Source organism: Grampus griseus (assembly GCF_964374135.1).
Source record: "Grampus griseus genome assembly, chromosome: 6".
Lineage (NCBI taxonomy): Eukaryota > Metazoa > Chordata > Mammalia > Artiodactyla > Delphinidae > Grampus > Grampus griseus.
The window spans coordinates 36,279,465-36,423,643 of NC_139000.1; the positions used below are offsets into that span (position 1 = coordinate 36,279,465).

A 144,179-nucleotide genomic window follows, 5' to 3' on the forward strand; every position below is an offset into this window, starting at 1 on the left:
GCCCTCCGCAGCACTGGGTCCACAGCTTGGTACAGAGCTCATAGATGGTGGAATGGAAGGATGAGAGGGAGGGAAGGAAGGATGGAGGGAGGGAGAGAGGGTGAGAGGGATGAATGAACAAATAGAAGATAGGCACCCAGCAGTTCTGGAAAACTGTTTCTTAGGGAAGAAGCCAGAAACAACTGATTAAAATGTAGCTGTAGAGAATTTGTGGATTTTCTCCTAATCTATAGAGAAAGGAACTGATTTCCCAAGTAGGGATCTCAAAGTGCCCTCTCACATCTTCCATGCTCGTGTCCCCGCCCTCCTCTCCCCACACCCGCCACCTATCACATTCTTCTTTAACTGCAAGTCACCTTTCCATACTGTAAAAGACCCTGGGGATGATATAGGCCATCCTCCTTGTATAGATGAGGAAACTGAGGCACAGAGAAGGAAAGGGCTTTGATTGAGATCACACAGCAAGTGATTAGCAGAGCCAGGGCTGAAAGCCAGACCTGTAACTACAGATAAGGGCAGGTTAGGACCAATGCCAGAGAAAACTACTTACTCCCAACACTGGTACCTCGTAAGTCCAGATCTTGAGGACAGATTCAAGAAGAGACCCAGCCTTACCCATCTGAGGCTGACAATCTCAACTTCCCATGAAGCAGGACTTTTGAACTCTGTTCAAAAGCTGTTCATTAAAAAGCCTCCTGTGAGGCAGGAACTATGCTGAGATAGACATGGTTCCTGGCTGCCAAAAGTGAGGAGTCTGTGGGAAACAGATCTTTGGCTGGGTAGTGTCCCAACCTGACTGCTGGGAGGGCTGCAACAAAGAAGACACCAGGTGGGGAAATCGGGGTGGGCTCCCAGCACAGGAGTTGAGCCTAGAAAGACGGGGAGGATTTTCAACTTCACCGAAGTGGGAGAGGTGGAGTGCTGGTGGTGGTGGTGAGCGCTGGGAAAGGGAACCCAGCGGAAGAGCTATGCCCAGAGCACAGCTGAGTGCAGGGGGCGGAAAGGGGCTGAAGAATGTGTACTCTTTTCACCTGCAGACAATGGGATGGAAGGTGTTAGGGAATGACGGCACTTCACCGGGACAGCCACCTGGTGAGGATGGGCCGCGACAGGTCAGAGAGAAAGGGGAAGCCGTTGTTGGCAACCGTGTGTAGCCTGACTGAGTCTGGCACCGGGTAGGGGTGGAGGGGCACTTAAAGGAGGAGAGACAACGACCGAAGAAAAGGATGCTCAGAGCTGTCTTTCGGAGGGTTGGTCGGGGCAAGCTGTTTTGCAGGAAGAGAGGCTGTCACAGTTCTGTGGCTTTTTCCAACTCTAACCCTGTCCTGAAACAAAGCAAAAGCCACGCCTTGGCCGGACGCTGAGCGCTAATCCCATCAGCGCCTGGAAGCCCTCCCTGACGCAATCTCTGGCTCGCAGACAGGAGGACCCTCCCTCGGTCTCGCCTTCCTCCCTCTCTCCCGAGGGCCCGACGGCCACCCCGGCTTCCTGGCTGCCCCGGAAATCGCCCGCGTCGCGAGCCCCTCCATCCCGCACCCAGTGGTCCCGGAGCGCGGCCGGAACCGTGTCGCCCCGGCGGAGGCTGTCGACCCGCTCCCCGGGGATCCAGCCCACCACTGGAAGAGTGACAGTGAAGACCCCGGAGCCTGGGGCTCCGAGCCATCCCCGCACCCCGGCCCGGCTAGCACGGCGAGCTCACCTGATTTGCCCATGGCAGGCTCTGCGCGCTCTTCGGCTCCCGCTGCGCTGCGCTGCGCTCCCTGCCGGCCCCGCGCCGCTCCGAGAGCCGAGGAGGAGGCCGGGCGGCCGCAGCTCCTCCCCCGGCGCGGCCCGGCCCCCGCCTTATAAGGCAGCGGCAGCTGCAGGAGGAGGCGCCTGGGGCCACAGCGCCGGCTGCCTGGAGGAGGCACCGCGCGCCTTCTCGCCCGGCTCCCGAGAACTTGCCCCGAGTGGGGACCCCAGCGACCGCTCAGGGCTCTCCAGGTGCGGACGGGGAGCCCAGGGCGTACTGGATACCTGTCCCTCTCGGGACACTGAATGGGGATGCAGAGGGAAGCCCACGCCTCTCACCCTGTTCCTGGTAGATGCTCAGCAACTGATGCGCTACGGGCACCGCGGGGCTCACAGTCGAGGTGTGAGGGTCGGTTTCGACCCGCGTCACCAGGGGTCGGTGCTCTTCCCGCCGCGGCCTGACCCCCACAAACCCCTAAGGCCCCGAGCATGCCGCCTTCCCCTCCCCAGTGACCCCGGGCTCCGAAGGGCATCTTCGTCCTCTCCCCAGCACACACCCTCTGGTGCGAGTCCAGGTGGGAGATGGGCACTCCCCAACCCTCCTGCGTGGCCGTCCCAGGGAGGCTCCTGCAGCCCCGCTCTGACCTGTCCTCTTGTCCCTCGTTGCCTGTCACACCAAGCCAAATCCCCCACCCCTGAAGTCAAACTAGACTTTTTTGCGGGGTTGGGAGGGCTCGCCAAGCGGCTTGCGGGATCTTAGTTCCCAGACCAGGAATCCAACCCGGCCTGGCAGCGAAAGCGCTGAGTCCTAACCACTGGACCGCCAGGGAATTCCCCAAAGTAGACTTTTTGATATTCCTCAAACACGTTCTGAGATTCCTCGCCTCCTTGCCTTCCTCAGGCTGTTCTGTCAGCATGGGCTGCTGGCCCATCTCTGACCATTCAAGTCCTACCCTTCCCTCAGGGCATAGGGGTCCCTTCAACTTCCAGAGGTCCTGACCTTTTCTGGCCTTGGGGCAGTGGTCAGTACATACCTAGCACTGGGGAGACTTGGTCTCAGTCACAGCCCCACCCCGTGTGAGAAGAGTGGGGAATAAAGACATAGCCTGGGGCACCTGTGTGAGATTCCCCAGAGTAACTCCTTATTGGGGAAGGGGCTCAGTAAACCCTAATTGAAGGAAGCTAATTTTAAGACCTTTCAATAAGTGGGCACTGAAGTGAACTGACTTATTATGAGGGTAGACCTTTTTTTTTTTTCTTTTTTTTGGGGGGCTGTGTTGGGTCTTCGTTGCTGCACGCAGGCTTTCTCTAGTTGTGACAAGCGGGGGGCTACTCTTCGTTGCGGTGCACGGACTTCTCATTGCAGAGCACGGGCTCTAGGTGTGCAGGCTTCAGTAGTTGCGGCATGCAGGCTCCGTAGTTGTGGTGCACGGGCTTAGTTTGCTCTGCAGCATGTGGGATCTTCCCAGACCAGGGATCGAGCCTATGTCCCCTACATTGGCAGGCGGATTCTTAACCACTGCGCCACCAGGGAAGTCCCTTAAGGGTAGACTTTTTAACACCAGGGGCTTCAAATATCCAGTAGGGCAAGGCTGGGCACTGCCCTCTTTATTCCCTCCCCTACGTCAGGCAAATACATTTACTGTAGTTTCATACTTTCAAACAGCATCAGAGGGGACCAAGTTGCTGCCCACTCTAAATCCAAAGAGACTTCCGGTGCTAGGTGGGGGTCTAATTCCCTCTGTTCAATTCCTCTCCCATTTTGCCAACAGATCCCCATTGAAATGACCAAATGAACCCAGTAGGAAGAATTCCATGTCACCTCTAGAATCTCTAGAAGGTGGTTTCCATTGTAAACAAAACTTCAAGGTGGTGCATGGGCTGAGATAGCTGAGCACAGTGGAGCCACTCACTGCACGCAGCCAGAAGCCCTTGTGGGGACCAAGTTTCACTCACATCTCCTTGTATAGAGTTGAGGGCTAGAGGTGAGAGCCTGAGAATGGGTGGGGGACAGGATCCTAAGTAGTGGCATCTTTGGAGTCTGTGTAGGGTGGGATGCTGTGGGCTTTAGAGCTGGCTTTAGCAGCAGGCACGGGGAAGGGACAGTGTGCTGAATGTCAGTGCCAAAGTTGACCCCCTACCAAGGGCCCTGGGCTGGTTGGAGGGGGAGTTGCTGCCTAGCTGGCCCCAGAGAAAAGAGATATGGCAACAAAAGTCATACGGAAAGAGTGTTTGACCCAAGTTATTTTTTGTTTGTTTTATGTCCTATTTAAGAACTCCTTACCTACTCTAAGATCATGAAAAGTTTCTATATTTCTTCTAGAAGTTTTACAGTTTTAGCTCTTACATTCATTTTGATTATGGTGTATGGTGTGAAGTCAGGGTTGTAGTTCTCTCTCTTTTTTTTCTTATTTGGCATATAAATATCAAATTGCTCCAATAAAATTTCTTGAAAAGATTATTCTTTCCCAATTGGCCATATATATATATGGGCTCTCTATTCTATGCTATTGATCTGTATACCTATTTTTACTAATATCCCACTGTCTAGATTACTACAGCTTTACAATGTCTTGAAATCAGATAGTGTAAATCTCCCCGTTTTTTCTTTTCAAGGTTGTTTTGTTCCTTTTAAGTCCTTTTTATTTCCATGTAAATTAAAAAATCAGCTTGTCAATTAAAACAAAACAACTAAAAGTAGCCTGCTGAGATTTTGATTGGGATTGCCTTGAATTTATAGATAAACTTGGGAGGAACTGTTACCTCTTAACAATATTGAGTTTGCTGATCCACCAGCATGGTATATCTTTCCGTTTATTTATATCTTCTTTAATCCCTCTCAGATATGTTTTGTAGAATGTTGGTCTATAGTTAGTTTGCTATTCTTGTAATGTCTTTTTCAGACTTGGATATCAGGGTAATGCTGGCCTTATAAAATAAGTTGGAAAGGGTTCTCCTGTTTTCTGGAAGTTTGTATAGAATTAGTATTATTTCTTAAATATTTCCTGCAAATCATCAATGAAGCCATCTAGGCATGGAGGTCCTTTTTTGGGGGTGTGGTTTAAATGATAAATTCAGCTTTATTAATGGATATAGAACCTTTCAGATGATCTATTTCTTCTTGAGTGAGCTTTGGTAACTTTTTCTTAGTGGTGGTGGTGATTTTCCTCCTTAAAATGACCCCCAAGTGAAGTGCTGAAGTGCTGTTTAGTGTTCCTAACTGCAGGAAGGCTGTGGTGTGCCTTAAGAAGAAAATGTACATTAGATAAGTTTCTTCCAGGCATGAGGTATAGTGCTATTGGCCATGAGTCCAATGTTGATGAATCAACAGTATATATTAAATAGAATGTCTTTAAACAGAGACACACATAAATCAGGGTTATTATTGATTGTCAGACAAAAAAATGTGACTAGAAGCTCACAGGAACCTAACCCTGTACTTTCTCTAGGAGCAATGGTTCAGTATTCTCTAATTCAGTGTTCCCGGCAACTTTATAAAGCATAATTACTGCAAATAATGAGAATCAACTGTACTATTGATCTCAGAAAAACAGCTTTTGGGTTAATTGATTTTCACTATTGTTTTCCCATTTACAATTTCATTAATTTCTCTTTATAAATATATATGTGTGTGTGTGTATATATATATACACACACACACACACACACACACACACACACACACACACTTACTTTGGGTTTAATTTGTTCTTCTTTTTCCAGTTTCTTAAGGTGCAAGCTGAGGTCACTAATTTTAAGCCTTTCTTCTTATTTTAAAATAGTTAATTAATTAATTTTTGTCTGTGTTGGGTCTTCGTTGCTGCCCACAGGCTTTCTCTAGTTGCGGCAAGCGGGGGCTACTCTTCATTGAGGTACGTCGGCTGCTCATTGTGGTGCCTTGTCTTTGTTGTGGAGCACAGGCTCTAGGCGCGCAGGCTTCAGTAGTTGTGGCACACAGGCTCAGTAGTTGTGGCTCACGGACTCTAGAGCACAGGCTCAGTAATTGTGGTGCATGGGCTTAGTTGCTCCACGGCATGTGGGATCTTCCGGGACCAAGGCTCAAACCCGTGTCCCCTGCATTGGCAGGTGGATTCTTAACCACACCACCAGGGAAGTCTGAGTAAGCCTTTCTTCTTTTCTAACATAAGCATTTAGTGCTATAAATTTCCCTCTAAGACTGTCTTTAGCTGCATGTCACCAAATTTGATATGTTGTGTTTTCATTTTCATTCAGTTCAAAATAATTTCTGACTTCCCTTATGACTTATTCCCTGTGACTTATGGGTTATTTAAAAAAGTTATTTAGGGACTTCCCTGGTGGCGCAGTGGTTAATAATCTGCCTGCCAATGCAGGGGACACAGGTTCGATCCCTGGTCTTCCCAGACCATGCTGCGGAGCAGCTAAGCCCATGTCCCACAACTACTGAGCCCACGTGCTACCCACACGCCTAGAGCCCATGCTCCACAACAAGAGAAGCCCATGCACCGCAATGAAGAGTAGCCCCTGCTCGCTGCAACTAGAGAAAGCCTGCGCACAGCAACAAAGACCCAACACAGCCAAAAAAAACCCAATGCTATTTAGTTTCTAAATATTTGGGAAACAATATTGTTTAATGATTTCAATCTTTTATTACATTTACTGAGAGTTGTTTTATGGCCCAGAATGTGACTTATCTTTGTAAATATTCTGTGTACCCTTGAAAAGATTGTGTGTTCTGTTGTTCTTGGGTAGAATATTCCACAAATGCTAATTAGATAAAGTTGATTATAGTGTTGTTCAAGTCTTTTATATCCTTACTGATTTTTTGTCTACTTGTTCTATCAAATATTGAGAGATGTTGAAAGTTTCAGCTATAATTGTAAATTTGTCTGTTTCTCCTCTATATTCTAATCAGTTTTGCTTCATGTACTTTGAGCATTTAAATAAAAAGGTAATGCTCCAAATAAAGAGCACAAATATTGACAATTCATGTATCATTTTGATAAACTGACTCCTTTGTCATTATGCAAGAACACTATCTCTGGCAATACTCCTTCCTGTGACATCTCTACATTGTCTGAAATCAATATAGTCGTTCTAGCTTTCTTTTAATTAGTGTTAGTAGGTTCATTTAATTTCCATCCTTTAACTTTTTCTTCCTTCTTTCAGCAACCCAGAAGACTACTGTTTTACATAGCAAAACACCATGTTGCGTTAGTGTTTTATAGAATTATAGACTTATTGGCATAAAACTTGATATTGACTTATTTGGAAGGTTGTATATATTGACTGGTATACAAAAGACAAAATTTGCACACATAGGCAAAAACTGTATACTTTTTGCTTTATTGCAACATTGTTCACACTAAATCTAATACATGTGAAGTACTTAGAACACTTCTTGACAATATTAAGCACTGTAGAAATGTTTACCACCACTCCATTCTTTAACTTTTAACACAGCTGTTTCTTTACATTAAAAATGGCCAGCTTGCTTCCCTGGTGGCGCAGTGGTTGAGAGTCCGCCTGCCGATGCAGGGGACACGGGTTTGTGCCCCGGTCTGGGAAGATCCCACATGCCGCGGAGCGGCTGGGCCCGTGAGCCATGGCTGCTGAGCCTGCGCGTCCGGGGCCTGTGCTCCGCAACGGGAGAGGCCACAACAGTGAGAGGCCCGCATACAGCAAAAAAAAAAAAAAAAAAAAATGGCCAGCTTGTAGTTGACGAGATGTAGTTGGGTCTTTCTTTTTATCCAGTCTGACAATATCTGTCTTTTAATTTGTATTAAGACCATTTCTATTTGATAACATTATTTTCAAATTTCTATGGAACAAATACAAGGTTGACCAAATATTAGGCCTTAAAGTCAACCATGATAAATTCCCGAAAGTAAAAACTGTTCAGTTAAATTTTCTGAACACAATATAATAACACTAAAATTTAACAAAATATTAACTGAAAAATTTTGAGCTATTTAGAAAATTTTTAAAATCCCTCCTAGAGCACAGAAATGTGAAGTCAAAACAGGTGTTCAGAGATGAATGGCAATTAGAATACTCAGTTAAGAGCCTGGGGCATGGACTTGAAGTCATGTGGCCCAAATCCATGTTCTGACTCTGCTGCCCACTGACTGATTGTAATCCAGGTGCTTGAAATGAAGACAGTAATACCTATCTTAGAGGATTTTTTTTAAATTAAATGAGATGCTACTTAAAAGCACGCTTTAAAAATCATTTATTTTTGTGTGTGTAATATTTCACAGTCCCAATTTAGATATGTAATAAGGTAACTTTTTCTCTGTATAGATCTAGTCCAAATTCTGCTGATGGTAGAAAACTTAAACTTGCATATTGACAGAAACTCAGTCACATCTATTTTAGTCTCTTGGGGGTAGATATTCAAGCAATCCAGAACCTTTCCTGGCCCCTCTCTACACCTCTGGGTCAATCCTTCCAGACTCAGATTCTTGGGCAGGAGCATCTGTTTGGCTGATCCTGAGTCACATGCCTTCACACAAGCTTTCAGAAAGAGAACAGAGGAATGTCTGCCCCCCTTCAGCTTCCATAGTTAGATACAAGATCTTTTACACTCATACGGAGACTTCTCTACATGCTGAGCAGCCAAAACCCAGAAGATGTCTACCATATCTCCCTTTTCAGAAAGGGAAATTTTGTTTCTGTCCTAAATGTTTGCCCAGAGTGTGCTGCACTCCATGATTCAGCCTTTCTCAGTGTCTAAAGTCTTATATTCTTATGAATTCTTCCCTAAACTATGGTTTAAGATATGTATAATGCTTTAAGCCCTTCAGCCTTTGGGTCTTGATCTGCAGAGTTATTTGGAATAAAAAATTCATTGTAATAGTTCAATGGGTAGAAGGGCATGGCAACTAGAAAAGTGGGGGAAAGAAAAACCTTGGCAGAAAATCTCCTTATTTTATTGGGTTAGGCTGTCTTTGTTATTGTTGTTAGAAAATATACGGGATGCCGCCAAAGCTGTACTTAGAGGAAAATACACAGTATAATAAATATGAGTATAGCTTTGAATTAGACCTAAGTTCAAAATATCCCTACTCTGCTACTTACCAGCCATGTGACCTTGGAGAAATTATTTAATCTCCTCAAGCCTTAATTGCATCAACTGTAAATGATATTAATAATACTATTTCACTCAGAGAGACGTTGTGAGAATTGCATGAGGTAATTCATTTAAAACACTTGACCACTATGCTTGTGTGAAAGGAATCCTTGGACAATCTTGAGAAAATGGTCTAGGAACCTTCTTGGTCATTTTTCACATGATAATTCTTCCAGTGGGAACCGTCAGTAGAAGAGCATGATACACAAGGCTTAAGCTATACTAGTTCCATGAGATAATAGATGTAAGATATAACCAAGCATGGAGTGTTTGCTAGATTTTACATTTTGCTGATTTGTAGTATAGTATTCCTGTTAACACACAGACCAAGTTCATCTCTCAGTGTTCCAGATGGAAAGAAAAGCTGTAGTTAGATGACATCACTGTCAAACTTGGATAAGCAAAGGAAGGTAAGGTGGAAGGGAGAGAAGCAGTCGCCACAGCATATCAATGGAGCCAAACTCTAGATGAGTCTCTTACTATATCCCCTTCTTAAGAGAGGGGACACACCCGACTCTCTGCCCAGAGCTTGGAAACCAGTAAAGAGAGAAGCTTCACCATCAAAGGGCTGAGAAAAATGTCTATAGATAGTGACTTATTACTTTTTTTTTTCTGGCTGCACTGGGTCTTTTCTTCATTGCGGTACACAGGCTCTCCATTGCGGTGCGTAGGCTTCTCTAGCTGCGGCACACGGGCTTCTTTAGTTGTGGCTTAGTTGTCCCGCGGCATGTGGGATCTTAGTTCCCCAACCAGGGATCAAACCCGTGTCCTCTGAATTGGAAGGCGGATTCTTAACCACTGGACCACCAGGGAAGTCCCCGTGACTTATTGCTTGATACTTCTTTGATTTGAAAATAAAGGGACTTCAAGGAAAATCCCTTCTTACTGATAACTGTATTGCTGTAGACAATGTTTGTGTCCTGCTGAAATTCATATGTTGAAACCTAATCCCCCAATATGCTGGAATTTGGAGGTGGGGTCTTTGGAGGTGATTAGGTCATGAAGGTAGAGTCCTCATGAATGGGATTAGTGCTATTATAATAGAGACCCCAGAAAGCCAGCAACCTATTTTTTTTAATATATAAATTTATTTATTTATTTTTGGCTGTGTTGGGTCTTTGCGCGAGGGCTTTCTCCAGTTGAGGCGAGCGGGGGCCACTCTTCATCGCGGTGCGCGGGCCTCTCCCTGTCGTGGCCTCTCCCGTTGCGGAGCACAGGCTCCAGATGCGCAGGCTCAGTAGTTGTGGCTCACGGGCTTAGTTGCTCCGCGGCATGTGGGATCTTTCCAGACCAGGGCTCGAACCCACGTCCCCTGCATTGGCAGGCAGATTCCCAACCACTGCGCCACCAGGGAAGCCCAGCAACCCATTTTAAAAGCACCAAAGTATAGACTTATTTCACTAGACACATGATCAAATTCATTTTATTATGAGGATTTTGTCCCTTCTTTACATGCGACAGCCTGGGCTGCTTTAGGAAGAAAATGAATACTCACGTTGAGGAGGGTACTTGCTCTTGGGCAGCTCCTTGCTGATGGGGAAGGTGAGCTGGATCCTGAAGCCTGGTCCTCTGCTTGGGAGGGGAAGTGTTCTGCCATAGTCTGAACAAGCACAGCCCGTAACTCTGCTCCTGTCTGGAGCGCTACAGGCTGGGAGCGTGTTTGTGTGACTCAGGAAGGGCAGAGGGCCTGAATCCTTTCTAGGTCGTGGAGGGGTGGGGATTCTCGGGGAGCTGGGGAGAGAGTCTGGGAAATGTGGGCATGAGGAAGGGCTATGAGAGGAGGATAGAGAGGAACTGAGGAGGCTGAGTGAGGTCAGGAAGGTAGGCGTGCTCAGCGGGACCCCTCCAAAAGTTTAAATCAAGAGGGAGGTGCACTGGAATGAGGGGGCAGATACTGTCACATCTCCCGTCCTCTTACTTGGCATTGCCCTGTTGTGCTGGTGTCTTCTTTCGCTCCATTTCCTTCCCTAAATTGACTCTGCACCCTGCTCTCTGCTGGGAAGGCTGACCTGTATAGTTGCAGCAGGCCCCCTTGTCCTCTGGCTTCTGACAGGGTTCAGCAACAGGGGGAGACCTGAGGGCGGGGCAGGACGCCCGCTCCATGCAGCACTCGCCCTGGGCTCTGGTAATAACCTCACTGATTTGGGCCAAGGGGTGGCTAACAGCCCCATGTTATAGCTCATGCCCTGCACTCTTCCTGTGGTTTCTTACATCCTGCTCACACCTTTGTAAATAGTCCCTTTATTAAGCCTTCCTCAAATTATCCTGATTTGGGTGGGCCACCTGTTTTCCTGCTGGGTCTTGACCAACATAAATGCCTCCATGACTCCTTAGTAAAACTGCGGCTCACATCTCCAGCAGAGGTCAGAGGGAGATTGTCCAGGGAAACAGTGAGGCAGGCTTCAGGCATAGGACAGCTGATGACCCGGCGAGGTTCTGGCCGAGACGCAGCTTCCACCTGCGGACCATCAGGCAGGGAAGTACCAACCAGCAGGCAACGTCCCAGATGTGAAACCATGGTCCTGGGGTAACCACCTGCGTTCCCACGCACACAGAGGAAGGACCCTGCCCCAACTAGGTACAGAGACAGCTCTAGAAGGATTCTGCGCTCATTTGTAGAGGCAGGGGAAGGAAGGTGCATTGAGGGTGACTTTTTCCTTTGTTTATATTTCCAGGTATTTGGGGGAACGCACACAGGTTATTTTTTACATTAAGAAAACAACAGAATTTCATTTAGGAAAAATGAAAGAGTGGGTGGAGCTGGGGGCAGGGGTGTTAACACGCTTTCCCATGTGAAGGCTTCCTGCCTTACCCTTACCCCCACCAGCCTAACTTCCTGAGAACCTAACCAGACCTTAGACTCAGCACGTGCCCTCTCTGTACCGTTTTCTGTCACAGAAAGGGCAGGAGAGCTGTGCTGTTACGTTTATGATCCCTGTTGCTCCTTGGACCTGTCAGACCCCACTCAGGTGCCTGCCTTTTCAGCCCGACCTGATGCTGAACCTAGTTCACTCAGGCCACTCCTGGTGTCCACCTTCGCGGAGCTCTCCTGCGTGGCTGGCTCCATCCCTGAGAAGTACAAATCCTGCCTGGCTGCCTTGTGCTGGGGAAGGCCCAGAGCTGGCCTCAGGCTTGGCTCTGCCCTGACTCGCACTGTGACCCTGGGCTAATATTGCTTTCTGGGCCTACTGCCCTCTGTGTACAAAATGGATGTCTGCTCCCCAGCTCCAAGATTGCTGGACTGGGGAAAGGAATTTCCTTAGGAATGATCCCTCAGCATTCCCTTTCCCTCGCCTGGCAAAGCTCACATGCAGCTGGGAGGCAGGGTGACAGGAGCAGGGCCTCTGGTTCCTTTGAGAAATACAGTTCCCTCTGTGGGAATGTGTGGGTTCGACTCCCATCAGCCAGGGCTAGAGCAAAACCATTCAAATGAAGGAAAAGAAAATGTCTTCTATGGATTCTGTGTCAAGACTATCAGCGTTGTTGGCGGATTTAACTTTCTTCCAAAGGTGGAGCTGAAACAGACCCAGGCTGAACCCTGAGGGAGGGTACCAGGCCGAGGGGAAGCCTGGCACCCAGCCAGGCTCAGTTAATGTTTCCTCCGTAGAGTCCAGGATGTTCACAGGACAGAGGGGAAGGGAGCACAGCCCCATAACAAGATCAGTGGGTGATCTTGAAGGTCTCTCTGGACACTGAAGTTGGATGGCCATGGTCCTACGTACACCAGAGCTATCCAGTCAGCCAGTATAGCTGGGAAGGCAAGGCCAGCGGCTTTGGGTGCCATTCTGGTCTGGCATTCAAGGCTGCACACATGACCTGCCTTATACCTCCCCTCCCCACCCCTCCCCAAGTTGTCAGCTCCACTGTGCTACCACTGGGACGGACCCAGACTCTCCTGCTTCTGTATCTTTGCTTAAACCGTCCCTTCTACTTAGAATGCCTCACCTCAAAGCAATCTGGCAGAGCATCCCTATTTCCACCAGGCCCAGCTCAAATCAAGCGCCTTGGGAAGCCTTCTGTCTGCTCCTTATTAGATTTTCTTTCCCTCTCCTCACACTTCCCATGACACATTGTACAATTAGGTTACCTATTCCTGTCTTGTACAGGCAAACCATAGCTGAGGGCAAGACCACTCAGCTCTTGGTTGACAAGTTTTCTTACTAGAAACTAATGTCCCACAGTTTGTACTGAAGCCATCCTAACGTCTGTGACTGACGCCACTAGTGACACCATGATAAGCTCACCGAGGCACTGAGAAGTAAGCCTTGTCTCTGTTGGATGCAAAAAGACCATCCCTGCCACACCCCTACTCTAAGCAACCATCTAGGCCAGAGGAGGTGGAAGAGGCCTTCGCATTGGATATGGGATTGAAGATTTAAGATAACCAGGACAGAGGCCTGAGAAATGAAGTGAGGCTGTTTAAGTAACTGGAGGAAAGCACTAAAGTTATGAAATCAGCCAGCCGTTCTTATGGGGTTCCACTACCTAGTTAGACATAGGGGTCCAACTAGAACAGCCAGGGGCAATTACTGGAAAAACAAAACTTTTCATATTTATACTCTAACAAGTTGAGACTGTAAAAAACTGGCTTTATCTTAAGGCGAATGCTGCTGGCGGCCTTGACCATCTTACTCTTGTCCTCCTGCACCTCGACTTGGTTGGGGAAGCAGTGTGTGCAGCCCCTGACTAGCCAGCTACGGCTATCCTACTCCTCTTGGCCAACTGACTTGGCTTGGGAATATTACCTGATCCTGAAGGAAATACAAGGGACAACTGTTGAGGGATTTCTGAGAGATGTTTTTTCTTACTCATAAGAGGCGCTGGCAGGAAAAGAAGGCACCACGACTCTCATCCCCTTTTTTCCTCGCTCAGAACGCTGTGCTTGAAGCTCGGCTTGGAGCGGAGACAACCAGCAGGAGACCATGACGGAGCCCTCAAATGACGCTTTGGTGGCATGAATGACATGCATTGGCCGTCCCTGGTTTACAGAAAAATGACTTAGGAGGGACTCACAGTTTAGTGTTATCCAGCGCCAATCAAGTCCTAAGCCCGGGTCCCGGGTCCTGGAGCCCTTGGGAAGCTCCCTGATAGAGCTTGCTCTGGAGCGAGGCACCCAGGAGGCAAGCAGAATCTTCCCCAAGTCGGCTTGCTTCTTTTCTGTACTGATTTAAAATTTCTGCACTCATCACTCTCTCCTTTTTGTTGGCACTTTTGCTCTGTGGATAACAATTACTTTATTATCAATCACTTTGGATAATTCCCTTTTTCAATAGGTCAGTCTCACAGGGACCCTGTTTGTTGTTCCTGGGCTCTGGTGGCTGACAGTTTGACAGCTCCAGGTGTGCGCCCGGCCTGAGGGCGAGGCATAGCTGTGTGCTCCCAGGCTGGATTGGTTTGGGGGCTAACGGCCTGTGAGAGATGCACACACCCCAGAGGACACATCTAGCAGAAGGTTTCTTCTAGGAACTGCGCTGTTTCCTGTGAGAAATCCATTCCATCTGGTTTAGGTGGGGCTGAAGCTCTCCTGATTTTCCTTCTCTGCCACAGAGGTGAGCATGTGACCCAGGCCAGGCCTATGACTCTCCTAGGGTCCATTCCTGTCCAATTACTTCCTGTAGGCTGGATAGGGGGCCATCTCATCTGTTTCCTAGAGACTTGGCCTCATCACCCATGGCCATAGGAGCCTCTGAATCTTTCTCTGGAGTCCCCTTTTCATGCAGTTACCTCACCTGCTAAACTGTCCCCATCCTGCAGAACCGTTTTCTCCTGGACTTCCAGGCCACCACCCCGCTACTAAGCCCTGGCATTATTACAGGGGCACATGGGCCTCATTTCTCTCTCTCCCACAGCCCCTCTGACTCCCACAGGGTCTCTGCTAGCCTGCCTGACACACTTGGGCAGAGCCAACCAGCAGGGGCTCTGTCCTGCTTCAAGGCCAGGAAGCCACTGACACCCTGTCCATGAGGCAGCCTGGCTGTGATCACCACAGCCACTGGCCAGTGAGGAGCACCATCGCCTGAATTGACCAGCACTGGGCTTGTTTGGCCAGTGACTATCTATCGTCAGAGTTCTCATAATTGTGTGATTGTGTCCTCAGGGCAGGACCAACCTTTAGATCTTTTCCTCCCTTGATATTCCCTCTCCCCCAAACCCAAGCACCTCTCTCATTCTACTGCTTTTTTTCTTTGTTGTTGTTGCAGTACGCGGGCCTCTCACTGTTGTGGCCTCTCCCGTTGCGGAGCACAGGCTCCGGACGCCCAGGCTCAGCGGCCATGGCTCACGGGTCCAGCCGCTCCGCAGCACGTGGCATCCTCCCAGACCAGGGCATGAACCCGTGTCCCCTGCATCGGCAGGCAGACTCTCAACCACTGTGCCACCAGGGAAGCCCCTCTACTGCTTTTATAATAAGAAATTTAGTCAGTCCTGGCTATTGTCCTATCCTGATGAGAAAGGGCCTCTGCAGTATACTGTATCATTGTTCAAAATACTCATGGTCCCACCCCCAGCTCCTTCCCTACTGCCTCCTGCCAACACACACACACACACACACACCAGAAGACGACAAATCCCTACCTTTTGAACTCGGGAGTGACTTGCTTGGGCTGGTAAGACGTCGGCAGAAACGACAGTGCCACTTCTGAGCAGAGACCTAAGGGCCAGTTGTGGTTTTCTTCGTCTCCTTCTTCTCTTTGTGAGGACACTGGGCGGGTCCAGAAGCGAAGACAGTATAGAGAAGAAGCGCAACTGACCCACAGCAGACATGTGATGGGAGCAAGATGGAGGTTTGGGGCTTTAGCCTCTGCTGACTGACAGAACCTTTCAGGCCTGCTGACCAGTTCCCTTTTTCCCAGGACATATCCTGGGGCTGGAATATTGGGCCGAGGCAGTGGGGAGCAGAACTCCCTAGTCTGTTCCTGGTCTTGGAGGGCCTGAAGCTCTCTCTGTCCTGAAGACCTAAAGCTGGGGTCTTTGTACTTGACTTTCTGCCACAGCCTGGCCTCTGGTCATGCCTGGGTCTGCTCTGACCAGCTCTGTTCCATCTGCTCCACTTTCCCAGGTTTGGAGTAATAACACTCCCATAACTTCTTATTCCAAAGCAAAGGACATAGCTTGCCCAAGAGTGATCAGTGGTTTCATTTAAAATGTGCACATTGCTTGGAAATATACATAATCATATAAAATTATTTTATTAAAATAGAAAAGCTTTCCAGTATATTGCATTGAAGACATTTATATAGAAAAAGCAATTGCAACAAACATGCTACATCACCACTGAGAAATTTTGAAAGCTTTAAGTGCCCACTTTTTTTCTTTCTTTTTTTTTTTGCGGTACGCGGGCCTCTCACTATTGTGGCCTCTCCCGTTGCGGAGCACAGCCTCCGGACGCGCAGGTTCAGCGGCCATGGCTCACGGGCCCAGCCGCTCCGCGGCATGTGGGATCTTCCCGGACTGGGGCACAAACCCGTGTCCCCTGCATCGGCAGGCGGACTCTCAACCACTGCGCCACCAGGGAAGCCCTAAGTGCCCACTTTTAAACAACATTTTGGTATAATATGCATATCCCTATATTTTTCAGAAGGTACATATAACACTGAAAAAAACACTTCATGTAAAATCTAAGCTTAGGTGCATATAAACAAGAAGTATTACACTGAATAGCTTATTTCAAACTGTGAAACACATTCAAAGTATTCAATTTCTTAGACAACATGCAAACATTTTCAAACTTAGATTGACACTTTTAAATATATAAACCACAATTCTTTATAATTCTATGTCAAAAAAGAAAGTCAAACAGAACACTTATCTACACTGTGCATATCACAAAAAGCAAATGTGTCTTCATGAACGGAAAGGACTGGGTTAACACACATGATTGTCATTTTACAAGTATGGCTATTCACCTTCTTCATAATAAAATAGAAAAATCATGTATTATTTACACGAACTACTAATTATTTCACTTTTTGGCAATTACATAAGTAGCAGCAATTGGTTTAAAGGTCGATCTTTAAAAACTCTAAATTTAACTTGGATGATACCAAAGAATATACATCTGGTTAATATAAAAATGCATAATACAAGTCGCTTTGATGGGATATAACTTCTCCCTTTCACAAAAGTCACAGACACACATTAGGAACCACTGAGACTGTCACTTACAATATATTATATGAGTGCCGTTTGCTTAGCTTGCTTTTGCTTACCACATTAAATGGATTCCTGAATTAGATTTCTGTAAATTAAATTTGCCTGATGATTTATATGATAATTCCAAAGATGCCTTATCTTTATTTCATACTCTAATAGCAGTGGCTCTTTGCTCTGACCCCTCACTTCTAGACAGAGTCGGGAATATCTGTAAACAAACACACACTCTAGGGGCACTTTAATACTAAAAAGAACTTGGAAATGAAGTTTTTGTGATACGAAGCCCACAGTAAAGTGAGCTATATTTCTACAATGTGATCATCTCATTTACCAATGATATAGAATTTGTTTTAGAGTGGGGGACCCATCTAATGAGCAAAATATAAATTGTAAGGCAGTGATCCACCAGAAGGAGACATCCTCTTTTCATCAGTATTTGGAAGAACGTATTGTAACATTTGTAGAAACAAAACAAAACCCTTACTAACACTGGTGATTAAGAAAAATACTGTGTGGTGCATAGAGGTTAGAGGTGACAAGTGCTTTGACTTGGCCACTATTCAACTATAAACCAGCAGTCCTGTACGTCTTTTCCAAAGTAGAAAGATTAGATCGAGGAATATTTTGCACTTTTCATGGGCAGTCAGTTGTGTGTCCAGACCCTGTGCAAGGCGAGACCCAGGATGAGGAGGAAGAGGTGGGAGTGGCAGGGAGGCTGGGCCCTGGCAGCGGCCGAAAGCACACTGCTGGAGACCTGCACCTGAGAAATGATGAGGGCGGACAGAGGGACGTGGGCCGCCAGGGTAGGGCTGTCGGAGTTGATAAGGGATTCGATCTTCTCTGCTTCCTTATTGCAAGCCTCAATCTGGGAGAGGATAATCAGATTCTTTTAATATAAAATCACAGAATCCATGAAAAGGTCAATCAGACAAATTCCACAAATATCCTAACACCAGGAATACGCTTTCTCTTTGTCCTTCTTTTCTTAGCCAAAGTAACATTTTAATAGTCTCAATTTATTACACAAAAAATAACTGCATCAATGGAAATCAAATGAAAAAAGCCATGACCCACACTGCCACTGCCCTTTCTTTTCCCACAATCCTGTTCACCCCTTCTCCACGCTTAGAAGTTATCTTTTCAAGCTTAAACATAGTCACAGGGAGTGGCTTTTCAATGCCCACCGACACATCAGGAGGAAAGCAATTAGACTTAATGAGCTTCCTAACTGTGGCAGTTTATAAACGGCTGTATTCACCCCCTTCACTGGAGCCCTCACTATGTTGACACTGAAACTTGGGCCTCCTGAGTGAAGTTCACCTCTAGATTGTGAGCTGGCCCATAAGACCAGCGCTGGTGGGCTCCTCCTCCCCAGTGGGGGCACAGCCCTCGGGAGACAGGAGTCGGTCCTGGCTTTGTTACTGCGTGACCTGTGTCAGTCCCTGCCTTCCCTGGGCCTCAGCCGCCTCCTCGTCTGGATGATGAGCAGATGCCTTCCATCTCTGCACGCTCTGAGTCACAGCATCTCAACCTCTGCCCTCTCCCACTGCTTTGCGTTCTGTTGGCCACTGCTAACCTAGTGCAGCTCCGCCCCTCAGAGACTGCCATGCTTTCCTTCCTCCTGCCCTCACCCCCTCCCAAGGCCTCCATACTTGAAAGTAACAGGATGCTTGCACAACATGTGCTGAGCCCCACCTGCAAAGCTTTTGGATAATGATCCACAGGAATGATCAGGATCACAATTTCTGATTCGATGCTGAAGTATCCAAATACGTCACACTGTGGGACAGACACATGCATGCGGATCTTCTGAAGTATTTCCAGAACGGTTATTGGCTTTTTGTTTGCCACCTAGAGAGAGAAAAAAATTCATTACCTGAAAAAAAGAAGAATTCCTTATTACTGCCTAAGCTGCCTTGCCACCTTGCCTAAGCCACAGAGGCTCTTTTAACCAAGGAACCCCTAAGTGCGGGGCCCCAACAGGGCCTTGCTGGCTGAATTCTAAAATATCCACAGAGCCCATTCCAACGGGTTTGTTGTTTTTGTTTTCTGACTGCTGAGTTTTCTGGCTGAGATAAACACTCTCACGAGGAGCTTTTTTTTTTTTTTTTTTTTTTTTTCCCGGTACGCGGGCCTCTCACTGCTGTGGCCTCTCCCACTGCGGGGCACAGGCTCCGGACGCACAGGCTCAGCGGCCATGGCTCACGGGCCCAGCCGCTCCGCGGCATGTGGGATCTTCCCGGACCGGGGCACGAACCTGTGTCCCCTGCATCGGCAAGCGGACTCTCAATCACTGCGCCACCAGGGAAGCCCCAGGAGCACTTTTTTAAGGGACAGTTCTGAGTTGGATGCCACAGGAAAATAATTAAAGCCTTCCTGTAAAAATACAGGTGTTTTCATAGAAATGGACATAATTTTCTAGGTAGTGGCAGGTGTTGGCTGCTACATTTCTAGAGACGAGTCTCTAAAACAGCAAGCAGAAAAAGTGATGATACAGCAAAGGGAAAGAGGCAAAACCATCAGAGGAATGTGGCCGGTTCTGGACGCAGCCCCCGGCGGCATGGGGACCACGTGAGGGCTGGCAACCTTGAGACCATCTGGGCGTGACCAGTCCCTGGCTGCCTCGTCTGCCTCCACTATGCCGGCAGGGGACCTTTTCTGAGAAAGGCCCGGGCTGACGGATTGCAGAGCAAGGTCACCACACAGCCAGGCTGTAGAGGGAAGGAGCACAGGACGGAGCCAGACACCTTGAGTTCAAACCCCAGTTCTCCTGGTTGTGAGCTACTATACGGCCTTGGGCAAGTTGCTCCCGTGCAAATTAGTTTCTTCATCTATAAATGACATGACTCATTCTGTCTGTAGGACTACTGACAGGTTTATCAATAAGGTTTCAACAGTACATAGCACATAAAGCAACCTACCTTAGCAATAGTATCCAGTTTTTCTTTGTCAAATAAAACTCTTAACATCCCAGCACATAACGGGCAACAAGCACCTGTATAACAGAAACCATTTTATGTGTGTTCAGAATTAGAAACAAAGAGAATTCATAATAGTTGGTGAAATGACCAGCCCTTCATTTTGTGCTGGGAAAGTCACAGCAGTCCTTCCTGATGACTGCACTTTTAGATATGTTCCCTGACCAACCTGGAGTCTTATACTCTATACATTTACCGAAATCCTTCCTCCATCCCTGCTTTCCTCCTGTGCTACTTCTCAGGTGGGGCAGCTGTGGTTTAATACAGCACAGGGAGAGCTGGCCTTTCAAGACAGGCAGGGCCTAGACCCAGCCCTGCTCAGAACTCACTGCGTGATCCCGGGCAAGTGTTTCCTGTCTGCGAAACACAGGAGCAAGTGTTTCAGGGATTCCATGAGTGTTTAATTCAAATTTAATTTTAAAAATTATTTTAAACTGTTAGACCATAATAAAATGTCAGATCGTGGTCTCCAGGAGGAAAGAGGCTTTGTTCTGCTCACTGCTGTGTCCCCAGTGCCTAGAAGGTGTTTAGGACATAGTGGAAGCTCAAGAAACATTTGCTGAGTTCATGGACAGAGGAATGAACTTGTTAGACTCCAGGTTAATCTGTTCTGTGCAGACTTGGGATAAAGTCTCTTCTGACATCTCTGTCTAACCGAAGAGTATGAGACTGTAAGGTAAGCTGTTTGAAAACTGTCACCACTTATAATAGCCTGTACGAAACAAGACTTTCTTGATTATATGCAACAGAAACAATTAAATTAGATGCTAAGGCCAATCTAAGACAACAACCATCTTCTGTTTTTCTCAATTTCAAATGTTTGTGTTCATCAAAACTACTTCAATTATTCATTCATTAGTAACCAATTCCTTATTCATTAACTTTATCATATGCAAACACTATGCATTTGAACTAATAACCATAATTCTAGCAATTAAATATTGCTGTTTATCTATTGGTGTTTAAGGCAGGATTGAAAAAAGTTTTCCACATTGTTTTAAAATCACCAGACCAGATGATGTCTAAGGCAGATCCACAGCTTTTTAAGGTTGGCCCAGAGTAATGCATCTAATCAGCATCAGCTGGAGTCAAGACTTCCTGAAAAGTTTAAACACACTAGTCATCTCTCTTCTCAGTGACTCACTCTCTGGAATCAGATACGCAAATCCTCCCACTTCCACCCCTGCCCCACCCCAAATACTGCCAGCCTACCGGGTGGGATGATGGGTTTGCATTCGGTCGCTGAGAGCGAAGGACATTTCACAGCAGCACACTCAGTGACAGAACTGTGCTCAGAGAGGACCCCGACAGCCTGGCAGGGCCCATAGTAATCGACCGCCACCCGGTCCGAGTAGGCAGCACACACGCTACTGTAGGTCTCCCCGTTGTGCCCGCAGATGGGCTCTGGGGCTCTGCAGAAGGGCTGAGGGCAAGAAAGCACAGTTAGCCTGTAAACCTCTGTGGTGCACTTTTCCTAACCAAGAGTGCAGAGTAGGTCTCCCTATTTTCAGGAAGGAAGAAAAACAGTATAAATTCTTGGACCCTCTGAAGTAAGCTCCTGAGGTTGCTAAACATGGGGTGGGGCTGGGGGCAATAGGGCTGTCCCAAGATGAATTGAAGAGATTACTTTTCTCAGCCTCTCTGGGACTTGGGTACTCATTCTCTGTGAACTGATATGAGATAAAAATCCTCCCTCCCTCCAGACTTCCTTTATTCCAGAAGAACCTGTTAGAAGAAAACAAGACCAATCTTCATGCAAATTCAGAGGCCTTATCATTTCATGCTGGGTACGGGATAAGGAGAGGGAAGAGTGCAGAAATCAGGAGAGCAGACAGACTGGCTCCATGAGGTAGGTTAGGAACATGGAAGCGAAAACTTGAAGCCAGGAACAGGGAACAACAGGAAGAGAAGACTAGGAATTCAGAGTAAAGGTATCAGTGCACTTGGAACATGATCTCTGAGGGGAAACAAGCCCAGGGGGATGACCTGAAGGGATTTTCCGACAATGAAGACCAGGAAATGAGCAGCCAGCAGGTCCGGTGTCAGCCAGCTGTGGGCAGGGGGTGCTGGCCCAAGGCTGGGCTTCCCCCAGGCAGAGGGCCCAGCCCATAGATCAGTGGTACTGTGGGAGGCCTCAGTGGGGTTGTCCTTGGGGTTATTTTTAACATGAATACAGATTTCACGACCCTCAAAGACTGAAAGATAAACTGATGTAAGACAACATTAAGTTTCAGAGAAATTTTCAGTCACTTTTCATACCTCAGGTGGGACTTCAGTGGGAAGAGTGGGGAGAGAGCTCTTTTCTTAGCTGTTTTACCTCGCATCTTCCTGGGCTGTTTTCTAATGAGGGCCTGCAGAACTAGGGGAAGTGAAGATGCTGCTGACCAATGCCAGGCGTGTGAGACTTTAAATTCTTTTCCTAATGGTTGGCGGCAAGAAGCCTCCCTCTTCTTGCTCTGTACACTAGATGTGCAAAGGTTCACACATGAGCAAGGGGGCCCTCCAGTGTTAGGAGGAAAAGCCAGCCTCGGGATGGCTCATTTTTGGTGGAGGACTGAGTGCTCTAGATTTGACGGGATCCACAGCAGACCCTGAAGGGGTCTCACTGCTGATTCATGTGTAAAAGATCATAAGCTGATTTCATGCTCAGCGTACTTGGGTTTGTCAGGTAAACAGTGGTACCTGGCACGGGCCTTTGTATAAGAGGCTCTTCCCCCTCTGGTACAAAGTGCAGAGATTGCTGTGCTCCATGTGGTTTGTATCACAAACAGGATCTCGGACCTGGTCACAGGTGAGCTGTCTTGGCAAACACTCATATTGGCTACATCCAAATTTATCAAAAGTTGTCAGGCAGACTTGTGGTTTGGGTATGCATCTGAAAAACACAAACGCAGCACCATGAGCCAGTGGCGTAAGGGACCATGGTGGGGCCGGCAAAGCACTGACGGGGCACAGGAGGCTGAGGAGAAAGTAAGAGAGCAATCAGAAACAGTCCCTGTGCCCAAGAGCTTATGGAGAGTGGGGAGTCGAGCGTGCATGTAAAGCAGGCTATGAGGTAGAAAATCACACACCAAGTGATCGTGGGAATGAGTCATTCTGACTGGGGAGCCTGGAGAAAGCACCGGGAGGAGGTAGAACCAGGAGGATGAAGGCCTGCCAGGCTGAGGGAGCAGCAGAGCAAAGATGTGATGCCTGAAACCCTGTGGTGCTGGGGGAGAGGGCAGGGGACCCCGAGAGCAGGAGCAAAGTATGCTTGGGGTGGAAGAGGCATCATATGAAGCCATCAAATGGGCTGGGGCCCAATGCTGGAGGCCTTCTCGTTAATAATAAACGGAGCATTTTCAGAGGCTTAATTATCAGCTTGGCTAATATGAGTCTATCTTAAGAGAAGGCTTCACAGTACGTGCTGAAAATTTCAGGTTTCTGTGCTTACAAGGCTGAGGACCTGATGCTGGCTGGTAGTGAATCACTGAGAGAATGCCACCCCCTGAAGCTGGGTTTTCCTAGTAATACCTGAACCTTGCTCCATTCTCAATCCCTGAACTTCTTCAGAGGGGTTAGGGAGGATGGTTCTTTTCTTCTTTAGACTCTTTTTGCCTCCCTCATTTCTATAAAGGGTATTTATAATTTTCTATAACAAGATAAGACCTACGAAAATGTTTAGCTTTTACTGGGTATTTGAAATAATAAGATACACAAATATTAGTCTATAAAGTAAAAGGAGAAGAATGTATTAGCTAGCATCATATAATTTCAAAGGAAATTGCTTCTATTCTTTTTAGAGATAAGCTTCCTGCACTGAAATCACCACCACCACCATCACTACTACTAATGTGGTTGCCTCTTCTGATGGGATTTAAAATTAGGATGCACATAAAGAGAAATTAAGAAAACAATCCCATTTACAATCACATCAAAAAGAATAAAATATTTAGGAATAAATTTAACTAAGGAAGTAAAAGACCGGTACTTGGAAAACTATAAGACACTGATGAAATAAACTGAAGACGACACATAAAGATGGAAAGATATGCCATGCTCATGGATTAGAAAAACTAATATTGTTAAAATGGCCATGTTACTCAAGGCAATCTACAGATTCAATGCAATCCCTATAACAATACCAATAGCATTTTTCATGGAACTAGAACAAATAATTCTAAAATTTGTAAGGAAACACAAAAGACCCTGAATAGCCAAAACAATCTTGAGAAAGAAGAACATAGCTGGAGGTATCACTCTCCCTGATTTCAAACTATATTACACAGTCATCAAAACAGTATGGTACTGCACAAAAACAGACACATAGATCAATGGAACAGAATAGAAAGTCCAGGAAGAAACCCATTCTTATATGGGCAATTAATCTATGAAAAAGGAGGCAAGAATACACAATGGGGAAAAGACAGCCTCTTTAATAAATGGTGTTGGGAAAACTGGACAACTACATGGAAAAGAATCAAATTGGACTACTTTCTCACACCATACACAAAAATAAATTTAAAATGGATTGAAGACTTAAATGTAAAACCTGAAACCATAAAACTTCTAGAAGAAAACATAGGCAGTATGCTCTTAGATATTAGTCTTAGTAATATTTTTTAGATATGTCTCCTCAGGCAAGGGAAACAAAAGCAAAAATAAACAAATGTGACTACATCAAACTAAAAAGCTCTTGCACAGCAGAGAAAACCATCAACAAAATCAAAAGGCCGCCTACTGAATGGGAGAAGATATTTGCAAACGATATATCTGATAAGGGGTTAATATCCTAAATATACAAAGAACTCATACAACTCAACATCAAAAAAAAACAAACACCCAATCAAAAAATGGGCCCCAAGGATCTGAATAGACATTTTCCCAAGAAGACATAAAGATGGCCAACAGGCACATGAAAAGATGCTCAACATCACTAATCATCAGGGAAATTCAAGTCAAATCACAATGAAATATCATCTCATACCTGTCAGAATGGCTATTATCCAAAAGACAACAAATAAGTCTTGGTGAGGATGTAGAGAAAGGGAAACTTCGTGTGTGTGCGAGCGCACACACACACACACACACACACACACACACACACACACACACACACACAGAGGAATATTACTCAGCCATAAAAAAGAATGAAATCTTGTGACAACATGGATGGACCTAGAGGGTATTATGCTAAGTGAAATAAGTCAGACAGAGAAAGACAAATACTGTATGATTTCACTTATATGTGGAACCTAAAAAACAAAACAAATGAACAAACATAATGAAAGAAACAGAGTCATAGATACAGAGAACCAACGGGTGGTTGCCAGAGGGAGGAGGGTGGGGAGAGGAGAGAAATTGGTGTGGGAGATTAAGAGGTACAAACTTCCAGTTGCACAAGAAAGGAATCACAGGTATTAAATGTACAGTATGGGGCATATAGTTGATAACTACGTACAATAATATCCTTGTATGATGAAAGACAGTAACTAAACTATTATTTCAAAATGTATAGAAATACTGAGTCACTATGTTGTATACCAGGAACTAACACAGAGTTGTAGGTCAATTATACTTCAAAACTAACAAACAAACTCATAGAAAAAGATCAGATTTGTGGTTACCAGAGGCAAAGGGTGAGGCAAGGGAGAATTAGATGAAGGTAGTCAAAAGATACAAACTTCTAGTTATAATATAGAGATGTAATGTACAACATGATAAATGTAATTAACACTGCTGAATGCTATACATGAAAGTTAACAGAATAAACCTTGAGAGTTCTTAGCACAAGGAAAAAAATTTTTTTCTATTTCTTTAATTTTGTATCTATATAAGATGATGAATATTCACTAAACGTATTGTGGTAATCATTTCATGATGCATGTAAGTCAAATAATTGTGCTATACACCTTAAACTTATATAGTGCTATATGTCAATTCTATCTCAATAAAACTAGAAGAAAGAAATTAGAATGCATGTAGTAATAATTTTACAGAAATTTAAGACATTTGAAGAGAAATAATGAAAAAGAAGAACATTTAGAGCTTCACTATCTATTAACATCGAAGGAATGAGAACAAAGAATATCAGGAGAAATTTGGTAATTTTGGAAGGAAAAACATTACCAATATGAACGTACAGAAATAAGAGGATCAATAGGAAAGGCTGAGACTCTGGGGGGTAAATTAAAATAAACACGATCAGGGCAGGGACTTTGTCTTGCTTACTATTGTGTCCTAGTGTTTAGAAAGATGCCTGGTATATCAGTAGATACTTGATGAATGACTATAACTTTATTTATTTATTTATTCTCAACTTTTTGTTTTTTAAACAATTAGTTTTTGAACAGATAATACAAGCCCATGTAGAAAGTGAAAAGACACAAAATCATATACAGTGAAAAGTAAATCTCCTTCCTACTCCTTGTGTCCCAGCCACCTAATTCCTTTCCCCAGAGGCAACCATTATTATCAATTTCTTATTTATTCTTCCAGAGATATTTTATGTAAGAATAAGCATTTATATATGCTGACTCAAAAAGTATGTGCATTTAAAATGTTGGTAGCCTTGGACAAATTGCCCTCCAAAGAGGATGTACCAATCTTCAGCCCAAAATCCTCTTGTATGGGAGTGCCTACTTCCCTACATTTTGTTATCAAACTTTTTACCTTTACCAATCTGGTAGACAGAAAATGGTACACAATTGTAGTTTTACTTTAATTTACATTTCTCTTAATATGAGAAAGGTTAAGCATTGTGGTAGATCGGCTAGATGATCATTCATCAAATTCATTTAATCTTCTTCCTGGGCATACATCTAGACTACATTTCCCAGCCTCCCTGGCAGTAGTTCTGGCCAAATGACTAAGTTCTAGACAATGGAGTGTGGCTGGAAGTAGAGATGAATTTTTAACCTGGCCTATAAAAGCTTCTCAAGAGCAACCTCCATCATCTCCCTTCTCTTGTCTGCTGGACAGAGGAGGACTAGAGGCTGTAGGAGCAGAGTTGCTAGATGGAAGGATCCTAAGTCTCTGAATCACATGTAGAAAGCCACCTGCTGAACACCCAAATGGACTGTATTTGAACTTCTACTATGTTAAAGCACTGATATTTTGTATACAGTAGCTAGAGTTACTCCCCACCAGCTAATATAAGTATCTTTTCAAGTGTTTAAGAACCATCTGTACTTCTTCTCCTATGTTTACATCCTTGGTCCATTTTCTATTGGTTATTGGTCTTTGCCCATTTTTATACTAGGTTGTTCATCTTTTTCATATTGATTGGTAGGGGTTCTTTATATTGTAAGGACATCAGTCCTTTCTCTGAAATTCTTCTCAGTTTGTCATTTGTTTGTTACCATGCAGAAAATTTTCATTTTCATGTAGCTGCATTTTTCAAACTTTTCTTTTATATTGATTTTGTATTATACCTAGCCAGCCCTTTCCACTTTGAGATTTTATTGTTTTATTATAAAAGCAAGCCAACCTTATTCAGAAAGGTTAGCAAATAGAGGGAAACAAACAAATACCAAAACAACCCTCAATTCTACCTCCCAACACAACTATATTATCCTTTTGACTTATTTCTTTATCATGTTTCTTTATGTATAGCACCCTGTCTTCTTTCCATAGCAACTCTCTGGGCTTAGTTTTCATGATGTAAACTTTGCTAGATGGGTGACCAACTCTCTTTGCTAAAAGAGAATTTAAACTTGTTAAAATAAATTTAACACACGAGAAAATCTTTCCTTCCCTTCATGCTGCACCAGGATTTTCAGGATGGAGAAGCAGTTGCTTGTTCTCCACAAAACCTTCATAAGGCAAGGACTGTGGCACTGGGACATGTCCTGCTCAGCTCTCTGAGGTAGTCAGTGAAAACTCCAGTTTAGAAGCTTGAAACCTAAGTGAATCATCAGGACCCTCATCCTGCAGCCACCACAGGCAGAAATCCATCATTAAGGCAAGGTCAACTGCACTCTGAGCTCCTGAGGAAAATGCAGAGAAAGGAGCCCCTAAACAACTTCATAAAATACTGAAGTTACACTTCCAGAGATTTCTCATGTCCCATCCCTACAATGGAGGTAGGTTTTAAGTAGAATGTTTCCTATTGCCATCAGGCATAAGTAGCTAGTAACAAGAATGCATCTACTTCTCTTGTCTCAACTGCCACCTCTCCTTGCCTCACACTTTGTTCCAGTCTTACAAAACTGCTCTACCTCCCGGCATACACCACGCTCTCTCCTCGTTTCCAGCAGCCAAGATCTTTGCTCCTGTTACTCTCTCTGCCTTCACCAGCACCACCTTTCCTCCACCGTAAACCTTGCTGTCAGTCTCCTCCTCGTTTTTCCAGCCGACTGTCACATGCTCTAGAGGCTTTCCCAGGTTCCCCCAGGCTGTGTAAACTGCTCAACTTCTGGGCCCCCAATCAAAGCATGTTACCAAGCAGCTTTACCTGGATCTTTCCCTCTAGACTCCAACTTTTCAGGGCAGAGACCACCTTAATTCATCTTTGTATTTTCACTGTCTGGTATAGAGTAAGTGGTGACCTTCAGTTGAAAAAGATAAGGAGGCATTTGACTTACCTTTGGTTTTTTGGGCAGGGGTTAGGAGTACATGGATCCTTTGAGATGCATGATCCAAACTCAAACTGATGGTCTTGGAGGCCCACACAGCGAGCAATGCAGGCACTGGGGTAAGTGCGTCCATTCTGCCCACACACAGGGACAAACTGATCTGCACAGTTGCAGGGCAGACCTGAAGGGAGGAGAGTGCCTCAACAATGTGCATTTGTACGGTCCCCTTCCCCTCATGTTTCCTAATTAAGGCAAACCACTAACAAGCACGCAGAGGTCTCAGGTTAAAATACAATTTTAATAAGTCAGAAAAAAAATCCTTCCAATCTCTGACAGTGTTTTTAAAGGTGGCAAGGTTCTGAAAAGCCATTTGTCTGCATAACGACTTTCCTTTGTTCCATTTATTGCCAGCTAATTGAGGGCCTCCAGATCTTGATTCCAGGGGTAGAGACAAACAGAGTTATGGGTAGGAAAAGTAAAGAATGTTTCTCCCAATCTGGTATATAAAATCTGAAATTTAGATGTTTGATTCTGGCTTAGGGGATTTCTAGAATGTTAGAGGATAATATCAAAACCAAGACAAATAATGAAGGTTGTAAATGCGTCACATAGGTTCCTTCCATCTCCTGAGGGAGGGGGAAGAACAAGAAGGTAGTAACTTGGGAAATTATTGTGACTTGAGACTTAAGAATTTTCATGAACATCTCCTTCTGAGTCCTGTGTGGACTGGGGCACTCTCTGAGTCCCCCAGAATGTGGTATACTTTGTGGCCAGTAAAATCTCCTTAGAGTCTGCTAGCTAAACAGTCATTAATGTAATTTATCCCAGGACACGAGGGGCTACACACTACAGGGAAAAAGCATCCTGCTAGTTGTAAAGTTCAACTTCCCAAAACACTTAGATGTAAGTAAATAAATAAAAGTCTTCCGTGTACGTCCTTAGTTCATTTTTCATCCCCACATCATTTTAACTGTTTCTCTAAGCAGAATGAATTGTCCTCATCAGACCAAGCAGACAAAGGATAAAAATAAAGGACAACAACAACAGAAGAATAAAGCAGCAAAGACTGGTACTCATTAGGGTGGACAGAGGATGGGGTGGAGCTAGTCCTCCCTCTACTTCCTCATCAGTCTGCCGTTCACTTCTTACTTCAGATCTCCTTTTTATTTCCAATGGGCTGGAGATACAAGGTTGGTAAAACCCTATTCTGTTCTCTTCCTACCCCACTCCATGTGTAATACCAACTCCATGGAAGGAGAATCAAGCTGCTGGTGCAGCAGCAAGACATGGAGTAAGGGCAGCTACCTGGTTCCTCTTCACCCAGAGCCAAAGGTATTTCAGATTTGGGAAAAAGCAGATACCAGCAGATGCCAGCCACTGTGCTGTTGCTGTTGACAACCGTAGCTTCTTCTCAAGAAAAGAGCATCCCATCGAGCTAGGTTTTTCACTTATTGCAGCTGGTGTGAGCATAATACCAGCAGCATAAAGCAAAGGAAAGTCAAGAAAGTCATATTCTTGACCGATTGTTCACAAAAATTCTTAAGTTTCAAAATTACAATAATTTCCTGAGTTACTTTCCTGTTTTTCCCCATCCCTAAGGAGATATGAATGGAAGGAATCTATGTAAGGCGTTTACAACCTTTGTCTTTGTCTTGCTTTTGTTATCACCCTTCAACATTCCAGAAATCTCCCAAGCGAGACTTGATACATCTAACTTCTAGATTTTATATAGTAGATTGGGAGAAACACTCTTTATTTTTTCTACCTATAGCTTTGTTTATAGGGGTCCCTACCTATATGAATTCAGTAAGACAAGGTAGGACAAGAAAGAAGGTGGTAATAAAAACATTAAAACAGAAGCAAATTTAGAAAATACATGGACACTTTAGACCATAATGGTAGGGATAAATGGGTATTTTAGCAAGTAGAAAAATTACATTTAACTAAAACCATCCCAATCACTGGCCCTGCTCTTTTTGACTCATGGAACTCTAAAAGGACCCTAAGAAACCACTTAGTTTAATGCCTTCAATTTATAGAGGAGGCAACAGATCCAGAGAGGAAAGTGCCTTGCTCTCAGGTTATATATTAATTTTACTGTGAAAATTTGCAGTTAAGGCAAGACCAGAGAAGCTGCCTTGAAGGGAACATGAGTACAAAGGGATGAGGGCAGCTTCTGGGTGACCATGGTTACCTGTGAAGGTACGACGGTCATCTTCTGAGCTGTGCTCACTGAGACACAGGCGGGTAGAACACACCAAATTACCAGCAAAACAAGAACAGATATTGCAGTCAATATTAAAGGAAGTTCCATGACCTGAGAGAAAGAGAAATAAAATGTTGATCTATGTAATGCATTTATAAATAAATCATAAATTAAAAAATGTAATAGTTTAAAGAGCTTTAAAATAGAAATTCTTGAAAGATGACTTCTGAGTACACAAACTAGGGAGTTAAATTTGTAATACTTATAGTTTTGTATTTACCTCCCACCATACCCCTCCAAACCCCTAATGTGCTCATCTCACCAGACTGCTCCTTATTCTCTGAGAATGTTCCTGGCTACCTCTTTTGCCTCAAGTGCTCATTCCTTTCCTCCTTCTGGAACTTTATTCATCTTTCCAGGACCAGTCCTGATGCCATCTTTGGGTTGAAGACTCTCCTGATGCCCTGGCAGAAATGACTAGCTCCTTAAAGTACATACATTTGGTCTGCTCCTTTTTGTGGCTCAAATTCTCTCCCTTCTTAGCATGCAAAGCATGACCTCAATCCCTCACCCCAGTTTCAGCTCCACAAGGCACTAGTATGTTCTTTTGTAGAGAACAGGCATTTAATCAGTGAAAGCTTATGGAAGGAATGAACTTGTCTATCTTCAGATGTTTTCTGTGATTCAAGGTACATACATTACATTTTAGAATATGGACTAAGCAATGAATACCTGACTTGCTGGTCTAAGCAGAAATTTGCAAGCCCTTTTTAGCCAAGAGTACTCTTCTTAAAATAAAATCTCACCCAGAAGAGTAAAGCAAGAGGCATATGAAAGCTGAACTACTCTGGTTGATGGGTAGGGGGATGGACATAGAGGTAAGGGTAGCAGAATGAGCACGTGTAGTGGGGAACACGTTCTCAAAAGTGGTATTTTTTCACAATTTTTGAGGTTATATATTGATATGAACAGTTATTAGGGTTATAAGCAAAAGATGGTTAAGGAAACAGTGAGAAAGCAAGACTCTTAGACTTTTAGAGAAGGCGATAAAGCAGGGCACCTTTTAATGTGCTCTCTCGCAACCACGAATCAACAGTGTAGTTTCCATCCCCCAGTTTGCTTTGCATGACGTCAAACTCTGAGTTTTACTTCTGGGAAAGGGGCAGAGGGGAGAGAGACTGTTGAGGAAGGGGTGGGGAGGGGTAGACCTGTGTCCTTGCCTGTGGAGGGCAAGGGCTTTGGAGTCGAATAGGCCTGGGACTGAATACTGCTTTGGTCACTTACTAGGTGGGTGACCTCTCTTACCATCAGCTTCTTTACAATAGCACCCGTATCGAAGAGCAACTGGGAGGATTTAAGGAGATAACACAGGCCAAGACTTAGCATAGTGCTTGGCACACAGTTAAGAGTTCAAGTGTTAGTTATTATTAGCTATTAGTCCCTTCTTGATGAGGCTTCTAAGAGGGTTCCTTAGAAGTCCTCATGTTCTGTATAGTTGAAAAATACTTCCCTGGAATATCTGCTTTGTAGACTTTACTTTCTGGTGAGAACCCATCCAATGTTCTCCCTACAAAATTAATATAACTAATCTCATGTTAAAAACAAAAACAGTTCAAGACTCACTTTTTCTTTTTCCTCCAACAATACAAGACTTCTGAAGGTCTATACAGTGCATCTCTATACAGTTTTCTAAGAGTCCACTTTGCCCGCATGAGCAAATTTTATAACAACCAACTTCCCCTGCAGATGATGGCACTTGGATCAGTGTCCCTTGACGGACAATAAAATCAGATGCTTCTCCCAATTTGCAACCTGTATAGACAAAATTAGCTGAGAGAGTTGGTATTGTTCTCTGATATTGTTTTATGACATTAGATACACTTCACACAAGTCTTATAGGTACTGTGTGGCCACTGAAGATTATGTAATAGAACTTTCACTAAAGAACTGCTTTGGTTCACTGGCCAAAAGCATAACCTCTCAAACAAAAATTCCATGTTCTGTGAGATGGTGATGATTAAAGGACATGTACCTCAAAGTTAGCAATAGTTCTGTACAAAAATGCTATCAGATATGTAGTTTTTTATTTCTTTAGGCTTATCAAATGTATGTTAAAATCACAGATATTTTTAAAATGGAGTATGGCGACTGACTAGTTTTAGAATAATCTTGGTCAGAAAACTTTTAGTGATGGAATACAAGTACATCTTAAGTTCAAAGAAAAGTTGAATACTTGATTGGACTTAAGGAAAACCCATTTGTTTCCAAATTTAACAAGATTTATTATGATGCTATAGCTGATATATTATAGCATTACACAAATATTATACATGGTCTTTTGAGACATCATGCTTATTTAATCTTTTGTTCCTTTTTACTTCACACATGTTTAAAAATGTTGATTCTAACACGATAAAGAAACATTTTCAATTGGGAAATAGATAAAAGAAAGCAACTATATTCTAAAGGGACCCACAGAGAGATAAAGACCATAAAAATTCTATGGGATAAAAATTTTTCAGCCTTAAGATCATGTGCATTTCAGCACAACATTAAATTTATGAAGATAATTACACATCCGATTGAGAATGCTATTTCTCCATGTTTTAAAGGAGAGAAAAGAAAAAACACGAACAATGTGCAGTACATCTTCTCAAACATTACAGCATAGAAGACAAAGTACAAAAAGCTGGCCCAAGGGTCTTTCTTCTTTTGTTGTCAAGAACCCTATGATTCGTTATGAGAGTCTGGTTTTGGATTGAAATTAGGTTACAATCAAAATGACTATTGAAAATTACATTTGTCTTTGTCTTTTTCTGCTTACATAAATAATACATGTTGGAAAAACCTTGAACATTATAGAAAAACATAATTTAGAAAATAATCTCATTCCAAAGATAACTCCTATGAAGAAACAGCAGAGGCACGTACTCATACCCACCCCACACCCCACCCATCTACCTCTTACCTTGAACACAAGAGTATGGAAGGCAGGGATCACCAGACGGACACCCTTTCCGGTTTACCTCACAGAGCTCATTAGCAGGGCAAGGATTTGGGTTACAGGGATGAGTCACTTCTTCTACAATGTTACCCAAAGTACTTGGTCCTGAAAAAACAAAAACAGATCAGTTTAACCAACCCAAAAGAGTAACAGAGGTCTGTAAATTGTCTGAGTTAATGACATCTGGAACAAATGGACAGCTCATGAGGACTGATTCTAGTAAGCTCTTAAAATACTCAGATTCCTTGATCATTTGTGCATTTAGCATAAACATACATTCATTCATTTGTTATAAATAAATGTTATTGGGTGCCTACAATACACCTGGCAAGGTTCTAGGTACTGGAGATACAGTAGTGAACAAAATAGACAAATCTCTAACATAGAGTTTACATTCTGATCAGGAAATAGACAATAAATAGACACTGTGTGTGTATGTGTATGTGTGTGTGTGTGTGTGTGTGTGTGTGTGTATCTATGTAAATAAAAAGTCAGATAACAATAAATAATAAGCAGTGTAAGGGGATGGAAAGTAACAGGTATATTTTCAATAAGGTAGTCAAATAGCTTATGTCTAAGAGGGATAATTTAGCACATTTCACCATAAATGATGGTAATTTATTATGGTAAGATGGACCCTATACCATGATTATATTTCTTGTTAAACAATGACCAAGGAAGAATCTCATTTAATATACAGTCATCCCTCAGCATCTGTGGGGGATTGGTTCCAGGACCTCCATGGATACCAAAAACTGAGGATGCTCAAGTCCTTTATATAAAATGGCATACAGGGGCTTCCCTGGTGGTGCAGTGGTTGAGAGTCCGCCTGCCGACGCAGGGGACGTGGGTTCGTGCCCCGGTCCGGGAGGATCCCATATGCCGTGGAGCAGCTGGGCCCGTGAGCCATGGCCGCTGAGCCTGCGCATCCGGAGCCTGTGCTCCGCAACGGGAGAGGCCACAACAGTGAGAGGCCCGCGTACCGCAAAATAAATAAATAAATAAATAAATATATAAAACCATTAAAAAAAAAAAAAAAGGCATACATAGTATTTGCATATAACCTAAGTACTCTCTCCTGTATAGTTTAAATCATCTCTAGATTATTTATTTATTTTAATTAAATTTATTTATTTATTTTTGGCTGCGTTGGGTCTTCATTGCTGTGCGCGGGCTTTCTCTAGTTGCGGCGAGCGGGGCTACTCTTCGTTGTGGTGCGCGGGCTTCTCATTGCGGTGGCTTCTCTTTTTTTTTTTTTTTTTGCGATACGCGGGCCTCTCACTGTTGTGGGCTCTCCCGTTGCAGAGCACAGGCTCCGGATGCGCAGGCTCAGCGGCCGTGGCTCACGGGCCTAGCTGCTCCGCGGCATGTGGGATCTTCCCGGACCGGGGCACGAACCCGTGTCCCTTGCATCGGCAGGCGGACTCTCAACCACTGCGCCACCAGGGAAGCCCGGGGTGGCTTCTCTTGCTGTGGAGCACGGGCTCTAGGCACATGGGCTTCAGTAGTTGTGGCTCGCGGGCTCTAGAGTGCAGGCTCAGTAGTTGTGGCGCACAGGCTTAGTTGCTCCATGGCATGTGGGATCTTCCTGGACCAGGGCTCGAAACTGTGATCCTTGCATTGGCAGGCGGATTCTTAACCACTGTACCACCAGGGAAGTCTATCTCTAGATTATTTATAATACCTAATACTATGTAAATAGTTGTAAATAAAATGTAAATGCTATGTAAATAGTTGCCAGGTATACAGCAAATTCAAGTTTTGCCCTTTGGAACCTTCTGGAATTTTTCTTTTCCGAATATTTTCAATCTGCAAATGCGGAACCTGTGGATATGCAGGGCCAACTATATGTGTGATATTTAAAAAGAGTATTGAAATTTAAACAAAAGCATTTCTTTAAGTTTCCTCCCACTGAAAAAGTTTCCTTCTACACATATATTTGACTGCTCTAATAGCATCCAGGATTGTGAATACATTCATTTTGCCTACTTGATTTTAGGCCAGACTCACCCTCTAAGGCTAACGAGGTAGAGGGCTCTTGGAGTTTATCTCATCCAGCCCAATCATTTTATAAATAGGGAAGCTGAGACTCAAAGAAGTGATCTGCCTATGATTCTAGTCTAATGCTATCTTTTTTTCTATACTGGTCACTAAGGCTAAGGGACACAGTTTGTTTGTCTTGAGAAAATATAGCAGACATTTTCTGCTATATATAGCAGGATGGCAATGGGCCCACAGATAAAAACATCTCTCCCAGTTTCCCTTACAATTAGGCGTGGTTTTCCCTTACACTAGGATATGGTGGCTAGAATTACAGTAGTCATGTTGTGACGATAAATACATGAAGTAACCTTGATGATGGAAGCCAAGCACTAAGGATGGTGGAGAAAGAAAAAGGAGGCTAGGTTCCTGATGATGGAGCCACTATAACAGCCCTGGACTATTTACTTCTGGGCTTTCTTTTGCTTCTATCTGTTCTGTCATTTGCAGTTGAACTTAATCCTCTCTAACACAGGAAAACAAAGCTAGCAGGAGCTGAACTCACTGCCTTTCCAGCTAGCCCATGGCACTAATGCCCCCTGGTGGCAGCCTAAACACTTCCCTTACCCTAACTACATGGTGTGTATGAGTTCTACTTGTTAATCCCTGGTTTCCACCACACATAGTCACCTCCTGCCAGGAAGCTTAGCTCCAGAATCCCTCAAGAAGATACCAACTTATTCTTCTAGCTCTTGGCAGGAGTATTTGGCACAGAAAAATTCCATTTTTCATGAACTAACCCAGACCATCATTCCTTACCCCCTATTTGGTGGATAAGTCCAAGCCAACACCTGGCTCAGGTCCACTGATATTCCGACGACAGAAAGCTGAAGAATCCCTAGGGGAAATTCCACTTCTTGGTCAAATCATGGCAAGGAGACGGCAATGATAAAAGGCTGGTTATCTGAGTATGCTGGCCCCTGATTCACCACTTAGAATTCCTGATTGATAACAGTTCACTACGTCCTCAGACTGATATAATAATTGCTTCTCTGTACATATTTTAAGATGGGGGGGATTGACATATACACACTACTATATATAAAACAGATAACTAATAAGGATCTATTGTATAGCACAGGGAACTCTACTCAATACTCTGTAATGTCCTATACGGGAAAAGAATCTAAAAAAGAGTGTATATATGTATATGTATAACTGATTCACTTTGCTGTACACCTGAAACTAACACGTTGTAAATCACCTAGACTCCAATAAAAATTAAAAAAAGAAAAGAGAGAAAGATGACAATTCTTTCCTGAGCCAAAGAGGCCAAGCAAATAAGAGTCTGCAGTTGAGGTAGTATCATTAAACCACATGTTCTTAACAGAATGATACTCATCCAAAGCAAACAACAAGGGCAGAGACAGAAGGGAGAAGCCTTTGAAATTAAAAAAACCAAAGTACTTACTGAGATATGTATCCAAAGGTATACAGTTCTCCAGGTCATCTGTAGGTGACAGAAGCTCACAAATACTTTCAGCTGTGTGGTCTTCAGGGAATTTGTTCTGGTCCCCACATTTCTTCAGAATCTCCACACAATCTGATCTTGAAAAGGAAAACACACACAAATTTAGGGTTTGAGGAACTGCCTCACGTTGTCTAGCCAATATCAATTCTGTTTCAGTTTTCATAACTCAACAATGTTTCACACTTTATAGGTGTAACTATGACAAAAGAGAATAGGAGTGATAGCAGACCTTATTAAGTTGAGGAGTAAGTAATGTATTACCATATCAAAGCATGCCTAACTTTCTCCGACCTGAGATCAAAGGCCTTGCTCAAATGTTACACTCATACTTACTGTTACTACCATCAGTGTGGCTTTTCACTGTCTTTGAAAGGAAATGAACCTAGGCTAATCTGATTTGCTCTTTGCAAAATCATACATTGTCTCAGGACCTTATGCATGCTTGCTTCTTCCTTTCTTCTTCTATCACTCCCTTCCTGCCATTCTCTTTTTAAAAATCTGCTTTGTTATCAACATTAAGGTGTTTGGCCTATAACAACTGGAAAATCCACTACTTTAAAATTTTCTGTCTTCAATAGGGATTTGACATCTATAAAATTTCTGTGCTAAGAGTCTATAAATTTCCCACTTGTTGCCTCTTGCTTGTCACCCAGTAGTTACCCCTCATCTCTCCCCTACTCAGGCCACCCTCAAGTCATGTCAGAGAACAGATCCGGACCCTATTCAAGGTTGAAATAATCTGCAGTCAGTCATCAAGTGCCCAGCAGCACTGAGCCACATACCAACACCTTAAGGGCTGGATATTACCTTGGTTTTGGAAAAAAAGATGCTCGAAGAGCAGCTGACACAGATTACTATGTAGTTAATGCTTTTGGTTTCACCCACCATAGCAGCTTTCATCTTTATCTTAGATCCTTTTTTTTTTGTCTTCCTATTTACTTTTTTAAAATTTTATTTTTTATTGGAGTATAGTTTTATTTATAATGTTGTGTTAGTTTCAGGTATAGCAAAGTGATTCAGTTATATATATATATATTCTTTTTCTTTATATATATATACATTCTTTTTCAGATACTTCTCCCTTATAGGTTATTACAAAATACTGAGTATAGTTCCTTGTGCTATACAGTAGGTCCTTGTACTTTATCCTAGATCTTAAGCAAACCATTCACAAAATGTTTTAGGAACAGGCCCTAATGACTATATTTACTAAGTCTTTCACTCATCAAACATTTTTGGAATACCTATTGCATATTAGGATTATGCTAATCCCTGAAGAGGAGAAAAAGAGGAGAGAGGAGATAAGAAAAGAGAGGTACAAAGAAGAATGAACTCCTCAAGGAGAGCAAGGTCTAACAGAATATAAAACAAGTACACAAATTAAAATATACAAATAGAATTGTGCATTGAAGATATGCAATGTTTCTTGAACTAAGTTCCATAAGAGAAGTACAAATAAAGGTCTACAGAAATTTGTAGTAAGGATAAATTACTATCAGCTGGAGAAATCTGGGAAGATTCCATAGGAATGACTGGTATTTGAGAGAGGCTAAGAAGGACAGGCAGTGGGCGAGTGGAGATGGAAGAGTATTTTCAGCAGAGGAGGAAAAGCATTTAACATGTGGGGGTGATGGGCAAAAGGAAGTGGTGGGAAAGAAAACTAAAGATAGGCTGTGAGTAGAGATCATGAAAGGTCTGAACCAAAACCAGAGAGTCATTATGATGAAAGAAACTTACTTGCAAATAATACTTCCCCGGGATTTACTATGACAAGGTTTAATCTGCAGTGAACAAGCTATTGCTTTCCACATTTCTGGCTGGCACTTTTTAATGTCAAGAACAGGTATGTTGATAAATGGCATCTTTATGCTTCCTTTCTCCCACAGCTTCATGTCATTCATGGCTCCTTGATCTGACTGAGCATTGCAACTCCTGAAAAGTTCTGTTGGTCTGAAGAGAAAAAAGTCCAGAAGGAATCAAGAGGCAATTACTTTCTACAGAGAAACAATGTGTAAAATCTTGACATGCCAATGCATCAGGAAAATCTGATTTTTTTTTTAAGGAAAGTACATACAACCTATCAAAGATTGTCAGCTTTGAATATATGAAAATTCAATGTAGACATAGACACTAGCATTAAGACTCTGATTGCAATTTTTCTTTATAATATGGATTTTTGTGAGGCAGTTAAAAACTTTAAAACACTGTGGACAGGACTATCATCTCCAACTATACCATTTCTTTCATTTCACAAAATAAATATTAAAGTCCAAGTTTTAAAAATTGAGGTATTATTTATAAAAATAAAATTTACAGATTTTATGGTTAGTTTGATGTGATTTAACAAACATGTACCTTTACACAGGCATATCCAAATCAATAAAGAAGCATTTCCATCATGTCAGAAAGTTCCTTTGCGTCCCTGTCCAGTCAATGCCCTCCCTGCTGACTGCACCCCAGAGGCCACCACCATCTGTGCTTAGATCACCGTCGATTAATTCTGCCCGTTGTAGAACTTCATATAAATGGAATCATACTATATGTATTCTTTTGGGTCTAGTGTCTTTAGCTAAATAATCTTCTTGAGATTTACTTATGTTGTTATACATATAAATTGTTCTTTTTATTGTTCAGTAGTATTCCATTAATAAATGTACCACAATTTGTTTATCTCAGTGGTTCCCAAACTTTTTGATCTCATGACTCATTTACATTCTTGAAATTATTAAGTTCTCAAAAAGTTTTTGTTTATGTGGGTTATATCCACCCCTACCCATCACACTGTAAATCAAAACTGAGAGATTTTTAAAGTACTTATTCATTTAAAATGATAATAAACCCATTACATGTTAAAGCAAAAATTAGTGAGAAGGGTAGATCTGTTTTATAGTTTTGAAAATCTATTTAATGTCTGGCTTTATAGAAGACAGCTGCATCTTCATATCTGCTCCTACATTCAATCTGTTGCTGTATCATGTCTTAAAGCAGCTGGAAAACTTCACTCTTCACTCTTTTGAGAATGTGAGTGAAATAGGCAAATAACATCTTAGTATTATTATAAAAATAGTTTTGATCTCAAGGGGTTTTGGGGGCCGCAGACCACACTTTGAGAAATGCTGGTTTATTCATTCACTGTTTTATAGACATTAAGGTTGTTTCTAGTTTTCATGTCTCTTTCCCCTGGCTATGAATGACATTTTTGGGTCATAACTTATTAAGAAACTGCCAAACTGTTTTCCAAAGTGGTCATACCATTTTACACTCTCACCAGCAATGTATGAAACTTCTAGTTGGTTTACATGCTTGTCAGTCTTCTAATTTTAACTATTTGGTATGAGGAGGCATCTCATTGGGGTTTTTATTTGCATTTTACATAACTAATGGTAATACACTTTTTCATATACTAAGTGGCTCTTTTGATGTCTTCTTTGATGAAGTGTCCTTGAAAATTTTTTGCCCATTTTTTAATTGGGTTGTTTGACTTTTTATTATGAGGCTGTGGGAGTTATTTATATATTCTGGATACAGGACCTCTGTCAAATGCACGTGTGTGTGATTGTGTGTGTGTACATGTGTAATATATTGAATATTTTTTCTCAGACTGTGGCTTATCTTTTCAAATTTTAAATGGTGTCTTTTGGTGAACAAAAATGTTTACTGTTGAACTCTAGTTCATTAATTTTTTTCTTTTATAATTAGTGTATTTTGTGTCCTGCCTACAAAATCTCTGGCTATATCAAGGCTATCAACATAGTCTCCTATTTTTTTTTTCTAGAAGCTTTTATTTTTAGCTTTTATGTTTAGTTCTACGACCCATCTTGAATTAATTTTTGTGGATGGTGTGAGATGGAGGTTAAGGTTTTATTTTTTTCATACAGATATTCAGTTGTTCCAGCATCATTTGTTGGTAAGATGTTGCTTTTGGCACTGAATTGCCTTGCTGCCTTTGTTGAAAATCAATTTATATGTGTGGGTCTATTCTTGCCTATTTTGTCATTGATCTATTTGTCTAAACTTATGCCAATATTACATTGATTTAATTTCTTTTTAAAATTAAAAAATTTTTATTTATTTATTATTATATAATTTATTATTATTCTTTTTTGGCTGCACCACACGTCTTGTGGGATCTTAGGTTCCTTGACCAGGGACTGAACCTGGGCCCTCGGCAGTGAAAGCACAGAGTCCTAACCACTGGACCACCAGGGAATTGCTACATTGACTTAATTTCTATTGCTTTATAATAAGTCTTGAAATCATGTACTGTAAGTTCTCCAAATTTATTCCTTAAAAAAATTGTTTTAGCTCTTCTAGGTTATTTGTCTTTTCATATGAATTTTAGAATTAGTCTGGCACTTTCTATTTTAAAACCTGGTTGGGATTTTGATTGAGATTGCATGGAATCTAGAGATTGGTTTCAGGAGAATTAACATCTTAACAATATTGAGTCTTCTAATCCATGAACATGGTACTTCTCTCCATTTAACTTCTCTCTTCAAAGTTTTCTGGCTCCTAGTGTAGAGTTCTTGCACATCTTTTGTTAATCTCTAAGTATTTCATATTTTTGATGCAATTGTGTAAATTTTTTTTTATAAATTTCATTTTCTAATTGTTTGTTGCTAATATACAGAAATACAATTGGCTTTTGTATGTTAAAGTTGTACCCTGTGATTTTGTTAAATTCAAGGATTTAAGGGGAGCTTGTATGCAGATTGTTGGGGCATCTCCTTTTGTGGTTCCCTCCTTTCTGGGATTTTCCAATTTCATATCCAGCCACTCTGGCAGCCCCAAACTGTGATCTCTTAACTCCTCAGCCCAAGACTGCTGCTTTTTGCTTGAATTCTATATGCCATGCCAGGGGACTGAGAGTGCCCATGAAGAAAAAACTGGATAAATGTGGCCCCCACTCAGTGTGGCTTCTATCTTTCATGAGATGTACTTCCTCCTGCTTTTGGTCACTCTCAAATGGCTTCAAAACAATTATGTTTTTATATTTTGTGCAGAGCTCATAATTGGTACTGACAGGAATGGCAGTCTGATACAAACTGCTCCACCATTACCAGAAGCTAGAACTATGTGCAAATTTAACTTGAAACATTTCATAGACTTCAAATTTGCTCAACCTCTAAGCCAGGTCCTTATTGGCTAACACTAGTTGTGAAGATATCTCAATTTTCTTACTCAAAATAATAATCTGAATACTTTTAAGAGGATCGGATGTGTGTTAGCTTGAGGTGAGTATCCTCTGAACTTCCTTCTGCCTCAACTGAATGATTCTCTTCCTTTTCGTGTTCTTGATCTCTGGGCTGCAGCTCATAAAACCAGCCAGTCCCCTTTTCTTTAGAAACTCTCCCTCTCTGGCTTCTCTGATATGGCATTCTCTATGCTTCTGGATGCCCTTTTTCTGTTTTCTTCATTGCTTCTTCAGCCATTAATTCAGTTCTTGGCCCTTATTTTTCATACCTTAACTGATATCTCAGGGAAACACCTATTCAAATTGCTTCTGTAAAGAAAGTTTTTGTATGAAATAGGGGACTCACTGAGTGGGAACTTCAACCAATCTGAAGGTCTTTCAAAACAAATTTTCCGGGCTTCCCTGGTGGCGCAGTGGTTAAGAGTCTGCCTGCCGTTGCAGGGGACACGGGTTCGTGCCCCGGTCCGGGAAGATCCCACATGCCGCGGAGCGGCTGGGCCCATGAGCCATGGCCGCTGAGCCTGCGCGTCCTGAGCCTGTGCTCCGCAGCGGGAGAGGCCGCAACAGTGAGAGGCCCGCGTACCACAAAAACAAAAACAAAAAAACAAAAAAAACACAAATTGTCCGTAAGATGGCATTTGGATGAGCAAATTGCTCACAGTGTTTTATTCTGCAGTGAATTATTTCCACTGGTGGTGCAGCAGAAGGGAGTGGGGAAGAATGGTAGACTGAAGGCAGAGGAGACTCTTTGAGTTCTAGAAGTTTGAAGTATCACGAGATTAGAAGGGACTTTGTTACAGTGCTTCCTTTCCCAGGGGTGATTTACAAGATAGAATATAGCATTTAAAGATGAAATGATAAAGGTATACTACTTCCTTTTAACTTAGCAGGAACAAAATCAGAGTAAAATGATCTTTTCACTTATTTAAAAACAATGCAATTAATGATAAAATACTTCTATTCCACATATAGTAATTTGCTCCTACCTGTTGTTAAAATTAGTACAGTAAGTAAGATTTCTACAGCCCAACTGGCAAGGTTCCCGAACATCTGCTAAACAGGTCAACATGGACACTTCCACTGGATTATATTCACAAAAGCGATCAAACTCTTGCCAACTCTGTGTATTGCCCCAGCTCATGCTATAAAGTTTAGTGCACAGTTCCCTGAAACAAAAGAACAAATGAAGAAACGTACAGATGAGCCAAATGAATAAATATTTGATTTGCATAAAACGTGAACTCTATGAACTGTACTTTAGAACATAAACGAAAAAAAAAGTACAAAAACCAAAAGACTAAGATCTATCTTCTAGAATTTAGAGCCTGAAAAAGTCATCTTTTATATGAAAAAGTTAGCTTTATTATCCATCTCTTTCCTTTTTGCTATGGTTTCTAGAAAGCTCAGTGCTAAATTTAATGTTTAATTATAGTATTGTACATCCTTATTCTTGGCACAATTATTCCCCTTTATATTTCTGATCTCTCTTTTACCTTTACTTGAAGTAAGGTAAAGCATATGGTGTTGCCTCCACAAAGATATAGTCCACTATATTTATACTTCAATCACAGGAGGTAAAACTGTGACATGATCCTCAGACTCCTTTTTTTTTTTTTTTTTTTTGCGGTGCGTGGGCCTCTCACTGTTGTGGCCTCTCCCGTTGCGGAGCACAGGCTCCGGATGCAGGCTCAGCGGACATGGCTCAGGGGCCCAGCCGCTCCGCGGCACGTGGGATCTTCCCAGACCGGGGCACGATCCCGCGTCCCCTGCACTGGCAGGCGGACTCTCAACCACTGCGCCACCAGGGAAGCCCCAGACTCCTTTTAAAAAGCATTATAGACTTAGGGTTCACTGGATTCTCCCTGAAAAAGTATCCCCAAGCCACTTATATTCCTTAAGATATACCAAGATAGCCTACATGTAAAGGTTTTATGAATTCCAAAGCTGCTATAAACTATTGTATATAGTAATATATACTATATATATATATATATACACTATTGTAGTATGTATGCATTTTTATTTCAGTACTCGATGATTATAAAGCAACTTCAGTGCATATATAAAGCTAAAATAACATCAGTATCATTTCCAAAGTGCTTTCACACATTATATTCATTAGTTTAATTTTTAACATTTATAAATGTAATAAAAGTGTCAAAAAAAAGTAACACATAATATAAAATTTTAATACTACCGGAATATGCAAAATCACAAGTAGAAATTCTCCACCCCTGTCACATTTTGACTCTCATAATTACCCCTATGAGGAGGGTATCTTTACTTTTATAAGTTTGCTCATTCACTCTACCAGCATTTATTGAGTGCCTGTTTTGTGTGAGGCCCTGTTGAAGGCACTGGAAATGCAGTGGTGAATAAAAGAGACAAAGTCCCTGCTCTCAGTTGAGCTTACACATGATGGGGATGAGAAAGCTGATATCAAGATCCATTAGGTAGGGACTTCGCTGGAGGTGCAGTGGTTGAGAGTCTGCCTGCCAATGCAGGGGACACAGGTTTGAGCCCTGGTCCAGGAAGATCCCACATGCCGCGGTGCAACTAAGCCTGTGCACCACAACTACTGAGCCTGTGCTCTAGAGCCCGTGAGCCACAACTACTGAGCCCACGTGCCACAACTACTGAGCCTCTGTGCCTAGAGCCTGTGCTCCGCAACAAGAGAAGCCACAGCAATGAGAAACCCGTGCACCGCAACAAAGAAGCCCAGCTTGCCACAACTAGAGAAAGCCTGCACGCAGCAACTAAGACCCAACGCAGCCATAAAAAAAAAAAAAAAAAAAAATCCATTAGGTACCTTGATCTGGAAATCAGTCCTTTCTTTAGTCCTAACTTTCTGAATGACCTTGGACAGATTGTTTAACATCTCAGAGTTAGTTTTCTATATATATACAAGAATTATACAAATTGACATCAGTCATAAGATGATACCAGTCATCTTGTAAGGTTTCATGAGGATGAAACAAGATGAAAGTGAAAGCATTCAGTAAACCATAAAACCTTACATCAAGGTAAGAGGTGCCACGTTTCTTACTGAAATTCTTCTGGGATGACACAGCCAGTCCTATCTCCAGTGACTACAGGGCATAAACTCTTTTGTAGACATTCAAAGAAGTACTCAGCATCCCTCCCATATGTACATTTATTAATTCCTATCAGCAATACAATTTCCTGAATTATAGGGCCAACTTAACTTCTCTTTTAGTCCTTCTGTTAATTTTCTTTGGATGTTTTCCAGATTTTTTCATATCTTTGATAAAGTCTGATGAGATATTCTAGGCACAAGTTTTTGCTAAAGTCCATCCAATTTAGAAACCAGAGGAAAGATCGTTTCACTCCTCGTATGTCATATTCATTTCAGGATATTCTAGTAATATGTGGTACCTTTTCACCCAAAATATCTCTAATAAAGCAAACTTCTGTTTCGCCTATGTTAAACCTTTACCTTATCTCCATTTATTCTTATCTCTAGATTGTGTTTCCTCCAACCTACACAAATAGTATTGCCAATTTTTTATCCCTAAGTGTATCATCCAAATGAATGCCAATACACTGCTGTCTAACTTTGGATATAAGTGCCAGCCCAGGGTATTCACCAACACATGCAAAAAGTTGATTAAGTTCAAAGTTTCACAATTTAACAAAAAGAATATCCCTTAGATGTCTGGTCAAAACATCTCCTAAATTGTAAGCTTACTTGACGATAACCTCGAGGGTAGAATTCATATTGTATCATCTTTAAATATTTATTGCCCTGCCAATGCTAAACCTCCACACCGCAAAACACAGTGCTTTTAGCTCAATGTACAAAAACAATGTTCTATATATACATCATGCTCAATAAATATCTGCTGGATGAAAGAATGATTTTATATCTTCTAGACTCTTAAGACTACACAGTGCAAGAACATAACACACATTTGCTAGACTTAAATTCATTAATTAAAATGCTATTTTCTACTGTTTTTAATAAAGGAAAATGAGGTACTGACCTACACGTTGAAGTGTTTGCTTTAGAACAACAGTGCAATTTAGCGCCATCAAGGCCTGTAGAGGGAGGAGGGTGTACAGTGACTCCAGGGTGAACAGATTGTGAGCTTTCAAGAAAACACTGCCAAAGTGGATCCTGAGGCAAAGGCTGGGTCTTACAACCCTCGATGAGGCCATCAACAATCTCCATTTCTGTTTTCTTAGACATCAGAATTCTCTTGCAGGCATTTTGGCAAGCATGATCTTCAGCTCTGTCACAGCAATATAAACCTACATTTTCAGAATATAAGTGGCTTAATTAGCTGGTTTTATGTCATGCATTGCTCAGACAGAAGGACCCAGTGGTGTACTGGAACCTGTCACTACTCTTGAGTCATGTCAATTTCTCCAGTATACTAAGCCTACCAAATTCTCTCTCCATTACTTTGCAATATAGCAAATAAGTGAAAAGCTAAAGGTAGACTAGGTATTTATTCCCAGATTCACCACTGTGCCCAATCATGGGATCTCCAGCACTATTCCTAGGTAAATGAAAGGTCCTCTTACACCTAAGAGGTCCTTACATGCAAGGCATTTTATGTTCCTGGAAAGGGTATTGTAGATCAAACTGGAATTATTTCATGCTAGAAACAGCTACCTAAAAGGGATTATGTTCTTGACATAACGAGAAAGATGACTAATTTTAATAGCAATAACCACAAATACTGTATTTCATTATATTCTGGGATATAAAGCTTTTACAAATCTGTGCAAATGAATTAATCTAAGTAGTAATTTAAATAATACAATTAAAAACTCTGACAAGATATCAGTTTGCTTCTGCCCTTACTTTTCTATAAAAAATCAGAAAGCAAGAGAACACTTTCAACAAGTCTATAGGATTCAGAGGGCTTCTTTGAAGTAGTTTTCTTAGGAGTTTGACTTCTTAAGAAGCTTATTCAGGCATATCTGTTATCTGTCTGTAGCTTTCTTTTCCGGATTTCCTATGTATTAGCACAGACATTTGAGATGGTTGTTCTACCCTTAAAACATTTTTCCGCCTTTTCTTTTTTTTTTTTTTGAGCTGCTATCTGTCAACATTGCTTCAGCAGCACCTCTCTATAGCCTAAATGTCAGTGAAGACAGATCTGCCTTTAAAATGAATGAAGGTTATTATGGCAAATGCTTCACCCTCTGATTTTCATCACACAACCACACAAATGTCATAAGCCTTAGAGTTCTGCTTTAGATTCTGGCCAAACAAGGCACATAGCACTGCTTCTGAGTTTACAAAAACAAGTCGTTCAATATCCCAGTGTAAATCAAAACATTGGCATCTGGCTTCTGAGTCTTACAAGTCTCTTGCCAGTTTTGCTTAATTAGTCAGTTCTTAAAGTCTGATCATCTCTAAATGAGCAAAGTGGATTATAGGCTTTCCAAAGCTGAGATTTTGAAGACCCCATAACATGCAAGTTCATTAGGAGGCCCTAATTTTTTAAAAGTATCAGGATCTCATTTATATTGATGTTTTTATTATAAAAGTAATAAATTTCATTGGTAAAATTCAAACATTACACATCCATATAATGTGGAATAGGTATATAACTAAAAATGTACCTTACTATACACATTTAGTTCTGACACTTGCTTTTTTTTTGCTTATTACATCTTGGACTTCTATAAACATACATCTTTTTTTTTTTTGTATTGAAGTATAGTTGATTTACAATATTGTGTTAGTTTCACATGCACAGCAAAGTAATTCGGTTATACATATATATGTTGGTTTTTTTATTCTTTTCCATATGTTGTCACAAGATATTCAATATAGCTCCCTGTGCTATACAGTAAATCTTTGTTGTTTACCTATTTTGTATGTGGTAGTGTACATCTTAATCCATACTTCTAATTTATCCCTCACCCCACCCCCCTTCCCCCTTGGTAACCATAAGTTTGTTTTCTATGTCTGTGAGTCTATCTGTTTTGTAAAAAGTTCATTTGTATTATTTTTCAGATTCCACATATAAGTGATATCATTTAGTATTTGTCTTTGTCTGACTTACTTCACTTAGTATGATAATCTCCACTCCATCCATGTTACAGCAAATGGTATTATTTCATTCTTTTTTATGGCTGAGTAATATATTCCATTGTGTGTGTGTGTGAGTGTGAGTGTGTGTGTGTGTGTGTGTATGTCACATCTTCTTTATCCATTCATCTGTTGATGAACACTTGGGTTGTTTCCATTCCTTGGCTATTTTTTTTTAAAATAAATCTTATTTAATTATTTTTGGCTGCATTTGGTCTTCGTTGCTGCGCATGGGCTTTCTCTAGTTGCGGCGAGCAGGGGCTACTCTTCGTTGCGGTACACGGACTTCTCAATGTGGTGGCTTCTCTTGTTGTTGAGCACGGGCTCTAGGTGTGGGGGCTTCAGTAGTTGTGCCACGAGGGCTTCAGCAGTTGTGGCTCGTGGGCTCTAGAGCACAGGCTCAGTAGTTGTGGCACATGGGCTTAGTTGCTCTGCAGCACGTGGGATCTTCCCGGACAAGGGCTCGAACCTGTGTCCCCTGCATTGTCAGGCGGATTCTTAACCACTGTGCCACCAGGGAAGCCCCATGCCTTGGTTATTGTAAACAGTGCTGCTATGAACATTGGGGTGCATGTATCTTTTTAAATTAGTTTTCATCTTTTCCAGAAATATACCCAAGAGTGGGATTGATGGATCATATGGTAACTTTATTTGTAGTTTTTTAAGGAACCTCCATACTGTTCTCCATAGTGGCTGTACCAATTTACATTCCCACCAACAGTGTCAGTGGGCTCCCTTTTCTCCACACCCTCTTCAGCATTTATTTGTAGACTTTTTGATGACAGCCATTCTGACTAGTGTGAGGCGTAGTTCTTTTCCTTCTCTCATTGTAGTTTTCTTTTTTTATTTATTTTTAAAATTTATTTTTGAATTTTATTTCTTTATACAGCAGGTTCTTACTAGTTATCCATTTTATACATAATAGTGTATGTATGTCAATCCCAATCTCCCAATTCATCACACTATCCCCCATCCCCCACCACTTTCCCCCCTTGGTGTCCATACATTTGTTCTCTACATCTGTGACTCTATTTCTGCCCTGCAAACCAGTTCTTCTGTACCATTTTGCTAGGTTCCACATATATGTGTTAATATACGATATTTGTTTTTCTCTTTCTGACTTATTTCACTCAGTATGACAGTCTCTAGATCCCTCCATCTCTCTACAAATGACCCAATTTCATTCCTTTTTACGGCTGAGTAATATTCCATTGTATATATGTACCACATCTTCTTTATCCATTCGTCTGTCGATGGGCATTTAGGTTGCTTCCATGAGCTTGTTATTGTATATAGTGCTGCAATGAACATTGGGGTGCATGTGTCTTTTTGAATTAAGGTTTTCTCTGGGTATATGACCAGTAGTGGGATTGCTGGGTCATATGGTAATTCTATTTTTAGTTTTTTAAGGAACCTCCATACTGTTCTCCATAGTGGCTGTATCAACTTACATTCCCACCAACAGTGCAAGAGGGTTCCCTTTTCTCCACACCCTCTCCAGCATTTGTTGTTTGTAGATTTTCTGATGATGCCCATTCTAACTGGTGTGAAGTGATACCTCATTATAGTTTTGATTTGCATTTCTCTAATAATTAGTGATGTTGAGCAGCTTTTTTTTCTTTTTTTTTCGGTATGTGGGCCTCTCACTGTTGTGGCCTCTCCTGTTGCGGAGCACAGGCTCCGGACGCGCAGGCTCAGCAGCCATGGCTCACGGGCCCAGCCGCTCCGTGGCATGGGGAATCTTCCCAGACTGGGGCATGAATCCGTGTCCCCTGCATCAGCAGGCAGACTCTCAACCACTGCGCCACCAGGGAAGCCCCTGAGCAGCTTTTCATGTGCTTCCTTGCCATCTTTATGTCTTCTTTGGAGAAATGTCTATTTAGGTTTTTAGCCCATTTTTGGATTGAGTTTTTTTTAAATATTGAGCTGCATGAGCTGTTTATATATTTTGGAGATTAATCCTTTGTCCGTTGATTTGTTTGCAAATATTTTCTCCCATTCTGAGAGTTTTTTCATCTTGTTTGTAGTTTCCTTTGTGCAAAAGCTTTTAAGTTTCATTAGATCCCATTTGTTTATTTTTGCTTTTATTTCCATTACTCTAGGAGGTGGATCAAAAAAGATCTTCCTGTGATTTATGTAAAAGAGTGTTCTTCCTATGTTTTCCTCTAAGAGTTTTAGAGTGCCCAGTCTTACATTTAGGTCTCTAATCCATTTTGAGTTTATTTTTGTGTATGGTGTTAGGGAGTGTTCTAATTTCATTCTTTCACATGTAGCTGTCCAGTTTTCCCAGCACCACTTATTGAAGAGACTGTCTTTTCTCCATTGTATATCCTTGCCTCCTTTGTCATAGATTAGTTGACCAGAGGTGCGTGGGTTTATCTCTGGGCTTTCTATTCTGTTCCATTGATCTATATTTCTGTTTTTGTGCCAGTACCATATTGTCTTGATTACTGTAGCTATGTAGTATAGTCTGAAGTCAGGGAGCCTGATTCCTCCAGATCCGTTTTCTTCCCTCAGTACTGCTTTGGCTATTTGGGGTCTTTTGTGTCTCCATACAAATTTTAAGATTTTTTGTTCTAGTTCTGTGAAAAATGCCATTGGTAATTTGATAGGGATTGCACTGAATCTGTAGATTGCTTTGGGTAGTATAGTCATGTTCACAATATTGATTCTTCCAATCCAAGAACATGGTATATTTCTCCATCTGTTTGTATCATCTTTAATTTCTTTCATCAGTGTCTCACAGTTTTCTGCATACAGGTCTTTTGTCTCCCTAGGTAGGTTTATTCCTAGGTATTTTATTCCTTTTGTTGCAGTGGTAAATGGGAGTGTTTTCTTAATTTCTCTTTCAGATTTTTCATCATTAGTGTACAGGAATGCAAGAGATTTCTGTGCATTAATTTTTTCTTTTTTCTGAATTTTTGAGTTTTTTAAAATATATATCAGGTTCTTATTAGTTATGTGCATTAATTTTGTATCCTGAAACTTTACCAAATTCATTGATTAGCTCTAGTAGTTTTCTGGTGGCATCTTTAGGATTCTCTGTGTATAGTATCATGTCATCTGCAAACAGTGACAGCTTTACTTCTTCTTTTCCAATTGGTATTCCTTTTATTTCTTTTTCTTCTCTGATTGCCGTGGCTAGGACTTCCAAAACTATGCTTAGTAATAGTGGCGAGAGTGGACATCCTTGTCTTCTTCCTGACGTTAGAGGAAATGTTTTCAGTTTTTCAACACTGAGAATGATGTTTGCTGTGGGTTTGTCATATATGGCCTTTATTATGTTGATGTAGGTTCCCTCTATGCCCACTTGCTGGAGAGTTTTTATCATAAACGGGTGTTGAATTTTGTCAAAAGCTTTTTTCTGCATCTATTGAGATGATCATATGGTTTTTATTCTTCAGTTTGTTAATATGGTTATCACATTGATTGATGTGCATATATTGAAGAATCCTTGCATCCCTGGGATAAATCCCACTTGATCATGGTGTATGACCCCTTTAATGTGTTGTTGGATTCTGTTTGCTAGTATTTTGTTGAGGATTTTTGCATCTATATTCATCAGTGATATTGGTCTATAATTTTTTTTTGTAGTATCTTAGTCTGTTTTTTTTTTGTTTTTTTTTTTTGCGGTACGCAGGCTTCTCACTGCTGTGGCCTCTCCCGTTGCGGAGCACAGGCTCCAGAAGCGCAGGCTTAGCGGCCATGGCTCACGGGTCCAGCCGCTCCGCGGCATGTGGGATTCTCCCAGACTGGGGCACAAACCCATGTCCCCTGCATTGGCAGGCGGACTCTCAACCACTGCGCCACCAGGGAAGCCCCTTAGTCTGGTTTTGGTGTCAGGGTGATGGTGGCCTCATAGAATGAGTTTGGGAGTGTTCCTTGCTCTGCAATTTTTTGCAAGAGTTTGAGAAGGATGGGTGTTATCTCTTCTCTAAATGTTTGATAGAATTCACCTGTGAAGCCATCTGGTCCTGGACTTTTGTTTGTTGGAAGATTTTTAATCACAGTTTCAATTTCATTACTTGTGATTTGTCTGTTCATATTTTCTAGTTCTTCCTGGTTCAGTCTTGGATGCTATACTTTTCTAAGAATTTGTCCAATTCTTCCAGGTTGTCGATTTTATTGGCATAGAGTTGGTTGTAGTAGTCTCTTAGGATGTTTTGTATTTCTGTGGTGTCTGTTGTAACTTCTTTTTCATTTCTAATTTTATTGATTTGAGTCCTCTCCCTCTTTTTCTTGATGAGTCTGGTTAATGGTTTATCAATTTTGTTTATCTTCTCTAAGAACCAGCTTTTAGTTTTATTGATCTTTGCTATTGTTTTGTTTGTATTTATTTCTGCTCTGATTTTATGATTTCTTTCCTTCTACTAACTTTGGGTTTTGTTTGTTCTTCTTTCTCTAGTTCCTTTAGGTGTAAGGTTAGATTGTTTATTTGAGATTTTTCTTGTTTATTGAGGTAGGCTTGTATTGCTATAAACTTCCTTCTTAAAACTGCTTTTGCTGCATCTCGTAAGTTTTGGATTGTCGTGTTTTCACTGTCATTTGTTTCTAGGGTTTTTTAAAATGATTTTTTAAAAATTAATTAATTTTATTTTTGGCTGCACTGGGTCTTTGTTGCTGCACCCGGGCTTTTCTCTAGTTGAGGTGAGCGGGGGCTACTATTTGCTGTGGTGCACTGGCTTCTCATTGCGGTGGCTTCTCTTGTTGCAGAGCACAGGCTCTAGAGTGCAGGCTCAGTACTTGTGACACACGGACTTGGTTGTTCCATGACATGTGGGATCTTCCCAGACTAGGGCTTGAACCCGTTTCCCCTGCATTGGCAGGCGGATTCTTAACCACTGTGCCACCAGGGAAGCCCTCTAGGTATTTTTTGATTTCCTCTTTTGATTTCTTCAGTGATCTCTTGGTTATTTAGTAACGTATTGTTTAGCCTCCACATGTTTGTGTTTTTTACGTTTTTTTCCCTGTAATTGATTTCTAATCTCATAGCATTGTGGTCAGAAAATATGCTTGATACAATTTCAATTTTCTTAAATTTACTGAGGCTTGATTTGTGAACCAAGATGTGATCTATTCAGGAGAATGTTCCATGCGCACTTGAGGAGAAAGTGTAATCTGCTCTTTTTGGGTGGAATGTCCTATAAATATCAATTAAATCTATCTGGTCTATTGTGTCAGTTAAAGCTTGTGTTTCCTTATTAATTTTCTGTTTGGATGGTCTGTCCATTGGTGTAGGTGAGGTGTTAAAGTTCCCCACTATTACTGTGTTACTGTCAATTTCCTCTTTTATAGCTGTTAGCAGTTGCCTTATGTATTGAGGTGCTCCTATGGTGCACCATAAATATTTACAATATTATATATAATTGTTATATCTTCTTCTTGGATTGATCCCTTGATCATTATGTAGTGTCCTTCCTTGTAACATTGTCTCGTAACATTCTTTATTTTAAAGTCTATTTTATCTGATATGAGTATTGCTATTCCAGCTTTCTTTTGATTTCCATTTGCATGGAGTATCTTTTTCCATCCCCTCACTTTCAGTCTATATGTGTCCCTAGGTCTGAAGTGGATCTCTTGTAGACAGCATATATATGGGTCTTGTTTTTGTATCCATTCAGCAAGCCTGTGTCTTTTGGTTGGAGCATTTTATCCATTCATGTTTAAGGTAATTATCGATATGATGTTCCTATGACCATTTTCTCAACTGTTATGAGTTTGTTTTTGTTGGTCGTTTTCTTCTCTTGTGCTTCCCACTTAGAGAAGTTCCTTTTGCATTTGTTGTAGACCTGGTTTGGTGGTGCTGAATTCTCTTACCTTTTGCTTGTCTGTTAAGCTTTTGATTTCTCCATCGAATCTGAATGAGATCTGTGCTGGGTAGAATAATCTTGGTTGTCAGTTCTTCCCTTTCATCACTTTAAGTATATCATGCCACTCCATTCTGGCTTATAGAGTTTCTGCTGAGAAATCAGCTGTTAACCTTATGGGAGTTCCCTTGTATGTTATTTGTTGTTTTTCCCTTGCTGCTTTCAATAATTTTTCTTTGTCTTTAATTTTTGCCAATTTGATTACTATGTATCTCGGCGTGTTTCTCCTTGGGTTTATCCTGTATGAGACTCTCTGCACTTACTGGACTTGGGTGGCTATTTCCTTTCCCATGTTAGGGAAGTTTTCGACTATAATCTCTTCAAATATTTTCTTGGGTCCTTTCTCTCTCTCTTCTCCTTCTGGGACCCCTATAATGCAAATGTTGTTGCATTTAATGTTGTCCCAGAGGTCTCTTAGGCTGTCTTCATTTCTTTTCATTCTTTTTTCTTTATTCTGTTCTGCAGCAGTGAATTCCACCATTCTGTCTTCCAAGTCACTTATCTGTTCTTCTGCCTCAGTTATTCTGCTATTGATTCCTTTTAGTGTATTTTTCATTTCAGTTATTGTGTTGTTCATCTCTGTTTGTTTGTTCTTTAATTCTTCTAGATCTTTGTTAAACATTTCTTGCATCTTCTCGATCTTTGCCTCCATTCTTTTTCCGAGGTCCTGGATCATCTTCAATATCATTATTCTGAATTCTTTTTCTGGAAGGTTGCCTATCTCCACTTCATTTACTTGTTTTTCTGGGGTTTTATCTTGTTCCTTCATCTGGTACATAGCCCTCTGCCTTTTCATCTTGCCTATATTATTCATCTTGCCTATATTACTGTGAATGTGGCTTTTGTTCCATAGTTCTTCTTGCTTCTGCTGTCTGCCCTCTCACTCATTGTAGTTTTGATTTGCATTTCCCTAACAATTAGCAATATTGAGCATCTTTTCATGTGCCTGCTGGTCATCTGTATGTCTTCTTTGGAGAAATGTCTATTTAGGTCTTCTGTCCATTTTTTGATTGGGTTGTTTACTTTTTTGATATTGAGTTGTATAAGCTGTTTGTATATTTTGGAAATTAAGCCCTTGTTGGTCGTGTTGTTTATAAATATTTTCTCCCAGTCCACAGTTGTCTTTTCATTTTGTTTATGGTTTCCTTTGCTGTGCAAAAGCTTGTAAGCTTGAGTAGGTCTCATTTGTTTGTTTTGCTTCTATTTCTTTTGCCTTGGGAGACTGATCTAAGAAAATATTGCTAAAATTTATGTCAGAGAATGTTTCTCCTATGTTCTCTTCTAGGAGTTTTATGGTATCATGTCATATAATTAAGTCTTTAAGCCATTTTGAGTTTATTTTTGTGTATTGTGTGAGGGAGTGTTCTAACTTCATTGATTTACATAATACATCTTCCAGTATGTTGATTGTATAATGTAGTTATTATACAGATATATAATTTATTTAATCAACTTTAATCAATATCCTATTGGTGGATGTTTAGGTCATTTTAAATTTTTCTCTATACCAGCAATGTTGTAGTAAACATCCTTTATATGTATAGATGTATTTTTGAAAATTTGTGAGTTTTTGTGAAGGATAATTTCTGAGAAATAGAATTGCTAGATTAAAAGGTATGATTATTTGAAAGTCTCATGGGCATAACCCAATCTTCCCTCTTAAAGTATCCATACCAGTGAATTTTCCCACTTCAGAATAGAGAGTGCCTGTTTCTTCATACCCTTGACAGCCCTGTCTTTCTCGGCATCTTTTAGCTGTGATGATAATGTCCAGTCTGCCAAATCTAAAGACCAAAGGAAGCCTGGTATTTCCCAAATGACCCAGACTGTAGATATCTTCAAGAATTTACTTCGTTTTTTTTTACAAATTATTTTACCAAAGATTGAAATGAGAGGAATATGTGGCTTTTACTTACTATCTGTTGGGTTCCTCATTGGATAAGATTGGGTATAATTGTTTACACAGTGTATTAATTGTGGACTAATAGAGGCACAATAATTTTCCACTGCTTTGATCTGAGAAGGACCAGGAGAAGAGTCTGTTCGAAAAATGGCTTGACAGTATTCTCGGCAGTTTGTGTGATGGCCTGCATAACTGCAACAAACTGAGCCCACTAGGGGAAAAAAAAAGATTACATTGAAATGAAATCAGCTATTTGCTAACATTAAATCATCATAATAATGATGGAACAATATGTGTCTTTTTGAATTTCAGAAATAGAACCATGCCATAGAAGACACGTAGTTAAAGTCAGCACTACTATAAGCATGGCCATGGGGACATTCAGGCGCTCACTGGTCTGAGAAAGTCATTATTTGTCAACTTATAGTCTATAGTGCGGTGGTTCTCAGCAGGAGCAGTACCAGCCCCTGGGAGAATTTGGATGCATGTGGAAGTGTTTCTGGTTTTCATGATGACTTAAGGATGACTGCTGGCATTTAGCACATGGGGGTCAGGGCTGTGCAACGTACAGGAAAGTCTCATATAATCGAAACTGTCTCCCAAAATGCTAATAGCACCCATGTTGAGAACCACTGGAACAGCTTCCTTCCACGTTGGATCTGTGGAGATTCATAAACAAAGCAAACCAAAGCAAAACAAATCAAACATATCAAAATAAAACAAAACCCCAAATACCTCACATTTATAAAATAGGACCAGTAAAAACCAAGAGATATCAGGACCACTTCATAAATTTGCAAATTATATAACTGTCCATCTTGAAACAAAATCCCTAAAGTTCTATACTGTTTGAAAATCTCCAAGACTATGCCTAAATTGAAAGTGCTCACCTCAAAACTGATATGACTTGCTTCAACACTGAAAAGTAAAACCCACATTTGGAATAAACGATTCTGGACGTATGTATTTTTAAAAATCAAGGTGGACTATTTAAGGTATCTGGGAAGAGCAGGATGAGTGGCTGGGGGTGCAGATGTGGGATTTATAATGAAGAACAAGAGGTCCTCATAGGAGAGGCTAAGGGGTCTGTGGGAGGCTGAAGGGAGCCAAAAGGGTAGAGGTATGGCTGGAAAAGGTTAAGAAAATGGCAGGTAGGAAACCTCTGATAATAATTAGTGATGGTTATAGAGGAACCAGAATCCGGTTTCTGGTGGATTCCACAGACCAAGGAATGAGCAGGGAACTCAGGCGACTTCCAGAAATAATGATAATGATAAAATCATATACAAATGAACTAAAGTAGGACTACACTGATAGCAAGACAAGCCTCTTTCCTGGACAAGGAAACTGTTTCATACCTATTGTGCCAGCTAAGTTTCTGATTTGAAATTACTAACAAACTTACATTGTTCATTGCTGAATTGTTCATTTTATTCACAAAGAACAATCATTAATGGCTACATTTATCATTGTCAACCTCAATGAAGCTAAAACTGGGGGCAGGGGTGAGGGATGCTGAGGACAGAGGAGACAAGTGAGAATAGGACAAAGATGCCTGTCTTCTGATGCCCCAATTAGGCTGGCTTCCTCAGTGTGGGAGGATATAGGATTATGTGCTAAAGACTATCTGGAAAATCTTGAACTAAACCCCAGTTAGAAAGAGTAGAAGATAAAGTACAGACACCTAATGTTTCTTATACTTTAATACACCCCACTGCCAAGCTCACCTAACAACTCTTTACTCCTCACACGTGTTTCCCCATCTCCAACTGCTCTCGCTGTTCCCTTCAGCTGGAATTCCCTTCCTCCAATCTCTACTGCTCACATCATGTCCATCCTTCAAGGCCCAGTTCAGCTACCAACTCCATGAAGTCACCTCTAAGCGCCCCTGCAAGATGTGATCCCTCCTTCCTCTGAACTCCCGTGGCACCTTATCAGTAACTCTATCACATACCCACCATGTCCCAGAGTTCTTTGTGTACAGGTTGTGTCCCCCACAGGTGTGCATCTGCCCTGCACAGAGCAAGTAGTCAGTGAATATCTGCTGAATGAACTGAGAGGCAGCCCTCAGCTAGTGCTGCAATTATATTACGTTATACTACGTGGGAGTGTTCAACTTCTGTTTATATCACGTGGGAGTGCTCAACTTCCTGTTTATCCAAGTGGGGCATGATCTTCCTCTAAAACACCCAGCACTGATATCTGCTTTGTAAATCTGTAATTAGGACATGGGAATTGTTAGAATTCATGAATGGCCCAAACACTCCAGAGGAAAGAGCCTATCAGAATCCTGCTGTGCACATTCCTTCAGATGGTTTAGTAACAACCTAAGTTATAATGTCAGAGTTTTGGCAATATTTATAACAGCTAAATCATATTCTGTAAACCATGTTTTTCTCTTTGGATTGCTTGTATAACCATCAACAATATACTTACTTTCATTTCTGCTAATGCAACTGAAAAGAGCATTCTGTAAATTAAAGGAAAAAAAAAAACAGAAATTAACAACCACATAGAATTTCTAATTTTATTCCACTTTTAGAGTTATATGGAAATCAGGATATCAAACTATTTAATCCTTCTCTAAATCCAAGATTAAAAACAAACAAACTATGATATAGCATTCTGGTGAAAAGAGAAACCATCTTCTAATACATTTTGGGGATCAAGATTATCACCCAAGCCATAAGCTGACCACATTATAGCAAACCAAGTTTATGTAAAGCTGTACCAATGTGTGTATGTGGGGAAAGTACAATGTAGTAATCTCAATTGTTTCTTGTAGACATAAAAAAGCTTTCAGATAATAATATAATAAAGGTTATTTAGGAAATACATATTTCATATAACCACTGCATTTTAGAGTTGAAAGGACCTTGGAGATCACCTCTAATTGTTCTCAAACCTGGCCATGCACTAGAACACCTGGGCTTCCTAGGCCTTAACCCTAGACTACAGAATTGGAATTTGGGAATGAAGCACAGAAATCTAAATTTAAAACAAGGCCTCAAAGATGATTCTTATGCAGCCATCCTGGGGCCAGAGTTGGGGAATCTCTCTACCATATTACAGATAAAGAAACCATTTCCTTAGCAGGGGAGAGACTGCCCCAGCTCACAGAGCAAGTCAAAAGTAGAATCTGAGACTAGAATTAATGTTTTTAGATCTCTTAGATCACTGTTCAGAAAATATCACACTGTGTTAAAGTCATTGTAAGGAAAATAAACAGAACAAGACAAACAAAAACTTCCTTGTACAATGCTATTTGGATAATCAGGGCTTGTAGACTATGATTAATATCACACTTGGAAGAGAATAAATTCTTAAAAGAATATGGGCATAAATAAAAGGTAGATGGAAAATAAGGACACCCTTATTAATGAATAGAGATGATTTTGGCTTTTATTTGCAACTAACTTCCAAGCTGGCTACGTGATCTAGCCTTATTAAAGGATCAGCTTTACTGACACTTAAAACCTAGCTTCAAGGATCCATCTATGTAGTTGTGTAAAGCTGTACTGCATTTTCTCTACTAAATAATATTCTACTGTAGGAATAAACCACACTTGATTTATCCAAAGCAAAACAAAATACCCAGGACCCATAGAGAAGGGCTAATGAATTCACCCAGTATGAATTCTTTCTGTTAGAGATCTCATCAAATAATATAAAATAGTGAAAAGTAAATATTCTTGGTATTCTTTAATAGTGGTCTTTTTTATATTTCTCTTCATCCATGTTTCTTTGTTTTAGTTTGACTTTTCAGCTACCCATTATAGGTAGCCCTCTATTTTGGTTCAATGGTTTCAGGAACACTTTCAATAAAATGATCTAAATCAATATTAAAAAGTCATCTGCTACCATGACTTCCTTGGTGGTCCAATGGTTAAGACTCCAAGCTCCCAATGCAGGGGGTCCGGCCTCGATCACTGGTCAGGGAACTAGATCCCGCACGACGCAACTAAAAGAGCCCTCATGCTGCAAGCAACTGAAGATCCCACATGTGGCAACTAAGACCTGGTGCAGCCAAAAAAAAAAAAAAAGTCATCTGCTACCAACTTTCCAGCCCCTCTTAACTGGGTGAATAAAATTCTCATTGCCCTTCTCTTTTCTTTTTTTTGCTTGCTTTGCTTTTTTTGGCTGAGCTGAGAGGCTTGTGGGATTCTAGTTTCCTGGTGGAAACAGGGCCCTCAGCAGTGAAAGCACGGAGTCTTAACCACTGGACCGCCAGGGAATTCCCTGCGATTCTCTTTCTAATATGCAGGTTGTTCCTCTTGTTCCTCTTGTTCCTCTTGGTTCCTCTTGGTTCCTCTTGGTTTTGGCTTTTTTGGCCTTGTTCCTAAAGAAGTATGTTTATTATCTTGGTGGCCGTCCTGGGTTACATGGTCTGATTTCCATTTTTGTTATTCTTCCAGTTACTCTTAAAGTCTCTAGAGCTGTGGTTTTCAAGTGGAGGTAATCTTGCTTCCCAGGGGGCATATGGCAATGTCTGGAGACATTCTTGGTTGTCATAACACGGGGGGGTTGGGGTGTTCTACTGAACTGACATCTAGTAGGTAGAGGAGTCTAGAGATGCTGTTAAACATCCTACAATGCATAAGACAGCTCCCCTACAACAAAGGATTATCCGGCCCCAAATGTCAATAGTGTCAAGGTTGAGAAATTCTGCTCTAGAAACTTACAGATTTGTTCAAGCTTGATTTTTTTTTTAATTTGATCTTACAAATAAAAGAAATATCACTCTGGGTCAGCCTTGTGGATCACTTAGCTTCAGAGAGAGGTACTAAAGGACACAAAATCTGAAAAATGTCTGAGATCAGCTAATCCAACTCGTTTGACAGAAGCCAGAGTCTGAGGCCTAGAAAGGAGAACTACTTATGGACCCTAGCTTTCACCCACAAATGGGTTGGCAAACTATGGCACCCAGGCCAAATCTTGCCCGCTGCCTGTGTTTGTAAGTAAAGTTTTATTGGAACACAGTCACACCCATTCATTTACATATTGTATATGGTTACCTCACACTATAATAGGAGAGTTGAGTGGACAGTAAGCCTAAACTGGCTGGTAAGCCTAAAATATTTGCTTTCTGACCCTTCACAGAAAAAGTTTGCTAACGGCTGATATAGAAGGGCTCAGCTGTCTCTCTTGATGTCACATCCAGAGCTCAGAGATGTTCCCTAAGCATTTCTCGTTTCCCTTAATGTTCACTGATAGACCTTGCATGCATAGCGTTACTCTAACTTGTTGAACTAAAAACTTTTATATTTCCACGTGGCAGCACCTCTAGTGTTAACACCATTTTTACATCTCTTTCTTTATCTTTACCAGTTTTAAGGTTTCAAACTATGGTCCTTATAGGGAATAGACTGGCGGTTGCCAAGGGGGAGGTGGGTGGGAGAGCGTTGGATTGGGAGTTTGGGGTTGCATGGTATATATACCATGCAAACTGGTATATACAGAATTGATAAACAACAAGGTTCTACTGTATAGCACATGGAACTATATTCAATATCCTGTGATAAACCATAATGGAAAAGAATGTATATATATGTATAACTGAGTCACTTTGCTGTACAGCAGTAACACAACATTGTAATTCAACTATACTTCAGTAGAAAATGAAATTAAATTTAAAAAAGAATGGTCCTTCACTCAAGTATACTGGTATTTGATGAATTCATCAATTCTCTGTTGCTTACTTTACACGCATCATGATTTTATCATATCCCCCTCTTTGATAAAAGATTCTTAACCTTAGGTAACTCTACCTAAGGTATAAACTATAGGTAACTCTACCTTTTCACTGCTAAAACTACTGCTGACTAGTTTGACAGGGCTTAAGACACACATGAGTTACAGCCCTGGCTGACAGTTTCTTCATTTCTTAAGACGGTCCATCAGGGTCTTAGCTAGTCAATTCTTAAGTCTTTCAAATGTCTGATCGCCATCTAGTGGCAAAAGTAGGCAGTAACTGAGGGTTTATACTCAGTTGGGTTTATACCAAGCCTCTTTTTTTTTTCCTGTTGCGGAGCAGAGGCTCCGGACGCGCAGGCTCAGGGGCCGTGGCTCACGGGCCCAGCCGCTCAGCGGCATGTGGGATCTTCCTGGACCGGGGCACAAACCCGTGTCCCCTGCATCTGCAGGTGGACTCTCAACCACTGCGCCACCAGGGAAGCCCCCAAGCCTCTTTTGATCTTCTGCCACCAATATTAATACTCAATGTGACTCCATATAGCAGCTCCCTCACCCCACTCATCTTACTCTATAAATCAAAATTACAGTGTAACTGAGGTTAGGATCTACAAAAACCTCAGAGACCCAAAGAACATGTCAGTATGTAAGCGCTGACAGCAAGAGACCTTCAAGTCCCAAAGCCTTCACTATACAGCTGGATAGAGATGTACAGAGTAAGCAAAGGGCAAAGGCGGGGCTAGAACCCAGATTACTCTGCCAGTGCTCTCCCATGACACTATCCCGTGAGAAGACTTTGGATTATTATTCTGAATGCAGCCAATGCAAGGTTGAATTTATGTCCATAGAGTATCCTATTTTAAGTCTATTTTTTAAATCAACATCTTAAATTGTGAAAAAATCATTTTCTTGAAGTATTATCATTTCCCTTAAAAAATTTTGATCATGAAATCTTTCCTCAGGCAGCTGCTTTCATTAGCCAGTTCCCTACCCTACCTAAAATGGTTTTTGAGAACTGCAATAAGCCCTCCCACCTATGGGCACACCTAGCAGAAAAACTAAGATACAGAGTGAAATCAAAGTCAAGGGAACCCTATGTGATCCTTTATGCCACACTGACCTTCCTTCTGGGGGGAAGAGCCATTGGGGTCCATCTGCGAGGTAGACTCTGCGGCTCTAACCTCTTGCTCAGAACTTGGCTCTGCAGATTTATTTTCTGACCTGGCCACTCACTTTTCTACTTCAGTGACCCCTTCTGGCATTTCTCCATTTGTCCACTTGTCTCAATACTTTCTCTGTCCACTGCCCTTCTACTACTACTGGTCCCTCCAGCTTCCCTTTCTCACCAATGATGAGGATGACGAAAATGAAACAAACATTTCACATGAATCTTATTAAAAACAAACAAAACCAGGTTTGAATCTTGGATATTTTAGTCACTTCTGGACAAAGACCCAAAAGAGTACATTCTATGAACTGTTATTAATGTTTCCTATTCCCAAGGCTACTAGTTAAAAGGGGCTGCTTTGTTCCTAAGGTCTCAATAAATAAAATCTGTTTGCTTTTCACAGATGGACTGAGAGTTCTCCCAGTTTGAAGTTTTGCATGAAGAATCTAGCTTATTAAGTGCTAAGTTGGGGCTTCCCTGGTGGCGCAGTGGCTGAGAGTCCGCCTGCCGATGCAGGGTACACGGGTCCATGCCCCGGTCTGGGAAGATCCCACGTGCCGCGGAGCAGCTGGGCCCGTGAGCCATGGCCTCTGGGCCTGCGCGTCTGGAGCCTGTGCTCCGCAATGGGAGAGGCCACAACAGTGAGAGGCCCACGTACTGCAAAAAAAAAAAAAAAAAAAAAAGCTAAGTTGGAGAGATTAAATAATTGACCTTTTGTTTTTCTTTTTTTTGGCCACGCCGTGCAGCTTGCAGGATCTTAGTTCCCCGACCAGGGATGGAACCCAGGTCATGGCAGTGAAAGCACCGAGTCCTAACCACCGGACCACCAGGGAATTCCCCAATAACTGACCTTTAAAAACATGTTTTTTAAACCTCCACAAGGTATTTTCTCCTTGTTGTGGACACCATGGCTTTTTAGTAAAAAAAATTCTAAGTGACTAGAATATGTAAAGGAGTTTAATAGGACATGGATATCACTAAACAAATGACTCTTCAGCCTCCCAAATAATAAATGTCATTTCAATAGTGGGATAAAAATGAAACCCAAAACTGAGATAAGATTAATAGGTCCAGACTGCTCAGAGAAGTTTGCTCATTATCACCCAGAGCATCCAACCAGCTGGAAGCAAATTCACTAGCAAGTAATACCTGCAGAGTAACGAGGTCTAGAACACAGCTTACACAGAGTATGTGTTTGTGGCAAATTGACTGCAGCAATGGCCCCAATTTTTTACATTTCCCTGTATCTATTTCTCTCACACTAACTCTGGACTTAGTCATGTGATTTTGCTTTAGTTAAGTGGACAGTAGCAAGCATGAGGTAAGTAGAGACCTGCACATATACTTGCATGTTTCCACTTCTTTTCTTGAGCCCCTGCCACCACCATGGGAACCTGCCTGAGCTAGCCTGCTAGAAGGCTGGGAGAGACACAAAGAGGAGAGCTGAGCTGACTTAGCCAAGGGCATCCTAAACCAGCCAGACCCTGGCTGACTTGCCAGTTGACTGCAGATGCACAAGTGAGCCCAGCCAGAAGCAGCTAGGCCTGCTAAATGCATGAGAAATAATAAATTATTATTTAATAATAATAATTCTAGGCTATGGAGTTTTGGGATGGTTTGCTACACAACATTGTGATTACAGATATTCAGTGCTTTCTCTGTTCATTCAAAGAATGCCTGATTCATAGACATTTACACAGGGTTTTCGCATAAAACTGCTATTTACTCTGAAACAAAGAACCTTATGTACTGTCCAGAGTGGGAAAACTTTCTATTAAAAAATTCTATCTATAAAAATACTAACTGTAGCACCTATTTACAGGCAACACATTTTTGTTCATCTTTTAAGTCTTACCTGCTCTGTGAAGACTTCCCCATTACCCTGGGAAGGGTTTTTTCCTCCAGGCTTCAACGTGTCTTGCACAGACTTCTAGCAACGTACTTGTCTCACTGTATTGTAATGGACTATTTGAATTTCTCTCTTCCCATGGACTAGGCTATGAACTTCTTACAGACAGTGGCTAAATCCTTCCATCTTTGTACTCTGAGAACAGTGCCTGATACATATTAAGTGTATCAACTCAATGAATGTTGAAGGAATGAATGAATGACATGCATGCAAAGACAATTGAGACAATGGACTCTGTCCTAGGAACTCAAGACTTTAGCATTAAAAAGTGACTTGAAAACAAAGACTTACACTATACGGTGACCAATGCTATAATAAAGCATGTCAAGTGTTTATAAATAGCAACTAATTTTGTGTGTGTGACGGTAGAGGGCTGAGCAGGAAAGGTTTTAAAGAGGAACCATCTAAGCCAGAATTTCAGTAGGGTTATGGCATGCTGGGGTGGGGTGGGGGTGAAGGGGAGTTCTGATTTGTAATATTTGCTGATATGCCTGGTATAAATACCCCCATCACAGCTGCTTTTCAAGTTAAAAGCTGGCTTGCCAAACTCCTGAATATTTAACAACCAGTTCTCCCTAGCTGGTGGGAGCTGGCTCCAGTCTACTAATGGATGGGGATGATAGGATGGATTCAGGGAACAGGAATTCCAGGAGGGCAACAGGTGGTACAACTAACAAATACAACACATGGTAATCTGGGAAGTTATAAGCAGTAAGCTGCTGAAGCGTCAAGGAGGGAAGAGTCGGGGGCTAGGTCGAGAAAAGCTTAAGTATACCAGGCTGAGGAACATGAACTGTATCTTACAGGTGAGCCACTGAAGAGTTTCAAGGAAGGGAGTGATACGACCATATTTGGTCTTTAAAGAGGTCACCCTACGAGAAGTGGAGATAGTAAATAAGAGGAGAAATTAGAGACAGGAAAGCTAGTTGGGCAGCTATTGTAGTTGTCCCCCAAAGTGGTATAAAGGCCTGAGGTAGGCAGTAACTGAGGATCTGGAAAGGAGACCAATTTAAGACATATTCCAGAGGCAAATCTTTAGAGCTTAATAGCCAGTTTTTTAATTTTTTGTTTTGTTCTGTGGGAGGTGGTGAGAAAGAAGAAAGAGTAGACAACACCTCTTAGGCTTTTAGTTTATGTGTCTGGGAGGACTGTACTTAAACAACCAAGCAAGAAATGCAAGAAAATGGTAAGTTTTTGTTTGGGGATGTGTGTATGTGTGGTGTTGTGTAGCAGTAGGGTGGAGGGAAGAAGAGGTAGGGAAGGTTAACAGTCAGTTTGGCTGATTTGAAATGTCAGTTGAACATCAAAAGAACACATATCCAGCAGTGATTCAGGAGAAAAAGAGGTTAGCAAAGAAGATTCTGGAGTTGTCATCATATTGGGGCAATTAAAGCTATGGGAGTAGATGAGATTGCCTAGGGAGAAAAACCTGGCCATTTGGATCAGACCAGGTCACAATCTAATCAGACTTGATCAGATTTCCCTTTTGGGATGATCTCATTCAGGTGACTTATAAGAAGAATGGACTGCAGAGGAAATACACTAGCTCAAGGAGACTAAATGGGAGCTATTCCCTTCCCCAGTACAAAGTATGACAGAACAAAACAACATACAAATGGAACGTAATCAAGGATTTATACTATCTCAAGCCAGTACTGCAGGACCTAATAGGTTTCGCTCTTTTTGGAGCTCATCAGCTGCAGGTAACGGCTCAAATCTAGTCTGACACAGCATACCTGTATAGCATTTTACCATTTACAAAGCCTCCCATTCACAGTCTTCTACTTACCATATTCTGACAATCCTTGGAGTTTCCTTGGTACTAAAAGAAGCTTTACATTTAGGTGCTGAAGGCTCTGCTGAGGCAAAGTACCACATGATTCTTTTTGCTAAAATCCCCAAGCCAACTGTCCAAAGCCTAGGCTGTCATCTGCCATGTAAGAAGGTCTACTCTATTCCTGGAACTACTGTGGCACAGATCCAATCATACCGAGGCACAGAAGGCCTCTAGCTGTCCAGAGAATCCTGCTGGTCCTACATCCCTGCCCTCCTAGGTCTAAATTTTTAGGGCTATTTTTTCATCCCTTTTCCTTTATGCTTCTGGTAGTAAATCTAGAATCAAGGTTAATTTGAGAGAAAAGGAACAAAATAAAATTAAAACATAGAAATCTTTAAAACAGAACATTTTATTGCGACATTTCCTGAGGATACACTGGACAGCCCATACAGACATACATAAATATGCACCAAACACTGGCATCCACGGGTACCACAAAGTGTGTGGTAAGCTACCATTTGTGTACAGAAGGGTAGAAGAGGACTATATATACATATTTACTTTTATGTGCATAAAATATCTCTGGTGACCTTAGGAACTGGGTGGCTGTGGTATAAGAGGTAGGAAAGAGACTTTTTATTGTATACTGTTTTGAATTTTGAACATGTGAATATTCAAAAAATAAAATTTAACACATACCTGCACTCTTATGCATTTAGCTGTGTGTTGATAGGATAGTGCTGACAGACCTGAGCCTGGCACTCACAAGGCTGACCATCTTTGTTTTTGTGGTTCTTAGAGCCTCTTTTTAATATCCTCAGAGTCTTAATTTTATCTCAGCATTCTCAGAGAACCAGAGCCCCAGGACAGAACATTATTTTAGTTTTCTTTAGCAACAGTTAGTTTAAAACTTAAATGGATTAAGCTTAAAAAGAAAAAAAAAAAAGCAAATCCTCACAAAAATATCTCCTACTGACTTTCCTTCATAGTTTCTCAACTTCCTTAATGAAATAACATCAAGGAACTGGACTGAAGAAAGCTAGGAAGAAAGGAGAGAAATGAAAATCACATTTCTGAAAACAATATAAAGAAAAGCGCAGAGAAGGATCTGTGAAAGAAGGAATAAAAAAGTAAAAGCACAAAAGTCTGAGGACAAATTTGCAACACTGTATTTCAGTGGCTCATGCAGCAAATGGAAAGGTATATATATTTATGGCCATTATGTTAGAGAACGGCAGGTAAGGTGTGACATAAAGGTATGAAATGGGTTTATGAACCTGAAACTAAAATTTGTCTCATCATGTTACAGACACTGCCAGGTCTCTGGAAATACACCAGCCTCATATCATCTTGATGTTTATTCTGACATTCAAGAAAATCACTATCAACAACCAATTTTTGTTTTTAACCACCGTCTTGGTGGCTAGAAGAAAATGTTTTCAGCCAGCTATAGACAAAGACTATGCAAAAAGTATTACACTAGATGTCTCACACCTCATGGAAAACATGATTAAGTTTTTACTTTAGTTCTAATCAGCCAATTTGCCCTAGTATGGCTAAACTAGTATGGCTGTAGTTTATATCCAGCATTTGTTCTGATTGTTGGTGCTGGTCATTCCAGTTGTTTAATATTTTAAATATCATCCCTGGTCTAGTATCATACATCCATGAGTGCATGTGGCCTGATAAATACTTCTAGATGGGCCAAGACCAAGCCTGTGAAAATGCATGGCTAACCTAGAACCAAGCATGCCCATGACACTTGAACACATCTGTGATGGAGTTATCAAGCCACTGGTTGATTTTGATAGCTCTAACCAAATGTGTGTGATTCTGAAAGAAGTATTCTCAATTTCTGAAGGTGGTACTCTTTCATAGGTATGAGTCAGAATAAGAGAACTGCAAAGATGGGAGAATAGCCAAATCTCCTATCCATTGCAGAAATCCCCTCCACAATGTATTTATCCAGTAAATCTTTGCTTTGAACACTTTCACTAATAAGAATTTCTCTTTTTCTTGGAATATCTCAATCTAATATTCTCATTGAATGTCAGATCAGTACATGGCTCCTTCTCTTTCCATTCCCTAAAAACGATTTTCAAAATCAGCTTTCTATTTTTTCTATATTTTTTCTTTCATAAAGCTTTCTTTCACTCTCAACGCTCAAGAGTCACTTCATGGTTGACTTTGGGCATGATCTCTCCTCATCTTTAGTCTGGTATTCCTAACTACCTCTGAGATATGGGTTTTTACACTTAAAAAGACCTAACAATGTACTTCAATTTCTTTAAAATCCCTTCCCAATGTATATGCTATCTTTGCTGTGTATTTTCTCTTTTTTTTAAACTCAATAATAAATTATTACTGTTTTATACAACCTGTGTGTGTTTTAACTTAGTCACTTTGTATTTTTATTGTTCTCATTTTCCTTTGCATCTCAAATAATTATAGATATTTTAGAACTTCCTTTAAAGAAGGATTTCTAGCAAGGGTCCAGTACTGGCAATTCTCTGTTTTTGTCATATGGAAATACCTTAATTTTGCCTTCTTTCTTGAAAAATATTTTTGCTGGATATGATAGTTATTTTCTCTCAGAACAGTTTAGGTATCATTCCACTGTTCCTGGCTTCCTCTACTGCTACTGAAAAATCAGCTGTTGACCTCCTTTGAAGACAATGTCTTTTTTCCTGACTGCTTTTAAGACCTGTGGCTATGAGGTCTGTCTGTAACGTATGGATTTAAAAAAAAATCCTGCTGGAGATTTCTTGGGCTTCTTTAAACACTGCCTCTGTCCCATATTCTTTCTTCTTCTTTGAGTATTCCAATTAGAATACTTCCTCTATTCTCCATGTTCCTTAAACTCTCTTTCAGCCTATCCTGCGCTGCTTTTCCATATAACTTCTTTAGTTCTATCTCCCAATTCACTAATTGTTTTTTATATTTCCCTGAACATCATCTCCTATATTCAATCCTTTATAACAAATCCTGAATGACGGACTCTACCTTCAAATCTCTGATTTATTCCCAAATACTCGATTTTATTGCTATCATCCTAGTTGTGGGCCTTATTTGTTTTTAGCTAAGTTAGAGGAACTTGGGGGATCTAAAACTTAGCCTGCACATACCTAACACTTGAAGCTTTCTAAAATATTGGACTTTTATTTGTTATGTTGGTCTCCTATCACAGAATCTTTATCATCTCCCTCTACTAAATAATGGGCTGAGCCCCAAAATATCATTTTTCCAGGATCCGGTCCCACTTTCCTATCCAAGCAGATTCTCAGCCCAAAATAGGCCTATCTTCTTTTTCACCCCCCACCTCAGTCATGTGCATTTTTGCTAACATGCTGTTGATCCAGTCTTCTGACCCAAATTATACCAATCCTTTCAGGCCTCTCTTTTGCAAAGTTTTCCCTGTTAACTCCCAACATGCTCAGTCTGCTTTCCAATTTCCTTGAGTTCTTGCATGTTCAGTACATATTTTAACTATCTTGACTCAGGTATAATTCTTTAGTATTTGAAGTTGAGCTATATGTAGCTTAACCATAATTCTAACATAGGTCTGACTTCAAAGTTTGTTTTCTTTCTTTTTTTAAGATAATTTTATTTTATTTATATATTTTTGGCCATGCTGCGCAGCTATGAGGGATCTTAGCTCCCCGACCAGGAAACGAACCCATGCCCCCTGCAGTGGAAGCATGGAGTCCTAACCACTGGACCACCAGGGAATTCCCGAAAGTTTGTTTTCTTTCTAATATAATAAAACTGCCTCTCACTATTCAATAAATATTTGTTGATTTGCCTAAAAAGAAACCAGATACTATAAAACCACACATAAAAATGCTTTACATTTCACTAGTTTATCTTAGCTTGGTTGGAACAAAACAATCTTAAATGGCATAAAAATTTTAAACTTTATTCATGTAAGTAAATTTCTCAGGAAATCCCCTCGAAGGGGATTCTGCAGCAGCTTATCAGTAAAGATAAACATTAGCTCCTTCAAATATAACTGCTCATTCTCTGAATCTCTAGTCAAACTGCACAACACCATCCTTCAGGGTAAATGTTAACTCCTAAAGTTGTAAGCCTAAAGGAATAGCTTACACATCTGGAAATTCACTTCCAGGGACCACTCCAGTGTTAAGGAAAAGGTACCAAAAGCCTAGTTTTATAAATTATTCTAATGTTGATAAGCAACTAATCCAGTTAAAATAGGTTGCACTACACCAATGTTACCCAATTCACTTTATAACAAATAGCCATTATGTCTAGACTAGACTTTAACAATTCAGTGAGAGTGACTGTTATTTGGGGCTTATAATGCAGAAACTTCTTTCTGTGTTAAAGTGCTCTTGTCTCTCTTTTTATTTCTAAATAACATAAAAAATCAAATTGAATCTTGAATAATTTGTACAGTTTTATATATATATAACACACACATATATATATAAAACACATGTATACTTTACATATATGTATTACATATATATATTTTACGTTTATATATATGCGAAAGAACCTTCTTGGCATGTATATTTTTGGAAGATAGTTGCTTAATTCTAGGCCAAATAGGGGAGGATAGACTGGAAAAGGTAAACTACTCTTAGTATTTCTCTCATAGGACAGTGTTTATCTCTCTTACCTTTCCTGTCCCGTCCTTCATCAACACATACTGGCAGACTTCCTAGGGCAATGCAGAAATCCAGACAAGAGAAGGAAGCACACTAAAATAATGGAGGACAGGCTACAGGAGATGGACAGTGTCAGACATCATGTGGGAGAAAAGAAGGAATTATCACAGTTAGCCACTTTGTTCAAGAGAAACTAAAACTAGTTATTTCAAAGGTAGAGAGATAAGAAAAAAAAGAAAGATCTTTTACTTCTTTGTAGAAAGGCTCTTTTCAATAAGAACAGAAAAGAGTTGCAGTTAATTTGGAAATTTGTCTTCAGAGAAACAGATATAACTTAGCAATAGTACAAAGGAACAAAGGATAAATAAGATTTTTCCAATTCCAAAATATTAATCGAGAGCTATAATTACAGGCTTTGAGAAAAGAAAAAAAAATTAGAACTATAATCTAGAAGCAGTTAAGAGAGTTGTTCTATCTTTCTTCTCCAAGAGAATACAGACTATTAAAAGCAATAGGAATCTCAATGTTTATACATACAAATGATGAATGAGGCATATGTGCTTAAGTATTCTTAATTACACGGTCTTACACTATAAAAAATAATATTGTCATACTTAACAATGAAGTTCTAGGAACTGAACAAAGTAGTCCCAGTGAGGAGCTCTATCACATTAGGGACAATCTTTTGTACATATTTGTCTGATGTGAAATACCTCCTCTACCTCTGCCCCTCCTCAACCTGTTCCCCCCCACACCCAATCTAGATACCACAGTGCTTGAAACACCACCATTGGGAGACAAGAGTCCTTCAGATTTAATAGCCTTTGTAATTTGGTATGTACCTTTCCCCCCCAAATTTAAGATGCTAGGAAAGTCTGAAGCTACTCACGCTAGCAATGTGATTTTGTTTCTTCCAATTAGAGGTAGTTGATAAAAGTGGATACCTGGATGGATCACGGTATAGGAAAAGGGGCAAAAGAGGATATGGAACCTAAGAAAAACTATTTTACAACCTTGGATACAACCAGTTGCTTTATTATGAAAACATCATAGGTTAAATCCTCTGTATATGTGATTTAGGCATTTCTTTCAAATTAACGTTTAATTTCAACAAGTTAATTAAAATTATAACATTTCTAAAAAAAGGTAAATGACATTTTTCTCAACGCCATATTTTCTGTAAAGTAAAAGGCAATTTATTTAACGATGAATTCATTTTTAAAATTTGAGTGATTTTATCAATTCTGATAACATCTAATTAGTCTATCCAAATTTGTTAAATAAAATGCATACCTCATATTCTTTTCTGCAAACTCTGGAAATATCATTTTTTGAAGATGCCTAAAAAATAACAAATTTCTGCATTAATTTATTTAATCCACATTAAACAAACATTAGCTCCAGATATGCTAGAATTTCACTCTCACTTTTATGGCTTTAATCTCACATAATGACACAGTCCTTTTGTTATTTCAGAAACTAGATAACTTTGAAGGAAATGTAAATCAGAGGACTTTTTTTTTAAGCTGAATTCCATTCTGTAGCAAATTTTCTTGTGAAGCTCTGAAGCTCTGCTGCAGTGAATTTTCTTGTGAAGCTTTGCTAGGGCATTTATAGTTTGCTTTTTCTTTAACCCTTCATGTTTTAAGTTCCCATATGAGCCAAGATCCATATATAACAGAGGAGACAACTAAAGAGTGAAAGGCAATGCCAGGCAATTAATAAGTTATTTTTATGTAATTTTCTTAACAAGTTTATGTAGAAGATATTATTCCTTCTACAGATGAGGAAACTGACAGACAGAAAAATAGAAAGTTATTTACTACATTTAAGTATACACTTTCTATAAAAAACAAGCCAAAACAAATCTGCTGAGGGGTGGCTGTTCTTCCACATGATGATAATCCTCATTTAGAGACGGAGTTCCAGAGCCATGGACTCTGGTTCCTTGTTCTATTTCCTCCCGTTCTATCACCTAGGCTCATGCAATTCTGAATAGACCAGCTGATGAGGACAGGGAAAGCAAGAAGCAGAATGGACTGGCAACTATTCTGTGGCCCACTAGATGTACTACAGCTCAAATGCTCTACAACTCAGTTTCATCTCAATGCCTGGAGGAGAACAGCAGATAGCTAGGCTATGTGCTGCCCAAAGAGTGTGGCTCAGTGGTCTGTATGAAAGTGAAGGCATCACCATGTCTCATATACTCCTGTCTAGAGACCAGTCACTAGAAGGAGAAAATAAGAGAAGGCTTTCCCGTTTAGTTTTAGGGACACTTAAATTTCCCAGTTTTCCATACTCCCACCATTTGGAGTATGAGGAGCCAGGAGACCAGTTTTTCCACAGCACTCTGAGGAACCACTATGAAAAACATACAGTGAGGAAGAGTTCAGGGGCCTAACTTGAATTGGACCTGAGATATATCAAATCAAAGAGAAGTCATAATTCACTGTAGGAGTCAGGCTCACCTTAGGGGCAGAGAAGGTATAAAAGAACATACTCAGAGTAAACCCATGATGAACGACAGAGGGAAGATGAAAGCAAAATAAGCCAACTGTGTCAACTGCTCTCATCCAAGCATGCCTGAAATTTACACGACCATTTGGAGTCATTCAGCACTGACTAAGCATGACCATAGGCAGAATACAAAAGGCCTTGATTCCTATCATATTCTTTCTTTGTGTGGCAGATAGAAGTTAAGAAAGAATAAGAGAAGGCTGAGGGTCTTACATGCAACAGCCATAACTGAAAAGGTAGCATGTCTAAAAGGAAATGGTCCATGTAAGAAATGCTAAATTTGCAGCTTTTATGGGTCACCTCTCCAAAGATATGAGGTAGGCTAGGTCCAAGACACAGCCGAAACTGAAACTTTACTCCACGCTGCTTAAGAGCCTGATTGCCAAGTGTTACCTGCTTGCATGCCTGTCGACACTCCAAGGTAATAGCCAGTTCACAGCAGCCTAAGCCAACCCAGCCATCAGACTTCTTAAACACACCTTAAAAAGAAAATGTTCAAATGTTTTGGTCATAAGTAGTGACAAACACAAATAGAGTGCCAAACTGGTTCATGGATACCACTACAAGTCAAAGCAGGTGTCCATAAGAAAGCTAGCTTAGATAGCAGGGTCTCAAAGTATGAAGCCCCTCCTCCCACCCTTACTCTCAATGCTATCAGTCTTCTCAGGGTCCCTCACAGCATAATTACCAGGTCTTTTGTTTTTTTCCCTCTTCTCCCTGCCCACCCTAAACTCTCTTTAGCTCATTCTCACTCTTAGGTAAACAGAATCTCTAGAGGACATACAGGCTAAGGAAAGCAATGAGAGGCTTTCTTCACCTTTGGACTATGAACCAGAAGAGGAAAGGATTCCAATTTAACTTAATAAGCCAACAAACAAAAAAGGGCATGAGTATTATTGTATTCCAACATTCAAAATATTAAATACCTAGAATATCATAAAACACATGATGCTGTTTAAAAACTGATACTTAGTAAACAGACAGGAACATCTCCTGTGAGCCATGACTGACTTTGATGGGTATACTTTATTGTGGGGCAAAATGACTATTCTGGTTCAATTTATGCATAGCTCTATTTCTCCAACCAAATTACAGTGATAACAAAAGGTGATAAAATTACAAAGTGTTCTAATGCAATTTTCAGATCCCTTTTTGCAATCATAAATGTCAATGAATAACTCCTAGGATAAAATTAGGAGATATAAGTAATAATTATGAAAAAAGAAAAGATTCACTTGTAGGAATGCTACAAATTCCTTCTTATCTCTTTTAAGAAATGCTTTATGCTGCTTCCATATAATACATAGATCTGCAAATCCACATGTACATTAGATTATTATTTCCATTTTTTAAAAATGTCAGGGATTCAAGGCAATATGTAACATAGTTCTCTACACGAAACTAAGACCTAATATAACAAATAGAAGTATTCTGCTAAAAAACAAACCAAAGCAAACAAATGGCCCATGGACAGACAAAGCTCTCAAAATATAATCATAAACCATCCCAATTGTTAAAACTGGCTAAAAATCCTGCATATCATAAGCTTCTATAACCCTACATGTTTTAATGGTATAAAGGGCAACAGACTCCCATCTAGTCCCATTGCCTAGTATAGTTAGCTTCCTCTCAATCTTTGCTGCTTGCTATTCAGAATCACTCATATTCTAGAAAGAATTTTGAATGGAATCAATGTAGGTCATAAACTCTGTGAACTTTTACACCATAATGGATTTTACTGCTGTTTTCACATATCCAGTGCCTCTTAGAAAATATTAAATTATTCAACAAGCATTTACATTCACTGAACCCCTATTATGTACAAGACACTCTATTAGGTATTTTGTGGGCTATGAGATAGATAAAATATATGATTTATCCCTTTATGGAGATTACAATTTGATAGGAACAATACACACATATATATAATTGCAGACACTAGGGAGAGGGATAACTGGGAGAACAAGCAAGGACGTGGGCAATTCTAGGAAGCAAATAGTCCACTTTGTTTGAAATGAAAACTTCAAACAGTGTGAGAGCCTTCAGAATTCAGAGAAACATAAGATATAGCCCCTTTTTTTCAAGGCACTGGCTTTAACCAGGACTGGAAAATGAGCTTTAATCCTAGGAGACCATGAATACCAGGCTAGGGAGTTTGACCTTTATTCCGATGGAAGTGGATATCCCCGGAGGGATTTTTTTTGAAGGGGGTGGGGAGGACAGCTATGGTGTATTGAAACACCAGTTACAAGGTTATTGCAATAATCTACCCCAAAGGTGTAATCATAAAGGCTTGAACTAGGAATAGTGAGGATAGATGCAAGATTTTACAAGAAGAGAGTCAATGAGCTAAAAAGAAAAAGCTATCAGAGATAATGACTTGAGGGCTTCCAGTCTAGAGTGTCATTCACAAGAGAAAGCAGTTATAAGATGAGTTTGGTTTTGAATTGGCACTTCAGATGCCACCTGGATGCATAGATCCAGGTAAAGACGTGTAGAGGTCATGAACAATGACTTGGATTTGAAAGTTATCTTCCCAGAGCTGATTAGATAACAGTTCTGGGAAGGAATGTGGTTACCAGGGTGAATGTGGAGAGAGAAGGGAAGAGGACCACACACAGAAATAACTGTGGTAGTTATGGGGGGGACAGTGTGTGGGGGAGGTGGGGATAAGAGAGGGCAAAGTCACAAGGCCAAGGTGAGGTCACAAGGAGGGAGTGGTCAATCATATCAAGTGTCACAGGGAAGTCAAAGAGAATAAGTACTGAGAAAAAGCCATAAGATCTAGGAACCAAGAGATCCTGTTGATCTTTCAAAGACCAGTTTCAATAGAATGGTAGAAGTGGAGACAAGAGTACCATTAAGGACTGAGTGAATGAGAATTAATTATACATTTGAAAATTTGGGTGCCTACAGGAAGGAGAGGATAGAAATTCAAGGGTAAACATTAGGTTTCAGGACTATGACACAGATTTTACAATCACAAAATAAGTTTCAAAAAATAAAGCGCTAAATGTTGCAGTTCTATTGCTTACCTGGCAAAGATGAATTCATACAACTCCAAATTTCAACCTAAAATTGTAATCACCAAAAGACTTTTATGTAGATAACCAGTTCCTAAATATGAAAATTTCTACAGAAATTATGTATAGCTAATTTGATTATGTTTGTGTCTACACAATCAATGATCTAGAACTATATGAGTATCAACCAGCTATTCAGGGAAGAAAAAACAGAACTGAGATGTAAAAATGCTGCTTGCTGCTTTCCCATCTTTCCATCTGAGAGTACTAAGGACAAATATGGTTACTCAGGATGCTTACTAGGATAACTGTTTCCAAGCACAGAGATAAAAGTGCCTGTTGAGTGACTAAAGGAAAATATGTCAGTCAGAACTGTTTGATCATCAACCTTCCCCCCCATTTAACCCAAGCTACCTTATCTAAGGAGGCTCCCTCATGCCAGCTCAGACTTTCTTAGCCTGGCTCAGGAGTATCCCAAACGCTGAGGATGGCCCATGCATTAGAGGCATTTTAAGTTACATGCATGCAATACATTCAGACAGGCATGCAATGTATCTATAATATACCAGAAAATGGGAAGACAGAAGTAATGAGAAGTCACACATTTTCCCTTACCCCAAATCCAACTTTTTAAAAATCAAAATATATGTAAGACTTAGTTATTATGGTTTTCATAAAATTGTCAAAATATGATAATAAGTAAAATTCCCAATTCCAGATAAACTATTATAATGAAATTTAAAGACTGGAATATGTCATATACCTACATCATAGGTATAAAATAAACAATGAAAAACAATATTCTATCTAGCAATTTGTGTGAAGATCTTTTTAAAGTACCTAGTTAAATCTAACATTTTACTTTGACCACAAACCCCAATCACACTGAAAGATTTGCTAAATCTAAAGTAACTCATTAGAGTGCTTCATTAGACAAAAAATTCCATAGTTCAGTTAAATAAGACCTACCATTGTTTCAGGGCAATAATCTGGGGCTCGCTGCAACAGATGTTTTAGTTGGGATTCACTTTTTGAGGAGAATATCTATTTGACAAAAAAAAAAAAAGTTTTGTGGCATTTTTTCAATAAGAAAATAGAGGAGGTAAACTTATCCTCTAGATTTATGAATTGTCTAGAATATTTTCCAATTTCCCTTTATAAACGGAAAACCTTTGGAAAGATCTAAATTAAGGTGAGGTAATATTTCTTGAAAGGTTGGTTAGCTTGGCAAATAATCAACAAAGTCTAAATACGGCAAGTCTAATGATCAAAAATGGAGAAAACCAGCTGTTAACCTGTTAGGGTACAGGGGAGAAAAAAAAAAAAACAGAAAAGAAAAAACAATAAATCTATTCTAAACTGTCCTATAAACTGCTTTTAGTCAACTGACCACAATGAAAAATAGACTATGCCATACCCTTTATATTGGTGAAGAACAACTTTGTGAATAGCACTGTAGCAAAAACTTCTCCACAGAATTCCATAAAATAGAGACAAAGCCATCTTTTAAATAAAGCTGCTGAGGGGTTGACAAGTTCACTCATCAGGCTAGTTGGCTCACTTCCAACTACAACTTTAATTAATGCAATTGTAATTTGATGTCTCTGTAAATTTAAATCATTACATATATTATTACCTGCAAATAGTCAAGATTGTAAAGTCTATGAATGCTAACGACAATGAAAAAGGATTTATCTCCAGTTAGTTTTTCTTTCTCTCTTTTTTTATTTTTGCGATACACGGGCCTCTCACTGTTGTGGCCTCTCCCGTTGCGTAGCACAGGCTCCGGACGTGCAGGCTCAGCAGCCATGGCTCACAGGCCCAGCCGCTCCACGGCATGTGGGATCTTCCCGGACCGGGGCACGAACCTGTGTCCCCTGCATCGGCAGGTGGACTCTCAACCACTGCGCCACCAGGGAAGCCCAGCCTTTGTTTTTATAACACTGATACCTCTGAAGGGTACAGGCAGTTGTTTTGAGGAATATCCCTCAATCTGGGTTTGCCCTATTGTTTCCTCATGATTCTGGTTATGTATTTTGGGCAAGAATCCTACTTAAGATACTGTGCTCCATCATGTCAGCAGACACACGTTAATTTGTTCCATTATTGGTGATGTGAACTCTGAACACTTGTTTTAAGTGCTGCCCAGCAGATTTCTCCAAAACAATTATACTAAATAATATCTTCTACAATTATTATGTAAGCTTACCTGCTCACATACATCGCGGCACATTTGGTTATCCTTTGAATGATTACAACACAGCGCACCTAGGGAGAAAAAATAAACACCTGATGTTGCCTACTGTTAAATAAACATGATGATTAAGCTAAGCCAGATGGTTACACAAACCATTTATTCAACAATTATTACTATTACTATCCATTTTAACTCAACAAACCTTTGCTGAGTACCTATTTCAAGTCAAGGATGGTGCTGTGTTGGAGAAGGTGGTTTTTGCCTTCAAGAAGCTTACAACCTAATAGGGGAGACTGTCATTTAGTAATAGCAGTTACTAGGTACTGTGTACTTTCTACATGCCAGAATTTTACTGCTTGCTTTATGTATTATCTCATTCAACCCTCATTATTACCCTATGGGCTATATTCTATTATTATACCTATAATGTAAGGTTAAATGATAAAAAGATAGTGAATTTTGTTTTGGACATGTTACATGTAAGCCTCCATTATCTCAGTGAAGTAGAGATTAGGTCTGAAAACAAAAAGGATTGAGATGGTGTTGGGCTTGAGGTGAGGTTGTAGAGGTCTGGAACAGCCATCGTAGAGAATAAAGAAGGCAACTATAAATGTTTCTCAAACTTCTGTTCTATGAAACACTGTTTCATGAATTGTTAATATCTATCCCTCAAGAGAAAATGTTTCATGTTCAAATAAATTGGGAAACAAAGGATTAAAAAATTAAAGAGAATTCTTTTCTGTAGGATTTTATGTAGGCTTTAATATGTTAATATGCATCATTAATCTCCTAAAAAGGGATCTAAGTAGACAGATTTCTCAAAGCACAGAATACTTTTTTTCATGCCACGTATTAACATTTCAGAATGCCAATTTGAGAAATATCAGAGAAAAGGAAACATTTGCCAAGCAGCATTATGGGCCCAGAGAAATTAACAAATTGGTGATAGAGATAATCAGCAGGGGCATGTTACTATTCTAGAGTGATGCTGACTGGAAAAAAAAGATACTACATTGATCAGTGACTGTTTAGACTGCTAAGTCAAAAGAGACAAGGACATAAAAATATTATATTTCAGGCAGCTAGATCAATACAATGGTTTTATATATATATATGCAACATAATCTCTTTAAATGAAATCTATATAATTTCAGTATACGTGAAAGCAGAGCTTTTTTGATTGAAGGTAGGATTAGTATTGGGGAGAAATGAATGAATAAAAAAGGTCCTCTTTAGCTCTTACCAACTCCTTTAAGTTCAAAACCAATCACTGTTAATCCATAAAACAATGACAGGGTATATGATATTACTGTGATATATAGTGATATTATAGTGACATTATATCACTATATTTAGTTTCATAAAAGACTACTGTGGGGCTGGCTTTCTAATACTATGTGGGAAAAGCTGTCTTAAAGTTCTAAACATTTGACTTTAAAATTCTGAAAAACATATAGAAATTCCATTAAGTTTCAGAAATTTTAAAAATTCCTTGTTTATAGGCTGTAGTTGCTTTCTTAGAAGCTACTAACTCGAGGGAGGGCGCAATCACTCATGAGACTTTCTCACAACACCCCTTCTCCCCTGCCATGCCACACCATGCCGACCCCCTCTTCTAAGATTCTGTTATGTCCCCAGCCTCATTAGAATGGAGAAGACAGGCAGGAAAAAAAGGGGGGGGAGTCTCCTGTGTGATACTGATGTGCTCTTTTGAAGTGCTCAAGTTGTTGCCACTTTCTACTATCCTCCAACAACAAAGGTCACACGAGGGCAGAAAATCCAGCTGATCAAGAGCAAAGATAGCTCAGGATAACATATGGTCCCAATAAGCACAGGCTTAGCAAAAAGTAAACAGTCAGGCAGACAAGAGTCTGACTTGGGCCTAAGGATTTTTGGAAAAAAGTTTCTTGGAGCAAAGGTCTATTTAGAACAGAAACATAAAACATGTCATAATTAAAACTCCAATAACAATGAAAGGTTTTATTAAAAATATAAAGGCCTGTTTTTTTCCTATTTAATGGTGAAGGTCAAATTTATAGTGGAGTGACCACCAAAGTTAAAATTTTAAAATAATTCATTTTTTCATTAAGAAACCCCAAAATTTGGAAAATAAGAAGAAAAATGACCTAATATTCCCACTGTCCTGCCAGAACGTGTGTTGACATTTTGACATATTTCCTTCTAGTCTTTCCAAAAGTCTTCTGAAATTTCTGACAAAATGGGATTAAAGAGAGCAGCCTGAAGTCTTCTGGTAATAATGCCCTTTCCCCTCCCAACCAAGCATTCCTCTGTAATAGTGCATTTCCTCCCTTGAGAGGACTGCCACCCTCCTAGAACAGGCTAGGGGACCTACACTCCGTCACATTTTCCACACTTTATTTTTAACCTTAGTCATCATTACATTTTTCTTTCTTTGAAACAACAAAAACTTACTAGAATCTTAAACACTGCATATTTTTTAAGAAATAAATATCTACAAATAGATATCAAGTCATATGCCTTCATTAAGAATGAGGGCAGAGGATTCAAACGCAATTAATGTGGCAATTAAAGGTCTCTGTCTTTTTTAGAGCTTTTAAAATGGATTAATTGGGTCACTGAACTATTAGAGTGCAAAAAAACTCTCCAAAGCCTAATGGTTTATACAAGAGAAGACATTGTGAATTCTAGAAATGTTTTGTTTTTATAATTTAATTCTAACCTAATTTCTAGCTCTTCAAGAATAGTTTAAAACTCTGGTTATTTTCATAAAATGGAACTGAGCAGATAAAGGTAAATTAGTTCAGAATAACACTTGATATTGACAGGATGAAAATAAATAGCACAGGTGTTATCCTTATTAGAGACATAAGGAAGAGCATCATATTTTGCATTCTTATTCCAAAAGTCTGTAATTATAAAATTAATAAAAACCAAAAACTGATTACTAAAGGCCATGTATATTGGGTTTAAGAAGGTATTAATGTAACCTAGAAATATGCGAGTAGAATCATCCAATAATTAGGAACATCAAGGTTTGTCTGCTGGTTTGGACCACATGTCTACTAAAGATAGGCAAGTAAGCAGGAAGCACATGCTCCAGCCACAAGGGAAAAATGCAACTTCTAAGACCAACCAGCATTTAAAAAAAACAAATACACACCCTAATCTAAAGCTAAAATATTCACAGAATTATAGGATTTTTGAAGTTAAAAGAGATTTTGCCACAGAAGCCTCCCAAAAGCTGTAATTCAATTTGGTTAATGAAAAGCCAGTCTTGTTTTCTTTTCTAAAGAAAATAAAGATTCCTTCTAATTAATGTATTCCTAGAGAATTACTAGAACAGAATATATATATCCTGCACTATTGAAGGGGAAAAAACTAAATCCAAGTTGATAGCGGAAAACAGTCATTTCAAATAAAAAAGACAGTCATTTCAAATAAAAAAGATACATTAATTTTAAAAATCTCATCTTACTTTTAATCAAATGTTTTTTTCTATAATGGCCTGGAAATTGACAATCACTTTAAAAACATTTAAATGACAACTGCAACTTTAACTTATAAATGCATTCTTACAATTGTCACATTTATCCCTTCAATGATATATATGTTTGTGTATATACATAAAATATATCATCAGCCAAGGAAGAGCCAAACAATAAAATGATTATTTATATACCCACCACCTGGATTCAACACTGCTAACATCTTGTCATACCACTTTATTTATCTAGACAGATGGATATCCTTCTCCATTGCTTGCCTCATACTGCACTGCTACAACAGCCAATTATGCTCATTCTCTTCTATTATCAATGAGTGCCAGATTAATTTTTTAAATAGACCTTTCATGATGTCACTCTTCTAATCTAAGGGCCTACAGTGGCTTCCTGCTATTCCAGTTCTAAATTTTCCAAGTCATCTTCTTACCTCCCCTTCCCTGATCTTCTATTACTTTTTAACAAGGAAAGCCTACATTTACCTTGAACACAGCTTTCTGCCTGAAGTGCTTAGTGCCCTCTTTCCTGCTGACATAAATCCTAAACATCTTTCAAGGCTGAAATCTCATCTCAACTCTTAGTAAGCCTTTCTTCTCCAACAACTCCAGGCTATGTTGGTTTTTTGGTTATTTAATGTCTTACGATTCCAGTCAGAACTGGAAGCTTTAACACTTAACTCTAATAATTTCATGTGTGTACTAATGGTATCTCCAGATTGAACAGAAACTTCTTGTACCCATTTAGCACAGTGCTCAGCTTGAAAATTTGTATTTATTCATTGGTTAATAATAATTTCCTATTTATACAATGCCTTTTTAATCAGAAAATAAAGTACAAAAAGTTTATTTCTCCCACTATACCACTGCCATACCATATTTCACATGGTGACCAAGCCATGATTTAGCAAACATCATATGAGTTTTTGACCCAGGTCAGAAGATAAGCTGGACCCAATCATATGCACAGGCACAGAGGTATACAGCCAGTTGGTGGTGGGCTCTGCAACTATAAGGTCAAGATGAGCTGGGGCTGAGGAAGTTTTATGGTGTGCAGAAACCATGAGTAAAATGAGGAAGCTGGTTGGTGGAGAGTGTGAAATGCAAGAGATGTACAGACAGACTCTATGAGAGGTAGAGAGAGACTGTCTCTAAAAGTAGTCTTGGTTGCTGGCAGCTTTCCAGTTCCCACAGCAGTTCCTGAGGTTGTGCTGTGCTCAATTTCCTATGCTTGGATTTCCATGTGTTCCCTGTTAGATGCTATATAACTAGCTCCCTAATCCTGAGCAACCTTGGTTTCTGTTCTTTTGGGGGTCAGAAGAGCCTTAACACATTATCATTCATAATTATGAAACAACTAAAGCAAATGACTCCTCAGATCCTCCCTGCAGATGCTAATACCCAGTACTCTCAGATAATTCCCTTCCCCATTCTATGCCATAGGACACCCACCTGTAAAACAAGGGATCTGAAAATATTAATGTCTGGCTCCCAATGGTATAGTCCATGGTCAAAATGTTTCTCTTAATACTTTTCTTGAAGTCTTCTTCATGTAATCTATGTGCTCTACGGCACCCGTTACTTGACTAAATCACATTTTTCCTCAAATACATTCAGATTTAGAATATAAATGGATATGTACTAATATAACCACATAAATATTAGCAGTGTAGATATTATACACTTTTTGGTGATATTTAATGTCTGATGTTCTCACTAAACCTTAAACCCCACGAAAGCAGAGACCATGTCTGTTTTTGCTTACCACATTATATACCTAGTGCCTATCAGTGTCTGGCACTATTAACCCCTTAACAAATATCTGCTGAATGGAATACTTACAGGCATGAAATTAAGTTTAGAAAGCAATGGACCAAGGGGAGTTATTCCTAATATCCATCTTAAACACATACAAAAACGCAAATTTTGATTCTCTTCCTGACTCACCTGCCAACCCTCCAACTTGGTCCTACCCATCTTCTCAACCTCAGTAAATAGCATTACTTTTCACTAAGTTGCTCAAGGTAAAAATCTATAAATAATCTTTACTGCCTCCTTCCCTCACTTCCACATCCAATCCAACAGCAATATATCTTGACTCTCTCCTCTTCTATCTCCACCACCACTCTACGGTAAGACGTTATCTCCTGCTTCGACTACTAAATGGGCTTCTAGTAGCTCTGCTTTTACTCCTACCCTATTACGATCACTTTTTTCCATTCAGCAGCCCGCGTGATCTAAAATAGAAATCAAAGCACTTATCTCTTACTTAAAAGTCCATTGGTTTTTATTTGCATATAGAATAAAATCCACAGTCCTTACGTGGCTTTTTGCAAGGCCCAGCACCATCTAGCCCTGGTTTACTCTCCTGCTCACTATGTTGCAACCATACTGACCTACTGTTCTTTCTTGCCTTAGGGCCTATGTACTTCCTGGTCTCCACCCGGGCCTTTTCTAAGGACAGCACCTTCGGTCTTCAGATTTCAGTTCAGAACCTTAACTTCTCAAAGAAGCCATTCTTGTCATCACTATGTTAAGAACCACTCCCCTCTACGCCAGGGGTCCCCAACCCCTGGCCATGGACTGGTGGCCCATGGTCTGTTAGTAACGGCCCTGTTAGGAACTGGGCCGCACAGCAGGAGGTGAGTGGCGCGTGAGCGAGTGAAGCTTCAGCTGCTGCTCCCCCACTGCTAGCATTACCGACTCAACCATCCCCCTCCCCCCGCCCCCCACCCCGTGGAAAAACTGTCTTCCACGAAACCGGTCCCTGGTGCCAAAACGGTTGGGGACTGTTGCTCTACGCTACCATCTATGTATTTCCTTCACAGCATATTTAACCCTACCAGAAATCATTTTATTTAACTGTTTATTGCCTGTCTCCCCTCTGCTAGAGTAAGCCCCTTGAGAGCAGCAACCCTGCACGTAGAACAGTGCCTGGCATATAGTAAGCATGCAAATATTTTTTGAATAAACAAACCCCTGTAGTATCTGTTTTGCTCTTTTAAAAAAAACACATTTATAATAAATAAAAACCACCTCCTTGATATTGTCCCACTTTCTTCCAGAAGTGACATATGGTGAAAAGCATGGTTAATGAAAGACTGTTTAAATCTATGGATATAAGATAGAAACTTTTAGTAGCACACCAGAATAAACTGTCATATCTGGTCTATCACCAACTCTAGCTCTTTGTACAGTGTGGGCCAAGATAGTTCTTAGGGAAGAGAATCTGCTTCTTATTACATTCCTCCAGATAGGCGGTTGCTTTTTCTAACTTAAAATTCATTACATTCTTTTTCAGGATTCTAGGCTGACTGTTACATAATTTCTTAAATGTCAACTTATTGAAACCTAGCCCTTAATGTTACATCTTTCTCTCTTTTGTACTATTAGAAAATATCTTAAATGGAAACAGAGCTAATATCAGGTGCCACGACACACAGATCCTGAGACTGCAGCATAGGGTTCCATCTCATCCTCCAAAGGGAACACTAGAGGTGCTGGGGAGGAGAGCTGGGGGTGTTGAGGAGACCAGAAAGTACACAGGATAGGAAGTGTGGCATTACTCCAATGAGGAGGGTGTGGCCAAACTTCACAGGAGAAAATAATAATTGAGCAAGTCAAATGATTCCTTCCCTCACCCCCTCTCCCCCAACAGGAACAAAAATCTCCAAGTCAGAACGGATGAGACTTGTGTAACGCTTTATACCAGAGGAGACAGGAGTACCCAACTTTGGATGGGGTAAGGAGATGGGAAAGAAGACTGTCTGAGCAGGAATATAAGTCAGGCCTTCAATGAAATACAATTTAATATTGTGTTCTTAATTTTTGTTTAGGATTGAAGAACATTTTCCACAGTTTATACAAATCCACAGTGGAAGCCTTTGTCCATTGTATTACTCAACGCCCTTTATGTAAGGAACCAGGCAATATATGCCTAAGAATTTAGTACAAGGGACAAATCTCACTTTTACATCAAACTTGGAATTTTTCTTCTTACCAAACAATGCAAACTCTATATTGTCATGGACTTTTTGAATTGGTAGGCCCTTTAGAAATCATCTAGCCCAGAATTTTCTAAAGTGTGCATTAGGTGTTATGAAGAAAAAAAGAGTTCTTTAAGCAAACAAGTTTCTTTCTTTCTTTGCATAATAATTTTATTGAGATATAAATCATGTTAAATTAATAAAACAAGGAGGCCATCAGACTGAGGCAGCTTCAATGCCTCAGTAGCCTACCTAAGCAAGCCAAAACCTAAGCCTACAGTGCCCCAAGGTTAAGAAATCAGAACCCTAAGGACAATCAATTGCAAACAGCCACCTGGACTTTCTCAAATAAGGCACCTGCTCAAGCTATAACCAATCGAATATTTCCTTGCTTTGTTTCCACCTCTTTCATAAAAGTCCTTCCCCTAGCTCCTGTTACTTCCCATTTGGCACTGCCCAATTCAAATCAATTTTTGCTCAAACTCTTAACATTTTAATATGCCTCAGTTTATCTTTTAACAATCATATACCACAAAATTCATCCTTTTGAAGTGCACAATTCAGTTGTTTTTAGTACATTTACAGAACTGTGCTCACCACTTTCCAATTCTGAACATTTTCATCACCCTAAAAGAAACCCCATACCCATCAGCAGTCAGTTCCCCATTTCTCTATTCTCCCAGCAACAAGTTTCTTTACTACAGGAATACTTGCGAATTATTATGAATCTAACGTGTTTGCGAATTTATAAGAGAGGGGTACAGTGTACAGTGTTTCCCAACCTTAAGAGCTAACATTTCAGTGCTTACTATATGCTATTCTAAATGCTATACATGTATTACCTCAATTCTCACAATAAAATCTATGAGAATTTCTGTATACAATAAATGTGGATACTAAAGCACAAAGAGACTAAAGTTAACTAATTTGTTCAAATATTCTTAACTATATTCTACCCTGCTATCTCCCACAGAATTGACTAGTTGTAGAATAAGAATGGACGACTAATTTTCTAATGAACCATAACTTTGAAAGTGCTTTAGTTCAATTTCTTTAACTTAATGAGAAAAATGGGACCCAGAAAGGTAAGCTGATTTAGCCACGAATACACAGCATTCTCTCTCTCCTTTGATTTGTCTAATTGACAACTTGTTAGAATCCAATTATAATTAACTATCTAACCCCAGGTTCCTGACAATCCTCTCCTTTCTTCAAATACTCTTGACTTAAAAAAAACAAGAAAAACCTTTAACATTGTAAGCTACCTTATAACCTTGAGACTGATTTTGCTCTTTCTAGGTGTGTCTCCCTGTAAGCAATGCACTTCACCACCACTTTTGCATGTATAAATCCCAGCCATCTTTTAATATCTAGTGCAGTTGGGGCGTCACTCAATTTTCTTCCTGCCCTAGGTGGACATCATCCATCATCTCTCTCCCTCTGTGCACTCACAGCCCTTCATCTCCTCTGGACCCTTCTGCCTTGAATTCGAGTTGCTCATGTCTTGTTGCACCCTACCTCCTAGCCAGAGCTGCTGGAAAGCAGGAGATGGCAACAACTCCTAAAAGCCCAGCACATGAGAGACACTCAATAAGCACTGAACAGCTTGCTATCCACTAGTGGTCTAATTCCTCTAGAGCAAGAACTAAACTTTCCTCAAGCCAGTAAGCCCCCAAAGAGTCAGTTTACTGGATTTTAATCTGTCTCCTGCCAGAGCCCAGCGCTGTCTTGGACACACAGCATACCCACAGCGAACGGCAGCAGAATCGGATTTAGTAGGCTTGGATCTATTCTCTTCTGAGATTTCAGAAGTCAGGCAGGCTGCAGGGCCCATCAATGCTCGCTGCCCGAGGTCGGCCTTTCTGAACCGCGGGTCAAGGAACAAGCAACAATAACTGGCCAGGGCGGGGGTAAGGCGGCGGCACCTCATAAATCCTATCCGACCCTCGCGACGATCCTGGGCAAAGGCATTCACTCTCTTCGTACAGTGACCCGAGCCGGGTGAGGGGATAAGGGCTGAGCTGGGGGCCCCTGCTCGATGGGTGACAGAATAAGGCCTCGAACCCGGGTCACCGCTCCCAGTTCAGCAGATCGGGGAGGGGAGAGCGAGCGTGGAGAGGGGTCCTGCTCGTCCCGCCTCAGCTCCTCCTGCAGCCTTCTGGGACCTCCGGACCCCGGGTCACCGGACTTGGGCCGGGTCTGGGGGTCGCCGGCACCCCCGCCCCCTGCCCCGCGCCATCTTGGAGCGCTGAGGCGGCCGCTCCGAACCGCCCCGAACCGCTGCTCCAGCAGTTACTCACCCGCACTGCCCGGGTCCAGGCCCCCTGCCACCTCCGCGACCCCTGCCACGGCCAGGAGAAGCAGTAGCGCGCCACGCGGGGAGGCCCGGACGGTCGCCATGTCCGGGCCGGGGGATCCGGAGCCGCGGGATGCTCGGACCCAGCCTGCCCGCCGCCGCCGCTCGCGGAGGCCCCGCCCCGGCGGCCTGGGCCCTTGGTGATTGGCTGCGGCGTGCTGAAGCCCCGCCCCTCGGCCGCACAGACTTTCCAAAACCTGCTGGGGGCGGGAACCTGCCCGAGACCCGGGCTCTTTGTTAAGGCCCAGCTGTGTGTCGGCTTCTGCCGCGGAGTACCGCAGCCAGCGTTCTCTAAGAGAGGAGTCGGAGGATGTAAGAGCTGGAACCGCCCTTGGAACGCCTGGTCCTCCCGAGGTTTGCAGATGTGGTCACTGAGGCTCAGAGAAGAGACCATCTGCTCCAGGTCACACTGCAAGTTCGCCTGAGAACTGGGGCATAAGCCAAGGCTGAACCAAAAGGACTTGTCCCTTTCACGTACCTTCAATGGTCTTAAAATCCTTTCTGCCAGACGCTGCCTCACACCCAAAGAAGGCGTGCCACCCGGGACAACTCCCGAAATTGGAGGGAATCTGCCGCGGACACGGTCCCCTGACAAGTGCCCGAGGCCCGAATTCGCCACCAAAGCTCTTTGGCACGTGTAGCCTCAATGTGTCTTTGATGTTCTAGGTACCTATTCCTATCAGGAAAATGTGGGGAGAGAAATGCTTGTGTATCTAAATATGGAGAGCCTTGAATGTCAGGTTGGGTTTCGACTTTTAAAAGACAATTTGGAGGTGGGTCCCCACTCCATCCCTTACCCCCACAGCTCCTGTGGGGTATGTTTGAGAGGATTCACTTGCTATCAAATCGTTTTCCACCCTGGTCCCTCTCTCCCTCCTCCTCTCCCTCTCTTTTCCGTTTGTGAATTATGTTAATACCTTTTTCCATTCCCCTTCCTTTTAAAAAAAACATAACCACAGTTACATTTTAAAATACCTAATGTTAAATATCCAGTAAGTTTACATTTTCGTTATTGTCTCATAATTTCCTTTTACAGTTTTTCAAGTTCCAACCAATGTCCATATACTGAAATTGGTTTGTATGTCTTTTAGGTATCTATTCCCTCTCTTTTAGGTTTACAAAAGGAAAACATGAATAAGTTACAATAATCTTTCTAAAACATTTGCTGTGGCAACAATTCTCTTGCTCCTCTGAGAGGCCGCCTCTTTACTTACAAGATAGAATGATGTACAGTTATTCGACGTGGTGTCAGAGGTTCTCAGCATTTAGACCCAGTCACCTTTACCACTTCATCCCACCTTACTCCCCACTCCTCCCCAGGAGAGAAGAGTCAAAAATCCTAGAGTTGCACTAATATGGTAGCCACTAGCCACATGTGGCTGTTGAGTACTTAAGATGTGGCAAGTCCAAGTTGACATGTGCTGGAACCAGATTTGGAAGACTTAGTATGAAAACAATAATGTAAAATGTTACTAACATTAATTTCACCTTTTTTTTTAACTTGTTTTTGTTTTACATAGGCTTTATTTTTTAGAGCAGATTTAGGTTCACAGAAAAACTAAGCAGAAGGTACAGAGATTTCCCATACACCCCCTTTCTCAGCATAACAACATATGCACAGACTCCTCCACTATCAACATCCCACACCACAGTGGTACGTTTGTTGCAACTGATCAACCTGCATTGACACATCATTATCACCCAAGGTCCATAATTTACCTTAGGGTTCATTCTTGGTGTTAACACATTCTGTGGGTTTGGACAAACGTATAACAACATGTATCCACCATTATTCTTTTTACTTTTTTAATGTGCCTTTTAGAAAACTTACAATTACATATGTGGTTCACTCTGGCGTTTACATAGTTCTGTTGTACAGTGCTGGTGTAATTATCTTTCATTCTAAACAAAGGTTAATGCTTAGAGGTCATCTTTAAAATGGAACTTTAAAAAAATGTTACTGGCCAATGATTTTGTCCTGAGCTCAAGAACATCTTTCAGTATTTTAGATAAATAAACCCCATCAAATCTTTTGATTCATCTTTGTGTAGTATAATTTCCCCATCATTTTACTTTTAATTTGTTTTATATTTAAAGTAAGTTTCCTGTAGAAATCATATAGTTGGTTGCTTTTTTCTTTTTAATTTAATCTGACAATTTGTCTTTTAATTGGAATTTTTAGATCCTTTTGATTTAATACAACTATTGATATGGGTGAGTTAAATCTATCTTGCAATTTGTTTTCTATTTTCTCCATTTGTTCCTTTTTTCCACTTTTCCTACCGTCTTTTAGAATAATAAAGTGTTTGGAGTGTTGTTTTTATGATTTCATTTTATCTCCTCTATTGGCTTATCAGCTCTACTTCTTTGCTTTATTTTTCAGTAGGTGCGCTGGGGTTTATAGTATACAGTTTAACTTATTACACTCCACCTTCAAATAATAATCACTGGGCTTCCCTGGTGGCGCAGTGGTTGGGAGTCCGCCTGCCGATGCAGGAGACGCGGGTTCGTGCCCCGGTCTGGGAAGATCCCACATGCCACAGAGCGGCTAGGCCCGTGAGCCATGGCCGGTGAGCCTGCGCGTCCGGAGCCTGTGCTCCGCAACGGGAGAGGCCACAACGGTGAGAGGCTCACGTACCGGAAAAAAAATAATAATAATAAATAATAATAATAATAATACTTCATGTCAGATGTAAGAACGTGACACCAGTATACTTCCATTTTCCCCTCCCATCTTTTGTGCTAATGTTATCATACATTTTGCTTCCACACAGTTATTATTTTGCTTTAAGTAGTCAATTATTTAAATAAGAGATTATAAAATGAGAAACAATGTGTTTTAAATTTATTTATTTATTGGTTGTGTTGGGTCTTTGTTGCTGCGCGCGAGCTCTCTCTAGTTGTGGCGAGCGGGGGCTACTCTTCGTTGTGGTGCATGGGCTTCTCATTGCAGTGGCTTCTCTTGTTGCGGAGCACAGGCTCTAGGCACGCGGGTTTCAGTAGTTGCAGCACGTGGTCTCAGTAGTTGTGACTCTTGGGCTTAGTTGCTCCCACAGCATGTGGGATCTTCCCAGACCAGGGCTCAAACCCATGTCCCCTGCATTGGCAGGTGGATTCTTAACCACTGCACCACCAGGGAAGTCCCAACAATGTGTTTTATATTTACCCACATGTTAAGCATTTCTAATGCTCTTCATTCCTTTATGTAGCTCAAAATTTCTCTCTAGTATCTAGAGGAAGAGAAACATTTTTATTAAGAACATGGCAAGTTTTGCTGATTTTAATTAACTAGGACCCCATACATTGGTTTTGGGAATTTATGCATAGTAAATTCCTGAAGTTAATCTTTAATGGAAATAATTTTTCTGGGTTTATTTAGCCTAAACACATTTTCTTATCACAAATTGACCTATCTTGATAAGGGATACATCCATTTTGAATTCTTTAAGACTTTATAAAGTCATATATATATATATATACACACACATGTATATATGTATACACACACATATATATGTATACACACATATATGTATACACACACGTATATATGTATACACATACATATATGTAAACACACACACACATATATATATATGGTGCCAATTTTTTGAAATATTAATATATTTTAAGTATATTCCCAGTAATTTCTTTACTAAAACTAGACATGAGAGCAAGGCATTCATTTCCTCAGGGATGATTATTAGAGTAGAGAAGTAGACAAAGATAATTCCTAGCTTTTTGGTTTTAAAAACAAGACATCTGAAATTCCCAGAGACAGTGGTTTTAAGAGTAAAAGCTTTTGAGGTATCAGAACCTAGCCCAAAAGGCTGAGGGTGTAAAATATTTTTCTGAACAATGGACTTGTGAGAATACCGTGGCCAGTCAATACAATCCCTCCACCCCCATCATTCCCCAACAACTTGACTCCCTCTGATGGAGGAGGAGAGCCACTGGAGAAGGGAGGCTACTGTGGGCTGGGACACAGAACCCCAGAAAGGCTTGAGAATGTGAGATAAGAGGGGATCTGAGCCTTGTTTCCCATGGAGCTCAGGGAAGTGACACACCTCATAAAGTTCCACTGCGCTGAGCATGATGGGAGTGTAGAGGAGAAATGGCTACAGGTATGTACTGTTCCTCGCTCCCCACCTAAAGTGACACAGAAGAGGAGCTGAATGTATTCTATGCCCTTTGAGAGGGGCAAGGCAGGAGCTGAGAGCCTGAAGACGCCTCAAGATCAGAATGAGGAGGCTGTAGCTGGTATTTGCATGGTCTATACACTGGACACCAGGTGAGAATGCAGGTGTCAACAGGGATTGATGATGACAACTGAGGACCAGATGTCCTGCCTTCTTCCTCAGTCCCAGTTGGTGGGTTTGATTCTGTATTTTCCTCTCAAAACTCGGGAGGGGGTTGGGGAGAGGCCTTGACTAAGCTGAGATCCTACTGAATTGACTGAGATTAAGTTTTAGTCATTCAGCAGGAAGGGGACTCGCAGAGACAAGTAGCTGTCCATCAAAGATTTGTGCAGCCCTTCTAGAAATTGTTGCTTGGAAGCAACTGCCCAGCCAGAGCAAACATTTTCTAAGTGCCATCGTGTTCTCTGTTGATTTACTAACTGTGAATATGGCCTTGGAAAACAAAGGATCCCATGACCTGGAGCAGAATCGGTGTATCTGAAAGCCCCGTTGACCCCTATATTGAGATCTCACAGGAGGGAGAGAAGCCCTAATGCCAAGGCATCCAACACCAACACATTATACAATTTAGCATTGTGACCTTAGTCTGTGATACTGGTACAATATCCTGCCAGCCTCCAGTGAGCCCTCTGAAGATATGAGCTTGTGAGTATGAAATTGTCCCCATTCTCTACTTTTCTTGCCTGCTTATTTCATTAATTTTCAAACTTAAAAAATATTATTTTTATTTTTTAGCAGTGGAATCCTTTTTCCAACAAAATCTTAGAGTCCTGCCATACAAAATAGAAAAAAGCTGTGTTTTAGTGCTACATTTATTTTCTAAGTTCAAATTTATAATAATTAATAATAATTAACTGGTTCCAAGATAATAAATGAGAATTCAAAGATAATAAATGAGACTTTGATGAACACAAAAACTTGAAATCTGGAATTATGTATGATAATTGCAGTCACAGTTTGGGCTTCCATTTCTGTATTTTGTTTTGGTTGCCTGCTGTAAGAGAAAATCCTGATTGATACAGATGAGTAGTTTGCAAAGGGTCATGGTTTTTGAACTAGCCCACCTTGCAATCTCAGACTACTCTTTGTTCAAATTAAGATGGTACCTTGAAAATGAAGTACTGAGAGATTTTAATTTCAATATTGACTAATGAACACTCATGTCCATACCAAAACCTGCACACGGATATTTATAACAGCTTTGTTCATAACTGCCAAAACTTGGAAGCAACCAAGATGTCCTTTAATAGGTAAGTGGTTAAATAAACTGTGGTACATCCATACAATGGAAGATTATTCAGCAATAAAAAGAAATGAGCTATTAAGCTACAAAAAGACATGGAGGAAACTTAAAAGCATGTTACTAAGTGAAAGAAGCCAATCTGAAAAGGCTACATACTAAATGATTCCAACTCTGTGACATTCTGGAAAAGGCAAAATTATGGAGACAGTAAAAAGATTAGGGGTTGCCAGGGGTTAGAGGGGGAGGGAGGGATGAAGAGGCAGAGCACAGAGGATTTTCAGAGCAGTTAAAGCATTCTGTACAAAACTATAATGCTGGGTACATGTCATTACATTTGTCCAAATCCACAGAATGTACACTGAGTGAACTCTAAACTATGAACTCTGGGTGATGATGTGTCAATGTAGATTCACTGATTGTAACAAAGATACCTTTCTGCTGCTGGATGTTGACAGTCGGAGAGGTTGTGTGTGTGTGGGGACTGGGTATATGGGAACTCTCTGTACTTCCTGATCAGTTTTGCTGTGAACCTAAAACTGCTCTAAAAAACAAACTGTATTGATTTTTTAGATGCCCGTTAGACATTAAAAATAAGAAAAAATATTGATTTACTAATAAGTTTGGATAACTGCTCAAATTCCTTATCATAAATGTAGTCAGAAGTAACACCCCAAATGTATGGTTAATCCCAATACTATTTATAATGTGACATTATTACTGTGTGACCAGTTACATGTTCCCTTGTTATTGTGCAATTGGCTATGACACCATGATGAGAACATGTACCAAGCAGATGATTCTGAGCCTTGCCCAACACTTAATTGGGAACAGTGCACATCTGTACTCCCTGGTACAATTATAAATGAGCAGTTGAGCATAGGCTTGGATTAGGGAAAAGATCAGTGCAGAATTACACTTTTTCTAATTGACACATTTAAAGAAGATAAAATAAATATGAAGAGATGGCAGGAAAAGATTTATTCTGAGGTCTATGCAAAGGAGTCAACTCAACAATACACATGCTATTGTGGTAGTGGCCTCTTGTGTGCCAAAACTCAAAACGTAAGTTTGCATGTGTCCATGGTCTTACTACATATTAAAAGTCATTTAGAATATATATACATATATATAAAAGAAACTCAAATCAAATACTTGCAGAACCCAACAAACCTCCATGTGGGAGAAGTTTGATTCTTGTTTGATCAGACCATATTATTCAAGAGTTTTGTGCGATGTATGTTCGAATATGTCTCTTTTAATTCTGATAACCCCCTTTCTCTTCCAGAATAGTGAATCATGCCCTCTTCCCCAGCTGGAATAAATATGTCATGCTGTTCTCTTTTTGTTTTGTGTAATCATGATGGTGTCTTATGTTTAATTCTAATCCATCCTAAGTTTATGGTAGCGTGTGGTGTGATGTATGGATCAAAGGCAAACCTTCATTCAATTGAATGTTGCTGCTGTCCCACTATTTATTAAAAAGTGCTTCCTTCTTCATGCTATTAATTTTGACCTGACATATGTATTAGATTCTTATAGTTGGAATTAATTTTCTGGTATCTCTGATAACCACTGATTTTACAAAACTTTTAAAAATAGCCACTTTTAAAAACATTCAGTAATTGTTACTTTGTAATAAGTTCAAATCTGGCAGGAAGACTCTAACATCATTATTTTCAAAATTATTTTTGGCTGCATTGGGTCTTCGTTGCTGCACGCGGTCTTTCTAGTTGCGGTGAGCAGGGGCTACTCTCCGTTGCGGTGCACAGGCTTCTCATTGCGGTGGCTTCTCTTGTTGTGGAGCACAGGCTCTAGGCACGCGGGCTTCAGTAGTTGTGGCTCGCAGGCTCTAGAGTGCAGGCTCAGTAGTTGTGGCGCACGGGCTTAGTTGCTCCACGGCATGTGGGATCTTCCCAGACCAGGGCTCGAACCCGAGTCCCCTGCATTGGCAGGCAGGTTCTTAACCACTGCACCACCAGGGAAGTCCCGTTCAATTATTCTTCACTAGCAATTTATGTAGTTGAGTACAGTCTTCTGGGGAATTTATTTATTGTTTGTTTGTTTGTTTATTTTGGCTGTGCCGGGTCTTTCAGCATGTGTGATCATCGTTGCGGCACTTGGGATCTTTAGTTGCAGCATGTGGACTTTTTAGTTGTGGCATGCATGCGGGACCTAGTTCCCCTAACCAAACCCAGGCCCCCTGCGTTGCAGCACGGAGTCTTACCCACTGGACCACCAAGGAAGTCCTGGCTTCTGGGGAATTTAAAACACTAAATAACTTTGTTTCTAAGCCCAGGTTTCCTATTGGCCTTACCGCAGACACAGTGAAATTTGAATCATTGTGGTGGGGGGTAGAGACCAGGAATATGCATATGAAAGAAGTTCTATTTGTTACAAGTTGAGAGCTTCCCCCTTAGAAATTAAGGCCATTGTTTTGTATTTATACTCTCAAGCCCCTGGTCAGTCACTCCGCCTTCCTTTATACTCCAACAACATGCATCATTTTTTCCTTGACACAGTCTGTCATGTCTGGAATTATGTTTTTTCCCAATTATTCGGTACTCGTTACTACTGCAAATAGGAAATTATTTCTGTTTTGTTCTATACTGATGGTATGTAGGAACACAATTGATTTTTGAGAAGTTATTTCTGTCTCCTTAACTTTTCTGAACTCATATTACTGATAATATTTTTCTGGTTAATTTTTAGAAATACAATTTTGTTTTCCACAAAATTTTACATCCGTTTCTTTCTCTGTTATATTTATGCCTCTAATTTTGCACTTAACACTGTTGTATCTATTTGCACTTGCACTTGACTGCACTTTGAGAGCTATTTGAAGTGGGAACGGCTGGTTTCTGGTCTAGCATGGAAGAAGCTTGGAAGACACCACTCTGTACTAACAAGTGAAAAGCTGAACAAACTGATAAACCAAAAATTCTTCTTAGACCTGTAAGAGAAGAGAGGTCACAGGGCAAACTGCTGCCCCCAGAGTGGAGAGAGCAGCCTCGGTTGCCGATGCTGGAGGACCTGGCACACGCCGGAGTTGCTTCCCTGCCTCTCCCTTCAGACCCTTGGCCCTAGTCGCACATCTTGCAGAGCCTGCTACTCAAAGTGTGGTCCGAAGGGCAGCAGCATAGATGGCATCACCTGGGAACTTGTCAGAGACGCAGAATCTCCAACCTCACCTCAAACTCAATGAATCCGAATTGGCATTTTCACAACATTCCCAGGTGAATCAGGAGCACGTTAAAGTTCCAGAAGCACTGATCTCAGGAGTTTGCAGAAATGTCCACCAGATGGCGGGTTTGCAGCAGGCACAGGTATCCAGAGCCACAATCAGCCCACCCAAGTCTCCTTCAAATAGTGCCCTAAGTGGCCTTAGAAATTTGGAGCCATTGCTCATGATCTGTGAAGGATGGGGAGAGAACCCAGAGGAGATCCCTAATCAATGAGCGGCAGTTTGTGGGGTGTGAGCCATGAACTACTCCTCTCTGGGCTTTCCCCAAGGTGTTTTTACACTCATTGTCTAGTGAGAGGGATGGGCCATAAGCTCTTACTTTACAGACAAAGGAATTAAGGTCCAGAGAGGGAAAGAAACTTAGCCAAGCGCTCAGCAGTGGCAAATGGTGTTGGAGGTGGAATTGGAAGGCAGGTTTCTGGCTGCCTGGCCTGGGCTGAGAGCACCTCTAGATGGACAGGGCAGGATGGTTCAGCCCCAGTCTATGCTGACCTGGCTGATCCTTCCCTGTCCTCTCCCACCCAGTTGCTCTTTGAACAGCTCTCTTGTTTTCTCTGGGAGTGATAGAAGCAGCTGTTGTAATAATACAATAATTTGGAATGTTAATGGGCTTTTCCCAATACTGAGGGTTCTGGACTTAACCCCCAGGGGAACAAAGCATCAGACTTAATTGGGAACAAACAGGACAAGCCATGGTCCCCAGACGGTTGCCCTGGGAATCTTGATGGTCCCTGAGTCTATGGCCAGGACCAGCTATGAGCCACTGACTCTTAAATGAACTTTCATCCCAACCCATTTAGTTTTGTTTTTTTAGTTATAAGAACAAAGTGTCAGCTTCTGGTTGCAGAGGATCTTAGATTTCATTGGCATAAAGTAGCTATGATGTGATGTCACCGTGGTTATGCACAAAGCCAACAACTAGCCAGCATTTCTAGAAATGCAAAGCTCTTTCCTTCTAGATTCTTAGATAGAAGATTCCATTGCCTATGTAACAAGGGGAGGAGGGCCAGTTTACTTCTTAGTCTTACTCACATGGTCCACAACATGAATCTTGGGAGACTCCCTTCTCTACACTGGGTTCCCACTTCCCCAGGAGGACTGAGGAGTTTGGAGATCATGTGTTCTGGCAGCGTGGAATTCCATGACAGTCACTCAGATAGGTGTTTCTTTCTTTTTTTTTTAATTTAAATTTCTTTTAAAAAATTAATTTTTATTGGAGTATAGTTGCTTTACAATGTTGTGTTAGTTTCTTCTGTACAGCAAAGTGAATCAGCTATACATATACATATATCCACTCTTTTTTGGGTTTCTTTCCCATTTAGGTCACCGCAGAACACTGAATAGAGTTCCCTGTGCTATACAGTAGGTTCTCATTAGTTATCTATTTTATACATGGTATCAATAGTGTATATATGTCAATCCCAATCGCCCAATTCAGCCCACCTTCCCCCCTTTCCCCCTTGGTATCCATACGTTTGTTCTCTACATCTGTGTCTCTATTTCTGCTTTGCAAATAAGATCATCTATACTATTTTTCTAGATATACAAGGCAACATTACTCACGTGTTTCTGACATACAAAGGTCTTCACAGAAGCCTTTACATCTTTGTTCCTTAGGCTGTAGATGATGGGGTTGAGCATGGCAGTCACCACCCCATAGAAGAGGCAGATGAGCTTGCCTGAAAGGTCCTGTTTATCTGTCCCCAGTGGGTCCTTAGACTTGGGCTTGGCATACATAAAGACAATGGTCCCATAGAATATGATCACAACTGTGAGGTGGGCAGAGCAGGTGGAGAAGGTCTTTTTCCTCCCCTCTTCTGAGGGGATCCTTAGGATGGTAGCAATGATGAAGACATAGGAGAAAAAGATGAACAGAACTGGGATGCCCAGGAAGATAATAACTGTTATCCTCAGACTGGTCACATTGATGGAGATGTCAGCACAGGCCAACTTCAGGACAGCCAGGATCTCACAGGTGAAGTGGTTGATGACATTGTCCCCACAGAAGGGCAGCTTCACAGCCTGGGATGTCTGAACTACAGAGTTGGTGATACCAGCTGCCCAGGAGCCAGCAGCCATGGGCACGTAGGCAGCCTTGCTCATGACCACAGAGTACCTCAGGGGGTTGCAGATGGCCACGGAGCGATCAAACGCCGTCATGCCCAGAAGCACACACTCTGTGGCCCCCATGGCAAAGGAGAGAAACATTTGCCCAAAAGAAGCTGAGAAGGAGATGGTTTTCCTGGGGGTCAGGAAGCTGTCAAGGATGAGGGGGACTGAGGAGGTTGTGTAGCAGATGTCCAGGAAGGAGAGGTTCCTCACGAAGAAGTACATGGGCTTGTGTAGGCGGGAGTCCAGGATGGTCACCAGGATGAGGACCCCGTTGCCCAGCAGGGTCACCAGGTACATGAGCAGGATGAGTACAAAGAACGTTTTCTCCAGCCTTGGGTGGGCTGAGAGGCCCAGGAGAATGAACTCCACCAGGGGGGAGGTCTGACTGGACCTCTCCATGGTGCCTCCAATCTATCACCTGAAGGAAGTCTCTGAGGTCAATCTCAGCACTCTCTGACTCCCAAAGTGTCTGGGCAGCAGGGCAAAAATCTTCACCCTGCTGAGCAACTGGAGAAGAGCTCTGACAATTCTGTCATGTCTAAGGGGTTCTAGAAAAAATATAGTAGAGATCAGTATTTAACTTGTTTTCAGTAAGAATGAAGAGTTAATGTGGATTAACTCATCTGCAGGTGACAATTTTTAAAACTGGGCAAATGATTTTTTTAAAATAAATTTATTTATTTATTTATTTTAATTTTTTTTGGCTGCCTTGGGTCTTCGTTGCTGCACGCAGGCTTCCTCTGGTTGCGGCGAGTGGGGGTTACTCTTTGTTGTGGTGCACGGGCTTCTCATTGCAGTGGCTTCTCTTGTTGCGGAGCATGGGCTTTAGGTGCGTGGGCTTCAGTAGTTGTGGCACACGGGCTCAGAAGTTGTGGCTCACAGGCTCTAGAGCACAGAAAACCAGGCAAATGATTTAAAATATCTGTGTAGGGCTTCCCTGGTGGCGCAGTGGTTGAGAGTCCACCTGCCGATGCAGGGGACTCGGGTTCGTGCCCTGGTCCGGGAAGATCCCACGTGCCGCGAAGCGGCTGGGCGCGTGAGCCATGGCCGCTGAGCCTGCGCGTCCGGAGCCTGTGCTCTGCGATGGGAGAGGCCACAACGGTGAGAGGCCCACGTACCGCAAAAAAAAAAAAAAAAAAAAAAAAAAAATCTGTGTAAAGCACTAGTGAGGTAAATAATACAACAAAGAATCATAGGGTCATAACTCTGGGGGAAAAAAGGAATTCAAAGAAGTATATCCAGCATTTGAGGCTATGTTTCAACCAGGGCATTTGCAGCTTCTGGAGGTGGCCACTGAAAGGCCAAGAAGCACTACGCATAGCCTCCTGGAGGTGGGAACAGGTTTTGAAGTGCAAGGCCCACTGTGAATGGCTCCTAACTAAACCTCCTCCCTTTGGTAGGGAACCCAAAGGGCAGCACCACAGGAATGAGTGAATCAGAAAGAAACATGCATTTACAAGTGCTGTAGCTCAGCTTCAAATCAAGCCCTGAAATTGGATTGAGATGGTCCCAAATTTTTGATGCTCCCAAATACCTGACAGAAGCAAACATAAATCTACCTTGAAGGAAGGCAATATCACCCAGTCTCTAAATCATGTCTACAAGTAATTTTGCAAATACAACATCCGGCACACATTGAAAAAGAATAAGGCACACAGGAGACAAGATGACATAAATGAAAACCAAGAGGAAAAAAAAGAAAATCAAGCCTCTTCTCTTAGGGGGAGGTGGGAGCCTGCAGTTCCTCTTCCCTGGTGTTGCCTGTTGAGAGAATTAACCCAGACACAGCGCCAAGGTCTTAACCTCCGGTTGATCCTTTTGTACATTTGGGGTTCAAGTGAGCCTCTTGTGCACTGTGGCCAAGTTGAGGGAGAGTTTGACTGAATGTCCCTTCTTTTCTTCATTCTCCATCTGCCTCACCAGAGGCCCTGGCTTCTCCCTAAGACTGTTCACAGAGCCCTGAGTCCTGCTCGGTCAGGCCTTCTTTCTGGGAAGCTTGAATCTCTCCTCAGACTTCTAAGAGCTCCCCAAACTAGGATTTATTCTGGACCAGTGAAAAACTGTAGGTGACACTGAGGATGTTGGGCATTTGGTTTTATTTGCTCTGTATCGAAAATATTCATGAACTTCCCAGATCTCCATCTGTTCAACTGCTCTCAGTCATCCAGCCCCTGCCTCAATTATACGGGGGCACTTCCTGCCTGGGGAGCTCTGAGACACTCCTCTGGCAGTGCTCAGCACTGTAGTTGTGACCAAGTCAGTGCCACAATAATTCAATTCAGGTGGACATATTTATTGAGCATCTGTGCTGAGCCAGGCATAATTCTAGGTGCTAGGATCACAGCAAAGACAGTCACAGCCCGTAACCTCAAAGAGCTCAAAATCTAGTAGAGGAAATAGTCATGCAAATGGTCACACACACAAGTGATTATATCATCCTCATCCTTATCAACCCAAACGATCGCTCTGATGCTACCGACAACAGGCCTTAGGATCTATTTCACAATCTGCTCTCTTTCCAATGTGGAAAGCCCCTTGCTGCATTCCGCACAGTCCTCTGGCCTGCATTTGGCTCCCTGAATGACGTGGGGTGCTGTACTTCCTGGCAAGGCTCACTGCACTTTGAAGTAGTTCCCCTTTGATACTGAGCCAAAATCTGCTCCTTTGCAACATTAATCCCTCTTCCACAGACAGCCCTCCAAGTGTCTAGAAATAGCTTGGCTTCAGCATGAAGATAAACAAGAGTCCATCTCCCTTTTCCTCCCAGGGCCTTAAAACAGATATATCTCTCACACGGGCAAATGTGCCAGCCAGGAACTGGTCAGCACTGACAACGGCCCCCAGCTTGAGGATGGCTCATGTGCCGCCCTGCTAGGTGGATGTGTGTGCTGGCGCAGTAAATGAGTCCCAGGCTGGGGTTTCACTCTACGTCAGCCAGCCCTCCAACCTCTCCCCAAAACCTGGATCCTGTGAAGAAGATATTCCCGCCATGTCATCACCACGAGATCCAGAATCGTGGCTCGTTATTGTCGCTGGACTTTGGATTCTTAACCACAAAACAAGAAACAGCACCACCCCACACACCAGTCTCAATCAAGAAGAGACAACTGTGTGAGAAGAAGGTTAGGACTGCGGGGTCCCAGGCAAGACCTTTCCCCTCGGCACAAAGTGGGGTGAGGGCAGAGGACCTCAGAGACATTTGAGGTTTGATGGGTCTATCTGACTCTGTGAGAATAACATCATATCAGTGAAAGGGCTTTCCACCTCCCCTTTTCAACTCCATTCCATTACAATCAAGTCTGACGGCCAAAATGCAGCCGCATGAACGAAACTTTTGGTGTGATCAAATCCTGTGCTTACCTTTATAAGAGACATGGTGAGCAAGAAGGATCTGCTTCCTAAGAGTTGGGAAGAGGTCACATGTCAGAAATAGCGATACCAAGTGGGAAACATCAGGGTGAGGGCTCGGAATGTGTGACAGGTGAAGGGTCCAGCCAGTCCTCTGCCCTCCACCTGTCTCCTGTGTTCAGGGTGCAATCTCCAAAGAACTGGCCATCGCCCTTAGAAGATCATTTAAATTCTAGTCTGTTCTTCAGGACCATTTTAGTCCCTGAAGTCATTTAAAGTTTGGAAAGTGAGTTGACTCAGTTTAGAAACTTTGTATCCTTCTGGGATTGCATCTCCAAGATCCAATTGTGTTGAAGGCACTGGAGGAAGTTTACTGCCTGCTTCCTTTCGCCCTCCCTCCTTTTCTCCCTCCCTCCCTTCCTTCTCTCTGAACATCATAATCCCATTAACAGAGTCCAGCAGCCTGCTGGTCAGAACATGACTCACTCAGACGCCAAGTCTTTTCTCCTGTGCTGTAGTCAAGCCTCATTACCCCAAGTCTGTGCTTACACAGTGGTTTTTAGGGGTCTATATTGTCCTCTGGATTTTCAACTTGTTGGATTAGGACCCTTGAAATAACCTGCCATGTTCTTCCTGAATCCTCACTTGGCATCCATCTAAGTCACTGTCCTTTCAGCAACCTATCATCTGCACATGTGCTCCCAGACCTTACGGTAGTCATGGACAGAATGTGACCCAGAACAGGGATGGGTCCAGAAAATGGGTACCCTCCTTTATCCAGCAAACGATTATTAAGTGTGCATTACGTAGAAGGCAGAAATGTGCCGAGAACCACGATCTAGAGACAGGAATGTGAAAAGAAAGTTACCAAACAAGGAAGGAAGTGCAGGCCAGGGAGAATGCCCACGCTGATGTGGCAGCCCAGAGGAGGCAGGGGCCAGACCTCCTGGAGGAGGTGAGCCAAGGTCCGTGGTGTGCTGGTGCTGGCTCGCAATTGTGCACATCTCTTCGCAACTCCGATTCAGTGACTTTGTTGGTAGCTTGAAATGGGCCATCCTGCCATCAGCAAAAAATCTAGAAACAATAAATGCTGGAGAGGGTGTGGAGAAAAGGGAACACTCTTGCACTGCTGGTGGGAACTACCATACGACCCAGCCATCCCACTACTGGGCATATACCCTGAGAAAACCAAAATTCAAAAAGAGTCATGTACCAAAATGTTCATTGCAGCTCTATTTACAATAGCCTGGAGATGGAAACAACCTAAGTGCCCATCATCGGATGAATGGATAAAGAAGATGTGGCACATATATACAATGGAATATTACTCAGCCATAAAAAGAAACAAAATTGAGCTATTTGTAATGAGGTGGATAGACCTAGAGTCTGTCATACAGAGTGAAGTAAGTCAGAAAGAAAAAGACAAATATCGTATGCTAACACATATATATGGAATTTAAGAAAAAAAAATGTCATGAAGAACCTAGGGGTAAGACAGGAATAAAGACACAGACCTACTGGAGAACGGACTTGAGGATATGGGGAGGGGGAAGGGTGAGCTGTGACAGGGCGAGAGAGAGGCATGGACACATATACACTAACAAACGTAAGGTAGATAGCTAGTGGGAAGCAGCCGCATGGCACAGGGATATCGGCTCCATGCTTTGTGACCGCCTGGAGAGGTGGGATAGGGAGGGTGGGAGGGAGGGAGACGCAAGAGGGAAGAGATATGGGAACATATGTATATGTATAACTGATTCACTTTGTTATAAAGCAGAAACTAACACACCATTGTAAAGCAATTATACCCCAATAAAGATGTTAAAAAAAAAAAAAGAAATGGGCCATCCTGGGAGTGTTTATATCACAGAAATCATCAAATGCTCCAGATCAGGGCTTTTTTTGACTTGGAGATGGCAGTCGTTAAATATTCACCAGCACACCACTGGAATGGAGGAATGTCAATCTGCCCAATGAAGGGGAGTGGGTAATCATCCCAGGCAGAGGGGGCTGCATAACCAAAGACACAGAAATGAGAAAGAGCCCCAGGAGTGAGGAGTGACCAGCAGTGCAGTGTTGCTGGAGCACAAAGGGGCTGCTGATGGGGAGGAAGGCAGGGCTGGACCCAAGTTGATCTTTTGGGACATCCTGAGGAGTTAGGACTTTCTCCTGTAGGGGATGAGAAGGCACTTAGAAATTTTAAGTAAAGGTCCGACATGATGAAATTTGCATCTTAGGTTGATCCTTCTGGGCACAATGTCGAGGCAAGACTGGGGGCAGGAGGACAAGGTCTAAAGAGACAGGGAAGCACTTCAGGCAAACAAAGATAAGAACATTGACTGGGGAGTGACTGCGTGGTGAAGATGGGGAGATTCAAGAAGGTTTGGTAAGTACAAAATATAATAGTAGATTTTGGTTGGATATAGCAGGGGGGAAAGAGGATAGAATCAATATTTCTAGCTCAAGTGATGGCTGGGTGATGGTGACACCACCAAAGTGGAGAATATCAACCAAGTTTTTGGTTTTGGGGGAGAAGATGAATTCATTTTGGAGTATAGTGTGTTTGAGGAACTTCCAGCTAGAGATGGGGGAGATGTCTGAGCTGGAGACTCATCAACTTATCCATCACTTAGGGAGAGTGGCTGGAACCCTGGAGATGCTAGCACTGCTCTGCTGTCTGTAGATACAAGTCTAACTGTACTGCCACAGAAGATTGTTGGGGGCCCCCTGAAATGCAAATTCATAACATCTACATGGTTTCCTTGACCTCTGGGCCACTAGGGACCCATCCACTCTGTCATGAGAACCCTCTGAGCAAGTGGATTCTGAGGATAGGAACAAGGTTCGCTGCTTGCAGAGGAGAGAGTAAGGCCACAGAGACCAGTGACCCAGAGGAGGTCAGCAGGGGTGTGGACAGTGAAGGGTCAAAAGTCAAGAGTTAGGGGAAAGCAAGGACTGGAAGAGCAGTTGTCTCCAGAGCAGAGGAATTACAGGCAGCTGTTCTGATCCTGCATAAAAAAACACCCTCCTTCCTCCTGGATTCCTTAGAAGGAATAACTGGGACCCCAATCCTAGGAAAAGTCTAGATAGACCAGTGCTTCTCAGACAGTAGCATGCATCAGAATCACCTAGAGGAATTGTTAAAACACAGACTGGAAACACATAGGCACACACGCACACACATATAGGTGCATGTGCAGGCTGCTGGGCCCCACCCACAGAGATTGATTTAGTAGGCCCCGGGAAAGGCCCAGGAATCTGCATTAACAAGTTCCCAGGTGATGCCGACGCTGCCCTCTGTCACACTGAGTAGCCCAGGGTTAGGCTTCTTACTAACTCAGTGTGTAGGGTCTCAGGGCATTGAAATTTGAGGTATTGCAGAAGATGCTTCTCCTCATTATTCCTCATTGTCTAGGGAAGGCTCGGACAGACCAGCCAAGGGAATACTGGGTTTTCATCGGCCAAGAGAAAGCTTTGTGTGTCAGAAATCTCCTTTCTACGAGTGTGTTTGTGTGTATGTGTGTAAATGTGAGTTTGCCATAGATAATTGGACCAGAGGGGTAGTCTGAACTCCACCAACCCCAGCATTTCCTGGGAGGCATCTGTTTATTGTGGCTTTCTAAGGACAAATGTGGACATGACACCCCACGAGATTCATAAGGTCTGTAACCAGATCCCTGATCAAAACACTTTGAGATTCTGTTGGGAGTCGTGAGTAACAGCACATTCTCTGTAAAGGTGGAAAAGAACCACCACCATTTTGAGATAATACCAGGGCTGGAATCAGGTGCTATAAAGGTCAGAGAGACAGAACTTCCCTGAAGAGGGAGAAGGGAAGGGGTGGAAGGGAGAGGGACCAAAGCACTGCCCCTTCATGGAGGGGAGCCCACTCAGGCAGCAAGCACTCAGGGGAGAGGTAAGTGTGTAATTTCTCATGTCTGAACGCTGGATCGTCTAAACAATATTTGCCTGATTCGCTGCTTCGTTCCAGGAAGCATCACAGTCTCTTTCTGAGGTCCCTTACATTGTTTCCACGCTCCGTACCACGAGGCGCCCTGGCCACAGGACTCACCTGACTGACCAGTGGGCCCCTGTCCCGGGGGCAGTCAGCATATGGGCTGTCTGGTGGCTGATACTGGATGATGAGTAACCAAACCCCTTAGTTCTGTCTCTTACAAGCTTGAACTCAAAACACCAGGACAGAGTCAGCAGCTGGTGTAAGGAAGGAAGAACAGGAAGGAGAAACCAGAGTAACACAAAGAAAGCGGGTAGTGAGGAGAGGCCTGGCCTGTGGGAGCTGAAGCTGAGTCACAGGGACAGTCCCTGTGACACACCCGGGGCAGTCCCCCCTGGAGTTGGGGGACAGAGAGTTCTGCCACAGAGGGACCAGCAGGAGCCACTCAGATCCTGATAGACAGTCCAGTGCCTGTTCAACCATGAGGCCCAACTGTGCCACTGTCCCCCATGAACCCCAAGACATCCCCTAACCCTTGAGGAAGCCCAAGCATGAAGGAGGGGGAGGCTCCTGGCATTTAGAGAGCAGAGGTCAAAGATGCTAGACATCCCAAATACAAGTCACTGCAGCCCAGCGAAGGAGGGTCCTTCCACCCGCTTATATCCAAGTGTCCCTCGTACCTACTTCATGGGGCTTGGGGAGCATTAGATAAGATTAAGAAAACAGTTGTAAATTAATGGCAACCCATATTAATATTAATACCTCACCATTATCTCAAATACAACAAATCAAACTGGCCGTAAACTCCCTCAATCACAGAAACTATCTCTTAGTCATATCTCTATTTCTAGTAACCAGCCTGGAGCTGGGCACAAAGATGTAGAGAAACTGTACACAGAAATGTCAGAGACAACGCTGTAGCCACCCTACCTCCACCAGCCCAGACAGGCTCTCCTCCTAACTTCCTCCAGGTCTTTCTTCCCGTTCACAAGATCTGGGAATTTACCCATTGTTCATTTTCCTCTCTTCTGCATGTCCCACCCCAGATCTATCTCTAAATCCTATCATTTCTTCCTCCTAAATGTCTCCCAGGGCCACTCTCTCCTCCATCCCTGTTATTGTCACCCTGGGCTAGTTCTGCCTGCTCCTCCCGTGACCAGCCCCCTGGACAGCTTTGTGACATTCTCAGTCTTGCCTCAGTCTCTGGATGTTCCCTCTCTGCTGGACATTCTCTGAAGGCAAAGACTCACTTCTGGCCATCGTGTCGCCCACTCACCCCTACCCTTTGGTACCTGGCACAAGGCCTGGCACACATGACATGTTTGTAGCATAGGGATTGTTCAGAGTGGAGGGCAGGCTGTTGGGGGAGAGAGAGGGTGAGGGAGGCGGGGGGAAGAAAGAGAGAGAGAGAGAGAGAGAGAGAGAGCGCGCGAGAGTGCACCCTGGGTCACCCAGTGGAGGGGAGGAGATGCCTAGGTGGCCAGGAATCTGTCCAAAGTTCCCAGGAATGTTTGAATTCACTGAGGCCCAGCTCTTTTTCCCTTCGAGGCTCTTTTTAGGGCCAATGACAGAGCCAACTGTTGGCTCCTGGACCAATTGTGATCAAAGCCCGGGAGAACTCTGATTACCTGGCTAGAGAACATTCTAAGCTGAGGTTTCCATTCCTAGTGAGAGGGGAGTTTTGGGTAGACTTCACAACATTGTCTAATTGGATCTATGAGGTGAAGTCTAAATTCCGAGCCTCTCACCAAACTTTAAATTGCTTCTGGGATAGGGCCTGGCCCCAAAGCAACCCAGCTCTAAACTCCTGAGAGAGTCATCGTGGGACCCTCTGGAGAGCAGTACGGAGCACAGAGAAGGGGGTACTGGCCCAGGGCTTGGGCAAGGCTTGCCCGCCCACCCTGCAGCGCCATCTCCTCTGGGCTGGGGTACCGGGCTGAGTCTCAGCCTTGAGAGTCAGCCGTCGTCTCCTTGTCTCATTGAGCCCCAAGGGCAGGCAAGGACACTGTGAGTAGCTGTAGCTTCTGTGCACTGCAAGCTGTGGCTGCACTTTGGAGCCCTCTACACCCAGAAGACAGTCACTTCTCCTGGCCCCTGGTAAACTGGCAAGCAAGAGACCCAGCCTACATGGGACCCTGGGTACTGCCGGGTGACCTCTACAGCTAGTTCTTCACCAGCTGGGAGGAAAAAAGAGTCTGATGCAAAGAGGGCTGAGCATAGAGGAGGCAGGGAGGAGGGGTGAGGGAACAAGGCAACTGTTTCCAAAAGCTCTGAAGGTTGCTGTTGTAGCAAGGGAGCAGATGTGTTCTGCATGAGCCCAGGAGGCTGACTTAGGACCAGTGGAGGAAGGGATAAGTTAGAAAAGGGCACATATCAGGTCCCTGAAGAACTCTAATTAACAGCCCAGACTTCCCGACAACAACACTGGAGGCCGTGAGCACTCCCACCATTATTCAAAATGTTCAAACAGAAGCCAAGAAATCACCTCCTGAAGACAGGACCCCTGTAACAACAGGTGGGTTAGAGAAGAGGACCTGATGGGTTTAATATCTGAAGATTCTGCCAAGCTTTAAATTCTGTACTCCCTGACAGTAAAGCAGCCTTTCTCTAAAATTGATTCTGCGTCCCTTAATTCCTGACATCCTGAGATAACCTCTTTTGGACACTGTATCATTACCAAGTAGAAAACAAGCACCCCTTCTTCAGGTCCACGTGCAATTCACAAACCTCTCTTGGCCTCAGTTTCTCTACCTTTAAACCAGAGATGGTTTAATGGCGTCAGTGATTCCCAAGACTGGTGTACATCAGAGGTACATGGAGAGCATTTATTTAAAAGAGAAAACCAAAACACTGATCTTTAAGACCATCTACAAAGGTAGGACCCAGCAATCTGAACTTTTTTTCATTTTCTTACACTATATTTTCAATTTTTTTGGTTTACAATTTCTTCCTCTAATTCTTTTTCTCTTTTTTCTTTTTACTGAACTATAGATTTACAATATTGTGTTAGTTTCAGGTGTATAGAAAAGTGATTCAGATATATATATATGTATGTATATATATGTCTATGAATATATATGTGTGTGTGTATATATATATTCTTTTTCAGATTCTTTACTGTTATAGATTATTACAAGATACTGAATATAGTTCCCTGTGCTATACAGTAAATCCTTGTTATTTATCTGTTTTATATATAGTAGTATATATCTGTTAATCTCATATTCCTAATCTATCGCTCCCCCTCCCCCACTTTTCCCCTTTGGTAACCATAAGTTTGTTTTCTATGTCTGTGAGTCTGTTTCTGTTTTGTAAATAAGTTCATTTGCATTATTTTTAGATTCCACATATAAGTGATATCATATAATATTTGTTTTTCTCTGTCTGACATACTTCACTTAGTATGAAAATCTCTAGGTCCATCCATGTTGTTGCAAATGGCAATACTTCCTTCTTTTTTATGGCTGAGTAATATTCCATTCTATATATGTACCACATCTTCTTTACCCATTCATCTGTTGATGAACACCTGGGTTGCTTCCATGTCTTGGCTATTGTAAATAATGCTCCTATGAACACTGGGGTGCATGAATCTTTTCAAATTACAGTTTTCATGTTTTCCAGATTTATGCCCAGGAGTGGGATTGCTGGATCATATAGCAACTCTATTTGTAGTTTTTAAAGGAATCTCCATACTGTTCTCCATAGTGGCTGTACCAAGTTACATTCCCACCAACAGTGTAGGAGGGTTCCCTTTCCTCCACACCCTCTCTGGCATTTATTATTTGTAGACTTTTTGATCATGGCCATTCTGACTGGTATGAGGAGATACCTCATTGTAGTTGTGATTTGCATTTCTCTAATGATTAGTGATGTTGAGCATCCTTTCACGTGTTTGTTGGCAACCTGTATATCTTCTTTGGAGAAATGTCTCTTTAGGTCTTCTGCCCATTTTTGGATTGGGTTGTTTGTTTTTCTGATATTGAGCTGCACAAGCTGCTTGTAAATTCTGGAGATTAATCCTTTGTCAGTTGCTTCATTTGCAAATATTTTCTCTCATTCTGACGGTTGTCTTTTCGGCTTGTTTATGGTTTCCTTTGCTGTGCAAAAGCTTTTAAGTTTCATTAGGTCCCATTTGTTTATTTTGTTTTTATCTCCATTTCTCTAGGAGGTGGGTCAAAAAGGATCTTGCTGTGATTTATGTCATACAGTGTTCTGCCCATGTTTTCCTCTAAGAGTTTTATAGTGTATGGCCTTACGTTTAGGTTTTTAATCCATTTTGAGTTTATTTTTGTGTATGGTGTTAGGGAGTGTTCTAATTTCATTCTTTTACATGTAGCTGTCCAGTTTTCCCAGCACCACTTATTGAAGAAGCTGTCTTTTCTCCATTGTATATTCTTGCCTCCTTCATCAAAAATAAGGTGACCATATGTGCATGGGTTTATCTCTGGGCTTTCTATCCTGTTCCGTTGATCTATATTTCTGTCTTTGTGCCAGTACCATACTGTCTTGATTACTGTAGCTTTGTAGTTTAGTCTGAAGCCCAGGAGCCTGATTCCTCCAGCTCTGTTTCTCTTTCTCAAGATTGCTTTGGCTATTCGGGGTCTTTTGTGTTTCCATACAAATTGTGAAATTTTTTGTTCTAGTTAAGTGAAAAATGCCATTGGTAGTTTGATAGAGATTGCACTGAATCTGTAGATTGCTTTGGGGAGTACAGTCATTTTCACAATGTTGATTCTTCCAATCCAAGAACATGGAATCTCTCCATCTGTTTGTATCATCTTTAATTTCTTTCATCAGTGTCTTATAGCTTTCTGCATACAGGTCTTTTGTCTCCTTAGGTAGGTTTATTCCTAGGTATTTTATTATTTTTGTTACAATGGTAAATGGCAGTTTCCTTAATTTCTCTTTCAGATTTTTAATCATTAATGTATAGGAATGCAAGAGATTCCTGTGCATTAATTTTGTATCCTGCTGCTCTACCAAATTCATTGATTAGCTCTAGTAGTTTTCAGGTAGCATCTTTAGGATTCTCTATGTATAGTATCATGTCATCTGCAAACAGTGACAGTTTTACTTCTTCTTTTCTGATCTGGATTCCTTTTATTTCTTTTTCTTCTCTGATTGCTGTGGCTAAAACTTCCAAAACTATGTTGAATAACAGTGGTGAGAGTGGACAACCTTGTCTTGTTCCTAATCTTAGAGGAAATGGTTTCAGTTTTTCACTATTGAGAACAATGTTGGCTGTGGGTTTGTCATATCTGGCCTTTATTATGTTGAGGTAAGTTCCCTCTATGCCTACCTTCTGGAGAGTTTTTATCATAAATGGCTGTTGAATTCTGTCAAAGGCTTTTTCTGCATCTATTGAGATTATCATATGGTTTTTCTCCTTCAGTTTGTTAATATGGTGTATCACATTGATTGATTTTTGTATATTGAAGAATCCTTGCATTCCTGGGATAAACCCCACTTGATCATGGTGTATGATCCTTTTAATGTGCTGTTGGATTCTGTTTGCTAGTATTCTGTTGAGGACTTTTGCATCTATGTTCATCAGTGATACTGGCCTGCAGATTTCTTTCTTTGTGACATCTTTGCTTTTGGTATCAGAGTGATGGTGGCCTCGTAGAATGAGTTTGGGAGTGTTCCTCCCTCTGCTATATTTTGGAAGAGTTTGAGAAGGATAGGTGTTAGCTCTTCTCTAAATGTTTGACAGAATTCACCTGTGAAGCCATCTGGTCCTGGGCTTTTGTTTGTTGGAAGATTTTTAATCACAGTTTCAATTTCACTGCTTGTGATTGGTCTGTTAATATTTTCTATTTCTTCCTGGTTCAGTCTCAGAAGGTTGTGCTTTTCTAAGAATTTGTCCATTTCTTCCAGGTTGTGCATTTTATTGGCATATAGTTGCTTGTAATAATCTCTCATGATCCTTTGTATTTCTGCAGTATCAGTTTTTACTTCTCCTTTTTCATTTCTAATTCTGTTGATTTGAGTCTTCTCCCTTTTTTTCTTGATGAGTCTGGCTAATGGTTTATCAATTTTGTTTATCTTCTCAAAGAACGAGCTTTTAGTTTTATCGATCTTTGTTATTGTTTCCTTCATTTCTTATTCATTTATTTCTGATCTGATCTTTATGATTCTTTCCTTCTGCTAACTTTGGTTTTTTTTTTGTTCTTCTTTCTCTAATTGCTTTAGGTGTAAGGTTAGGTTGTTTATTTGAGATTTTTCTTGTTTCTTGATGTAGGATTGTATTGCTATAAACTTCCCTCTTAGAACTGTTTTTGTTGCATCCCATAGGTTTGGGTCATCGTGTTTTCATTGTCATTTGTTTCTAGGTATTTTTTGATTTCCTCTTTGATTTCTTCAGTGATCTCTTCATTATTTAGTAGCGTATTCTTTAGCCTCCATGTATTTCTATTTTTTACAGTTTTTTTTCCTGTGATTGTTATCTAGTCTCACAGCGTAGTGATCAGAAAAGATACTTGATACAATTTCAATTTTCTTAAATTTACCAAGGCTTGATTTGTGACCCAAGATATGATCTATCCTAGAGAATGTTCCATGAGCACTTGAGAAGTGTATTCTGTTGGTTTTGGATGGAATGTCTTATAAATATCAATTAAGTCCATCTTGTTTAATCTGTCATTTAAAGCTTGTGTTTCCTTATTTATTTTCATTTTGGATGATCTGTCCATTGGTGAAAGTGCGGTGTTAAATTCCCCTAGTATTATTGTGTAACTGTCGATTTCCCCTTTTATGGCTGTTAGCATTTGCCTTATGTATTGAGGTGCTCCTATGTTGTGTGCATAAATATTTTCAATTGTTATATCTTCTTCTTGGATTGACCCCTTGATCATTATGTAGTGTCCTTCTTTGTCTCTTGTAATAGTCTTTATTTTAAAGTCTATTTTGTCTGATATTAGAATTGCTACTCCAACTTTCTTTTGATTTCCAATTGAATGGAGTATCTTTTTCCATCCTATCACTTTCAGTCTGTAGGTGTCTCTAGGTCTGAGGTGGGTCTCTTGTAGACAGCACATATACGGGTCTTGTTTTTGTAGCCATATAGCCAGTCTATGTTTTTTGGTAGGAGCATTTAATCCATTTACATTTAAGGTAATTATCAATATGTATGTTCCTATTACCATTTTCTTAATTGTTTTGGGTTTGTTATTGTACGTCTTTTCCTTCTCTTGTGTTTCCTGCCTGGAGAAGTTCCTTTAGCATTTGTTGTAAAGCTGGTTTGGTGGTGCTGAATTCTCTTAGCTTTTGTTTGTCTGTAAAGGTTTTAATTCTTCTGTCGAATCTGAATGAGATCCTTGCTGGGTAGAGTAATCTTGGTTGTAGGTTTTTCCTTTTCATCACTTTAAGTATATCCTGCTACTTCCTTCTGGCTTGCAGAGTTTCTGCTGAGAGATCAGTTGTTAACCTTATGGGGATTCCCTTGTATGTTATTTGTTGCTTTTCCCTTGCTGTTTTTAATATTTTTTCTTTGTATTTAATTTTTGATATTTTGATTAATATGTGTCTTGGCATGTTTCTCCTTGGATTTATCCTGTATAGGACTCTCTGTGCTTCCTGGACTTGATTGACTATTTCCTTTCCCATATTCGGGAAGTTTTCAACTATAATCTCTTCAAATATTTTCTCAGACCCTTTCTTTTTCTCTTCTTCTGGCACCCCTATAATTTGAATGTTGGTGTGTTTAATGTTGTCCCAGAGGTTTCTGAGACTGTCCTCAACTCTTTTCATTCTTTTTTCTTTATTCTGCTCTGTGGTAGTTATTTCCACTATTTTATCTTCTAGGTCACTTATCTGTTCTTCTGCCTCAGTTATTCTGCTATTGATTCCTTCTAGAGAATTTTTAATTTCATTTATTGTGTTGTTCATTATTGTTTGCTCTTTAGTTCTTCTAGGTCCTTATTAAACGTTTCTTGTATTTTCTCCATTCTATTTCCAAGATTTTGGACATTACTATCATTACTCTGAATTCTTTTTCAGGTAGACTGCCTATTTCCTCTTCACTTGTTTGGCCTGGTGGTTTTTTACCTTGCTCCTTCATCTACTGTGTATTTCTCTGTCTTCTCATTTTGCTTAACTTACTGTGTTTGGGGTCTCCTTTTCGCAGGCTGCAGGTTCGTAGTTCCCGTTGTTTTTGGTGTCTCCCCCCAGTGGGTAAGGTTGGTTCTGTGGGTTGTGTAGGCCTTCTGGTGGAGGGGACTGGTGCCTGTGTTCTGGTGGATGAGGCTGGATCTTGTCCTTATGGTGGGCAGGACCATGCCTGGTGGTGTGTTTTGGGGTGTGTGTGAACTTATTATGATTTTAGGCAGCCTCTCTGCTAATGGGTGGGGTTGTGTTCCTGTCTTGCTAGTTGTTTGGCATGGGGTGTCCAGCACTGGAGCTTGCTGGTCGTTGAGTGGAGCTGGGTCTTAGCATTGAGATGGAGATCTCTGGGAGTGCTTTTGCCAACTGAGAGCTCTATTACATGGGGCTGGGAGGTCTCTGGTGGTCGAATGTCCTGAACTTGGCTCTCCCACCTCAGAGGCTCAGGTCTGACACCCAGCTGGAGCACCAAGACCCTGACAGCCACACAGCTTTTGGGAAGTCTGAGGTCTTCTGCCAGTGTTGAGTAGGTGTTCTGTAGGAGTTGTTCCACACGTAGATGTATTTTTGATGTATTTGTGGGGAGGAAGGTGATCTCCACGTATTACTCCTCCACCATCTTAAAGGTCCTCTTGGCATGCTTTTGAGGTTCATTGGTTGTAAAATGTATCAGTAGTTTGCTTCTTTTTATTATAGAATAGTATTCCATTGTATAGTTGTACCACATTGTGCTTATCTATTCACCCATTGATCAACATTTGGATTGTTCCCAGTTTTCGGCTATTACGAGTAATGCTGCTATTTAACATTTATATACACAACTTTGTGTGGAATTGGTGGGTTATATGATACAGGTGTGTTTAACTCTAAGAAACTGCTAAACTGTTTTTCCAAAGTGATTGTAACATTTTAAATACCCATGAAGCAATATATGACAGTTCCAATTTCTCCACATCATCACCAACACTTGGTGTTATTAGTCTTTCCAATACAGCTCTTCTAGTGGTTGTGCAATAGTATGTCATTGTAGTTTTAATTTGCATTTCCCTGATGGCTACTGATATTGAGCATCTTTTCATGTGCTTTTTAGCCACTGACATACCTTTTGGTGAAGATATTTTAATTGGGTTGTTTGTCTTTTTATTATGTCATATGTAAGAGTTCTTTTATGTAGCCTAGATATAAGACCTTTATCATATATATAATTTGCAGTCCTTTTATTTGTCTTTTTATTTGTCAGTCCTTTTTATTTGTCTTCATTTTTTATGGTGTCATTTAAAAAGCAAAAGTTTTAAATTTTGTAGTATATTTTAAAATTTGGTGTCTTATTTAAGAAATCTTTACTTAACCCAAGGTCACAAATATTTTCTCCTATGTTTTCTTCTAGAAGATGTATGATTTTAGGTTTTACATTTAGGTCTGTGATCCATTCTGAGTTAATTTTTTGTATGGTGTGAGGCAAGGATCGCATTAATTTTTTACTTATGAATATCCAACTGTTTCAGCACCATCTGTTGAAAAGACTATCTTTTCCCCCATTGGATTGCTTTGGTAACTTTTTTTTTTTTTTTTTGCAGTACGTGGGCCTCTCACTGTTGTGGTCTCTCCCGTTGCGGAGCACAGGCTCCGGACGTGCAGGCTCAGTGGCCATGGCTCACGGGCCCAGCCACTCCGCGGCATGTGGGATCCTCCCGGACCGGGGCACGAACCCGTGTCCCCTGCATCGGCAGGCGGACTCTCAGCCACTGCGCCACCAGGGAAGCCCCCTTTGGTAACTTTCTTAAAAGTGAACAGATCATAGATATAAGGACTAAATTCTGGACTTTTTTTTTTTGTCATCTTAAAAACATGGAATGTGCACTTTCCCAGACTTCAAGATTTAAAGTCATATCGGCAGCTCCCCAGCACTGGGCAGCAGGAAGCTTATCCTGCCTACTGATGAAGCAACAAAAGTTTCAGGCTTCCTAACTGACATTTACAGGGTGCCTTCAAGTAGTGAGTGTCGTGTGAGGATCTAGAAAGCATGATGAACAAAACAAACACAAAACCAGAGACAGAAAGAAATCGACTAGAGAAAATGGCACTATTTTGTAGCTAAGGCTCTAGAGCCCACAAGCCACAACTACTGAGCCCACGTGCCACAGCTACTGAAGCCCGCATGCCTAGAGCCTGTGCTCTGCAACAAGAGAAGCCACGACAGTGAGAAAGCCCACGCACAGCAACAAAGACCCAACACAGCCAAAAAATAAATAAATTTATTTTTTTTAAAAAAAGAGTATTTCTCAAGTGCAGGGAGGATTCTTTATATGAAGTGTATGTGCGTACAGTCTGCAAGTTAGGAAAGTTTCTTAAACGCTATGCTTCATTTCTCCATTTGTAAACTGCAGCTACTAACAGGGTTATTAAAAATTACATGGGTTAATACATATTAAGTGCTTAGAAGATGATCTGGGACATAATGATTGCTCGAATAAATAACAGCTATTATTATTAAGCATGCACTTTCATGTACATGATGGTGAGCTTTCTACTGAGAAACTTGGCTTAAAACAGCAGCATAAGGGAAATAGTTATGAGACACTGGAATAGATAGTCAAAGAAACTGACAACATTGCTCTAAATCTACTTTAAAAAAAAAAAAGTAAGGCCTTCTGTGGTGGCGCAATGGTTAAGAATCCGCCTGCCAATGCAGGGGACACGGGTTCGAGCCCTGGCTCGGGAAGATCCCACATGCTGCAGAGCAACTAAGCCCGTGCACCACAACTACTGAGCCTGCCCTCTAGAGCCTGTGAGCCACAACTACTGAGCCCTTGTGCCACAAGTACTGAAGCCCACACGCCTAGAGCCCATGCTCCGCAACAAGAGAAGCTACCCCAATGAGAAGTCCATGCACCGCAATGAAGAGTAGTCCCTGCTTGCTGCAACCAGAGAAAGCCTGTGCGCAGCAACAAAGACCCAACGTAGCCAAAAATAAATAAATTATATATACATATATTACTTAAAAAAAAGAAAACAAGTAAGAAAGATCCCTCTCTGTCTGAGGGAAGGATGGAATAAATGCTTCTTTAAGTGAAAAAAGTAATATGTATTCATTGTAAAATGAACAAACAAACAAATCAAACACTACAAAGATGTAGAAACTCCCAGTACTCTTACCCAATTTGGCATTTACCATTTAAGACTTTTTCCCATTTATATATTATGCATTTTCCCACCTGTGTGGTGGTTTTGTTTTGTTTTTTTTAACAAAAATGGGATCATACCATCCAAAAAAAAAAAAAAACATGGAATGCTTCATGAATTTGTGTGTCATCCTTGCACAGGGCCATGCTAATCTTCTCTGTATAGTTCCAATTTTTGTATATGTGCTGCTGAAGTGAGCACTGGACTTTCTATTCTGTTATATCTGCTAACTTTAAACTATGGCTATCCCCAGTCATGTTGGACTTTTATGTCAAGAGACCAGCAGGCAAGGAAAGGAGTCACTATCCTAGTGGCATATAACTGATCCTGCTCATGAGGAGGAGATAGGGCTGCTTTTACACCAGGAGGGCTATTATCGGCTGAATTTTTGTGTCCCACCAAAATTCATATGCTGAATCCCTTAGAGTCTATTACCTAGGAAACCCAAACAATGACCACTGTTTTTAACAATAGGACCATATCACAGAGCTTCAGAAGCAGGTTGTCTGATTTTCAAGAGAGCCACCATTTCAGCCCAGAAGTTATTCCATTTCAAGAAGAACACAGCTGTGGAGGTAGAAAGACGACAGCATTTCACACACACACACACACACACACACAAGAATGTGGCATTGCATGGAGAAAAGGCACTGTGCATTTTCCACTTTGAGGGGGCTAGGTGTGAGTATCAGGTTTCAGAATAATGCAGGAAGCCAAAAATTTGTACAAACTAATAGTACAACAAAAGGCAGCTGTGGGATTGTGGTTGGTTTAGAAGTAGTGCTCACAACTGTGGAGCAAACAAAACTACCCAAGTTGACCCAAGAAGAGCATGGTGTGGTGAATTCCAAGACGTGATGGACACTGCAAAGTTGGGATTCTAATGTGTCTAAAATTTGCTCTGTATAGTTCTAGAATTTCAATTAATTATTGAAAACTACTTCTCAAACTTTAACATGCATATAAATCGCCTGAGAATTTTGTGAAAATGCAGATTACAGTTCAGTAAATCTGGAATGGGACTGGAGATTCTGCAGTTCTAACAAGATTTCAAGTGATATTGCTGGTGTTAGATCACACTTTGAGTAGCAAGTACCTAGGATATTCTGGTAGAATTAGTCTGGCACTGGGGCTGATTCATTCATTTGCCTAATTGATATCTGTATCCTTGTTTGAGCAAGAATTTTGAGACAGCTAAAATATTCAGATGTACATAGTAATACCTAGAGCAACCACTAGAAAAATAAGGCAAAGAGCTACAGCTAAAAAGCCAATACATAAATTAAAATGGAATTAGTTCTAAGAATTATTCAATTAACCTAAGAGACTGGAGGAAAATAGGAACAGATGAACAAAAAGTAGATGTGATAAATAGAAAACAACAACAAATAGTAAACTAAACCCAACTATTCAGTGATTACATTAAATAGAAATGGATCAAACTTACTAATTAAAATACAGAGACTGTCAGACTGGGTAAAAAAGCAAGTCTCAACTGTATTCTGTCTAAAAGAAGCATTTAAAAAATAAAGACACATACAGGTTGAAGGTAAAAGGATGGAAAAATATGTCAAGCAAACAGCTGGAGAGTTATATTAGTATCAGATAAAGTAGATTTGAAGACAAAGCATATTACCAGAATAAAGAGGGACATTTCATAAGGATAAGGTGTCAAATAATCAGGAAGACATAAAATCATGAATGTATATTCACCTAGTAACCAAGCCTCAAAATAATATGAATGAAAAACAGACATATTTAAAGGGAGAAATAGAGCCACGGTCAGAATTGGAGATTTTCATATCCTTTTCTCAGTAATTGATAGAACTAGACCAAAAAAAGTCAAAAATTAATTTGCTATGGACCATAGACCTAAACATAAAAGCTGAAAGAAACTATAAAGCTTTTATTATAAAACATAGAAAAACATCTTTGTGATTGGGGGGTAGGCAAAATTTTCTTACAGAGGATATGGAAAGTAATAACCAAAAAAAATGTTTTAATGATAGAGTTCATCAAAATTTAAAACATCTGCTCAGCAGAAGACACTATTAAGAAAATGAACATGCAAGGCACAAACTGGTAGAATATTCACAGTACACATATCTGACAAAGGACTTGTATCTAAAATATATAAGAACTTCCTACAACTCAATATTTTTTAAAAAAACAACAGAAAACTATAATAATGGACAAAATGTTTCAACAGATAATTCACAAAGAAAGATACAGGAATGATCAATGATCACATGAAAAAGTGCTCAAGGTTACTTGTTATCAGGAAAATGATGCAGATGAAAACCACAATGAGATACAACTACACATCACCAGAGTGGGTAAAACTTTAGACTGACAACGCCAAACGCTGGCAAGAACGTGATATGAGAACTCTTGTGGTTTTTTTTTTTTTTTTTGCGATACCCGGGCCTCTCACCATTGTGGCCTCTCCCATTGCGGAGCACAGGCTCCTGACGCGCGGGCCCAGCCGCTCTGCGGCATGTGGGATCTTCTTGGACCGGGGCATGAACCCGTGGTCCCCTGCAACGGCAGGCGGACTCTCAACCACTGCGCCACTAGGGAAGCCCTCTTGTGCTTTTTTTTTTTTTAATTAGGGTACAATTGCTTTACAATGGTGTGTTAGTTTCTGCTTTATAACAAAGTGAATCAGTCATACATATACATATGTTCCCATATCTCTTCCCTCTTGCGTCTCCCTCCCTCCCACCCTCCCTATCCCACCCCTCCAGGCGGTCACAAAGCACCGAGCTGATATCCCTGTGCTATGCGGCTGCTTCCCACTAGCTATCTACCTTACGTTTGGTAGTGTATATATGTCCATGCCTCTCTCTCGTGAAAAAGAATTTTCTAATACTCTAGAGCTCTGCAAATATGGAGTAGGTCATTTGGGAATGTAGTGGGCTCTTCATCATTAGAGGAAATCAAGCTGAAACTGAAAAGCCATGCATCACTGTGGTGCAGAAAAAGATCTACAATGGGAGACAGAGTTGGACTAGATTATTTGGGGAAGCATGATCATGATATAATTCTGTGTAACATACCTAGAAGCTTAGCCAAAATGTTCAAGGACTATTAATGTCCACTGATTCCTGTGTGGACATTCACCAAGAGGGAATGATAACAAAAATATAAAATAACATAACATAAAATAGATGTTGTTTAGGAGTACAAACTTGTGACAAGTAGTAAATAACCCAGTGATCTAATGCACAGTTCAGTGAATATAGACAGCAATATTGTATCATAATTATGTAATAAATATCACAACAGCAATCATATTACAATATGTAAATGTATCAAAGTAACACATTGTACACCTTAAATTTACATGTTTTATGTCAAATATATTCAAGACCGAAAAAAAAGAAAAAAGCACTGCTTTTAGTTATCTAAGAGAACTAGATTTCCAGAAGCTGTGACCCACTGTGGATTTTTGGAGACAGTCCTCTATCTTCATAAAACATCAGATTCAAACTATTAGGAACATATCAGCATTTCCAGATCACAAAATTACCTTGGAGACCTCCCCAAGGTATCTCTCCATGTCCAGTGTCCTTTTGTCCTTAAAAGCCCAGCTAGATTCTACATCACTTAAGAAGCATTTCATGACCCCTGTTCTATCAAAATGAATGTCCTTTTGGATGTTCTGGCCTCTCCTGAATCCTTCTGCTTCCCCTCCCTGACAGGTTGTGTGCCCATTTAAGCCTGGGCCATGGGTCACCCCTGTTCCTCATGGGAATTCTCACACCCAACAAGTGTTTTGATGGATGGATGGATGGATATTCAGACACAGACAAATAGATTGATGGAGGGATGGAGGGATAGAGGGATGGAGGGATGGAGGCATGGAGGGATGGAGGGATGGAGGGATGGAGGGATGGAGGGATGGATGCACAAACGGACAAGACAGGTAGCTGGACAGACAGATGAATGGAAAGCCCTGGAGCTAGCATTGCTCATGAGAAAAGAGATCTTGGGAACAACAGGAGTATGTTTTCTGTGAAAATGATCTGGAGAAACAGAGTGAGTATTCACAACTAATGATTTCCCTAGTACCTAGCACAAAGTGGGAGAACACAGAGCAAACTTAAAGTCACTTTTCTGGCCAAGTTTAATGAGATGAACTGCCATATAGGACACAGAACCACTAAAATGAATATGTTATGTATCTTGTCTCTGATTGAATGCATTAAATAATCAGAATCTTCACTTTAAACATTGTAAATTTGATATTCTATGACCCCAAAGTAATTTCTAATTTTATTTCTCTTTTTTCTTGGAAACAAATAGAGACTGTGGACTTTCACAATGGTTTTTCAATCACTCAGCCAGACTGGAACTCCAGACCAGATGCCCTGGACCTACATGAGACAAAGGATGTTGAGTTTGGATCACTGAGTATTTTATTTAGTTGAAAGATGAGACAGACCATGGAAAGTGCCAACCAGACAGCCTCTGTGACAGAGTTCATTCTCCTGGGCCTCTCAGCCCACCCAAGGCTGGAGAAAACGTTCTTTGTGCTCATCCTGTCCATGTACCTGGTGACCCTGCTGGGCAATGGGGTCCTCATCCTGGTGACCATCCTGGACTCCTGCCTACACAAGCCCATGTACTTCTTCCTGAGGAACCTCTCCTTCCTGGACATCTGCTACACAACCTCCTCAGTCCCCCTCATCCTTGACAACTTCCTGACCCCCAGGAAAACCATCCCCTTCTCAGCATGTGCTGTGCAGATGTTCCTCTCCTTTGCCATGGGGGCCACAGAGTGTGTGCTTCTGGGCATGATGGCGTTTGATCGCCATATGGCCATCTGCAACCCCCTGAGGTACCCTGAGGTCATGAGCAAGGCTGCCTATGCACCCATGGCTGCCAGCTCCTGGGCAGCTGGAAGCACCACTGTCATGATGCAGACATCCCTAGCAATGCAACTACCCTTCTGTGGGGACAATGTCATCAACAACTTCACCTGTGAGATCCTGGCTGTCCTGAAGTTGGCCTGTGCTGATATCTCCATCAGTATAATCAGTATGGTGGTGGCCAATGTGATCTTCCTGGGCATCCCAGTTCTGTTCATCTTTTTCTCCTACGTGTTCATCATCGCTACCATTTTGAAGATCCCCTCAGCTGAGAGGAGGAAAAAGACCTTCTGCACCTGCTCTGCCCACCAAACAGCTGTAGTCATCTTCTATAGGACCATCCTCTTCATGTATGGGAAGCCTAAATCCAAGGACCCCCTGGGAGGCAGACAAACAGGACCTTGCAGACAAGCTCACCTCCCTCATCTATGGAGTGGTGACCCCCTTGCTCAACCCCATCATCTACAGCCTGAGGAATAAGGAGGCGAAGGCCGCTGTGAGGAACCTGGTAACTCAGAAACGCTTCACCCAGTGATGCTGGAGGGGTCCTGATGGTTCCTGTTCCCTGGTTTCTCGTACCTGAGGGTCTCGGAGGATAAGATGAAGGGCTAACTTCATGCAAGTTTACGTAGGTAAATCTAATTACACGGAATCTCATTACACCCAAGAGCTTTGTGTGAACATAAAGCATTTAATATGAATTTTCCCCTCATTCTATAGGCGATTCTACAAAAGTATATTTCTGTTGATCAAGCCTTACAGTTCTCTATATCTGTGATGCATAGTAAACAAATTGATAACAAGGAAAAGTAACCCTTCAAGATTTATTGTTTAACTCATGAAAAGCTCAAGTCTGTAGGGCCATAATTCAATTACTCCTTGGCTCGCCCTTTGAACATATTTGAAAGGGTTCTTATTTTTATGTCACCTATGTCAACTCTTCCTACTCCATTATTAAATAACAGTAATATTTTTATCCTTATCCTCATTGCCTCTTTCTCCTTATTGTCATTTAAATTATTAAAACTGTTTCTTGAATCATTCTCTTCCTGTGTCTTCAAAATTAACCTCTTTCTCTTGTCCTTAACCAAGTCCCCCACCAGAAAATCATTTATATCTTTGGAGCAGAGAGGAGAGCAAGGTGTGGCGAAACTGATGCAAAGGTCAAAGGTTCAGGCCTTTTTTCTTTTCCCTTTTTTGAAAATGTTATTCATCCCTGGGTTCTTTCCCTAGATATCCTTGGCCTCCAAGGGTCATCAGAGTAATGTCAAAACTGAGAGGTACCGAGGAGAATCAAATGAATTCTATTAACCACCTGACCTGGCTTGACCGAGTGTGCAGCCAAGGGGTGACCATCGCTTGCTTTTCTACCTAAGAAACCCCAAAGCCACACGGTAGTCAGAGGGAGAGGAGGTGATGCTCAGAGGGAGGAGGAGACATCTAAGAATCACCTACATGACTGGTGAGGAATTCCAAGGCAGCTCCCTAGAGTAATTAATCTAGACATCTAGTTAAAGAATGAGTAGAATAGAAAACCTCTGACAGTTGATATCAATTTTTAATCCAACAGAGAGGAAACTAACAATCGAAACAATCAGCCTTTGCTGAAAAACAGTCATTGCAGGAAGATGGTGAAAGCATTAAAGAAAATTCTCAGTGGTTTTCTCAGCAGAATTCAAGAGGGTAGTGAATCAATAAAACAAGAGAAGTCTATAAAAAAAGAAGCTAGGAGAAAAGATAACTGGGAAATAAGAACTTTTTCTTAGGGGAAAGATTCCACTTACTGGATCAAATAAAATTCAGTAGAAAGTATTTAAAAGTAGATGGCACAATTTTTTAAAATGAACTTTAAAATTAAAAATAACTTAAATTCCTCTCCTAGACTTCAGAGAGAAAAACAAAGAGATTTAAGTTATTTGAGAAAAGATGAGAGGCATGGGAGATAGACCAGGGGGATCCATCATGAAAACATGAAGAGAAAACAGAGCAGACAAAAGACAAATAATAACTAAAGAGAAAAAAACACATTTCACTGAATAGAAGTTTTAGATATTTTGTTCATAAAATGTTCATCAATCACCAGATAAGAATTGTAGCAAAAGACACACCTACCTAGGATAAATATTCAAGGATAACTTTTGATGCCTATATATACCAAAATAGTTCTATAGACTTTTACACAGAAGAAAAGCATATTTCCTAAGAAGGAATGAGAATCTGACTGCCATTGGCCAGCTGTTCTGCAGCCCTAAATGTAGACATCAGTGGAACAAGGTTTACTAAGTTGTGAGGGAAATGGGCTGTGAGTCCCGAGTTCTACATACCCCTCATCATTGCACAGATACGAGGGTTAAAAAGACACTTGCTGTCATGTGTAAACACAGAAAGCACATACCCCTGCAATCCCTTCCTGAAAAAAAATTTATTTAGAACATTCTCCCAACAAACAGTTAAAAATAAATAAATGAAAGGATGTGATGGATATGCCATAGAAGAGACAGTGGAGAATGATGAAATGCATAAGACCAATGAAGTTTAGTCAATTCTTATACCAAATTTGCAAAGACAAATCTATGAAGGAATTAGTAGCAATCATGTCGAGGTAAACAGTAACAAGAAAGCAATGATGGAGCTCCAGTTACAATTCTAGATGACTTCATCAAGCTGGGAAATGGAGAAAGAGAAGCAAAGGCCACTGAAGGCTTCATCTTACAAAGGATATGGTGGGAAGGGATTCTTATAAATACAATCCATTGCATTGATACTGAAATGCAACAGAAGTCTTAACATGCTTGTTGAAAATTTACGAGTCAATACCAGTAGACAAGTATTAGAATTCTTTCTTTGAAAGAATCCGAGGATTATGAAAGAACAAAGAAAGTTCATCAAATGAAAAAACTCATTTATTGCACCTAAGTAGATTTAAATCATTGTACAGTAAACAAATAATACACATTACCCAGTGGGTTTTTTTTAGGAATTTCAAGGTTTCTAACATTAGGAACATTAGGAGATCAATTACTGCAACCATTTTGTTAACAGATTAAATAAGAAAAAGTAATCCCATCCACAAATGTTGAGAAGTCATTTGGTAAAATCTAGCATCTATTTCTGACTTTTTAAAGTAGTGGACTTGAATAGAAGAAACCATCCTTCGTGAAGAACAACAGCAAACAGCATACTTGACGGCAGAATACCAACGACATGCCTACGATGCATGTCTGGATTAGGACCTCTGCTCTCGATGTCTGCATCATTCTAGCTAATTAAACCAGATCAGAAAAACAAATAAGGAACAAAATATAGAAAAGAAGAAAACTATTCAGTAAGTAAACAGATGTTGTTTACTGAGGAAAAAAGTTTAATCAAGTGCAAAACTACTACAACTAGTAAGAAAGTACAGTAGGGGGGTTGTATATAATTCACACCAGTCACAACTTTAAAACACCTAGGGAAAATACATAAAGAAGTTTGAGTACATCATATATTTACAATGGTCATGCATTAACAGAAGATATTTTAAAAAGATGTTTCGGGCTTCCCTGGTGGTGCAGTGGTTGAGAGTCCGCCTGCCGATACAGGGGACACGGGTTCATGACCCGGTCCGGGAGGATCCCACATGCCGCGGAGCGGCTGGGCCCGTGAGCCATGGCCGCTGGGCCTGCTCATCCGGAGCCTGTGCTCCATGGCGGGAGAGGCCACAACAGTGAGAGGCCCGCGTACCGCAAAAAAAAAAAAAAAAAAAAAAAAAAAAAAAGATGTTTTCATTTTGGAGGGAGGAAAAGCCCTGAATGTAAACTTCAGGGCAGTCTAGAGTATCCTCCAAGTACCCTCATTCAAAGCCTTTTTCCCCCTTTCTAATAGGTTAGGATGACCCATGCTCCATCCATTTTCCCATCCCTAGAGCAGGTCCATCCTATTTGTTGGGAAAAGGTCCAAGCCCTGGGCTTGGAGGCAAACAGAAAGGCTCACTCATCAAAGGTTCTCAGAAGCAAAGAAAACCAGTCTCTACTCCAGCCCTTGTTTTGAAGATAACCAAAGAGTTTAAACCAGACCACTGACAAATGGAGTCTTTCAGAGCTCTGCGTACGTGCAAATTAATTTCTACCTGATTACTACTGGTGACCATTTCTCTCAATTTAGGATGATCCTTAAAATCTTCAAGAGAGTATAGTATCTAATGAAGGTTATCACAAAATATGACCTAATCAAACATCACAGATGATCACAGACAACGTGTCTAGAACATAATCACCCAAACTGCATTTAAGGAATCAGAGCATTTAAGGAATCAGAGCATTTCAGATGCCGGACGGGGAACGTGTCCCCTGTGGACACGACCAGGTGGGAAAGGACCAGGACCAGGTCCTGGTGGAAGGACCAGGTGGGAAAGCAGGAGCTAACTGCCTCTTCCTCCTCAGCTCCAGCCAACTGCTGCCAGGCAGGAATGCAGAAAGGGGGTGGGGAGGGAATGCAAAGAGCTGCTCCCTTTGCTGCAGGCTCCACATTTATCTCTGGTGTTTGCAGAGTTGAGTGCTTCCCATAATTCTTCAACAGTATAAGTATTATGAGGACCAAACAAAATTTGTTCCTCAACCATTTTTGGCTATGGGTTGCAATTTACGACCTCTGCTAGAAGCACATGTAAATCACAGTATTGTTGGAGTTCCTACGGATGCCGTCACAGAGGTCACTTACATCTTCACTGTGCATCTATTGTTTGGGGAGGAAACTGCCCTCTCACTCTTATCATGTGATTCTAGTGGGGCTGCCAATTGTACTACACCAACGCTTGGCCACAGCAATCAGTCTAAGGGAAAGCATATGACCTAGGTCAAACTAATCAGAACCATTCCCCAGCATATTTCAACTGGAGCAAGAAGAAAGGGGTCCTGTATTAGCTTTCTATGCTGCATAGCAGATCACCACTTAGTAGCTTCAGACAATACACATTTATAATCCTGCCATTTCTGTGAGTTAGGAATTCAAGCAAGTCCTCTGCAAGGCTGCAGTCTAAGGTGTTGGCCAGGGCTCAGTTCTCATCTGGAGACTCAAATAGAAAAATGTGGATTAGGCTGCTGACAGCCCTCTTCCTTAGCACGTGAGAAAGTCTGCTAAAAATGAAGCCAGGAAAAGACAAGTAGAGATAAGAACCATATGAAGAGACAGAGAGTCCTAATGACATGGTGAGTCCCTAATTCCAGCTGTGCCTGAGACTGAATCCACCCTTGAACTTCTCAGTTGTATGAGCATTAAAGTTTGTATTGGGATTATGCTGGTTGGAGTAAGTTTTCTATCTAGAAACTTACAAAGTCCTGACAATTACAAAGCCCAAAGCAAAAGCATCTTTACAAAGTCACCCTCTCTTGCTGACCACTGCATACTCCAACTGCAATCCTATATTTATCTTACATGGTAGATAATTCCCAATTGAGATACAAAAAACTGCAAACTAGTCTTGGTCAAATTCCAGGCTCTTTTTCAAATAAAACAGAAGGAATAAACTCTTTTCAGGCCTGCACTCCCCCTGAATATTGATGCCAAAATGCTAAAATACAAAAAATCAATAAAACAAATATAGTAATATACTTAGAAGATAATACACTGTGAGAAAGTTGCATTCATCCCAAAAAAGCATGGATAGGGTGAACATTAAAATTTTACCACATTAATAAATTAAAGAAGAAAAACCAAATGATCATCTCAATAGATGTAGAAAGTGTTTGATAAAACTCCATGTCCTGGGACTTCCCTGGTGGCTCAGTGGTTAAGAATCCGCCTGCCAATGCAGGGGACACGGGTTCAAGGCCTGGTCCGGGAAGATCCCACATGCCTCAGAGCAACTAAGCCCGTGCACCACAACTACTGAGCCCATGCACCACAACTACTGAAGCCCTCGCGCCTACAGCCCGTGCACCGCAACAAAGAGTAGCCCCTGCTCGCCACTCGCCACAACTAGAGAAAGCCCATGCGCAGCAACCAAGACCTAACACAGCCAAAAATTAATTAATTAAAAAAAATTCAATGTCTTGACAATAACCACTCTACTCCAGCCAGACACCTCAGGAAAAAAAAAAAAACACCCTTACCCCACCAGCAAAGGTTGAGCAGACAGCCTAGACTTCCATTCTTACCAGGCTATGACAAGGCAACCCAACCACTACCCTGTCAATGTGGTATCAGAGGAGGCTGGATAGGGAGGTGAGATGTTTGTATCTGCTGGGCAGTAACAAGTCCCCACCCCAACCCACAGTGTCAGTGGAGACCACATGGGAAGCTCCTTCTCCTTCCCACTTGGGTGGTATCAGAGGGGGCCTAAAGAAGGGTCAGGACTTGTGCCTGTGCTAATGAGGCCACCCCTTCCCACAGTGTCAGTGGAGGTCGTGGGAGTAGTACTAGGCACTCCTGCCTCTGCCAGGCAGAAGGGAATCAGCAGAGCCCTAGTAGGGAGCTGAAATTCCCACTCCCCACCCAGCAGTAAGGAGGATCCCCTCCTCCCAGGAATACAAGGCTGGTTCAATATTCAAAGATCAGTCAATGCATCTACCATATTTACAGGCTAAATAGGAATAAAATCACATGATTATACCAAGTGAAACAGAAGAAGCTTTTGAAAAAACAACACTCATTCATGATAAAAACTTTCAGCACTGAACTGGAAGCCCCAGCCAGGGAGGCAGGACAAGAAAAAAAGACTGCAAGTCTAACGTTTTTGAAGGAAGAAAAAGAAACTGTCATCATTCACAGATATTATTACCTACTATATAGGAAATCTAAAATAATTTAGAGATGTAAGTATTTAAAAGAGAGTTTAGCAAGGTTCCTAGACAAAATCAATGTTAAAAAAAACCCAATTGCATTTCTATATTCCAGCAGCAGATTATGAAATATTTTTAAAGATATCGAGAAATATAAATATAGATATTTATATATTAAGATATAAATACCACCATACAGGGGTAAATCTAGTAAAACAGCTCCAAGACTTTTATGCATACAATTATAAATTATAAAATGTTTTGAATGATATTAAAGAGAGAAATACTTCTCATTCATGGGTAGGAAAATTCAGTATTATAGAGATGTTAATTCTCCCCAAATTGATCTCTATATATTCAGTGTAATCCCAAATTTTAATCCCCAGAATTTAAGAAGCTGGTTCAATAATTTATATGAAAGAACAAAAGACCAAGAACAGGCATGAGGTATTAGAAGTACTGGAGGGGGGAATAAAGGGGTTTACCCTACAAGAAATCAAAACATACAATAAAGCAATATTTATTAGGGCGGTGCAGCATTGACACAGGAATAGACGAACCAATGGAAAAGAGAAGAGATCCCAGAAGCAGATCCATTTATGTTGGGAGACTTGATATACGACAGAGATGGTACTGCAGACTGGTGGAGAAAGGATGGGCTATAAACACAACTAGGACAATTGGGAAGACATATGTGTACCAGGAGAAAAGTATAAAATATTTATAGCAGCATTCAGTTGGGAAGCAACCCAATTATCCATCAAAATAGAACGTATAAATAAGCTGTGCTACGGTCATAGAATGGAATGTAGCAATACAAAGTAATGAATTTATCTACACTTATAAATATGAATGAATCTTGCAAACATAATATTGAATGAAGAAACAAGTCAAAAAGAACACCTACAAGTGATTTGATTTTTAGAGTTCAGAAAGAGGAAAACCTAAACTACATTGTTTAAAGATGCATCCATGGGTGATAAAATTCAAGAAAAGCAAGGAAATGATTATAACAAAAGCAAGGAGTGTGATTATCTCTGGGAGAGGAGAGAGAGAGAGAGGGCTGGGAGTGGGAAGGAATACCCAGGAAGATTTCAAGGTGCTGGCAATGTGGCAATGTTCTACTCCTTAAATTAGGTGGCAATTGCTTTATTATTCTTTAAATTTAAAATATGTGTTTTATATACTTTCATATGCATTTACATATATGTGCTATATTTCACATTTTTTAATTATTTTAAATACCAAAAGTTTTAAATACTGCAATGAGATGTCACTTCTCAACTATCAGTTTGGCAAAGACCAAAAAGTCTCAAGACCAACATATTATGTTGACAGCGTATGAGAAAACAGACATTCTCATATACTGATAAGACCTTGTAAATTTGGCAATATCCATAAAAATTACAAATGTACATAAAACATATATTTTTACCACATGTGCTAAATTATAAATATGCAAGGATGTTTGTTGTAGCACTGATTGTAATAGCATAAGACTGGAAAGGACTGAAAAATGTAAATGTCCTTCAATATCAGACTGGTTAATTAAATGATTATCTATATTTACAATGGAATATATGCAGACATTTAAAAGAATGAAGCAGTACTACATATGTTTTCTTCAAGGTATATATCTCCAAGGTATATGCTAAGTGAGGAAAAGCAAGACAGTATGTATTTGTGCTAACTTTATTTTGGAGACAAATTTAGCACAAATACACAATGTCTTACTATCTTGCCTTTCTTACTTAACAATATGCATAGAACACCACTGAAGAAAAAGCATACAAGAAATTGCTAATATTGTTTGCCTCGAGGGAGAAGAATTGGGTGACTGGAGACAGAGGCTTAATTTTATTATACCTCCTATACCTTATAAATTTTGTTCCAAGTACAAGTAATACCTACTAAATAACAGTGATGATAATCATGATGATGATGATGATGATGGTGATATCAATAATCATAAAGAGAATTAGATGTACTGAGATTGAAATCCCAGCTCTGCTGTTCACAAGATGTGGTCTTTGGTAAATCGCTTAACTTTTTAAAGTCTGTTCCCTCAAATAAAAAAATAGGGCGATAATAAATACAACCTCCCAGGGAAGACTGGAAGTACATACTTAACATACGTGCATTGCTGGATTTTACTGTATTTACATAATGTGTGTAAGTTTGTCACAGTGACGGGCACATGGGGGAGCTCAATGAATGTAGTTAATTCTGCAGTCGCTGCTACTGTTAGATATCTGTCTGCCTCCCCATCTTGGGTGTCTAGGCCTTCACCTTGCGGACAAGGTGCTTGGCCCCTAAAGCGAGCACTGGCTTCTCTGAGACCCTGGGGAAGGCTCAGGAGGAAGCTGGCATCTGCTGTGCCCGCCTCTCCATCTCCAGTTGGCCATATCCCAGTCACTGCCTCTAACTGCAACGGACGGCGGGGATGTGGAGCCCCTGAGTACGCTGGAGTCCCCGGGTATGCTGAGCCCCAGCACCCTGTGCACACTCGACATTCCAAAGTTTAAATTGCTTCTGGGACTAGCAGTGTCCTTGTAGGAGTCCACGGCTACAGCTTCAGGACTCCCTTCACTGCTGGGGAAAATGGACCCTTGGGATTCCTCAGCCTCAGACAAGGATGACAGGTCCTGTACGGGAAGAGTCTGTAACTGAAATACCCAGGGCTCAGCCAACACAGCTGGGAGGACGGACGTGAGAGAAACACCCACCAGAGCCTAAAGTTCCCACAAGGATTCAGGGGGAAAAAGAAGAAAGAGGGTCTCAGAGGTAAAGGAAGTCAGGCAGGGGAGTGTCTGGGTCTTTCCCTGGCATCTAGGGTCTGGTCCTGGGGTGCAGTGAGGAGTTGAGAATTGTGTCTGGGATCAGGAGACTCAGAGAGGCGGCCACAAGCAGGACACAGGTGGGGAGAGCTGGGCTGTGACGGGGACAGAGGTGGTTGGCCATGCCTTCTGCAGAGCATTTCCCAAAGATGTACTTTCCACTCCCCTGCCTCTGCTCTGAGAAACCGTCCCGCAGCTGATGCTGGAGCAGGGAGGAGCAGCTGAGAGGCAGTGCTAGGCAGTCCATCCTGCTCTCCAGGGCTCACCACTTTCCAAGCCCCTGCCCTGCCCTTGCTGCTCCCTCCTCACAGGAACCCAGGGAGGGAGGCCCATAGGATTCCTGTCATCCCCCTCCTGCAGAGATTTCTCAGAAGAATGGTCTTCCTCAGGGTCAGAGGGTCAGCAGACCCAAGCCTGGTCCAACCGGTTTCCAGTCTATGGCTAGTTCTTTCTGTTTTTCTCACTTTCCTTTCATAATTGCTAAGATTTTTTCCCCCTGAATACCAAGTAACTTGTGCCCATTGTATTAATATTAATGGGGTAATACTGAAGAGGTACAAAGAGGAATCCCTCCCCTACTGATTTTGCTATAATTTCCTTCCAGTAACTTTAATCCACACATATCATTTACCTAATTGAGATCATAACAGTGTGTAAAATTTTGTATTCTCCCTTTTCATTTACCATTATAGTGGAATAATATTCTGGTGTAAAAAATCACAAATATAACTTTAATTATATATTAAATATATATATATACATATATATATATATATATATATAAAAGTTATGTTCCATTATATGAAGTGGCATAATTTACTTAGGCATTTCTTTTTTTTTTTTTTTTTTTTTGCAGTACGCGGGCCTCTCACTGTTGTGGCCTCTCCCGTTGCGGAGCACGGGCTCCGGACGCGCAGGCTCAGCGGCCATGGCTCACGGGCCCAGCCGCTCCGCGGCATGTGGGATCTTCCCAGACCGGGGCACAAACCCGTGTCCCCTGCATCGGCAGGCGGACTCTCAACCACTGCGCCACCGGGGAAGCCCTACTTAGGCATTTCTTGATGGACAGTTATTTTGTTTCCTATTTTCACTTGCAAATGTTGCTATGTAAAAGCCTTTACTGTGAGACATTGGCCCTCTACTCTCATTGATTCTGTAGAATTATTTCCCAGAGGTGGAATTGCTAAGGTGATGGGTATGCAGGTTTTTCAGGTTTTTACTTTTTCTAGGCAAACAGCTCCTCAGAAAGGCTGTATGAACATGTAAGGGGCTTTTTGACTACACTGAGCTACCTCCACTCCTCAGCTACCTGCTGGCTCCAGAGACAGGTAGAGGTGGGACCACTAGCCAGGTCAGGTCCTCGGGACAAGCCAAGGAGCCACACCTGCACGTACAGCCCCACAAAGGTGAAAGCTTCCATTCCTCTCCCTGCTCTCCCGGCTGGCCTCCTCTCCCTCCTCTCACTGGGCTGTATGAGTCAGAGCTCTTTCTTTTCTTCCATCCTGAGTCCCCTCCAAAGCCTGACACAGCCCTACTTCATCTCCCCTACACACATACACACACACACACACACACACACACACACACACACACACACACACACACATACACACACACACACACACACACACACACACACACCCCCAAAGGAGTGGGCAGCCACCTTTACCAAAGACTGCTCCCAGCATGGGATAGTCCACAACAGAGTTGGGATGCCCAGGGAAGCACCTGATTCAGCCTTCTCAGGATGCACATGGGGAAACTGAGACCTCAGGAGGAGAAGGGACTTGCTCAAGCCACAGAGAATACCCATGTCATGGGCAGGGGCGGGTCCCACAGCTCCAGTCTCGGTGTGCAAGGTCTTCCTAGCTGTTCAGTTCACTCCGATTGAATCAACTTTTATTCAGCATCTCCCATGTGACAGGCACTAAGATTTCCATGGATGCAGCTCTCACGAAGGTCAAATCCTGTGTATCACTCACGCCCACACCGCATTGTTCATGGGCAGGACTTTCTGTGTGCACAGATTTGTCTGCTGGGAGTGGACACGACGGCTTCTCTAACAGAAGCCACTTTCCTTGGCTTCTGCCAGCACAGCATGTCCTTGTCACTATCAAATTTTGTTTGTGACACTGACCATAATGTTTACTTTTCATTTCCTGGAAGAGCTGGGAGAAACACTGGGAGGAATGTGGGATACGTTGGGGCAGAAGTTCATGGCGGGGCACACAGAGTTGGACCTGCCTCGAGCAAACAGAAACATCCTCATGTGCTGAGGGACTCGGGGGGAGGGTAATAGGCTTGCACAGGAAATACAATGAAACCTGTGATTGCATAATGGGGGAGCGTCTCCTGGATTAGGTCAATGGCTCTCTGCCGGTGCAACTCTGCACACCCCTCTCCTCCCAGAAACATTTAGCAATGTCTGGAGACATTTTTAGCTGTTACAACTCAGGGAGTAGGTGCTACTAGCAACTGGTGGGTGGAGGCCAGGGATGCTACTGCTAAACATCCTACAATGCACAGGACAGCCCCTCACAACAAAGAATTATCCAGCCCCAAATGTCAATAGTGCTGAGGTTGAGAAACACTGGATTCAATTCAGGGCAGGAGCTGAACCGCCTGACAACATATCTGACATAAACTCTTCCACCATGAGTGAAGCAAAGGCATGCTGAACAAAGAGAGGGATCAGAGAATATATAGAGCTGGTATTGGAGAGACAGGAGCTTTCAAAAATCTGTGCACTAAGACATCAAGGCAACTATTTGGTGGAAAGAACTCAGAATTGGAGCCTGCAATCCAACCCCAGAGTGAAAATCATTCAACCCCAATCTGTCATTCAACCCCAGAGAGAAAATCTTCCACTCCTCTGAGCTTTGGTTACTTCATCTATAAACCTTGAATGACAGTATCTTCTTCTTGGGGTGTTTCAAAGAGTGTGGCACAGAGTAGATGCTCCTTAATGTTTACCACTCATCTTCCACCACGCCCCCACTCCTACACACACACCCGCTGCAATTAAGAAGGAGCTAGAGGGCTTCCCTGGTGGCGCAGTGGTTGAGAACCTGCCTGCTAATGCAGGGGACACGGGTTCGAGCCCTGGTCTGGGAGGATCCCACATGCCGCTGAGCAACTAGGCCCGTGAGCCACAACTACTGAGCCTGCGTGTCTGGAGCCTGTGCTCCGCAACAAGAGAGGCCGCGATAGTGAGAGGCCCGCTCACCGCAATGAAGAGTGGCCCCCGCTTGCCACAACTAGAGAAAGCCCTTGCACAGAAACGAAGGCGCAACACGGCAAAAATAATTAATTAATAAACCCCTACCCCCAACATCTTCTTTAAAAAAAAAAAAGGAGCTAGAGAAATATTATCAATGAGGATTCTGAATTTAGAGTCTGAGCTATTGCAACTAAGAGACTAGAAATCCTCTACACAAAGGCATATAGGTCTCCCTATAAGCTAGTTGCTTGTACGGAACCCAAGGATGGGGTCAGAAAGCCAAAATATTACACAAGAATAAAATATAGCATAAAAGGACAAAGGAAAAACATTTCTTAGTTACCTCTGGCTAAGAAGTTCGCCAATATTCCAGGGAGATGAGTTTAGAAATTAATGCTGTACAGCCTACTATCTGGTACGTGTAGTCTATATGGTTATTGATCACTGAGTTAACTGGTTAGTAAGCTGCACAGTTGTCAGCCCAGAGTGTGTGTTCAATCACTCCAATCAATCCTTGTGTTGACTTCATAAAGTTCCTCCCCATATAGGAAGCTCCCCATATATTGCTATCAATCTGTATTAAACTAGGCAGATTCCAATGCTGACAACGTCAAGTTTGTGTCATTTATGGTAGGCAGACTGGAGAAGTCATCCTCCGTGTGGTTGAGTCTTTACCTGGGCTTGTCTCTGTCTGGAAGTGGATTGACATTTTATACAAGTTTTGTAGTCAAAATTTAAAGAGGCTTTAAAATTTACTTGTTCTAAGAATTGGATCAGCTTGGGGATTTTCCTCCCTGAGAATCTAAGAAAACTCAGATTAAATGAAATGTCTATACATTTACATTAAAGAGAAATCATTCATAGGATTTTCCAGCCACTAGTCGTAATGCGGAGGAAAATCTCTCCTTCACTGGGGATCAGGTCCGCTGGGGTCAAATCCTGTCTCTGTCACCAACTTAGAAGGCTCAGACAGGTCACTTCCCTCTCGAGGTCTCAGTTGCTTTTATGGACAATGAGAGGATGTAGCAACTTCGGAAACACCCCTCACACACCTAGACTACTTGAGGCCCTCGCCCAATGCTGGCCCATTGTAAGCTCTGCTCCAACTCTGACCTTCTCTCATGTAAGAGCTGAGGACACCCTGCTGTCTCTTTCAGTTGTTTTTCTCTAACACACATATGCTCTCCTATTACACAGCAGGAATGACCGCATACCAGATGCCTGGGACTCTTTTCAAGAAAGCCTGATATGCTACTTTTGTAATTTGCTGATGACAGAGGGGACATCACATGGAAAAAGCTAATCAGACCTCCCCCCTGGTGGGGTTCATTCTCCTGGGCCTCTCAGCCCACCCAAGGCTGGAGGAAACATTCTTTGTGCTCATCCTGCTCATGTACCTGGTGACCCTGCTGGGCAACGAGGTCCTCATCCTGGTGACCATCCTGGACTCCCGCCTACACAAGCCCATGTACTTCTTCCTGAGGAACCTCTCCTTCCTGGACATCTGCTACACAACCTCCTCAGTCTCTCTGGTCCTGGATGGCTTCCTGGCCCCCCAGGAAACCATCTCTTTCTCCACCTGTGCCGTGCAGATGTTCCTCTCCTTTGCCATGGCAGGGACAGAGTGTGTGCTCCTGAGCATGATGGCGTTTGATCGCTACGTGGCCATATGCAACCCCCTTAGATACCCTGGGGTCATGAGCAAGGCTGCCTATGTGCCCATGGCTGCCAGCTTCTGGGCTATTGGTGGTGTTGCTTCTCTGGTACACACATCCTTGGCAATTCAGTTGGCCCTCTGTGGGGACAACATCATCAACCACTTCACCTGTGAGATCTTGGCTGTCCTGAAGTTGGCCTGTGCCGACATCTCCATCAATGTGATCGGTATAGGGGTGACCAATGTGATGTTCCTGGGGCGTCCCAGTTCTGTTCATCTCTGCCTCTTATGTCTTCATCATTGCTACCATCCTGAGGATCCCCTCAGCTGAGGGGAGGAAAAAGGCCTTCTCCACCTGCTCTGCCCACCTCACTGTGGTGATAATATTCTATGGGACCTTATTTTTCATGTATGGGAAGCCCATGTCTAAGGACCCCCTCCTGGGGGTAGACAAAGAGGATCTTTCAGACAAGCTCATCTCCCTCTTCTATGGGGTGGTGACCCCCATGCTCAACCCCATCATCTACAGCCTGAGGAACAAGGATGTGAAGGCCGCTGTGAGGAAACTGGTGAGTCAGAAATCCTTCAGTCAGTGTTGTAGGAGGAGTCTTCTGTGGTTCTCACCCCCATGGAAGAAAGGACTTCAATCATTACAGCTGCCATTCTAAAGCCAAGTCAACTTAACTGGAATGATCTCTTGCCCTTAAGTCCATTTTCAGGGAATGTTTAACTTTTCAGAGTGTATTTCCTGAGTTTTGGCTACATGTCTGACATTCAACAGATGTCAGACAATAAATCCTCTAATTGAATGATGAAGACATTCTGAAAACATGTTAAAACCAAGGAGACAGGGACCATTAGAGCAAGCCTAATGGCCCGTGTTGTGCCTAAACTGCAGAGTTAGTTCAGAGACATAAGATGGCTCTCACAGCAGCTTTGCCATCCCTGTTGGAATCACAGGGAGAGTCAGAGGAACAAGGAGGAAGTGGACATTTTCATCTTGGACTGCTGTATATTAGATTGAGTTTGCCTGAAATGCTCAGAAGAGACAAAATTTGCCACATTGGAAGACTCTGGGTGAGAATAACCTATTTTGATTAAATAAATTTCTTTTTTATCTATGAGAAAATTGAGGCTGTATTTTTCTTGATGCACTGCACATTTTGAAACACTGCTAGTCAATCAAATTAAATTGAAGAAGGAGTAGAGGGTTTGAATTTGACATTTATCACTTAACAGCAATTCCCAATAGAAAAGTTAGTATTCTGTTACATAATAACTCACATTCTGAAAAAAAAAAAATAGATGACAGGTAGATAGATAAAGAAAGAAATAGATAGTGGCTAAATATGTTTGAAGACTTTGGGTTGGGGGGTTAAAGTTGCCAGGAATTCTCAGAGCCTTTAATATACTAACGTACACTGCAAATGTCCAAGAGACATAAAGTCTGTAGCATTTCCTGAGCCTCCATAGTTTAGCACAATAAAACTGGGAAGCATTTTCTTACTTATGACCTTGGGCAGGTTGCTTAACATCTCTCAGCTTATTTCTTCATATTTTAAAAACCTAACCACTTTATTTTATGTGGATTAGATAAGACACTATAAATAAGTCCTCTGTAAATAGTAAGAAACATAGAAATGTAAGATATTGCTAGAAGTATTATTATGAGTGCTGCACAGTGCTAATGTGCCATGTGGAAGAGAGCAAGATACAGTTCCTATCTAGAACAATAGATACAAAAGATGGATGAGACATTTGAGATGGCAGTGGATGAATAGAAGCGGTTTTATGGCAAGTTATATTAAATTCTGAGAATACTGGAAAACTAAAAGAATTTAGAAAAGGAATCCAATTTTGAGAATATAGTAGATCTTGGAAACTTTTGCTTCAAGTGATATTTACGTTTTCTTATATTTATTAAAAATGAATTGTATAAGACAGGGATGCACATTTTGTTAATAAAATTTCACTGTCTTATGTTAATCAGTCATGTTTCTGATTTCTACTTTGCAACAGCAAAAAAAAAAAAAAAAAAAAAGGACTTCCCTGGTGGTGCAGTGGTTAAGAATCTGCCTGCCAATGCAGGGGACACGGGTTCAAGCCCTGGTCCGGGAAGATCCCACATGCCATGGAGCAACTAAGACCATGCACCACAACTACTGAGCCTGTGCTCCAGAGCCTGCGAGCCACAACTACTGAGCCCGCATGCCACAACTACTGAAGCCAGTGCGCCTAGAGCCTACGCTTGCAACAAGAGAAGCCACTGCAATGAGAAGCCCGCACACTGCAACAAAGAGTAACCCCAGCTTGCCGCAACTAGAGAAAGTCCGCAGCTTTGAAGACCCAATGCAGCAATGAAGAGCAGCAATGAAGACCCAATGCAGCCATAAATAAATAAATAAATAATAAACCTATTAAAAAGAAAAAATCTTGCTATTGCAAACATACAAGAGTGACATCTAGTGGCCATTTAGGCAAACTTCAGACACTTGTGGAGCCGTGTGACGTCATCCTTAGATGAGGCTTCAGAGGTCTTCTTGTTCAACCAGAGCTACAGGATGCATGGAGTTCCTCTCCAATATCCCTGACGCCAGTCATCCAGCATCTGCTTGGACACTTCCAGTGACGAAGAATTCAATCCTTCCAGATTCTAGCTGTTTCATTCAGCCCTACTAGCAAATTCTTCCTTGAATTATACGAAAATATATCCTCCTGTAGCCTCTACCTTCCCATCCTAATTCAGCTTTGTGTCTCCACATGAAATGCACCTAATCCCTTTCCCTCTGACGTATGAAGATAGTTCTTCCCGAGGATATTCCCCTCCAGCCCAAACAGCCCCAGCTCTTCCTCCTGTGCCAAAATCACCCAACATTACCCAACTGGAGGTACCAAACTGTGTCTACAGCATCATCTCGTTTATTCCGGCAATTGAAAGGATGTGATATTTCTGAAAATACCTTGGGAATAATAACACTGCTAAGCTAACTCTATTTCCCCAGGGTAACTGAGATCAGACTGACGTTGAGAAACACCGAGAACAAGTCTACCTTCTTAGTAGGCTGTCCTCTACTTTCTTTTCCTCTAATGGCAGCTGCATCCTTTTATATTACAAACTACATGATCCTGATGTAATTATTAAATTAGAAATCACATAAATTGTTTTCTCTAGCAACAATGTCTAACCCTACTCCAACTTCACATTTCTTGCCTTTCAATGTCAGTCACCTTTCTTCTAGCCGACGCTTTCAAAAAGAACAAGATGCATTAACAGGAACAAGAAGAGACAACCAAACTGAGGAAATTTTTCACTGACTTAGGTCATCAGTCTTTCTGAAAAAGTATTGATATGATATCATACAATATAGGAACTCATTCCTAAAATCCCCCAAATGAAAATGACTAGAATGGATAAATTCTTTGGGGGGACAGGAATACTATCACATTATTATACTTATTCAAACAAATGTATTATTTCAACTTTACAGTTCTGGATCTGTGCTTTTTCAGGCTTTTATTTTAGTGACCAAATCCCCAATGAAATCTTTAAGCTGAAACTTCAAATATAAAGTGGATCTGCTTTGGCGGAACCAGGGCAGGGCTGGGGGCAGAATGGAGGTGAGAGACAGTGGAGGGAGGCGGGTTCCACCTGTTCAGCCTGCCCTTCATCTCCACCCCCCAGGGGTCCCCCAATCCGGATGGACCACCCAACTCAATTATGATGCATGCCACTGTAGCCAAGAAAATTAAACACTGTAAAAGCATATTTTTGCTCTACTCTCAGAAATAAATGCGAGAATCTGGGGAAAAATTATATTCTAAGAAAATATAAATTACCCAATTAACCATTTAAGATTTAGACAATCTTAAAACACCAACTATCTAAGTAGAAATTGAGAAATTGTCAAAGATTGACCACCTGAACATGTTCTAGGCCCAGGGAGATTCACAGGTGAATGCTATTAAATAAAAGGTTTTAATACTGTTTAAATTATTTCAGAGCATACAGTGAGAAAGATATCTTCCAGATTCCTTTAACCAAGCCAGCATAACAATGATACTGAAACATGAAAAACATGACAAAGAAAGTACAACTGAGAAAACCAGAGACCCATCTCACAAATGTATGTGTCTGTGTATATACATATATTATAGGTATTATACATATATAATAGAATTCAGCAATACATTAAAATAATGTCCAAGTGGATAAACCAATGTCCAAGTGGATTTACTTTTAAAATGTAAAGGTGGAAAAATTTAAGGATACCTACTGGGATAATTCATCACATTCACAGGTCAAAGGAGGAAAAAATAACCATTTCAATAGTTCCCCTGAAGTTATTTTTTAAAGTTTAACAAATTTAATTCTGAGTTTTATAAAACTTCTAATAAAATAGGAACAGGTGTGTTCTTTAACAAAATTAAAATGTCTCTAATTTTAAAAGTCTGCAACATGCTTAATGATGAATCAGTAGATCAAACCCATTATACTTTAACACTGTTCTGGAAATACCAACCATTGAATTAGAGAACAGAAAGAAATATAGAGTGAAAATAGAAGAAAGTGGGAAATAATTTTATTATTATTGATAACTTATATACTAATAATTTTATACCTCGATGAAACAGGAAAATCGATTGAAAAGCAATTTTTCTAAAATAGGAGAATTCAGGACTTCCCTGGTGGCGCAGTGGTTGAGAATCCGCCTGCCAGTGCAGGGGACACGGGTTTGAGCCCTGGTTCGGGAAGATCCCATGTGCCGCAGAGCAACTAAGCTGGTGCGCCACAACTGCTGAGCCTGCGCTCTACAGCCCACGAGCCACAACTACTGAAGCCTGTGCACCTTGAGCCTGTGCTCTGCAACAACAGAAGCCACCGTAATGAGAAGTCCACGCACCCCAAGAAAGAGTAACCCCCGCTCATCGCAACTAGAGAAAACCTGTGCACAGCAACGAAGACCCAAAGCAGCCAAAAATTTTTTAAATGTAAATAAATTAATTTTTTTAAAAAATAGGAGAGGGCTTCCCTGGTGGCGCAGTGGTTGAGAGTCCGCCTGCCAATGCAGGGGGCGCGGGTTCGTGCCCCGGTCCGGGAAGATCCCACATGCCACAGAGTGGCTGGGCCCGTGAGCCATGGCCACTGGGCCTGCGCGTCCGGAGCCTGTGCTCCGCAACGGGAGAGGCCACAACAGTGAGAGGCCCGCGTGCTGCAAAAAAAAAAAAAAAAAAAGAATTCAATGAAGAAGTTGGTTATGAAATTAACAAGCAAAAATCAAGTTTTTCATACAAACAGTATGCAGGAGGAAATATTATGGGGGAAAAAGAATTCATCTATATTAGCAATGAATTGGAGGGGGGGAATACCTAAGAATAAAGTTAAGAATCCACAATACTTACATGAAGAAAAGCATAATACTCTATTGAAAGAATTCAAAGGAATATTGAATAAATTGAAAAATATAACTCAGATAAGAAATCTTGCTAGTGTAAACTTCTCAAGTTCCCGAAATTAATACAGAAATTCAATGCAATCCCAGTCACTAACAAGCTAACTCTAATTCACACAGAAATAAATTATACATTATATATAATACATATAGAAAACCATGTCAGAACAGCCAGAAGTATTTGGAAAAAAACCAACAAGGGGAAATTAGTCCTACTAGAAATCAAAATGTATGTAAAAGTAATTTTTCTTTTCAGTTTGGTACTAGTGGAGAAATAAATAGATCACTGGAACAGAATAGAGTCTAGAAATAGACCCAAATATATATGGTCATGTAATATGTGATAAAGTCAATGTGCTAATTATTAAGCTATTGTCTCTCAGCTCCAAAGCTATCCTTCTATACTATTCAGTTTTATGTTGCTGGGCTGGGATTCCAAACCACATTTCTGCTTTGCCAGCTGGCTCCCTATAGGTGCTGCCCATAGGGGGCGCTAGAGGGAGAGTGGAAGGCTGGAAAAGGAAAAAGGGACTTGCTCCTTCTGCTTTGCTCCCTACTCCCGACTTTGTGGCCCCACAATGCCTTTGAGCAGCAGCAGTTGCTTCTTACATTAGTTGGTTCCAATGTCCTGCTTCTTTCTACATTCTCGGAATCGGGCTCATTATTCTGGGTCTCAGTTCCATAAGACCCCTCCCCAAACACCAAGATAAATTCCAGAGGAATCAAAGATTAAAATAAAAAAAAATTAAATCCTAAAAGATTCTACTAGAGAATCCTCTGAGGATTCTGGGAAGACAGCAGTTTGCTCTGTAGAATCCATAATGCGTCACAACCCAACCCCAATCCAGCTACTCTACTTTCCTAGAACAGGCAGCTGCTGAGACTCAGAGCCGTGGGCAATGCCGAGGCTATGTGAGAGTCCTAAAAGATGGAAGTGGTGCAGGAATTTTACTCCTCTGTACAAGGAGATCCTGGAGACAAGCAT

The 144,179-nt window shown here is 41.4% G+C and overlaps 5 protein-coding genes and 1 long non-coding RNA gene across 6 annotated transcripts in view; 2 read left to right on the forward strand and 4 right to left on the reverse strand.

Moving 5' to 3' along the window:
- Nucleotides 1–1,777, reverse strand: part of GLIPR2 (GLI pathogenesis related 2) — a 20,323-nt gene extending 18,546 nt beyond the window's left edge. Inside the window, exon 1 of the mRNA XM_082656677.1 lies at nucleotides 1,700–1,777. Within this exon, the coding sequence (XP_082512803.1) occupies nucleotides 1,700–1,712 (13 nt within the window). The 5' untranslated portion in view covers nucleotides 1,713–1,777. The remainder of the gene's footprint in view (nucleotides 1–1,699) is intronic.
- Nucleotides 1,778–16,075: 14,298 nt separating this feature from the next.
- RECK (reversion inducing cysteine rich protein with kazal motifs) lies at nucleotides 16,076–89,095 on the reverse strand. The gene is made up of 21 exons (XM_082657217.1): nucleotides 88,959–89,095; nucleotides 79,207–79,265; nucleotides 77,967–78,041; nucleotides 77,010–77,046; nucleotides 74,368–74,453; nucleotides 72,751–72,798; nucleotides 58,718–58,751; nucleotides 56,295–56,492; nucleotides 46,446–46,713; nucleotides 43,428–43,607; nucleotides 38,985–39,197; nucleotides 37,188–37,324; nucleotides 33,701–33,841; nucleotides 32,356–32,544; nucleotides 30,721–30,843; nucleotides 28,536–28,707; nucleotides 22,654–22,846; nucleotides 21,184–21,394; nucleotides 19,915–19,988; nucleotides 18,689–18,844; nucleotides 16,076–17,858 (listed from the first exon to the last, which is right to left on the reverse strand). The coding sequence occupies exons 1-21, from the start codon at nucleotides 89,056–89,058 to the stop codon at nucleotides 17,637–17,639; spliced, it is 2,916 nt and encodes a 971-aa protein (XP_082513343.1). The 5' UTR covers nucleotides 89,059–89,095; the 3' UTR covers nucleotides 16,076–17,636.
- Nucleotides 89,096–99,233: 10,138 nt separating this feature from the next.
- Nucleotides 99,234–100,208, reverse strand: LOC309824129 (olfactory receptor 13C7-like; the record flags this gene model as incomplete). Its single annotated transcript, XM_082656882.1, has 1 exon — nucleotides 99,234–100,208. The coding sequence occupies one exon, from the start codon at nucleotides 100,206–100,208 to the stop codon at nucleotides 99,234–99,236; it is 975 nt and encodes a 324-aa protein (XP_082513008.1).
- Nucleotides 100,209–100,647: 439 nt separating this feature from the next.
- The window catches only part of LOC309824443, a 51,443-nt gene continuing 7,911 nt past the window's right edge, over nucleotides 100,648–144,179 (reverse strand). The window contains exon 3 of the long non-coding RNA XR_014296932.1: nucleotides 100,648–100,694. This is a non-coding gene — a long non-coding RNA (uncharacterized lncRNA). The remainder of the gene's footprint in view (nucleotides 100,695–144,179) is intronic.
- On the forward strand, nucleotides 122,847–123,807 carry LOC309824440 (olfactory receptor 13C7-like; the record flags this gene model as incomplete). The annotated part of the gene is given in 2 exon segments (XM_082657316.1): nucleotides 122,847–123,656; nucleotides 123,658–123,807. Coding segments are annotated over 2 exon segments (960 nt in total).
- Nucleotides 137,377–138,412, forward strand: LOC309823709 (olfactory receptor 2S2-like; the record flags this gene model as incomplete). Its single annotated transcript, XM_082656253.1, is given in 2 exon segments — nucleotides 137,377–138,000; nucleotides 138,002–138,412. Coding segments are annotated over 2 exon segments (1,035 nt in total).

What these genes read in the sequence shown, in the direction of transcription:
- RECK (XM_082657217.1), bottom strand. Translation starts at nt 89,058, where the DNA reads ATGGCGACCGTCCGGGCCTCCCCGCGTGGCGCGCTACTGCTTCTCCTG. An exon ending in TTGCATTAGCAGAAATGAAA is followed by an intron (nt 56,493 to 58,717) that starts GTAAGTATATTG and finishes TTTTTCCCCTAG; the next exon opens with TGGGCTCAGTTTGTTGCAGT. An exon ending in AATGAGGAACCCAACAGATA is followed by an intron (nt 46,714 to 56,294) that starts GTAAGTAAAAGC and finishes CTGAAAATGTAG; the next exon opens with GTTTATATTGCTGTGACAGA.